We start from the raw sequence: 141,446 nt of genomic DNA, 5'->3' as shown, positions 1-141,446 counted from the left end.
AGTGTCTGTAAAGCAACAGGAACAGATTTACATCTTGGTGTCATATCAAAAGCTATGGCTTTGGGTTAAAAGGTATGAACATTTCCTGGTTTCAGCCCAATGAAACATATCTTTAAATCTACAACCAGAGAAAATTTACTGAATGGAAGTGGTTGAGTGAGTGAAGGAGGAGGGAACCTTCCCTAAACATCATCAGATCTGAGAAGGATATGTAAGTGAACAGAAGTAAGAAGAAGTTTATATCTTCATATAAACAAACCTTAAAGCTATTTCTTTTTATCTAATTCATCAGGGGATACTGAGAACAGTCAACAGTAAAAAGTTACATTGAAATCTGTTCTGTGAGTTTATCTGATCCGGTAACAAGGTAAGTTGTGTCTAGACCTAGTAGTAGCCCTAGGAGAGAGAGACCTGTGAATTTTATATAGAGAATTGAGAAGGCAGCTGAAGCAAAGCCTGGTCCTCAAATTGAATCAGGGATCTGAGAAGGATAAATTATATTTGAGTGCAGGCCAAGCAGCTTTCAAATCTATTAAAGATGACAGGGACCAGTGCATACCCAGTCAGCCATGCCCAGGTCTCCCATCGCTGGAGGCAGAAGTATCAGAACAGCATCAGTCTTTGGCCACCAGGCCCATAAAGTGGGAGTTTTTCCTGTGGAAGAGGGACATGGGGAAGACTGATCTTACTTTGTCTAGGCAAAAGAGGTGCAATCGATTCTCTGACGTCCTAATGTTTGTCCACAGTTGGGGCCCGGTCCTGGTAGCAGGTGTTGCATTGGGGCATTTTGCCCAGAGGTCAACGTTGCCTGCCATAATCCAGGTGGAGATGTCATGGTGCCTCATAATCTTCTTCAGAGACCTTGGGCCACTGCTAGGATCTGGGAGTCTCTGTCTGATATAATAAGTTTTTTGATCATCATTTTAAGTGCCAGAGTCTGCAGATCTCTGAGCATTTGAGCACTGCTTGTCCGTTAGGTAGGAATGGCTGGCCTCAGCTTTTGTTCCCTAACAGTCAATGTGTTAGCAGCTTCCGTAAGGCTAGGACTTGCTCTCGCCTGAGAAGGCAAAGAAGAGTGACGGGGAAAAATCCCCGGCCAAACAGGAACAGGGGAAAGGGGCTTGTGAGTCAGGGTGCAGCCCAACTCTGAGAAGAGGACCCTCTCAGGGGACCGGAAATTCCGTCATAGAATATATATCTTGTTTATTAGATACCCCATTTATTGAATTATGACATCATTTATTTAAATTTTCTAGAAGAAATGGGTGTGTAAATCTCTAAGGTAACTCTTATTAATCTGAGCAGATCTTTATAAATTTAAATTTCTATTATCATATAGAGTGTACTATAAACCAGTGTTGAATCAAATATAGCTTTACATCTCTATTATCTCTATTATCATACAAGAAATCCTGAGGCCAGTCTCACATCCAGGGGGATGGTCGGAGGCAGGTAGCTCCACCAGAGACCCGAGTGGCGGTATTGATGGAAGGCAGACTTGTTACAGGCGGGAGGGAGCAGACGTGCCGCAAGTGGAGGCAAGTTAGTGGGTACCTTCGGCGGGCCCTGCCAAGGCATGCCGCCAAGCAGACAGGCCACACGCAGCAGAGTTAGTGGAAGAGGTTCGGGGGAGAAGCAAAGGACGAGAGTGAAGGACCGCGAGAGTGGGGGCAGGCCCTGATTGCTCACAGAAGTCATACATGTGCCAAAAAATCACAGTTCCCACCGATGAGAGGAGAACAAGGAGTCCCTACAGCCTGTAGCCGTGGGTGTCACCAGGACTAGAGGGAGGACAGAATGAGGACCAAGCCATCAAAGACGACCTTCGCGCACTCAATGGGGGTCGGCTGAGCCTGAGTAAGCAGGAGAAGCCTCAGCACCTAGTACTAGGATTTTTGAGGAGGTGAGAAGGAAAACCGAGCTCTGAGAGGGTTCTCATCCATAGGAAAAGGTCAGGGGTCGTGTTGCAAAAGCCAGAAGGGCCTAAAGGAGCTGTGGGCAGTTCCTGAGGGGGTGTAACAACTCAACTGAAACTTAGGTGATTGCCGCTGGTGGACGAGGAGCGATCGGGTGAGCTGGAGCCTGTGGTGGGCAGACTGGGTCCGGGATCCTGGCATGCGAGCGGCTGCCAGGAGGGCCTGAGTCATGAGCACCAGTTTTAAGGATGTGAAATGGTGCTAAAGGCCTTGGTGGGTTTGGACCAAAGTGCCCCACGGCGGGTGAGGCACGCCACGCAGACACACGCACGGCAGGGTGGCGCCGTGGGAAGCTACTCACAAGGCAGATGTGACATCCACGTGGGAAGTTTTTATTAATAAAGGGAGAGAGAGAGAGAGAGAAGAGAGGGGAGAGAGAGAGAGAGAGAGAGAGAGAGAGAGAAGAGAGGGAGAGAGAGAGAGAGAGAGAGAGAGAGAGAGAGAGAGAGAGAGAGGTGAGAAAGAGAGAGAGGTGTGAGAAAGAGAATGAAAGGGGAGGAGTTTTTTCTGAAAGGAGACTTCACTTAAGATGAGTCAGGATGCTGGGCGGATCCCCAAGGGGTGGGTCAGAATACTGACAGGTTTCTTTATGTAACCTTGGCTGTGGTAGTACTAGCTCTGTGGAACAGGCTGGCACCACCACCACCCAGCTGTTTACCCTCCTTTTATAGAAAAGAAAAATGAGCGGGGTGGTGTCGGCGCACGCCTTTAATCCCAGCACTCAGGAGGCAGAGGCAAGAGGATCTTTGTGAGTTCGAGGCCAGCCTGGTCTACAGAGTGAGATCCAGGACAGGCACCAAAACTACACAGAGAAACCCTGTCTCGAAAAAAAAACAAAAAGAAAAAAAGAAAGAAAAGAAAAATGAGGAACAGAGAGGTCAGTTAATCTGCCTAAAGCCACATAGCTCTAAGCAGAAGAGCTGAGATTTGAACCCCAAACCTCTGCTCTCATGGCTTGGCTGCATTTGCTTTTGCTCTCACTGGGATTGTAGTTACTGCTGCTATAGTGGCTGTTTTAACTTTGCATCCTCCTCCCAGAGTCATGGGGGCTGGGAAAAGAATCTGGAAGGTTTTTGCATCCCAATAAGCCTCTGCTCCAAATCAGACCAAATCAGACCAAATTAGAAAAAGCCCCAGTTTAACGGGTAAAGCATTCCCGGGTGATTCTCCAGCCCTCTAAAGAGGAGATAGGGAAGAGAGACCAAAAAACCACGTGTCTGTTTTCTAGGATACCTTATGGGAGTGGTCTTGAGCCTCTCTGGGGGAGGAGCCATGTTTGGCGGGCTTTGAAGGGATGGGTTTGGGAAAGAGATGGGGGAGGGGAGTTGAGGTGGATCTTCCACCAGAACATTCCAGACTCTTTGGATGTAGGGATGACAGTTCAAGTCTGGCTACTTCCTGTGGGCATGGGGCGACATGGGGAAGGGGGGAGTTAGGAGTTGGTGGGCTTACATTCAGTAGGAGGTGTGAGTGGAGGAGCATCTGGTTAATCATCATCTTAAAGGCCTCAGGCATCTGTTTCTTGAGGAAGAAAAGAAGGCAGGTTTCTAGGAAGGAAATAGATTATTAACACCTGCCCTAGTTGTACTGCAGAGATGAACGCACAGGGCAGAAGAGCAGGTAAGCCCTGCATTGGGACAACCTGGAAAACCGGAGAGTGGAGGGTCCCAGCTGCTGGACAGACCATGTATCCTGAATAGATGCCTGTTTGAGCCTGGAGAGGTGGTGCCAGCATGGATGTCCCAGGAGCTTGGCAGCCGAGAGGGTGGTGAGGATCACAGTATAAGGTCCTGTCCACTGGGGCTCAAGAGACTTAGGAGCTAGCTGTCTGAGGAGTCCTCTGTCCCCTGGGGAGAGTGGAGCAGGCTGGAGCAGGGAGACAGCTGTCCGCATGTGAATGGAGAAGGGACCTCAGAATGGGGGAGATACATGGCCAGTGGGGGAGTGTGGCCTGGGAGGTGGTGACTGAGGAGGAAAGGCCTTCCGTAAAAGGCTCAGGCCTGTAGCAGAGGTGCAGGGCAAGGAGGTATGACCAGAAAAGAGTGGGAGAAGAATCGCCCTGCAAGAACGCAGGGAAGAGTCGGGGTCTTGAGGGGAAGGAAGCCGTTTTCATCAATTCCTGTGGGGGAGTTTGGGGCCTCCTCAGCCTTTTTTAATTTCTTTCTAATATCTAGTGCTGACTGAGAAATGAAATGGGAGGCCAGGACCATGGCTCCTGCTGTGGAGGCTGGGTCAAAGTGACTATATTGAACCCTGGTCTCTTATAGCCAGTTTAGAAAAATGGCCAGGTGTTCATCAGCTAGCTGTGTGAGCTCTGAGTTTATCAAAATTAACAACTTTGTCCGAGACCATTTCCATACCTTAGAGGAGTCAAGGAACCGTGAGGCCTCTTCTCTGGAGACTTGAACAACTCCATCAGCTCCAGCTACCTCTCGGAGAGGGCCGAGGAGGGCAGGAATCAGGCAAGACCGAGTATGAGAAAAAATCGGGGAAAATTCAGAGGAGTTAGGCCAGTGTGTAGAAGGGGACCAGGATGTAGGTTGGGGCGTTGGGGGGTAGGGAAGAGCAGCTGCGGGAAGGGGAGGACAGGAAGGCGGATGAGGAGGAGGAATTTGGTCCTTGGCATTCCAAGGACCAAATTCCTTGTCCTGGAGGGGAAAGAAGTGGGAGGGGTGGATAAAGGGAGAAATGTGAGCAATGTTGGCCACTGAATGGAACATGGCCCATAGGAGGGGGTGGATAAAGAGGGGTGGGGCGGGGCCAGTGTCCCGGTAGCATGGTCAGAGTGGAATTTTCAGGGTCCCAGTTCCCAGACAGATGGGAATCTGGAGATGACATGGCCCTAGCCATGGGAGACATTGGCTGCTGTAGGGAGGGTGGGAATGCAGAACCAAAAAAATGTGGACATGGACAGTTCTGTCCATTTATCTCCATGCAGACAAAAATTTTCAAGATCATGGAGGATGGAAAATTCTAAGGTTTTCTCTGGCCACCTTGACTGGTTATCAAGAGTGTGTTGCAGTCAGGCTTTAGTGCTCAGAGAAATCAAGGTATTAGGAGAGATGGTATCAGATAGCCCAATTTGGATAGGGGATCAGGCTTTGAATAGGAAGTGCCCATTTCACAAGTCTATGCCAGGACCTGAAGCCTAGTGCAATGCATCCACTGTGTTAGGCCTTGGGTCAAAAGCAGGGGTGTGTGGGAAATTCCCTTCAACAGAACGTCTTCTGCAGAAGGGGTCCCATGGAATAAAGGCAGCCCTTTGCTCTGGAATGGGTCAGGGGCCTGGCACAGCCACATCTTTGGCAGGACACCCCAAAAATCAAGAGGCCCTGGGCCTCTTAGGCAATGACTTAGAAAGGACAACTTACCGAGCTGAAAGCCAATCTTAAGTCTGGGGGAGAGGGTTGTTTTCCCATCACGTGGCCCGGGCTGGTGGGGGAAAATCAACCCCCATTGGTGGGACCTCCAGATGAAAGGTTTTTGTACCCCAATAGCCTCTCTGCAGACGCAGCAATCCAAATCAGATCGAATTAGAAAAAGCCCCAGTTTAATAGGTAAAGCATGCCCGGGTGATTCTCCAGCCCCCTGGAAACGGGACAAGAGACCGGAAAACCACTGTCTGTTTTCTGGGATGCAGCTTAAATACCCTGTGGGAGTGGTCTTGAGCATCTCTGGGGGAGGAGCCGTGTTTGGCGGGCTTTGAAGGAGCTGGTTTGGGGAAAGAGATGGGGGAGGGGAGTTGAGGTGGATCTTCCCCCAGAGCATTCCAGACTCTTTGGGTATAGGGCTGCCAGGGTGCCAGGGGCCGAGGTGGAGCTTCCCCCAGAACAGAATCTTCAACAGCATCTTCTGAACCTTCAAGGTTTGCTGGGTTGGCAGGGGCCACGTGGAGTCCTAGGGCTAAACTAGCAGGGTAGGGGGCTGAAGTGAGGGTGTCCAGCCTCCCCATACCCTACATGTCCTGATATCCCTGATCTCATAAACACTTGTGCCTGTTCCGGTCAAACTGAGACAGGGTGGGAGGGAAGTTTCTGAGCAAGGTAACAGGACAGAAGTGTTCATCAGCATTCAAGGTGTGCAGCAGGGACACGGTCAGGAGGATGGGGCCGCCTTCTCTGAGATTGCCAGGCTCAGGGTGGCCGTCTGTGGCAAGCAGGTAAGAGGATGTTATCCACCTGACAGGTGACATCTTGGAGAGGCAGCCATGGGCAGCCTGACATTCAGTGAAGTATGGGACATGCTACAGGTCCCTGCGGCTGCCCAGACAGCAAGCCAACACCTGTGGCTTTCTTTTCTTTCCTTCCTTCTTTTTTTGGGGGAAGGGCAGGTTTCAAGACAGGGTTTCTCTGTGTAGCCCTGGTTGCCCTGGAACTCACTCTGTAGACCAGACTGGCCTCGAACTCACAGAGATCCGCCTGCCTCTGCCTCCTGAGTGCTGGAATTAAAGGCTGGGGAGGACCATTGTCAGTGGTAAGTTGTAAGTCCAGCCCCTGAGGAACATTAACAAGGAAAATGAGACTCTCCAGAAGGCAGCTATGGTACCCCAGTTCCCCAGCAGTCATCCCAAAATACTCTCAGTCTATACCCCTTGCAATCTGACAGGAGATCCTCTGATTTCCCCCAAGCAATGACTCTGCAGGTGAAGATGCAACCAGACATTGTCCACCTTGGGGCCAAGACAAGGCAAAACTGCAAACACAGAGTAACATCGGGAAAGGCATCACAGAACACCTGCACGTTGAAACCTCCTCCAGCTGCCAACCAGAGATGGGCAGCAGAGTCACACCCAGTCACCCGCCATCCAGGTCATCCCCAGATACTGTCACTCCAGTATCACCCAAATACCAAATCTGCAGATAGCTTTAATAATACCCAAACAGCAATAGTCACATTTGGGTGTGATGGCCCACACCTGCTGGATACTAGAGAGGCAGAGAATCAAAAGACCAGCCTAGGCTACACAGCAAGATCCTTTCTCAAAATAAAAGGGAAATGGATAGGGGACATAAATTAGTGGGTCAAGTGTTGCCCCAAGAGCATGAGGATCTGAGTTCGAATTCCCAGTACCCACATTAAAAAGCCACTTACAGTCCATCCCAAAAACCTCAGCATCTGACTCAGGAACTTGGCAGAAATAGGCAGATTCCAGAGAAACCTTGTCTCAAACAATCAAAAAATTAGGAGAAGAGAAGTACAGAACATTCTCTTCAGTCGATCTTTCTGTCCTTAAAACACAAACACACACACACACAGGTGAGTACACATACAGCATACATACACACACACACACACACACATGGGAAAACAGGCAGAGAGGAGGAGAGCTGGAAATATGGCTCAGTGGTAGAGCCCCTGCCTAGAATCCCCCAGTGAGGGGCTGGGGCGGGGCTCAGCTGTGAGGTTCTTACACAGCATTCACAAGGCTCTGAATTTGATTCCCAGCGCTGAAGAAAAAATTAGCAGCATTGAAAACATCAGATCCTGCTGCATCCTGAGGTTACCTTTCTGTTGGCAGAGACACAGTGACAGCCTGAGTTTGCATTCAAGGACAGCTCAAGGACACTCACAGGCTCCATGTCACCCCCACCACAGCTGCACCCGAGCAGACCTGCAGTCTGTCTGAGCAGCACCCTGAAGCACACCTCTCTCCAGCATCCCCAAGGGGACTCCCAGACAATTGCAACTGGGCCCTCGGTCCTTAGCCAGCCCCTCAGCTCTACAGCCCCTCCTTCACGTGCCTGGATGCATCTCCTCCTCCAGGTATCACCCAACTGTGTCATGACGGCAAGAAGGCTCCGTGGGTAAGAGCACTTGTCACCAAGCCTGACCACCCGAGTTCTAGCCCCAGGACCCACATGGTAGAAGATGAAAACCTGAAAGTATCCTCTGACTCCTGCATGTTCAATGTGACATGTATTTGCCACCCCACACGCACATAAGCAAATACATAAATAAATCAAATTTACAAATTAAGCATGGTGTGGACCAAAGTCACACCTACACCCAGTCCTCATGCTCCGGATTCTCCTTGATAACAGAGGCTGGCTTCCTGGTCTCCCCACATACCAACTGCTCTGCAAGGACAACCCCTTCCCTCTTCCTCCAGGCCATGCCCAGATGCTGACCCATCATAGCAAAAATGGAGGCTACCATTTCACCAAGGGAAGCATGTGGTAAGGACAGACCTATCACAGCTGTCTCCGCTGTTTCAGGACAGCCAAGCTTAGGCAGTGAAGGAAACCATGGAAAACAGAAAGCTGGTGAAGATGTAATAGAACAAGGGGGCATGTTCCAGTCCCATCAAGCAGCAGAACTTTGCAGCTTTGGCACGTGGTTCTGACTTTAAGGATAGAAGAAACGGGCTGTGGAATTTGCCTCTGTGTCTAAGGAAAGCCGCTGAAGCTGGGTATGTGTCAGGACTGACCCTGATGGAGACCTAGAGAGACCATTGCATGAAGCTGTGAAGTTGAGGCTTGGATTGCCTTGGAGAACCCAAGATGTTGGAGATACTAGAGCTGTGGGATTCCTGCCAAGCAGAGCTGCTAACAGGAAGTGGAATCAGCCCGAGAAAGAAGTGTGCTGCAGTCAACAAAACTGAAAGGAGTGGGAGATTGAAGAGCACTTTGACATCAGACATGGAGATGCAGAGTTTGGCGTTTGCTCAGCTGGTTTTTGGTCTTGCTTTGGTCCAGTATTTCCTCACTATGCTCCCTTCCTTACATTTTGGAAGGGTAATTTATATCCTGTTTTATTAGATGTTGTAAGTATGTGACCTGTTTTTTTTTTATTTTGATTTTATAGGGGATTATAGTTAAGAGAGTGCATGAAACTCAGAAGGGACTTTGAAGTTCAGACTTTTAAATGCTGTTTAGACTGTTATAGACTGTGGAGACTTTCGAAGCTGGACTGAATGCATTTTTGCATTATGTATGGCTACAAGCCTTTGGGGGTCAGGGAACGGAATGTGGTGGTTTGAAAGAAAATGGACCCCAAAGAGAGTAGCACTATTATGTGTGGCTTTGCTGGAGTAGGTGTGACCTTGTTGGAGGAAGTGTGTCACTGTGGAGGTGGGCTTTGAGGTCTCATATATGCTCAAGTCACGCCCAGTGTCTCAGGTCACTCTTGTTGCCTGCAGGATCAAGATGTAAGAACCCTCAGCTCCTTCTCCAGCACCATGCCTCACTGCATAGCACCATGTCCCACCATGATAATGGACTGAACCTCTGAACTGTAAGGCATCCAGTGAAATGTTTTCCTTTATAGAGTTGCTGTGCGAGGCCAGCCTGGTCTACAGAGTGAGTCCCAGGACAGCCAGGACTGTTTCACAGAGAAACCCTGTCTCAAAAAAAAAAAAAAATGGGTTGGGATTTAGCTCAGTGGTAGAGCACTTGCCTAGCAAGCACAAGGCCCTGGGTTCGATCCTCAGCTCAAAAAAAGAAAAAAGAAAAAAAAAGAGTTGCTGTGGTTATGGTGTCTCTTCACAGCAATAGAAAAAAACCTAAGACACTAGGCAAATGCGCACCATGAGCTACACACACACAGCCAGCCATTAGCACTTTACTTAGAATGACAGACCCCACCCAGGCCCACCCTGAACAGCTCCCCTCCTTCTCTCCCTCCTTCCCTTCCCCTCTCACCATTTTGCCTCCAGCTATAACATCCCGCCACATCTGGGTGCCTGAGAGCACCGAGGTAAGTGTTTTGGAACGCTCCAGGGATCGTGTGTGTGAATCCCCACACACAGGATGCACACCAGGGCTCAGAAGCAGACATGTCCCTTACAACCTTCATTCTGACTGCTCTGGATAAAGGGATCAATTTGTGCAGCCCAAAGATGGCGTAGGTGTAGATACCTATCCTCTGGCCCCTCTGGATCTTTTCCTCTCTAGGGACCTCTTCTAACCTCCCGCCTATGACTCTCTAGAATTTGATTGGCAGCATCCAGAGAGCCAGCGGCTTCCTGGAGTTGCAGGTCCCCACCATTCAAATGACATTTACTGCGACCATAGCCTCATACACACTGGTGCTCATCTCCAGCCCCTGAGCCAACTACCGCTGGGGCAGCTTCACCAGCCATGGTGGGTGACTGACCACACTGAAAGTCACAGGGTGGCACAAACAGGACCTCAAATACAGCCGCATGTGAGTTGTCGGTGCTTACTGAGACGCTGCTACATACCAGCTCTTGAGCTCAGACCCTGAAACAAAGATGGGTAAGATAGACAGGGTACTCGCCCTCCAGGGTCCCGCTGTCTCCAGGGGAAGCCAAGCAGTTGTCAGACACATCAGTGTCTAATTACTAACCAAAGTAAACCCTGGCAAGAGAGTGAGCACGGTGACTGAGAGACGTCAGGGAGCAGGCATAGAGATTGGAGTTAGGTGGTTATTAAATGCACAGATGCAGCCAGGCACAATTGCACGCACCAACCCTCTCAGCACATGGGAGGCTGAGTCAGGAAGAGTGAGAGTTAGAAGCCAGCCTGGGCTATATAGTGATACCCTGTCAAGGGAAGGGAAAGATAAAGGGGGAGAGAGAAGTAGAGGGAGAGAGGGTGAGAGGAAGGAAGGAAAGGGAGATGAAAGAGGGAAGGAGGGAAGAAAAAAGGAAAGAAGAAATGTGGGAGGAAAATAACATGATATGGTCAAGGTGAACTGAAAAGCCATGAAATATGGGCTATTCAGAAGGGACAGTCCCCCATGGCCCTCATATAGCTACTTCCTGTCTTCTCCATCCTCATGTCCAGTGCGAAATTAGGGAAGCATGCTTTCACCGGAATTGAAGGCACTTTGAGGATCTTTGTTGAACCTCAGTTATCCATATCTGAGTAGTTGGAGCTCTACCTCATAGCATGATTGGCATCGTCCACATTTAGCAAAGGGTTTTTTGTAAATAGCAGGTGAGTCAGGCTTGGTGGAGTATGCCTGCCAATCATCCCAGTACTCAAAAAGCTGAGGCAGGAAAGTCACTGTGAATTCAAGGCCAGCCTGAGCTATACATGAGTTCCAGGACAGTGTGTGCTACATGGTGAGACCCTGTCTCACAAACGTTATGAAAACAAATAAACAAAAACCCTTAGCTGGGCAATGGTGACACATACCTTTAATCCTAGCACTCAGGAGGCAGAGGCAGGCAGATCTCTGTGAGTTCCAGAACAGCCAGGGCTACACAGTGAAACACCGTCTCAAAAAGACAAAATTAAATAAATGAATTAATTAAAAAAAAAAAAAGGCCTGGAGATCAGTTGGTAGGGTACATGCATTTTATGCATGAAGTCCTGGGTTCCATTCCCAGAACGTTATAAACCGGGTGTGGTGGCTCACACCTGTAATCTCAGCACTCAGGAGGTGGAGGCAGAAAAGTCAGGAGTTCACAATGTCTACATAGAGAGTTTGGGGCCAGCCTGGGCTACATAAGACCCTTTTCCAAAAAAATTTAAAGTAAGGTAAAAAGAAATGAGGCTAGGTGACTCAAGAGCAGGTCAAGCTGTGTAGCCCAGCTCTGCATACGTAGATGGATGTGCCTCTTGCAGACGAAAGCTGTCGGCCGGTGGACAAGCGGGACCAAAACCGCGTCTCCCTGCACACTGTTGAGGGGACAGCCACACACTAAAGCTGAAGCCTAGTCTGCACAGTGAGACAAATGCCGTTGTAGAGTGGTTGGTTGACCAGCGGGAGCTGAGAGATAGCTTTGACACAGACTGGGGAAGCCAGGGACTGGGAATTAAGCAAGGTGTTGATGCACCCAGACCCGGGGCAAGGCACGGGAGCTGTCCGTGGTCCTGAGCAGAGTCACAGGGCGGGGGTGTTAAGGCAAGCTGCCCTATGGGAGCTGTCCACAGTGCTGACAAGGATATTGGGAGAGGGACTAGCTCAGGTGCTAGCTCACCCCGCCCTATCTGAAAGCAGTGACCCGCAGTTCTGTACAGGGCACTGAGTGGGGGGTCTAGAGGAGCATGGCTGTGGACATCCTGACAACCTGTCGGGGATCCATGGTGCTGAGGAACCTTGGGGAGAGGGGCAGGCTGGGTAACTGAGGTGCTGGTGTGTCTCGAAACCCACACAGCTGTCTGTAGTGCTGAATGGGCCTTTGAGAAGTAGGGTTGGGGTCACCAAACTGCTGAGGTCCCCAGTGCAACGCAAGAGTGTCTCTCCATGGTGCTGAACTGGGAGCGCTAATGTGCACCATGCCCAATCCAGAGGTAGGATGGGTCACTGTGGTACTGAACGCTGCCTGTGTTCTAACGCCCAGACCACCATGGTGGCCCTGGAAGCCTTGATCCCCTTTAGATAAGCCATCCCCTTTGAGGGTGCCAAAATCAATGTCCCCAACAGAACCTTGAATGTTCAGTGGACCACTGATCGCAACAATGTCCACCACAGTGGTTAGCAAAGGCAGTCTTCTGAGGGATGAACAGGTGCTCCACAGAGGTGGTACTGGAGGGTGGGAAGGCCAAGGATCACATCCCTGCCATCCTTCCACCATAAACATAGGCGATTTGGCCATCTGTCAACATGTCACATCATGTACCCTGTTGGTACTTTCTGAGGCTCTGCTAGAACCCTAAATTTTTAAAATTCCCACGGCCCTTGCTGGCACAGAACACACAACCTAGAAAGACACTACAGTCCATGCTTAATAGATTATATCTTAAGCATTCTAAACACAAGAACAGAGGAGTACATGTGGGAAGGAGGAGATCATGTGGGTTTAGGGAGTAAGGACACTTCCATGACTGGATTCCGTGAAGCCTCAGCCATTGCCCAGCCTGGTGACAGGGCTGTCATCCCACCTATTTGGAAGGCTGAGACGAAAGCGTTACAAGTTCCAAGCCAGTCTGGGATTCAGATTGAGTTCAAGGCAACCCTGGGCAACTCAGTAAGACTTTACTTCAAAATAAAAGAAGATGGGGTGTGGCTCAGTGGTAGAGCCCCTGCCTAGAATCCCCCAGTGAGGGGCTGGGAGCCTGGCTTAGCAGTAAAGTGTGTGCCAGTGAGGGGCTGGGGACATGACTCTGAGATCCAGCACTTGACTAGTATGATGGTTCCGGGTCTGATCCTAAGCACCATCAAATAGATAAGACAGAAGATAGAAAAGAAAAATGAAAAGTTTCCATGGGAGAAGGCAGAAATGAACTTTCAGGTTGTGGGAACAGTCCAAGGCCAAGCTCCCAGGAGTCCTTTTCTCCCCCTCTTACCTAGTGGATGGCTGTGCTGCCTCCCCCTCCACCTTCAGTGCTTTTCTACCTTTCCCTCAGTTCTTAGCAGAGGACGAACTACAGATCAAGGCAGTGGTGGGGCAAAGACACCATCACCGTGACATGACACCTCCACCCGAGTGCACTCGCTGCCGCAGAGCGCTCCGTGATCTGAAGGTGGGCTCAGCAGCACACACCTGCTCAGCAGCACACACCTGCTCAGCACACACCTGCTCAGCAGCACACACCTGCTCAGCACACACCTGCTCAGCACACACCCTAGTGAGCCCTGCAGGGCCTGCCCAGCATTCGTGAGCCTGTGTTGCAACAAAGCAAAAACAAAGCAACAAGAAACGGCCACAAACTTAGGACCTGGTCATTAACAGCAGGGACTATTCCTCCCTGTTCTGTAGCAGGAAGTCCAAGCTGCAGGCGCTGGCAGCCAGTGCCTGTAAGGGCTTGTTCCTCAGCCCACAGACGGTGCCTCCTCTTCCTCCTTCATTTTCTTTTCTCTTCTTTTTTTTTCCAGACAGGGTCTCATTATATAGATTTGTCTGTACACCAAGCTAACCTCAAAATCACAGAGATCCACCTGCCTGTGCCTCCTGAGTGCTGGAATTAAAGGAATGCACCACCATGCCTGGCTTCTTTTCTTTTTCTTTTCTTTCTTGTTTTGAGACAGGGTTTCTCTGTGCAACAGCTCAGGCTGTCCTAGAACTTGCTTTGTAGACCAGGCTGGGCTTGAACTCACAGAGATCCTCCTGCCTCTGCCTCCCAAGTGCTGGGATTAAAGGTGTGTGCCACCACACCTGGCCTTACTCTTTTTTTTTTTTTTTTTGACTCATTTTCTTTTACTTTTTAATAGTGTGTGTGTGTGTGTGTGTGTGTGTGTGTGTGTGTGTTTGCACATGTAAAGATCTGAGTACAACATCATGGAGTCGGTTCTCTCCTTCCACCATGTGAATTCCAAAGATCCAACAGGTTTACGGGGCTTGGTGGAAACACCACTATTCACTGAGTCCTCTCACCGGCCCTTTACGGGTCTTCTGGATATTAGAGACTCTTGTAAGCTAAGGCTAGGGCTTGAGAAGAACAGAATTTGAATTCCCACATGGCTACAACCATGGAAAGTCAGGGAGGAAGGACAGTGATGGAGGTAGCTGACACCCCCTTTCTGCCTGGTGGATCCTGACCATGTGCTATGCACCCTCAGAGGCCTGGAAGAAGATCTGCAACCTGTTCTGGCTAAATGTGATTCTGCAACATGAATGACCCTGACAGTGGCTGTGCCCGCCAGCCTCCAGCTGCTGCTTATTGGTGTAGTTTGCTTCCCACGGGGCATAACCACAACTTTGTTCAGTCATTCAGCCCACATTTATGAGCATCAGTTACATGTTGGGCCATTTCTTGGTCATAGGAGCATTTCCATGAGCCATACCTCTCCTCATTGGAGCATGTTGTATGAGAGATTTTTTCCCTGGAGAGACACCACACACACACACACACACACACACACACACACACACACACACGCACGCACGCACGCACACGCACGCACACGCACACGCATGCACACGCACATGCACACACGTAACTCACTCTGGAAAGTAAACCAATGACAGACCAAAGTAAAAATTCACCAGGGTTACTAACAGGAGTTTGGGTGAGAGGTTATTCAGGGAGCAGGGATCACTCAAAGCACGCACTTCACCAAAAAGCCCATCCCAACACAGGGATGACTCACAGACGCTGCACTTGTGGAACTCTGCACAGTGTGCAAGCAGCTGCACAGGCCTGAAAATCTTTCTGCAGCTTTGCTAGTCGGTCTCCTCCACCAGCACGTGTGCACGGCTTCCATGCCTTTGGGAAGGACCCTGGTGAATCCTGTAAGTTTACTTTTTCCTAGATATGTGGTTTGTTTACCCCCTCCCCGCTCCTCTGAAGAGACTACTTCAAGTCAAGGGACACTGCTCTGCCACAGCATACGGCAAATACTGCAGTCCCAGCACTGGGAGGTTGAGGCAGGAGGATCACTGAGAGTTCAGGGCCAGCCTAGGCTGCATAGTGAAAGATCCTCTGAAAGTGGAGTCCAGCCAGCTGCCAGCTCACTCCTTCGCTTTCTCCTCTTGCAGAAAATAAAAGAGGGAGAGGAGACCTTCCACCTTTGGATAAAGACCAGATCGGAGCCTGGATTGGGGCTGGCAAAAGGGTCCCAAGATCTGCTAGCCACCATCCTCCACCTTCACCAGGCACTGAAAGGCAGGTGGAGTCCTGCAAATTTGTCTGTCCCTCACCTGTGTCCTCACCTGCTCACTCCATCAAGGCTGGCATACCCAGAGTCCACACCTGGTCCTCACCCTGCTCACTCCATCACAGCTGGCATACCCAGAGTCCACATCTGCATCCTCACCCTGCTCATTCCATCACAGCTGGCATACCTGAGTCCACACCTGGTCCTCACCCTGCTCACTCAGTCACAGCTGGCATACCCAGAGTCCACACCTGGTCCTCACCCTGCTCACTCATTCACAGCTGGCATACCTGAGTCCCACACCTGCGTCCTCACCTGCTCACTCCATCACAGCTGGCATACCTGAGTCCACACCTGGTCCTCACCCTGCTCACTCCATCACAGCTGGCATACCCAGAGTCCACACCTGCATCCTCACCCTGCTCACTCCATCACAGCTGGCATACCTGAGTCCACACCTGGTCCTCACCCTGCTCACTCCATCACAGCTGGCATACCTGAGTCCACACCTGCATCCTCACCCTGCTCACTCCATCACAGCTGGCATACCTGAGTCCACACCTGGTCCTCACCTGCTCACTCCATCACAGCTGGCATACCTGAGTCCCACACCTGCTCACTCCATCACAGCTGGCATACCCAGAGTCCACACCTGGGTCCTCACCCTGCTCACTCCATCACAGCTGGCATACCTGAGTCCACACCTGGTCCTCACCTGCTCACTCCATCACAGCTGGCCTACCCAGAGTCCACACCTGCGCCCTCACCTGCTCACTCCATCTCAACCAGCATGCCTCAAGGCTCCTGCTCCAACAGCTCTACCTCTTCTGCAGCACAAACCCCTGCCTTAGCACATTTGCTCTTCTGTCCTCCAGGCTTGTTCCCCTCCAGATCCTCACGACTCCCTCTCTTCCTCACTTCTCTCATGAGTACCTCAGAACGACCTCCAGAGCCCACGGCCCTGCCCAGTTCTCTCATCTTCAGCAGTGGTGTCATTCTTGGTGTGTGTGTGTGTGTGTGTGTGTGTGTGTGTGTGTGTGTGTGTGTGTGTGATGAGGGGCACACACACCTGGATGGTGTGTTGTATGTCGGAGGACAACTCTGGAGTCGGGTCTCTTCCTCCACCTTCACTGGGTTCCATCACTCAAAGCCATCTTGCCAACCTTGCTACAAGTGACTTTACCCACTGAAGTGTCTCAATGGCCTCTCTATATTCTTCTTCCTTGCCCAAGTCTAAGCCCAAAACAAGCATGTATTAAGCACCTACTGAACACAAGGCTCTGTCCTGGAAGTGAAGGACACAGTTCTAAGCAAGGCTCGCAGCCCATCAGGAGAGAAAGGGGTGGGGTTGGGGTTGGTAGAGCACTGTCTAGCATGCAGAGAACCCCAGGTTACACCCCAGCACCAAATAAACAGGATGGGATAGGTGGTGCACCCCGTCACCCTAGCGCTCAGAGGTAGAGCAAAAGAGTCAGAAACTCAAGGTCATCCTCAGCTACATAGTGAGTTCAAAGCCAGCCTATGCTACATGAGGTCAAAAAGAAGCCCTGCACAGCAATGGCCAGACCCAAAGATCCGAGAAGCCCAGTGGTTGGAGAGGTGGAGAGCAGACGCAGAGGTGTGGAGAATGACCTCCAGCCACTCCAGCATCAGAGCAGCCTCCACCCGACCTTGCAGGACTGAGTGCCTCCCTGAGGAAGGAGGACAGCAGATGGCAGGAGGAACTCCAGGTGGCTGCGTGTGAGGCAGGAGCTCACTTTGGTGAGTGCGGGTGGGTGGTATGAACAGGGGGCTCCCACCCACTGGCCAGACAGACAGCAATACCATCCGCCACTCTGTGCCTTCCCCTAGAGCACAGGGTCAAGCTGGAGGCTGTGCAGGCCTCCGCCTTGAACCCCTACATCTCTACATGATGCAACTCCAAGCCGTCCTCAAGGTCCCACATGACAAGAAAAGGGGGTGCACCCTACCCTAGGAGTGGAAGTCCCTGTGTGGGGAGGTCCATGGCAGCACTGTGTCCTTTCCAGGAGTAGACCCTGTCACACCACACCACGAGAAGAAATTCGTCACTCATGCCACCTGCCAGGGCTCCCTAGGATTGCAAGAACAGGAATCATACCTCATCATGGGCCAGACATCAATGGGAAATCCAATCCCAGTGTGTAAAGGGCTCTTGGTGAGGACCCTTCCTTTCCCCAGCCCGGCCCTCAGTTCCAGTCTGTACCAGACCTGTCAGCCACTGGCCCGGGTGCCAGTTCTGCCTAGAATGGAGGCACAGGCTGCACACTGGACAACTCCAGGGTCTCTCATGCTTGTGGAGATGGTGTGTATGTGTTAGGACTCAGTTATCCCACAGAGGGCAGTGAACAGGAAAGGGGGCATTTCCCCCAAATCTCTAGCCATAGGGGCCAGTAGCTGGGAGACCAAAGAGACCTTGTAGTGGACACACTCCATGATGAGTTTCTTGTATGCTTGTGTGTTCACATGTGTGTGGATCCATGGAGGGGGGAGTACCTGTGCCTTTGGAGGCCAGAGGTTGATGCCTCTCCACCTGTACTTGGAGGTGGGGCCTTTCACTTAACCCAGAGCTCATTGGTCCTGGCTAGTCCAGCTGGCCAACGTCCCCAGGATCCCACCCCTGCCTCCTGAGTGATGAGATTCAAGGCAGCTGTCGTGCCCACCTGGCTTTCGTGTGGGTTGTGGGGACGGAGCCCTGCAGTCTCCATGCCTGCTTGACAAGCCCTTTACTGAGAGAGTGACCACCCCAGCCCCCAGACTGAGATTCCTACCGTCAGGGGAGCAGGACAGACGGTCGAAGAGGGGAGGGGCAGCAGGCTCTCCTCGCCTGTTCTCCCGTCTCCCTGCCTGCCACCCACAGGTACATTTACTTCTGAGGCAAGGAGATATTCCTCATGCATTGGCCAACAAAGAGGATGCGGGACAGAAGGCACTGTGGACCAGCTCAGACATGTGACCACCATGGCTGCGAAGACAGAAGAAACTGGGTCCCCCTTGGGGGCTGTTAGTCTCTTTAATAAAAGAATTTAAGAGCTGGGCAGTGGTGGTGCACACATTTAATCCTAGCACAAGGGAGGCAGAGGCAGGTGGATCTCAGTGAGTTTGAGGCCAGCCTGGTCTACAGACTGAGTCCAGGACACCCAGGGCTATACATAGAGAAACTCTGTCTTGAAAAAGAAAAAAAAAAAAAAAAAAAAAAGAACACTCAAGTGGAAGCACAGGACAGTTACGGCCCGAGGAGGAGACTGGAGGAGAGAAGGGGAGATGCTGGTGCTGACGGTCAGACACATGGGGGGGCGGGGGGGTGAGGCACTTCAGAGAAAACAAGGAAGCTGAAATGTTGAGGGGAAACCCCAAGGTTCAGGAAAGCATGTTTAGAAAAGACATAGAAGAAAACTTACACTTTGGGGAAGAGTTTAGAAAAATGTGTCTTGATCACTATTCTCTTGCTGTGAGGAGACACCTTGACCACGGCAACTCTTATGAGAGCAATCATTTCATTCGGGCTGCCTTACAGTTTCAGAGACTTAGTCCATTATCATCGTGGTGGCGAGGAAGGCGGTATGCCGGTAAGCATGGTTCTGGAGAAGACAGAGAACAACACTGGGCTTTTGAAAACCTCAAAGCCCACCCCCAGTGACACACCTCCTCCAACAAGGTCACACCCCCTAATCCTTCCCAATAGCCCACTGGGAACCAAACCCGCAAATATGGGCGCCTATGGAGCCAATCTCACCCAAAATGCCACAAGAGGGCAGACTTAGGACCCTACGTGGCTGCTGTCTATAAGCTTCTTTCAGCAGTAGGGGAGGGGCTCCTGGGAAGGAAAAGCACAGCATCTCATCAAAGGACTAATTGTCCCGCCCATCTCTCTAGCATGGCTTAAGGTGAGCCCACCTTCCTAGGCGTGGTCCCTCGGCCAAAGTGACTGAACCAAACCAGCTGAAGTACTAGGTCTCCACCCAGGCCAGACTCTAATACTGTCCTGAGACAGGGAGGGAGGAGGGATCTCCAAGGAGGCCTGGGCAGTTGGCTTGACCTTAAATAAAGAACGCAGCCTGTACCACCCAGTGCAGACATTCCCCTCTGCCCCAGTTTTCAATGGGTGTCATGCATGACACCTGTCACCCACCACTGCCTCACACCATCTGGACTTACCAGGCCTCCTTTGTGTCCTTCCAACACCCATATTGATTTCAACCACAAGACCTTTGCACTCACTGCCTCTCTGCCAGGTACACTCCTCGGCCCATAGCAGAGCTTGAACCATTTCGTCAGTGGGACTCTGAAGATCACCGCTTCAAAGACTTCTCCTTTTAAAATCTAGGGCTGGGGTGTGGCTCAGTGGTAGAGCCCCTGTCTAGAATCCCCAGGGAGGGGCTGGGGTGTGGCTCAGTGGTAGTGTACCTATGTAGCCTGTGTGAGGTCCTGGATTTATACCCAGCCCTTAAAAAAAAAAAAGGGAGGCCACACACACACACACACACACACACACACACACACACACACACACGATTTTCTGACTCTCTGACTGGGTGCCCTGTGTGCTTTGTGCTGATGATAACTCACTGGCAGAGACTGGCTAAGTTCAAAAGACCACAGATTTATTTTGGCATGGGAGTTCTGGTCCAAGGTCAGAGATCAGGTGCCCGTCTGGTGATGGACTCTCTGCTGGCTGGTTCCCCGGCAGCCAGGGCATCACATGGTGAGAGACAAGAACACCTGAGAGGCTGGCAAGACGGCCCAGCCGCTAAGACCTCTGTTGGCAAGCCTGACACCTACAGTCAATCCCTGCACCCCAAGTGTCCCTGACTCCCACACTCCTGCCATGGCACACTCACGACACAGTCATGGCACACTCACAACACCACAGTCAGTCATGTCACACTCACGACACAGTCAATGTCACACTCACAACAACACAGTCATGGCACACTCACAACACAGTCATGGCACACTCACAACACAGTCAGTGTCACACTCACAACACAGTCAATGTCACACTCACAACACCACAGTCATGGCACACTCACGACACAGTCAATGTCACACTCACAACACAGTCATGGCACACTCACAACACAGTCATGGCACACTCACAACACAGTCAATGTCACACTCACAACACAGTCAATGTCACACTCACGACACAGTCATGGCACACTCACAACACAGTCAGTGTCACACTCACGACACAGTCATGGCACACTCACAACACAGTCATGGCACACTCACAACACAGTCAGTGTCACACTCATGACACAGTCAGTCATGGCACACTCACGACACAGTCAATCATGGCACACTTACAACACAGTCAGTCATGGCACACTCACAACACAGTCAATGTCACACTCACGACACAGTCATGGCACACTCACGACACAGTCAATGTCACACTCACGACACAGTCATGGCACACTCACAACACAGTCATGGCACACTCATGACACAGTCATGGCACACTCACGACACAGTCAATCATGGCACACTTACAACACAGTCAGTCATGACAGACTCACAACACCACAGTCATGGCACACTCACAACACAGTCAGTCATGGCACACTCACCACACAGTCAGTCATGGCACACTCACAACACAGTCAGTCATGGCACACTCACAACACAGTCAGTCATGGCACACTCACAGCACAGTCATGGCACACTCACAGCACAGTCATGGCACACTCACCACACAGTCATGGCACACTCACAACACCATTAATCAACCTTAAAAAGAAAAAAGGAGCCAAGCGGGCGGTGGTGGCGGTGGTGGTGCACACCTTTAATTCCAGCACTCAGGAGGCAGAGGCAGGCGGATCTCTGTGAGTTCCAGGCCAGCCTGGTCTACAGAGTGAGATCCAGGACAGCCAGAGCTACATAGAGAAACCCTGTCTCAAAAACAAAACAAAACAAAAGACCACATGTACAAGTCAGAGACCAACTGATTCAAATACCTCACCCGCTATAAAATAACCCATTAATACACACACTAATCCATGAGGAGCTTAAAGGATTGTCCACAGGGTCCTCATCCCTCCACCTTCCTCCTGTCCTCCCTGAGGGTGAAAGATTCTTACTGAGCAGGCCAGTTCAGTGCTGGGGTGGGACCCAGGCTCCATGCTACACACGTTCTTTCCCCACGGAACCCACTGGGTCCCGGCCTGTAGTTTCCATGTTCACCAAGTTCCCCTGAGCACAGCCCTGAACAGGTTCCTCCATCTCTGCCTGGAGATGCATTCTGGGAAAAGTTCGATGGAGCAGAGTTGACCAGTTCCAAAGCACAGATGTGTGTGCTCCTAAGGGCATTTGGCATGTGTCTGGTTCCCAAACCTATTGTGTTCTCTGAGGACACAAATTAGATCCCTCCTCACCTCCTAAGATCAGGGTCATACTTGCTTTTTCTTTCCTTTTTTGTTTTGTTTTGTTTTTTGTTTGTTTCTTTGTTTCTTTGTTTCAAGACAGGGTCTCTCTATGTAGCCCTGGCTGTCCTGGAACTCCCTCTATAGACCAGGCTGGCCTCAAACTCACAGAGATCCGCCTGCCTCTGCCTCCTGAGTGCTGGGATGAAAGGCGTGCGCCACCACTGCCCAACTGATACTTGCAATTTTCAAAAACCATTTGGATTTGTCTCATTGAGTTGTTCTAGTTCCAAACTGATGACGGTTTGCCACACAGAAGTCAGGTGATAGACATGTGCAGTGTGAGACAGGCATGCCTGAGATCCCAGCACTGTGGACCTGGAAGCTGTAGGACCATGAGTTCAAGGTCATCCTCAGCTACATAGGGATTTCAAGGCCATCCTGGGCTACATGACACCCTACATCAAAGAAAATAAATACATAAAAATAAATTTTAAACCTGGGCAGTGGTGGTACACACCTTTAATCCCAGCACTCGGGAGGCAGAGCCAGGCGGATCTCTGTGAGTTCCAGGCCAGCCTGGGCTACAGCGCAAGATCCAGGACAGGCTCCAAAACTACACAGAGAAACTGTGTCTCCAAAAACCAATTAATTAATTAATTAATTTTAAAAGATCATGAACTCAGCCAGGAAGTGGTGGCACAGGACTTTAGTACCAGCACTTGAGAGGCAGAAGCAGGCAGACCTCTGAGTTTGAGGCCAGCCTGGGCTACAGAGTGAGTTCCAGGACAGCCAGGGCTACACAGAGAAACTCTGTCTTGTAAAAAAAAAAAAAAAAAAAAAAAAAAAAAAAAAAAAAAAAAAAAACAATAATAATAAAAATAAAAGATCATGAGAAAAGCAGAAAGAACCACTGTTTGTTTTCAGACAAGGTCTCACTGCAGCCTAGGGATCTCCAGATAAACAACACACATTAGCCAATACTTGGAGCCAGTGAGAGCCACCTTTGAGTCAGTTACACTAATGTGTCGGTAGCTACCTTCCTTACCACTTTTTTTTCTTTTTCTTTTTTTAGTTTTTTGAGACAGAGTTTCTCTGTGAGACAGTCCTGGCTGTCCTGGAACTCACTCTGTAGACCAGGCTGGCCTTGAACTCAGAGATCCGCCTGCCTCTGTCTCCCGAGTGCTGGGATTAAAGGTGCGTGCCACCACCGCCTGGCTCTGATTTTTATTTCTGGTGTGCACATGACTGCACATTTTTGGGGCTACAGTGTAACAATTTACCACCTGAGAACATGGAATAATGATAGAAATGGAGTATTAGCGATGTTTGATGTTTCTTCCCGTGAGTCTGCAGGTCTCTCCTAGCTATTTTGAAACAGTAGTCAGCGCACTGGAATTTACTCTTGCATTCTAACTATAACACTGTAACCCTTGACCAGTGGCTTCTCCCACCTTCCCACCTGCTACTGCTTCTAGGTCAGTTTCTTTAGTCTGTACTGACTGAGGTCCAACGGCTTATGCACCTTGACATAATGTCTGCCAGTCTTGTCCCTATTACAGCAAATAACAAGGCTTCCTCTTTTTTATGGGTAAATAATATTCCATGGTGTGTACAAACTACATTTTCTTTATCCATTCACCTACTAATGGGCATGTAGGTTGACTCCATGTCACGGCTCTTGTGAACAATGCCACAATGCAGACAGGAACAAGCATCAGGCATTTTCACTTTTTCTTTCTTTCTTTCTTTTTCTTTTCTTTCTTTTTTTTTCCCCAAGACCCAACCCCTGTACCAAAAGGGTCAAGAAGAGGGTCGCCAGAAGGAAGGGATTTGAACCCTGGAAAAACCCAGACCTCTTAAATCTGGGGTCCATTCTCTGCTTGAGAAGTCCATAAAATTTGCCCCAAAAGTTCTTTCGTTTTGTCCTGGTATATTTTCCTTTTTTTTTTTTTTTTTTTTTTTTTTTTTTTTTTTTTTTTTTTTTTTTTTTTTTTTTTTTTTTTTTTAAACAGAGTCCTTGTAGGCCAGAACAGACTTGAACTCCTGATCTTCCTGCCCCCACCTTCCAAATGCTGGTGTGACAGGTGTGTATCATCATGCCTGGCTTGCACGCCCATTTTGCAGAGGAGGAAACTGAGGCTGAGGGGAGCTAGTGAGGAGAGATGCTGAAATGGTCGGAGCCTCTGAGCGGAGCAAAAACGCCCCCAGGGTCCTAAAAGGCTTTGGGTTCCGAGTGGGAGGAGCATCGTGGGAGCACCGGGACCCACGTCCGCGCTGTACGGCCCCGCCCCCACGGGGGACGTGAAGACGCGGACCCCGCGCAGCGTGGGGACATGTGACCGACTGCAGAGGCCGCGCGCTGCATCCCCGGCCCGGCCGCGCTGCTGCGCAGGACGCGGGGAGGCGCGCGCCGAGGCCCGGGAGCACCGCCCGGGAGCACCGCGGGGCGCGCGAGCAGACGCGCAGCCGCACGGCCGGGGCGGGGTCCCCGCGGGGTCCCCAGCTTCGCCTAGAAACGAAACCGAAAGAGGGGACCGAGGGAGGCGGAGCCGCGCCGGCGCCACCCAGCCCTGCGGGGCCCGGACCCGGGCGCGGCCAGGTGTGCACCGGCCACCATGGCTCAGGACGGCGTGGAGGTAGGACAGCCGCGCCACCGGCGACAGGCCGCGCGGGGAGGGCTCCGGGGACACCCCGACCCCCCGGGCAGCCTCCCTCCTCCATCCCGGGCACAGAGGGGCTGCAGGGTCAGAGGTCAGAAGGAAAAGGGGTAACCTGGCCTGCATCCCGCCACGTACACGCCGCCAGACCTCAAATTCGCACCCGGGAGGCTGGGACTCACCGCAGTCTCCACCATCCCCCAATGCCTGGAGAACTTTGGATTTTTCCAGGAAATGGCTTAAAGGGAGGGGGGATGGGGATGAGGAGGCCAGAAGCCTGGGTCAAGTTCAGGAGAATGAAGGGGCGGGCGCTGCGCCCCCGTCGCCCCCCAACACCAGAGTCCACCCCCCTCCATCCCAGTTGGAGAAGAGCGTCAGGCGCCTCCGGGAGAAGTTTCATGGAAAAGTGTCCCCCAAGAAGGCAGGGGCTCTTATGAGGAAGTTTGGCAGCGACCACACCGGAGTAGGGCGCTCTATCGTGTATGGTGAGTCAGCCCAGGGGGGAGTACTGAGTGGGTGTGGTTTAAGAAGCCTGTGTCGCTTTAGCGACCCCGGCTCCCCTTGACAGGAGGCTCTCCACCACCTGGAACTCCTACACACGCTCCAAGAGCCCTTCCCCTATCTCCCCACTAGGTGTCAAGCAGAAAGATGGACAGGAGTTGAGCAACGATTTGGACGCTCAGGTAACCTGTCCTCCCTCTCTCCTCAAAGGAAGGGGAGAATCCCTTTTCTCTCCTGCAGAAGGAACAAACCACTGCTGTGAGCGCAGCCTGCAAGCAGTAGGCGCTCATTAAGTGCTGCCTACCTCAAATGGAGGAGACAGGACAGTCGCATGAGGAGGTCCTGGCTGTGGAGGAAGGCTCGAGGGAACTCTGCCTTGCACTAGAAGAAAGGCTGGGCTGGGATGGGGAGGAAAGCGTCCAGGTGGAGGAGACGGGATGAATGGACAACTGAATTCATGCAGTCGCTTCTGTGACTGGTACCCTATGTGTTGAACTTGCTTCAAAAACATACCAGAGTTTTATTTTGTTTGAGACGCAGTCTCACTGTGTAGCCCTGGACTGTCCTGAAACTCACTTTATAGACCACGTTGGCTTTGAACTCACAGAGATCCACCTGCACCTACCTCCCAAGTGCTGGGAATCAAAGGCATGTACCGCCATGCTGGAAACCTACAAAAATCTGACGGATCGTATTCTTCAGGTTTAGGTCTATAAACGATATGACATAATAATAATAATAATAATAATAATAATAATAATAATAGAAGGAAGTCGCCTTCATGGAGAGTGCCTGAGGGGCAGACCTCCAGGCCTTGGTTCGTTTCATACCTTTTTCTCCTGGTCCCAGGAGGTAATCCTATTACACAAGAACAGCTCAGAGCCACGACATTCACCAGGTTCTGGGGACCAGCATTTGGCTTCAGGGATTCAAACTCTAGCCAGTTGTAATGAAGCTGGGCTCGGAGAGGCCCCTCTGTGAGGACCCAGGAAGAGAGAGGGCCGTGCCCACCGCCCCCATCTGGGAGCAATAGAGCAGCCAGCTGACTGCAGCCCCCAAACCCAGAGCCTTTTAAAGCCGTGTGGCCAAGGAGCTAAGAGATGGCCCAGCTGTTAAGAGCACTGGCAGCTCTCCCAGGGGACTCTAGTTCCATCCCCAGCACCCACATGGACAGCTCACAGCCTCTCCAGTTCCAGGGGATCTGACACCATCGTCTGGCTTCCGTGGGCACTGCACTTGTGTGCATGTACACAGGGAGACACGCATCCACATTTAAAAAGTTTTTAATCTTTAAAGCCACCTGGCATCAGAGGCCGGTGTCACATTTGTGGCCTCTGCAGATCGAGAGGTCATACAGGGCTCTGGGTCCCATGGGCCACGATCACTGAATGATTTCAGATTCCGGGCCATCTGGGAAATGAGAATAGCAAAAGTATTCCCTTCTTAAGGATATTTGAGACATTGTTGTGCTTTTGTCTATTTTTACAGTACTAGGGATTGAACTTGGAACTTGGTGCATTGTAGGCAGAGCTCCAATGCTGAGCCAGCCCCCAGCCTTCTATTACTGGTGATCCTCCTGCCTTACCCTCCCAAGTAACTTGAATGGCTGGCGTGAGCCACTCGACCCAGCTCTAGTGGTTAGCTGGAAAGCTCTCGACACAGGCAGTGTTTCGTCTCCGCTGCCCCTGTATAGAGCTGGGGTCCTGTCTCCAGTCCAGGGGCACCACGCAGGGGCCTGGCCCCCGTTAACACGGTATAGCACCCCGAGAGCCTTTCCAGTTTCCGCACCCCCCTTCCATGTCTCCCCTCAGGACCCACCCGAGGACATGAAGCAAGACCAAGATATCCAGGTGCGCTGGTGGCTGGGATGAGGCGGGGTGTGGACAGGGGAGGAGGTGCGGGGTGGGAACCTGTGCCTGGTGCAGCAGTGAGGATGTTCATCGTGCTCCATCTCCATCACCATGCTCCAGGGGCAGAGGTGACCCTGTTTTGTCCCCATTCATCCATGTTGCAGGCAGTGGCCACCTCCCTGTTGCCCCTGACACAAGCCAATCTTCGAATGTTCCAAAGAGCCCAAGACGACCTCATCCCCGCCGTGGACCGACAGTTTGCCTGCTCCTCCTGTGACCACGTGTGGTGGCGCCGTGTGCCCCAGAGGAAGGAGGTGCTACCCGGACTTACCTTGATTCCTTCCTGTACTTCACTCCTGATCTCTGTGTCCAGAAATTATGTTCTGACTGAAGGTCATCAACTGTGTGTGTGTATGTGTGCTGTGTGTGGTGTGGTGCATGTTTGTCTGTGTGTGTGTGTGTGTGTGTGTGTGTGTGCCCACGCACATGTGGAGGCCACAGTTTGGTGATGGTGTCTTTCTCAGTTGTGCTCCATCTTATTTTTTTGCGACAGGGTCTCTCACTGAACCCTGGGGCACCACTTCAGTTAAGGGGTTGACCAGCATGACCCAAGAAGCCTCCTGTCTCAGCCTCCCCAGCACTGGGGTTGGGGTGCATTAGCCATGCCTGGCTCTTACATGGGTGCTATGGATTTGAACTCAGTCCCATGAGCACAGGAGGCACCTTACCTACTGAGCCATCATGCCACCCTTTTGTGTTTAGTTTTTAGTTTTTAGGTTTATTTTATGCATATTAGCATTTTGCTCACATGCATGTCAGTGACACATGCATGTCAGTGACACATGCATGTCAGTGCATCACAGTGCCACGGTGCTGGGAACTGAACCTGGGTCCTCTGCAGGAATAACAGATGCTCTTAACCATTGATCCATCTCCCCAGCCCCTTCTTTTGTTTTTTGAGAGGGTCTCATGTAGCCCAAGCTGGCCTCCGACTCAGTATGTAGCTGAGGATAGCCTTGAACTCCTCATCCTCCTGCCTCCACACCTGGTTCATGTGGGGCTGGGGTCATAACCAGGGGCTTCATACCTGCTAGACAAGCCCAACTTCTGTATCCAGCTGGAGTCATGCATCCTTGAACTTGAGAAGTCAACCCCTTGGCTTCAACCACTGGGGCAGAAACCAAACGGGAAGCTGATTTCCTAAGCTCTTTCTTCTTTTTCTTTAGACAGGGTCTCTCGGTGTAGTCTGGCTGGCCTGGAACTCAATGATCCACCTGCCTCCACCCAAGTGCTAGGATTAAAGGCGTGCGCCACCACGCCCAGCTTGACTGCCTGCTCTGATAATTAGTGTGCTTCTGATAAGAGCTGGGACTGTGGCTTCGTCGGTGCAGCGGTGCAGCTAGCATGGCGTTCACGAAGCCCTGGGTTCCATCGCCAGCACCATACACCAGGCGCAGTGATGCAGGCCTGTCGTCCCAGCACTTGAGGGGTGGAGGCAGGAGGATCAGGAGTTCAAAGCTAGCCCGGGCCACGTGAGACCCTGTCTCAGCCCTGACAGCTCTTGGCCCTTCTCTGCCTTCTCAGGTGTCCAGGTGTCGTAAGTGTCGGAAGCGTTATGAGCCAGTGCCAGGCGACAAGATGTGGGGTCTGGCCGAGTTCCACTGCCCGAAGTGTCGGCACAACTTCCGGTGAGGGCCCCCTGTCCCACCCCAGCCCACCCTCAGCCCAGCCCCAGCCCAGCCCCTCCTCCTGTAACCCTGGGGCCCAGCTGCCCCCTCAGCCCCTCACAGCCCTGCTGGCCCCCAGGGGCTGGGCACAGATGGGGTCCCCATCACCCTGCTATGGGTGCGGCTTCCCTGTGTATCCCACTCGGATCCTGCCCCCACGCTGGGACCGCGACCTGGATCGGCGCAGCACCCACACCCACTCCTGCTCAGCTGCGGATTGCTACAATCGGAGAGGTGAGGCCCTGGTGTACGCCCTCCATTCTGTACCTCCTGACCCCTGCCTGCTCCCTCCTTCCATGAGTCCTCCATGGCTCCCGAGAGCTCCCCCACTCCTCCCACGGGGTTTCCAGCAGCTCCACAGCATCCAGCCTGCTAGTCCCACAGCCCCCATGACCCGGGAGTCTGTTTCTGGGGCCAAGTTCCCACCTCCCTGAAGAGTTTGAACACCTGTAAATGTTATGACCTCGGACCTCTGTGTCATTTGGCTCCAGGGGTCCATGCAGAGCCCCAGACCCCTCTTACCTCCAGAGTCTCACACCTCAGCGATTCTCCTTCCCCTAGAGCCCCATGTGCCTGGGACTTCCTGTGCCCACCCCAAGAGCCGGAAGCAGAACCACCTCCCAGAGTGCTGCACCCCAGTAACCCCCACATCAGCAGTGGCTCCACAGTGGCCACGTGCCTGAGCCAGGGTGGCCTCCTGGATGACCTGGACCATCTCATCCTGGAAGACCTGAAGGAGGAAGAGGAGGAGGAAGAGGAGGAGGAGGATGGTGGGCCCCGAGAGTGACCCTGGCCAGACAGACACAGGAACGACAGACATGGTGTGTGGACGCCTCGTGTTGCTATAAGAAACCAGCTCAAGGAGACAGAGAGGCCCTTGGGGGCACTCATGGGACAGTCACAACCGCACAAGCCGGGTCAGCATAACAGCCTTCTTCAGAGAGTACGCCCCACCGCGGAACTCGGCCCAGTAGACCCCGTCCTGGTAGCGGCTCCGGTAGTGACCTCCATGATACCACACACCATTGAGGTTGGAGTGGGCACAGGCGTGGTACCACCAGCCCCCACGATGGTACAGGGCACAGTTACCTGAGGGCAGAGACAGAGTTTGTGTTCCCACCAAAATAAAAGTCTTTACCAGCACTACTTCGTGCAAAGCTTTTGCAGGCACCCTCAACCTTCCCTGTCTTACTGAATAGAAGCCCTAATCCTCCATCTCCTCACCAAAATAAAAGCTCTGGCTTCTCACTTTTCTTCTTCAGAGTAATGGCCTTAATTCCCTATCTCCTTACCAAAGTAAGAGGCATGACTTTCCCATATTTTCGGCAAAGTAGCAATCTATCATTCATTCCTTTGGGAGGTGGGGGGGGGGCTTCAATTTCCTTTCTAGACGGTTTATTCCAGGTGGACTGGCACACACCTCTAATCTCAGTATGTGGGAGGCTTACAGAAGGAAGAAGGTCTGGAGTTTCAGACCAGCCTGGGCTCCACTGTGAGATCCTATCTCAAAAACAAACAAACGTGGGCGGGGATATAGCTCTGCACTTTAGACTGCGGGGTGCCCAGCTCTGTCCCCCACCAGAAGAAGCTTAGCTTCCGCTCTCAGTCCTCTCACAGTGCAGGGTACTTAGGTCTTAGTCATCAGAGAGAAATCGGGGCTCCCTCCCCCCACCCTAGTTCTCTAACATAGAAGCCTCCTTATGCCAAAATACTTACTTAGGGGATCTCTTTCTGAGACGGTGTCCTGTAGCCAAGGCTGACCTTAAACTTGCTATCCCAAGGATGACCTGGAATTCCTACCCCTCTGGCCTCCATCTCCTAGAGCTGGGATTGCAGGCCTGTGCCCCACACCCAGCTCACCAGAAGGGAAACTTTACATGTTTTAGTGTAGGTGCCCACAGAGGCTAGAACTATCAGATCCCCTGGGGCTAGAGCTACCCAGTGTGGGTGCTGAGAACGGAACCCAAGAGGAATAGTTTGTGCTCTCGACTGCCCAGGACATCTCCTCCTCCCAGAAGGGAAAACTTGACTGCTTTTCACCCTGACCAGATTAGCAGTCCCACCTTCCTGCCCTCCCACCAAAATAAAAGCTCTTACCAGAATAGGAGTCTCGGTCCCTGTCCACAGTGCTGAAAGGTTTGTCGTTGTGCCAGGAGAGAGAATCTCCAGCATCACCATGGTACTGTCCAAGCCGCAGGCGGTAGTGGTCACTCTCGGGTTCCAAGGAGAAGCTGTCATAGTGGGCACGTGCCCCACGGCCCCCCCAGTCCTCCAGGAGGATCAGCAGCTCATGGTCCCCACGGCTGGTCACCTGATGCATGGGTTCCAAGCCCAGCCAGTATTCCCCATCTGGCCGTCCAAAGCCCGCCTGTCAGGGCAAGGAGGAAGAGGCGGTCAGGAGGATGAGAGGCGGTCAGGAGGATGGGAGGCGGTCAGGACGGGTGGCCTCCCTGCCTGGCCGGTCTCCATCACCCTTGCCACCCTGCCACAAGCACCCACCTTGTAGTGCTGCCAGTTGGTGAAGAAATTGACGGAGCCGTCCTGCCGCCGCTGGATGACGGTCCAGCCTCCACCCTCCTGCTGCTGTTCACACCACACGGATACCACCCGCCGGCCCACCGCAGCTCATACACTCCGCTCTGCCTGTGACCTGCCCCGTGAGCCTCTGCACAGTCCCTCCATGGGCCTGCGGCAAGGTACAGCCTAAGCCAGGCAGGCCCTTCCTGGATCAGAGTCCCAGTTCTCAGCAGCCCCCTTACCCAAATAAAAGCCATCTTCTGTCTCCACCTGAGGAGAGCCCCTTCCTTACCAGTCCCTTGAGCCAACTTCTCACCAAAGCAGCAGTCCTGATCTCTCATGCCCTCATCAAAATGAGAGTACCTCATGTCTATTTTCTCTTCTTCCTATTTCACACTATATTAAGAGGGCTGGCCAGGGCTGGAGAGATGGCTCAGTGGTTAAGAGCACTGGCTGCTCTTCCAGAGGACCCAAGTTCAATTCCCAGCACCCACATGGCAGCTAACAACAGTATGTGACTCCAAGATCCGACACCCTCGCACAGACATACATGTAGGCAAAACACCAATGAATATAAAAAAAGAAAATATTTTTTTAAAAAAAGAGGATCGATCTTGTTTTGTTTCTGTACTGTTAGGAGGCAACTGAAGACCTTGGTGCTCTACCAGTGAACCACACCTCCAGGCTGTTCTTTCCACAGACTAATAGTCCTTTCTTGTCCCTCATTAGAATAAGAGCATCATTTCCTCTGGTCCCCACGCCGTGAGCCAAATCCTAACTAGTATTTCCCTCTACCCACATGGCACTGGAACCCCTGGGTGGCCATCCCTCACACACACCCTGACGGGCCTGTCTGGACTTACCCACTGGCCTGGTGGGAACAGCAAGGTGCCCAGTAGGTAGGGGAGGAGACGGGGGCTCCGGCCGCCTCAAGCTCTGGTCTCTCTGGTGCTCTGGAGTTTGGTCCAGGTTCCTGCTGCTGTTCTGGGCACTGCCCACAAGACTCAGAGGAACCAACGGCACCAGAGGCAGTGGCAGGACCTGGGGCCGTACAGTCAGACGGACATACATTAACCCCTCAGCTGGGGCGGCCAGGCGCCCCTGGCACGGGGGGGGGGGTCGCGTGCTTAGGGGACAGTCAGGGTCAGTAGACCAAATCTCCCACCAGATAAACAGAAAATCAGGCAGGGCAACACCTCAGCTTTACCACCCACCCTACCAAAGCCTAACTCGGGGTGGGGGTGGGGGTTGTTGGTGGGGTGCACACGTGAAGCATGGAGGGCAGAGGAGGGTGTTCGGTTCCCTGCGCTATCGCTCTCCCTGTTCCTTTGAGCTGGCCTGGCAGCCAGCAAGCCCAGTAACCCTCGGCCGCCCACAGCACTGGAGCACACGCAGGCTTCGCGTGGTGCTGGAGACTGGAGCTCAGGCGCTCACGTTCGCACAGCAAGCAGCTTCTGAACTGCTCCCCAGCCCTGCCGTGTGTGTGTGCGTGTGCGTGTGCGTGTGCGTGTGTGTGTGTGTGTGTGTGTGTGTGTGTGCGCGCGTGTGTTCCAGAAAGGGTCTCACTCCAACTGCCTGGCCTGGAACTTGCCACGACCCTCCTCCAGCCTCTGCGTCTTGGGGATCACGGGTGTGTGTCCCATGCTTGCCGTACTCTGTGCTTTTGAACTCAGAGAGCCGCGCCCATTCCACTCTGCTGCTGATCGAAGCTTCATTGCACCTATCTGCTGACTGGGGGCACATGGGCCTTGGACGATGTGGGAAAATCTGCAGAACCATCACTAATCCAAAATTCAGGGCCAACACTAGGGGTGTGGCTCAGCTGTACAGCAGTCGCCTCACATGCAGGAGGCCTCAGGGACACCAAAACCAACAGGAATGAAAAAACAGCCCAAGCCAGCCTGCTGTCAAATGTCCGTCATCCCAGCACTTCGGAGGCAAGCATGAGGGTCAAGGTCATCCTCAGCTACACAAGGGGTTAGAACCCATCCTGGGCTACATGAGGCCCTGTCTCAGTTGAAAAAGAAATTAGAGGCTGGTGACAGAAATAGCCCAAAGTTCAGAAGCCTCGTGTAGTTACAAGAATATATTGTCTTAGGGGCTGGAGAGCTGGCTCAGCAGTTAAGGGCACTGGTTGCTCTTCCAGAGGACCCAGGTTCAATTCCCAGCACCCACATGGTGGCTGACAGCCAGTACCAGATCGATTCTGGCCTATCTAGACACTGCACAAACACACGGTGCACAGACATACATGCAGGCAAAATACCCACACACATTAAGATGAAAATCTTTAAAAATAAGATCATAAAACCAAATATATATATAAAGCTGGACGGTGGTGGCGCACACCTTTGGTCCCAGCACTCCAGAGGCAGAGGCAGATGGATCACTGTGAGTTCGAGGCCAGCCTGGTCTACAGAGCGAGTTCCAGAACAGACAGGGAGGGCTGTGCAGAGAAGCCCTGCCGCGGAAAAACAAAAAACAAAAGAAAACAAAAAAAGAATATGCTGTCCTTGTGTATGGCGATGTGAGCGTGAGCCCCGGCGGCGCCTGTGAATGCTCTTCTGTGCAGCGGATGAGGCTCTCCCCAGCCGTTCACCCGGATGAGCAGTGGGTGGCGCCGCAGGCACCGTTTCGGACTGAGGACCTGCGCTCGCCCTGCTGCTGTACCTGCTGCTGGCCCCGGTCCGGGTCCGCGCACGCGCGCTGCAGGCGGCCCAGGAGGCGGCTATGCTGGCTGACGAGCTGCGCATGCTCGCGGAGCTGCGCGTCCAGCTGCTGCAGGCGCGCTGCCATGCGGCGCGCCTCGGCCTCGGCGTGCAGCGCGCGCTCGGCGAGCAGACTGAGCGCCGCAGCAGGCTCCGCCCCCGGGCCGGCTCCGCCCCCGGGCCGGGCTCCGCCCCCGCCTCCGGCTGCAGTTGCGCGCGCAGCTGACCCAGGCGCGCGTCCAGGCTGCGGCTGCGCTCACGCAGCGCGCGCACCTCGCCCGCGAGCCCGCCTCCCTCGGCCGCGCACCTTTGCAGCGCGCGCAGCAGCTCCTCGTGGCGGCCCACGCGCATGCGCAGCGCGTGCAGCTCGCCGTCGTGGGAGGTGTCGGAGCTCCAGCAGCCTGCGCCCGCCGCCTTCTGCGGGGACAGCACCAGCGTGACGCGGCATCGCGCGGCGCCTCCACGTGCCCGCCAAGCGCTCAGCAGGAGCAGCAGCTGCAGCGTGCGCAGCCCAGCATTCGCCATGGTCACCTGCGGCGGAGAGGGAGGAGGCGACTGTTTTAGCCCAGAGCGGTCCCAAAGCTCCCAGGAACCGAGGAGGACCGTGAAGTCTTGACCCCCGAGCCTCACCTCCCACGGTGGTGCTCTGGATCAGCTGGCAGCGCACAGTCTCCTCTTATCACAGCTGATCCAGCAAGCAGCGTCTGTGTACACCCAGAATCCCTCGCCATCCCCGGTTCCGGCCGGGAGAAAACGTGTGTGTGTGTGTGTGTGTGTGTGTGTGTGTGTGTGTGTGTGATGGAACCCTAGGCCTCGCTCATGCTGGGCCGCTCATCTCTAACTTGAGACATGGTATCACTATGTAATCTAGGCCAGTTCCGAATTTGGGATCCTACTGCCCGAGCCTCTCCATCGCCAGGTGGCCGGTGTGTGCCACTATACCACGCTCCACACAGTGTCTTCAGCCAGATTAATATTCATGGCTCCCCATTCCTGCCCTGCAGAGCCCACATCCGGGTCCCATGCCACCACTCCCAACACTCAGTGTCACACACTTGCCCCTGCTCAGAAGGAAGCATGAATGCAAAGGTCGTGGGGTTGGATCTCCTTTCAGATGTACCGAAAAGAACAAATAGCAAGAAGGCCTGTGAGGGTGGCATGGAAGGGAAGATGAGGGAGCGGGAAGACGAGGGAGCCCCGAGCCAGAGGACTCTGCCCTGAAGCAAGGGAAACCATGGAGCTCTCTGCGCTAGACTGGGTGGTCATCTACAGCAACCCCTCATCCTGCAGGAGCTCCCAAGCACTGGGCAGGGCCGTCTCTGGCAAATTGGCTGCCTTCTCGGGCAAGCCGGGGGTTAAGCAAGCCTGGGGGCACACACCCCCATAGCCAGATCAAGACCAGGGGTCTAGACAAACAGCTACCAACGCCTCTTCTACCCCACTCTCACCTCTCACGCCCCAGATGCTGACTCCAGTGAGGTTTGCAGCAAGCCCAGCAAATCTGAGGGAGACCGGAGGCATTGGGAGGGCCTCTGAGCCGTCTGGATAGAGAAGGCTGGAGGGACAGAAGGCTTGGAAATCACCCATCCCCCGAGCCCGGGAGCAAGTGTAAATATTTAGTATTTCTAGTGTGAGAACCCAGGCAGAAAAGCCAGATCCCCTTGCCCAGGCCTCCAGAGTGTGATAACAGAGGCCACTGCCCTCCATCAGTTTCTTCCTTTCTCAGAGGCTCACAGAACATGGGAGGCCCTGCACCCTGGTAGACCTGTGGGATCCAGACTCAGACAACTGACACACTAAAATGAAAATGATGGGTATCAGTGAGCAACCTGCCTGCTGTTGGGGACACCCTTAAGGGGTAAAGCTTGTTCCTCATTTAACCCTAGCAGCCAGGCTAGAGGTGTGCCTCAACTGTAGCGCCCCTGCCTAGAATCCCCCGGTGAGGGGCTGGGGTGTGGCTCAGTGGTGGAGCCCTGCCTAGAATCCCCCAGTGAGGGGCTGGGGTGTGTCTCAGTGGTAGAGCCCCTGCCTAGAATCCCCCAGTGAGGGGCTAGGGTGTGGCTCAGTAGTAGAGCCCCTGCCTAGAATCCCCCAGTGAGGGGCTGGGGTGTGGCTCAGTGATAGAGCACTTGGAAGGTCCTGTGTTGGTACTCCAAGAAGAAAACAAAACCTCAAGATGTGGTGGCGCATGCTTAATCACAGTTCACCTGGGAGGCAGAGGCAGTTAGAGCTCTGTGAGTTCCAGGCCAGCCAGTAAGACCCTATCTAAAGGGGGGGGGGGATTAGATGAGGATTGACATAGGCAATTTCAAATTAAAAGAAAGGAGAGCGAGCTCAACAGAAGCCCACTGCCCTTACTGCAGAAGTACAGACTGCCCAGGCGCAGGGGGCTTGGGGTTTTAGAGGGCAGAGAGAAGATGGAAATTTTTATCTATGTTTGTAGTCCCAGGGCCAAGACATGCCAGCAGATGTTTTTATCATATGCTGACCTGGTCAGGTTTCTCCTGGCTCCTGACCACAGCAGATGTTCTCATTATTATGTAGACTTTCTTGTCAGGCAAGCTGCTCTTATCAGTAAGTGCAGGGAGTTCCCTGTTGGTGTTTCTGATCTTCTGGGAGCCTGACACCCAGCTCCCATTGTGTAGCTGGGTGGCTAGGTAGCTGACCCCTGAAGTCCTCCTTCCTCTCATTCCTTCTACCGCCCAGATTTCTCCTTCTATATATTCTCTGCCTGCCAGCCCCACCTATCCTTTCTCCTGCCTCACCATTGGCCGTTGAGTTCTTTATTAGACCATCAGATGTTTTACACAGGCCCAGTAACACAGCTTCACAGAGCTAAGCAAATTCAACATAAACAAAAGTAACACACGTTAAAATAATATTTTACCACAGTTCCTGGTGCTCCTAGCAGTATACGCAGGGCATTTCTAAGCTGACGGAAGTTCTTTGTTTTAAATCATTGTCTTAGATCTTTAGATCATTGTTCTACTGCTCCGAAGAGACACCATGACCAAGTCAACTTACATAAGAAAGCATTTAACTGGAAGCTCGCTTACAGTTTCAGAGGGTGAGTCCATGACCATCATGGCAGGGAGCAGACAGACATGATCAAATGAAAGCTTACATTTGATCCACAAGCAGGGGGCAGAGAGAGAAACACTAGGCCTAGAGTGGCCTTTGGAGACCTCAAAGCCCAGCTCCAGCGCCGCACCTCCTCCAACAAGGCCACACCTCCTAATCCTTCCCAAATTGTTTCACCAACTGGGTACCACACATTCAAATATTCACACCACCGCAGTCATTAACTATTCACAGGGTGTAGTGGCACAAGCCTTTTATCCCAGCACTCAGGAGGCTGAGTCAGATGGATCTCTGTGTGTTCCAGGCTAGTCTGTCTACATAGTGAGTGAGACCCTGTCTCAAAAAAACGAAAGAAAAAGAGAAGGATGAAACTGCTCACACTCCTGCACACCTTAAAAATAGCTTGGGTCTGTGTAGCCACACCTGCCTTAGCACCATCTAGTCAAGCACACGCTGCACAATACACACACTGCACAGCAATGCTCACATCCTTTTACAGATTCCCTTTCTCTCTCACAGTCACATTTTCATTTCAGGCAAACCATGCAGGGACAGAACAAGAGCAGATGTCCGCGGGGTCACTTCCCAGAGACAGACTCCACAGCCCAGACCCAGAATCTCCCACCAGACCTGCACTGGGCAAAGTGGCCTCTCCTTGCTTAGCAAGATCCTCAACTCCCCTAAACTGAGCACACCCCAGGGCCAGGAGAGGAAAGGACTGCTCCAGACTGGAAAGCACCTGCCAGCCCCGGGCTACAGCAGGGACTGCATGGCCCCTTTGTTTCTCTATTACCAACAGACAGAAGAAGCCTCCGGAGTCACAGAAAAGGGCTAAAGGACCAGAGAGCCGAGGAGGCAGGAACGGGGCTCAGGTGGATGAGACAGGGACGTGAGAAAGGACAGTTTAGAGAATGAGAAGGGACAGTTGGTGACGACGTTGAAGAGGGTGAAGAGGGTAATAACAGGAAGCTGGATGGGGTAGGGAGGCAAAATAGGAGGTAAAGAGGGAGAGCTAGAAAGAGGCCTAACCGATAAAGGCTCCTGGGAGGAGACAAGATGCTAAGCCTTGAGGTGAGTATCCCTCCCTTCACTAAAAGGGTTTTTTTTTTTTAAGGGGGCGGAGAAGCCAGAGTCCTGAGGCCACCATAGTGTGTGTGTGGGGGTACAAATGGGAAGGGGGTGATTCAAGATTCAGAGTGCTTGGCTTCCAGAGAAAGCTTCAATGCTTCCACCCATCTGCAGACAGGGACCCTGGGGAGCAGAGCTGGCCCTCAGGATCTGGGAGACGGTGATCAGGGACCACTCAGGGCTCAATCCATCGGCTCACTGATCCCAAGTGCCAGGGACCAGTGTGCTCAGGATCAGTAAGGCATTTTTCTTTACTGAGGGCAGGGAGACAGGACACTTAGTTAGGGGTCTGTTAGGAGCCTCAGAGTAGAGGAAACAGTTGTTAAAATACAACAGATGGGGAGATGGATGCCAGCAAGATGCCCTCCCCGGCAGGAGGATGCCGAGTCCAAGGCTAGCTGCATGGTGAAAGACTTGGGAGGAGAAAAGAGAGACAGGAAGGAAGTGGGAGGAAGGGAAGAAAGGAAGAGTCGACCTAAGGATGTAAGAAAAACCGTAAGGGGATTTAAGGCGTGCACCACCACCACCCAACACACTTGTTGCTCTTTTAGAGGACCCAGGTTCAATTCCCAGCACCCACGTGGCAGCTCACAACCATCTTTCACTCCAGTTCCCTCTTCAGGGTGTCCTCTTCTGGCCTCCTCAGGCACCAAGCATGGAAATGGCACACAAACATCCGTGCAGACAAAGTACCCATACACATAAAATAGTAAGAAACCGTTTAAAATAATAAAAAATAATTTAAAACATTTTTAGAGATCTGGAGAGATGGCTCAGTGAGTAGAGAGCCACCTGTCACCAAGTTTGAATACCTGAATTCCATCTCCAGGCTTCACATGGTGGACGGAGAGAACCAGCTCTTACTAGTTATCCCCTGGCCTCCCCATGTGTGCTTTGGCATACGTACCGCCACAGATAATTAAGTGCAGCTTATTTGGGAAGGGAGCAGACATGGTGTACGCCATTAATTCCAGTGCTTGGAAGACAAAGGCCAGCGGATCTATGCGAGCTGAGCCAGCCAGGGCTACCCTGTGAGACCCTGTCACTATGTATGTATATATATATATATCCCTGTCCAGCCAGGCATAGTGGCACATGCCTCTAATCCCACAGCTCATCATAAGCAAGCGGATCTGTTAGTTGCAGGCCAGCTTGGAAGGAGGAGGTAAAGGAGAGAGAGGGTCGCACACTTGCAGAAACATTCAGGATGGGGATTCGAACCCCCAAGTGCTGGGCGGCCCACCCCGTTCCCGCAGAAATGGGCGTGGTATCTCTGGCAATCCCCGTAAAGACTTCGGTCCTGCTCCCCCCGGAGCCGCCTAGCGCCCAGGACCGCTGCTTGACGTCACTGGCGGGAGCGCCGGAAATGGGACGCAGACGAGCCACGCGGCGCCGGAAGTGGGCCGCACAGAGCGTGTGCAGTCGGCCTTCCGGCCTCGGAAGTGAGCGGTGTGCGCCGGAAGCAGCTTCCGCGGCCACCTCGTGGGGAAGCCGGCAGCATGGGGCAGTCGGGGCGGGTGAGGCCCCCGGGCCGGGGCGGGCGTCGGGCGCGGGTGGGGTCGCGAGCGAGGCCCGGGCCCTCACCGCCCGCCTGTCGCCCCTGCAGTCCCGGCACCAGAAGCGCGCTCGCGCCCAGGCCCAGCTCCGCAACCTCGAGGCCTACGCCGCGCAGCCGCACTCGTTCGTGTTCACGCGAGGCCGGGCGGGTCGCAGCGTCCAGCAGCTCAGCCTAGATGTGCGGCGGGTCATGGAGCCGCTCACCGCCACCCGCCTGCAGGTCTGCACCCCCCTCCCCGCCCGCCCTCCGAGCTCCGGTCCCGGGGTTCGCGGCTGCAGCGAGGAACCCCGGCGAGGTCTTGGGGCCAGGGGTTCGTGGTTAGATTCAGGGGCAGAGCGCCTGCCTTCCCTTGGCAGGCCTCGGGAAGTAGGCACGACGAGGTCCAGCCGAAATCGCAGCGCTCGGGAAGAGAAGGGAGGCTTACCTTAACCTTGTGTGTAAAAAATAAAGGCCCGGGTCCCGGGGCGGGGTGCAGTCAAGAGCTGACTCCCCGGCAGAGGGGCCTGCAGCTTAGCCCGAGGTCAATCCTCCCGACCCACATAGTGGAGGGTTATCCAGCTCCTGAAGGTTGTCTTCTGACCTCCGCCTGTGCGCCCCTCCGCGACTGCACACAAAGTGGATACTTTTTAAAATTATGTTTGCGTGCTGGAGCCGAGGAATACAGTTAAGTCCCCAGCACCCCCCCCCCCGAAAGTTGGGGGATGGTCAGAAATACCATCTCAGAAGCCTCAGTTTAAGCTGCCTTGCTCAATAAAAAATACCTGCATCCATTTCTTTGTCTAATTATCAGGTGCGAAAGAAGAACTCCCTGAAGGACTGTGTGGCAGTGGCCGGCCCCCTCGGGGTCACGCACTTCCTCATCTTGAGCAAAACAGACAGCAGTGTGTACTTGGTGAGTGGGCGCCATGCCCTTCCCGCCCTCAGCCCCAGCCGCTCCTGCCTCATGATGAACCCACCGCCCTGAGCTCTTGTGATGCTGGCTTCAAAGTAAACGCTCTGAAGCGATGGAGCACAGCTTCCCCCTCGCCCTACCCCCTCGCCGGAACCCTCCTCCCTCACCCGTCCTTTCCCTGGCAGAAGCTGATGCGTCTCCCAGGAGGCCCCACTTTGACCTTCCAGATCAACAAGGTGAGGGGCAGAGGTGATAGGAGAGCCCAGCTTGCCTGGGGAGGGCCCTGGTCACACAGATGGTCCTTAGCCCCTCTCAACCCTCCCCTCAGTACACACTGGTCCGGGATGTTGTCTCTTCCCTGCGCCGACACCGGATGCATGAGCAGCAGTTCAACCACCCGCCTCTCCTGGTGCTCAACAGCTTTGGCCCTCAGGGCATGCACATCAAGCTCATGGCCACCATGTTCCAGAACCTGTTCCCATCCATCAACGTGCACACGGTGGGCCAGCTCTCTTGGCAGCTGCTGGGGGTGGGCAGTTGGGTAGGGAGCAGGTATTGCAGGCCCATGTCATGTCCCCATGGTGTGGAGAGACTCATAGGCGTGAAGTAACTAACATGATCTTAAATTCAAAGGCAGGGCTGGAGTTGGTGTGATTTTGTGAGGATCTCCTGTATCTCAGGCTGGCTTCCAACTTCCTGTGTGGCTGAGGCTGGACTTGAACTTCTGGCACGCCACCTCTTGCATGCTCAGTACACCTGAGTACACCTGGCTTTAGGTGTTGGTGATCAGACTTGGGCCTTGTGAACCGTAGGCAAGCACTCTGCCACCTGAGCCACATCTCTGCCCATTTTTCTTCACACCAGGTCTTGTGTTAGCCCAGGCTGCCCTTAGACTTGTAATCTTTTTGCCTCCTCCACCCAGCCCAGCATGACTTGAGTTTCAGCTGCTAAACTCTGGCCCCGTTGGTCCTCAGATTAGGCTCATTACAAGGTCCCACTTAGAGGAAGTCTGAAGGTTGGCTTTGGTGGCCAGTGCTCCAGTCAGTCTGTGGACACTGGTTGCAGCCCCTGCCGCCTGTGGGCATCCCTAGCACCTGCGCAGATACAGGCTGCTGAAGGGAGGCCCTGGCTTCAGCACTTAGAGCTCAGAGGCCCCCTCTCTGGCCCTCCAGGTGAACCTAAACACCATTAAGCGCTGCCTCCTCATCAACTACAACCCGGACTCCCAAGAGCTGGACTTCCGACACTAGTGAGTGGAGGTGGGAGGGACTCAAGGTGGGATAACCTGTGCACCTGATGAGAGCTCTGCTGCTGAGACCCTGTGATTGCTCAGACTCAAAGTAAACGCCCTGATGCACGCCAGAAGGGAGAGGGCAAGGAGCGGGCCCTGGACCCTGTGACCCTCCCCTCCTCCCTCTCCTCCTCCTGCAGCAGCATCAAAGTGGTGCCTGTGGGCGCAAGCCGCGGCATGAAGAAGCTCCTGCAGGAGAAGTTTCCCAACATGAGCCGACTGCAGGATATCAGTGAGCTGCTGGCCACGTGAGGAAGGCTCGGGGTGGGTGGCAGTGCAGCTCAGGGGTCCCAGAGCTGGCCTGTGGAGCACCCAAGGTAACCTGCTGTGCCACACAGGGGTGCGGGACTGTCAGAGAGTGAGGTGGAGCCAGATGGCGAGCACAATATCACTGAACTGCCCCAGGCTGTGGCCGGCCGCGGCAACATGCAGGCCCAGCAGAGTGCCATCCGACTGACAGAGGTGAGGGGCGGCTCACGGTGGCTCCCACAGCCACAGCCTTCAGTCAGGAGGCCAGCCTGATTGTCCCGTCCATGTATCTACAGATTGGGCCCCGGATGACACTGCAGCTCATTAAGATCCAGGAGGGTGTTGGGACCGGCAACGTCCTCTTCCACAGTTTTGGTAAGGGCACGGGTTGAGGCCGGTCTGAGAGCAGTGCTAGGTCCCGTTGTGGTCTTGACAGGTGTGCCTGGTCTTTGTTCCCAGTGCACAAGACTGAGGAGGAGCTGCAGGCCATCCTGGCAGCAAAGGAGGAGAAGCTGCGACTCAAGGCACAGCGGCAGAACCAGCAGGCTGAGAACCTGGAGCGCAAGCGGGAGCTGCGCGAGGCCCACAAGTAGGCCAGGGCAGTGGGCAGAGGGGTGGGCTCGCCCGTGAAAGCAAGCTCACCCACGACACTCGTCCTCCAGGAAGAAGAGCCTGGCAGGCATGAAGCGAGCCCGTGCAGGGGCCGATGGGGACAGCGATGCTGAGGACCCCGGGCCACCTGCAGAGGCGGTGGGGGCAAGCCAGGTGGAGGAGGAGGAGGAGGATGACGCCGAGTACTTCCGCCAAGCTGTGGGCGAGGAGCCTGACGAGGGTGTGTGGCAGGGGCTGTGCTGGTGACCCCGGGGGCCTTTATTTCTTCTTGAGGATGAGGACCTTGATCATTTCTCTCCCTGCAGACATGTTTCCCAGAGTGGCCAAGCGGAGACGGCAGGGCGTGCCTCCAGGCAAGAGGCGGGGAGGAAAGGTGCAGAGGCCTGGCTCAGGCCGAGGAAAGGGCGGCAACTGGCGGCCGCCAAAGCCGAAGAAGGGTAGACCCCAAGGAGTCAAGACCAAGCCGGGACCCAGAGCCGCACGCCAGGACCCGGGTCGGCCATCAAGGAGAGGAACCTGAGCCTGGTTGGCAGTGGATGGACCACAGATGCCCCAGATTGGGGCCCGGGAGCTGCCCTGGCTTCCAGTGCGGCCCGGTTTCCTTTCATAAAGGAGCTACCCAGTTCTTACCTCCAATAAACCTGAATGGCACTCGAGTCTGCTCTCTGGCTGGGGCGGGGATGGGGCTAACTACTTAGTTGTGACAGGCCAAGAGATAGACAAGCCCAGCCCTGATGGAACAAGAAGGAAGTGGGCTAGGTGGGAGGTGTCACCCTGACTGGCTGTGCAAGTTGAGATGGGCTGGTGGCCACACTGCTGGGAACCCAGGAGGTACTTTGTGTAACCCAGAGCTGCTGTGAGGACCATGGCTGCCCTCTCAGGTAAGCTAGCCCTCAGCCAGTTAAGAGATGGGACATGTGCCTTGTGGGGCTGACTGGTACCTTGCCGGATCCCAGCTCGGAGGGACGTCTCTTAAGGATTGGGAGGGTTCTGCAGACTGCCGAGTTTGGGGTGGCCAGGTCAGAGGCTGTCTGCACTGCATGTGGAACTTCGAAGAGGCCACCTGGTCGGTGAGAATGGCATAGTGTGTGTGGGAACACAGAAGGCTCTGAGATTGGGGGTTGGGTTGTTGGGAAATGGTAAGGTGCCCCCTGGCTGGTATCTGGGCACCCTCTGGTTTAACCTGGTGCTGGCAGGAGGGCAGTGTGGCGGGGAACTACTCTGGATGCTGACTACAGGCTTCTGTGCAGACTCATCACAGGGTCTTGTGCTGCTCCAGCTGGTTTCAAAACCAGACTGACCCTGGCCCGTTCCACCTGAGGATAAGCTGGTCCCCTTCCAGGCAGTGATAAGGCCCTGTTTGGTTGCATTGGCATGCAGGCCTCCACCTGCTCACCACTGGCAGGACCTGGTATGCATGCAAATGCAGGAGGCAGGCTGTGGCTCAGTCGGTTACTCTGCCCACAGGTACCGAGCTCTCCTGCCCAGAAAGTTTTGTGGAAGCTGCTGATCGTGAATACAGGCACTTTCAGGAGGGCTACCTCTGGGCCATCCTGATCGCAGAGTTCCTGGTGTCAGCAGCGGGCAACGGCCTGGCCCTGTACCGCTTTATCGCCCAAGAGCAGAGGCCCTGGCACCCAGCTGTGGTCTTCTCTGCACAGCTGGCAGTCAGCAACCTGTGCTATGCACTCACACTGCCGCCTCTGGCCGCCTACTTCTACCCACCCAAAAACTGGAGCTTTGGGAGGTGGCCTGCCGCCTGGAGCACTTCGTCTCCACCTGCAACCTGCTGGGGGGCATCATCTTCATCTCCTGCATCAGCCTCAGCAGATACATGGCGGTGGTGCACCCTTTCTTCACACGGAAACACCTGCGGCCCAAGCACGCCTGGGCCGTCAGTGGCGCCTGCTGGGCCCTGGCCATTCTGATGGCTGCCCCGACACTCGGCTTCTCCCACCAGAACAAGCCCCAGCAAGGCCCTGGGACATGCAGTACGATGAATCCTAAGGCCTGTGTCCAGTGCCTGGGGATGGAGGACAGCCAGCTAGGAATCTTCAGAACCTACAGCCTGGTGCTGGCATGCCTGGGTGGCATCCTGCCTCTGCTGCTCACACTCATGGCCTACATCTCCCTGGGGTTGGTGGTGCTGCGCAACCAGGGCATGACCACAGCCCAGAAGGTGCATGTGGTAGTGCTGGTGACCAGTGGTGTGGCTCTGTACGCCTGCTCCTATGCGCCCTACCACATCACACAAGCGTTCTATGTGGATGCCATGATGCACTGGACGGCTCGCTGCCCTAGCTTCAACAATGAGAAAGAGGCTGCAAAAGCGGTCCACCCGGGGGCCTTCTTTGGCTACCAGGCCACACGCATCCTCGTGCCCCTGGCCACGTGCATGCACCCCCTGCTCTACATGGCCGTGGCACCCAGCCTGCGCTGCCACCCATGCCGCCGAAACCCTCACCAGGACCTGCCTCTAGCAGGTCCAACCACTCCCCAAAGTCAGCTGGGCCCATGACCTGATCTAGCTGAAGCCGCCTCACCACAGCTGGGCTGTAACAACAGCCCTTTAGTGCCAAGGATCCCCCAGCTAGCCCTCACCAGGGGAGGCTGCCTCCCACCTAGGCAGGTCCCTTACAAGACCTCAGCTTGAGGGAGGGGCCAGCTCCACCCCTTCTTCCTGGTCCCCCCCTTCCCCCAACAAGGGAGACCATGAGAACAAGCAAGACACAAGTGTGTTTGGAGTCTGTTTAATGGAAGCTTTCTGTCCCTGAGGGTCTGGGGGACAGCAGCAGGCAGCAGGTGTCTTTTTAGTTCGTTGATGGCCTGGAAAGAGGGAGGAGGCAGGTGGTAAGAATGCAGGTGGGGACTTGTGACCCTAAAGAGTACCTGAGACTTCACACTCACACACCAGGGAAGCCCAGCCCTCGCCTGCTTAGCAACAGTGGCATCAAGTCTGGCAGTTTTTTCCCAGAGCACAACAAAGGACCTTCCTTAGACAGGCCTGCCTGGCAACCCCCTAACTGGAGCAGGACCACAGCAGGCAGAGGGCGTGGGGCGGGGAGGAGGTCTTACTTGGCCCATTCGACATTGAGGATGAGGTGGTCATAGCCAAAGCCAGACACCCCCGCAATGGCACGCGCGGCATCCTCCCGGCGGTGGAAGCTGATGAAAGCAAAACCCTGGGGGCAGGGGCAGACAGTCAGGGCGGGGATAAGAAGTGGCTCCCAGGACCTCTGTTATCCAGCCACCCACTCCCCAGACCAGCCCACCCACCTTGGACTGGCCAGTGGTCTTGTCCTTGGCCAAATATATGCGAGAGATGGAGCCAAAAGGCCGGAAGAGTTCCTGGAGGTCAGTCTCCCGCGTGTCCTCTGACAGGTTGGTGACGCGGATGGTGGCGTTGTCGTCGGCTTTGTGGGCAAGGCAGGGCGAGGCGGCATGAGGAGCATGCCATGGCTAGACCCCACGCCCACATGCAGGATAACCACAGGGCGTCCCGTCGTCTGCTTGCTACCGAGGCGATCCCTAGCCCCTCACCTCTGCGGTTTGGCTGCATGGACTCCCCACGGCGACTGGCCCCATCCCGGAGACTCGGGGGCACGTACTTCCCCGTCTTGTTCTGGGCAGCCTGCACAGGCTCCAGCTCTGGAAAGCAGCAGCAAAGTCACATTCCGCCCCCGCCCTCCAGCTGCAGGCTTCCGGTCATCCTCTGGCGACCCAAAGGTCACACCCAGGATGCTACCACCCTTCCACGTCTCCACTGACAACACGGGTAAAGCGAACAAGCCACAGGGCAGACGTGGTCCTGACAGCACAGCCCAGCACTGCAGGCCCGCAACTGAGGGCGTCCTGGGCTCTCAGGATGGGCACAGGCAAAGCTCCATGCAAGTCACAGAGGGAGCTACCCACAAGACACATCAGATATCGACCTACACACACACACACACACACACATACACACACACACACACACGTTAGAATACCAGCCACATTTACATCGCGACAACCATGCACCGGCAAATGAGGTGTCTAGGAGGGCGCCCAGATGCAGGCCGCTCAAACCTGGCCACAGACAGAAAACAGCACACTACAAAAGGAGAAGCTGAGGCCCTCCCAGGTGCCCCGGCCCACACCTCCGGGCAGCTTCTCCTTCTCCCCGGTGGACAGGCCCAGCTGCTCAGCCAGCTCCTTCTGCATGGGCCCCAGTGTGTCCTTGTAAGGGCAGCGGGTGGTCCAATGGTCGCCCTTGCAGATGCGGCAGGACACAATTTTCTGGCCCTTGAGCTTGTTCATTGGGTCTTCCTCCTCCTGGCAGTTCAGGTCCTGGTGGGGAACAGGGAGGGTGGCTCAGAGGGGCTGCTGTGCCCACCCCACCACCCACTGCACTTCTGGGTCTCCAGCCTCACCCTGCTCACCTCTTTGCTAGTGATGAATGTCATGGAGACGTCATCACTGACTGTGGTGGTGGCCACATTGGGCCCTGGTGGGTCAAACTCCGAGTTGCCAAACTTCTTCCAGTTCTGGGCTCCCAGAAGGATGGGGACAGTGAGGACAAAGGACCCCACAGTGGGGTACCCCAGACAGACAACCATGTCAGGGCCTTGAATCCTACACCTAGTCTCCCCAGAGGCCTTCCACGTGATAATGGTGACAATTCACATTTCCTAAGCTAGGCATGGTGGTACATAACTATCACCCTAACACTCGGAAGTGGAAACAGGAAGATTTTGAGCTTAAGGTCATCCTGAGATATACAAGTTCAAAACCAGCCGGGGCTATGCTATATGAGGCCCTGTCTCCAGGGGGGAAAAAAGAAAGAAAAAGTAAAAAACAAAAAGTTGCTGGTGAGGTGATTCAGTGTATAAAACTGTTTGTTGTGTACTCAAGAACCTGAGTTTGATCCCAAACTCTCATATAAAAGTTAAGTATGGCTCGGGGCAGGGGACACTATCTAAAGAGAGTAAGTTGGAGAGTGATATGACAGGGCAGGTCACCTGACATCCTCCTCGGGCCTGTGTGTGAATATACAGGCATTCATGACCCCCACACACCGCGCACCACAAATAGAGAAGAAAAACCTCAGGAGGCAGTAGGAAGATCCAGAATGTGCTGGCACACATCTGTGCCGCTGGCAGTTTCTGGGCAGTCCGTGGGCCAGCTCCCACAGGGATGAGGCACATGTCCAGAAGTCACTCAGATCACAGGATGCTTGAGCTAGTTAAACCTGAGACTCACTTCCTTCCTGTACAATGGGACCACAAAGCTCCCTGCCTCCCTAGCCTGGTCTACAGGTCGGAAAGTCATGCCTTGCTAAATGCCTGGAGTGGAGCCTGGCTTTAATTGTGGCTGCCCTTCCTCCAGAGGCCCTTGCCCCTTGGGAAAGAGGCTGCTTGTTCCTGCAGGCAGACAGGACCCAGGAGGCTGAGGCAGAAGCAATGAGAATTTGGAGACTAGACAGCAAGAGCCTCTCAGAAATAACAACAAACAAAACAAAAGTCCAAGAGGGCTGGATGTCTCCGGAGCATATGCCACAAAAGTGCCCATCAGAGTCCAACCCCAAGCACCCACAACGAGAAGCTGGGCGCAGAGGCATGTACTTGTAGCCTCAGTGCTGGCCAGGAAGGAGGTTAGAGACAGCGGGATCCCTGGGGGCAGACGGCCAGCTAGCCTGATCTAGTTCCAGATGGTAAGAGACCATCTCACACCAAGAGGAATGTGCCGGAGGAATGATACCGTGCACGGGAGCACACACACGGGTGGGGGGGGGGGTTCTAACCTCATCTACTCCCGGGCCCTAAGTTTTCAGGACCTGACACTAAACCTTAATTCTACATCAACAAGTGAGGGTGAGGGCTTCCCAAACCCTCTGGGTCAGTCCTGGGGACCCCCCTCCCCCACTCACACCAAAACGAGCCAGGAGGGTCTCACCTTCCTCCTTGCCACGGCCTTTGACGCCTTCCGGGTCTCAATCCTGAAGGTTCTGACAATCTGAAGAGGAAAGCGAGAGGAGCGCTTCCGGAGTCTCGAAACCGTGCTCACCAATCCAAACCACCACTCGCACCCCTCCCCACCCACCGCAGTGGCCCTGCGCACGGAGGCACGCCGACCCTCTGCGGCCGCCTCAGCCCCACCTTGAACTTCTTGCCGTCCTCATCTATCTTGTACTCGGTCACCGTCTTTATGTTCCCGTTGATGACTTCCTTGGGAGGCGGCAGTGGGTCTGCGGGAGGTGACAGCACCTGAGTGTCCTGGGTAACAGGGACCGGCCGGGAAGCAGGCTGGAGGGGAGGGGGAGGAGGGAGAGGGCAGGACGGATGTCACTCACCTCCGGGCAGTAACTCGGGCTCGGGACTGGTGTCGCCGGTGGGCAGAGGGATTCCTTTCAGGAGCTCGCTGGTGACGCACTTGTCTGTCGGGAGGAGGGGAAGTCAGCCACAGGCCCGGAACGCCGGGCGCTTTGGGGACCCTGCCTCCCCGGGACGGCGCGCGGCGCCGCACTCACCGTCCTCGCCCTCCTCTTCCACCTGGTCGGCCCAGCTGGGCTTCGAGCTGCGGGAACAGGGGATCGGTGAGCGGGTCCGGCCCCCGGCCCGCCCCACGCCCACGGCCGCCCCCACCGCCGCTCCGGAGGACCCGCCACCCCCCCAGGCTCACTCAAAGTCGCCGGTCGGCATCGCCAAGTCCAGCTCCACGCAGCTCCCAGCCCGGGTAGAGAGCGGAAGCGCGGGGAGAACGAGGCTTCCGGTGCCGCCGCCGCCGCAGCCCAGAGCGGCCCAGACCGCGGTGGGCACAGCGCCGCCCTGTGGACAAAGGCGGACACGCGCGTCTCGTGCGCCGCAAAGCGCTGGGGCCCAAACTAGCCGAGAGGTCCAGGGGAGAGAACTTGTTAAACTGCACTCCCCCTTGTTTGGGGTGATGGGACTAGAAGCCAGTGTCTCACTCTATAGCTAGAATAGCCAGTAATTGCCGACAATCCTCCTGCCTCAACCTCCGAAGGGCTGAAATTATAGGCATGGGCACCACACCCAGGTTGGTCTTGAACATGAGGCCTGCCTGAAACTCCTGATGCACCAAACGCTGGGCTTAAACTCGCAGCAATCTTTCCACCTCACCCTCGCAAGCGCTGGGAATACAAGCATGAAATTACCACATCCAAGGCTGGTTCGCTCTCTCCCTCCTCGAAAACTAAGGTTTTTAGCCACCAGTAATCCTAATAGTAGGGGAGGTAGAGGCAGAAAGATCATGAGTTCAAGGCCAGGCTCAGCTACGTCTTGGATTCCAGGCTAGCCTGCTCTACATGAGACTCTGTCTCCAAAACTAAAAACTCTGGGGTCTTGCTGTGTTGCCCAGGCTTGCCCCTGAACTACTGAATGCAAGTGATTCACAAATAGATGGGAGCACAGTTGTGTGCCAACAAGCCTGGCTGAAGAGCACTTGCATCAAGAAGACTCTTGCCAGACAGTGGCGGCGCACACCTTTAATCCCAGCACTCAGGAGGCAGAGCCAGGCAGATCTCTGTGAGTTCGAGGCCAGCCTGGTCTACAGAGCGAGATCCAAGAAAGGCTCCAAAGCTACAGAGAAACCCTGTCTCGGAAAAAAAAAAAAAAAAAAAAGAGGGGGGGCTGGAGAGATGGCTCAGAGGTTAAGAGCACTGGTTGCTCTTGCAGAGGTCCTGAGTTCAATTCCCAGCACCACATGGCAGCTCACAGCTGTCTGTAACTCCAAGATCTGACACCCTCTCACAGACATACATGCAGGCAAAACACCAATGTATATAAGAGAATAATAAGTTGAAGAAGAAGAAGAAGAAGAAGAAGAAGAAGAAGAAGAAGAAGAAGAAGAAGAAGAAGAAGAAGAAGAAGAAGACAACTTGCAGGAGATCTTCTTCCATTATGCGGGTCCCGGGTATTGAACCCAGGTCTTCAGGCTTGGCAGCAAGCCCCCGCAGCTGCAAAGACGTCTCGAAAGCCCTGCTAGTGTCACCTTAAAGCGGGGAGAGGAGAAACTAACTGGTCGTGACGTAATGTACAAAGGAAGAATTTTAAACAGAGTCAATGGTTTAACAACAACAACAGAAACTATTTCCCACGCTGTTTCTTGTCCTCCCACAGAGCTACACCCCTAGAACTCTGCCATAATCCCCCTTTACTTGACTCTCTGCCTATAGGAACATGCATTCCAAGAATTTCTTTATTTATTTGGGATGCTAGTGGGAATGGAATACAGGGAGTTGAGCACACTAGTAATGACCTATATTCCCAGCACTTAGAAATGGATCTTGGAGCCGTGTGTGTGTGTGTGTGTGTGTGTGTGTGTGTGTGTGTGTGTGTGTGAGCACTGGCTCACACCTTTATTTCTAGCACTAGGGAGGCAGAGGCAGGCAGATCTCTGAGTTTGAGGCCAGCCTGGTCTACAAAGTGAGTTCAGCACAGCCAGAGCTACAGAGAAACCCTGTCTTGAAAAACAAAAGCAAAATAAAATAAATAAATAAATAAATAAATAAATAAAAACATACTACAGAAATGCAAAATCCAGACAACACAACAAATGGGAATTTTTTTAATTTAAATTTTTTGTTTTTTTTTCGAGACAGGGCTTCTCTGTGTGGCTTTGGAGTCTGTCCTGGAACTCGCTCTGTAGCCCAGGCTGGCCTCAAACTCACAGAGATCCACCTGTCTCTGCCTCCCGAGTGCTGGGATTAAAAGCATAAACCACCATGCTGAGCATTTAAAAAAACAAAATAAAACAGGGTATCACCATGTAGACCAGGCTGGCCTCCAGCTCATAGAGATCCTCTGTCTCCCAAGTGCTGGGGTTAAAGGCATCTTCCACACCCCACCCTTAAAGTTTTGTTGTTGTTGTTGTTGTTGTTTTTTAAAGGTTTATTTATTTATTATATATACCGTGTTCTGTTTGCATATATTCCTGCAAGCCAGAAGAGGGCACCAGATCTCATTACAGATGGTTGTGAGCCACCATGTGGGTGCTGGGAATTGAACTCAGGACCTCAGGAAGAGCAGTCAGTGCTTTTAACCTCTGAGCCATCTCTCCAGCCCTATTGCTGTTCTTTTTGTTTTGTGTTAACATTTTTGTTTTTTATCTAGTGTGTGCTTGTGTGGAGATCAGAGAACAGCTTTCAGGAGTTGGTTCTCACCCTCCATCTTCTGGGTACCAGAGCTCTAACTCAGGCCATTAGGCTTGGCTGCCAGTGTGGTGTGTTTATCCACTAAGCCATCTTCATGGCCCCCATACCATTTCCTGTCACATCGCTGCTGAAAGCCTTTCCCTTGGCTCAAACTCACCTTCATCTTGGCACTGTGCTCTATCTTTGAGGAGGCAGATTTGAGGCTTGAGTTTTTTGCCTCCATGCCCGGCTGCCTTTCAAACCACTCTTTTGGGTGGGGGCAGGGGGAGCACACTTGAATTACTGGCACTCCAGAAGTGAAGGTGGAAGATCAGCCACAGCTACATAACGAGTCCGAGAACAGCCTGGGCCACAGCAGACTGTGTCTCAGACACAGAAAATAATTCTGCAGCCTTCGCAGGGGGTTTGAGGGACCTCTCAGATCCTGTGGCACTCTGTACCCATATTTACCTTTAAGAAGCACCAGCTGGCTGGGCGGTGGTGGCGCACGCCTTTAATCCCAGCACTCGGGAGGCAGAGGCAGGCGGATCTCTGTGAGTTCGAGGCCAGCCTGGGCTACAGAGCGAGATCCAGGAAAGGCGCAAAGCTACACAGAGAAACCCTGTCTCAAAAAACCAAAAAAAAGAAGAAGAAGAAGAAGAAGAAGAAGAAGTACCAGCTGCTGGCAATATTTTGCCTAGCCCTCTCCCGTATACTAGATGAATCATTTGAAACAGACAGAAACACGCAGCTAGGAATGAATGGTGACTCATACCTGCAAACTCAGCACCGGAAGAGAGTCTGAGGCAGGAGGATTACTGCCAGTTGAGATCAGCCTGGGCTACACAAATGAGCTCCAGGCTAGCCTGAGCTACAAAGTGAAACCTGTCTCAAAACAACCACCGTGAACTATCCCAGGCCATCACCCACACCAATAATCCCAGTACTCGGGGTGGGGGTGGGTGGAGGGTGGGGGGGTGGGAGTGGGGTCAAGGGGGCGTGACAACTGCAAGTTCAAGGTCACTTTGAACTTGCTACAAAGTGAGACCCTGGAGAGAGAGAGGCCCGAGAGCCCCTGGCCTGGCCAGTGAAGGGAGGTGGATGCGAACTCAAGGCTTCTCGGGGTCTTAGATCAAGTGACGGTTGAGTACCCAGCCCTAACCAGGCATTGACGCCACTGGAAGGAGGTTGGAAAGAGTGGAGAGAGAGCAGGCTGCATTGCCTTCAGGAGGAGACACGCATTGCAGACATGCTCTCAGCAGCTTCGGCAGCTCAGCTGCACGGGCCTGGCCTGTCAACAGCCATGTGTGGGTGAAGAGGGGCTCGTGAAGCCCGGCCCTTCCCACCGAACTGGCAGATATGGATTCTAGAAAGGGACAGTCATCGATTTGAGTTGTGTGTCCACGGGTGAGCCCACCAGGCTCCAGTGAATAGTTCCTGATCTGGGGCGGCAGAGACCAGAAGGTCACAAAACAAAGGTGGGAAGGAGAGTGGGGGAACGGCAGGGACGGGAGGCAGGTAAGAGGGTGCCGTGAGAGTGACCAGAACACAGTACACATGAGGACAACCTTGAGGACCCGAGTTCAGATCCCTAGCGCCATGTAAACACCTAGTCACAGCCTCCTGCCCCTGCAACCCCACGCTGGGGAGGCAGACATCGGGTCACCAAGGCTTGCTGCTGATGTAGCCCAAAACCAGTGAGCTCTGGGCTCAGCAAAGACCGTTTCAAGAAATAACGTGGAGAATGAGCGAGAACATTTGTCGGCCTCCCCTGGCCTGCACACATGCACTAGCAGGCATGCATACCTGCAGGCACACACATGCACAAACCAAGAAGAAACGGGAACAGCAGACCACCTAAAGCTGCACCGGACTCTCAACAGTGTCCTACTCCTTTACAAGTGACTACCCCCGAAAAGGAAGTGTGGATCAGCAAACCCAGGGCACAGTAGAACATGCTGGTGGTCATGTTAGCACCCAGGAGGTCCAGGCAGGAAGGGTAGAAGTGTAAGGCCAGTCTGGGGCTACATGAGACCCCATCTCAAAGTTTTTTTGTTTTGTTTAGATGTGGATGAGTGTTTTGCCTCAGGATGTATATGCATGAGTGCAGTACTCAGAGAGGCCAGAAGAGGGTCCCAGACCCCAGGGACTAGAGTTACCCATTCTGTGGTGCTGGCAACCAAAGCCAGGTCCTTTGAAAGAGCAGCCAGTACTCTGAGCTGCCCCTGGAGCCTCCACATCTACGTTCAGTCGGTTTGCTTCGTGGAAACAATAAACAAGTTACACTTAGGTACAATTGGTAGGAAGGGGTCAGGGAAGGGCCTGGCATTGTCCTCGTTAATGACTTCAGAGTGACTCGCGCACTTCTCCAACGGTGAAGACAAGAGTTCACTGATTCGACCATTCTCAAACTGTCGAGGTGACTCACCTGCTAAGAGTTTGTGGTAGGAAATTCCAAAGGCTGCCCTCTGAACCCCACATGTGCACCGGGGACACAGGCCCCCCCATTGGCACGGTAAATTGAATGCAGCAGCTGGGCATGGTGGCACACACCTTTAGCTCAGCAGATCTGAGTGTGAGAGCAGTCTGGTCCACATAGTGAGTTTCCAGGCCAGCCAGGGCTACGTAGTGAGACCGTTTCAACTCCTACCCCCCCAAAATGCAACTATCAGGTGTGAGAGCACTTATAATGTGGCACTTGAGATGCAGAGGCAGGCAGATGTTTTGTGGCCATCCTGGCTTATACAGAGTTCCAGGCCAGCTAGCGTGTGGTGATTTGAATGAGAACGGGCTCATATTTGAATGCTTGGTTCCTCGCTGGTGAACTATTTGGAAAGGATTGAAGGTGTGGCCCTTATTGGAGGTATTTCAAAATGTCACTCCAGGCCCAGTGTCTCTGCCTCCTGCTTGTGGAGCAGATGTAAGCTCTTGGCCAGCACTCCAGCACCATGCCTGCCTACTGCCCTGCCGTAATGATCATGGCCTTGCTCTGAAACTAAACAAGCCCCCAATTAAGTGTTCTAAAAGTGTGGGAGCCCATTCTCGGGTTCCTCGTGGCTTTACCCAGCAGGTCCGAATAGAGGATGATCAGGACCACGGGCCTGAGTGCAGGTGTCTGAGATGGTCTGCACTTGGCTGTGCTGGGGGAGGAGGTCTTTTGCTCCACCCCTTGGCGTCTCTATAAAAACCCTGGGCCAGAGACAGTCGGGGCCAGTTGGAATAGGTTCCAGGCCCTCTCGAGGCTATCCTTTATTTTCTGTTTATCTCCGCAACATTCTCTGCAATAAATCATTCTATCTAATATTTCCTGCTGATCAAAACTCTGGGAAACTGTGGGGGTGGTGGGTAAACGCCCCACATATAAGTCGCCTTGGTCATGATGTCTTCACAGTAACATGAAAAAAAAAGACGTGGGGCTACACAGAAAGATTCTGACTCAACAGAAAACCCCTATTCTGGGGCAGCAAGCCTGGCACATCCCCGCATCCCCTAAGTCAGGTGTGTTGATGCAGACAGTAGATAAAAGCCAGCCTGAGCTTTGTGACACTGTCTCAAGCAAACTCCAACCATCCAGCACTGCTCCAATCAGGGCTCCTCACCTTGCGGTTTCTGTCCCCAAAGCCTGCACTTGAGCTCTGAAGGGAAGAATGTGGTGGTTCAGCCGTGCAGCCTCCCCCCCCCCCCCTGGGGGCCGTGTGCCGGAGCCAGGCCAGTGCCTGCGTGTAGGGGTGGCTGTTCTGCACACGTCCATTACGAGAAACCAGCACGGAGGCCACCTGGCAACTTCTCTCAAGACGGTGGCCCACGGCCTGTTGAAAGACGAGGCCAAGAGGCACCGGCTTCCGTTTACACGCTTCTGTCTACACGGCAGTACACCCCAACTGTTCTAGCTGGCGGTGGTGGCACAAACATGGGTCGGGGGAGGGGGAGGCAGGGCGACTGAGTTTCAAGCTAGCCTAGGCCACATAGGCTTGAAGAAAGTCACTGCTAGATTTAGCACAGTGCACCAGCACTTGGAAGGTGGAGGCAGGAGGACTGCCACGATTACTAAGCCAGCCAGAGCTACACAGTGAACAGTGATCAGACATGGTTACAAGATAAAGAAAAAGGCATGTATACATTTGAGCCATGCCCGATGACCCAGGAGTCTCCAGACATTTCTGAGCCAGGCGAGAAGGGCCACAGGAGGCTCTCGGCACAGTTCAGATCACACCTGTTTGCTCCTGAGGGGTTTAACCACTTTGTCCCTTGGTCTCGGCACATTTGTGACTCACGGGGACTGAAGAGTAAATTGATAAAGATGTACATTTGCATTTTATAGTTGACATTTCCTAAGGACAAACTCAAGTTCTATTCATGTAGAATTCAGTAGATCAAGTCAGAAAGAAAGCCTAGGCAGGTCTCTTTTTTTTTTCACTGAATCAAAGTTCAGTTTATTGACAGTTTCAGGGGACAGAGTGAACAAATCTCCCCCAACAGATGTCCATGGTCTGTGTTACCACCTGACCATGGGAATTTCCATGGTCTGGGCTTCCACCTGAATCCAAGGCAATGTCTATGATCCCTGCTGTGTCCGGAAACCATGTCGGTGTCCATGACCCAAGTTATCTCCAAAGGCCTAGGCAAGTCTTAAGCCAACTGGAGTTCTACTTAAGGGCAGCTGAGCCGTGGTTCTTCTCTCCTTGTACCACCCAGGTCTATGTCCTTATGTTCACAGGATGGCTGCTGCATTACCAGACACCAAGTACAGTCAACTCCAGAACAAGGGCAAAGTAGCCATGGAGATAACCAACACCATTTTCTTTTAAGATCTATTTATTGGGGGCTGGAGAGATGGCTCAGAGGTTAAGAGCACTGACTGCTGCTCTTCCAGAGGTCCTGAGTTCAATTCCCAGCACCCACATGGTGGCTCACAACCATCTGAAATGAGATCTGGTGCCCTCTTCTGGCCTGCAGTCATACATGCTGTATACATAATAAATAAATAAATCTTTAAAAAAAAAAGAAAAAAGAAAAACAAAATTCTACTTCTGCTGCGGGCCGCAGGAATATCATAAGAACTCAGCTGGTTATGGCAAAGTCACTACCTGGAGGAATCAGGGAATTCCTCCAGAGGAAGCCAAATCCCAAGGAGTTTTTGGTGTTACTTGGCTTGTTATATATCAGCTGTATTCTGTTATGAAAATCATGTGTGCCTTCATAGTCTTCCCAATTGATTTTTCCCTAAGAAGGGCTAACAATGTGGACTGATCACTCTCTAGACATACACATTCCAGGCATTTGGAGAACAGCCTCAGGAAAGGCTTTCTCTGGAATCAGATATCTCCCCTAGCCACTTTCAAGGACTAAAGGAGACATCACCCAGGTGGTCACCCAATTTCCGAGGATTAACAGTGATAACCACCCACAGGCGATTCTCCTGACTTAAGGTAAATTCCACAAGGGGACACCGCCTAGGTAGACATTAAGTAATAGCTTTACACAATTTAGCTCAGACCCCTCCTTTCTTACAGCCTTACTAACTTTATAGACCTCTAACTACTTACCTAACCACTTCTAGGAATATTTAGATAACCTTCTGTGCTAACAGCTATGCTCAGCCAGAACTCCCAGTTCAAGCCTCCCTGTAATTATCATTATTGGTAGCATCCGGCCAGGTCCATCACCGGATGGAGGAAAGTACCTTATCAGAGATACCGCTGTACTGTCTAAGAACAGACTTAAGCATCCAGGCTACCTGTTTGAGAAGGCCTGGTGGATGTGCTAATTAAGCTTAACTTCCTCCTTTCCCAAATCTTACCTCCAGTTCCAGATCTCCCTTTAACTATCACCAGAGGCATCTAGCTGTACACAGGTTGCCTAGAGACTGAGCACACTTTCCCCCACCCTGCAGAAAAAACGGCAGACAGCTTGGATAGGAGCCACAGGAAAAAAGAGCTTTATTTTCTCCCATTGACCTAGCAACTTATAGATTTTTAACATCTTTTACCAAACACATTTAAGATTATAGTTGTGCATGTAAGATCCCTCTTCTTAGATATTACCCATATTTAGCCTTTAGTTAATTCATTAGTCACTTCCCCTTTGGGTCACAAATGGTAATAAACAACTAGTGCCCCTCTTTGTAATTCTTATCAACCCTCCATTTGATCCTGATAGCAGACTATCACTGCCTGAGGAAGTTCAGGCTGAGTGTCCTAGGTGGAGGGGAGGATTGTGATTTTGGGGAGATATATAACTGTAAAGTAGAGGACAGAGAAAGGAGAAGAGAATGGAAGAACTAGATGGGTAAGAACTTGAGAGGAACAAACTGAGATGGGGAAGAAGTAGATTGAAGGGCTACAGGAGAGTACTAGAGGAACGAGATGGAAGATGAGGAAGAGCCAGATGAAAGAGAAGGAGACGGGAGAGGAGATGATATGGGAAGGAACAAGATGGATGAGAACCTACAAGGGGCAGAACTAGATGAAGGAATTAAGATAGAACCTAGAGGGGACAGTAGACAAATATAGAGAAATCAGGCAAGGAAGGAACTAGGCATGAGAGCAGAATAGAAGCTGTGTAGAGAGAGAACTATCACAGAATAATAAAGTGTATGAACTAAGGAGTTTCGTGTACATATATTCATTTCATTTCATCAAAGATTAATTATCAGCTGGTTGTAGATTCTTCCCGGACCCTGGGAGGGGACTATCGAGGGGCTGGACCCCCATAGTCCCCGATATACTTCCAAGCCAGGCAGTGGTGGTGCATGCCTTTAATCCCAGCACTTGGGAGCAGAGGCAGGTGGATCTCTGTGAGTTCAAGGCCAGCCTGGTCTACAGAGCAAGATCCAGGACAGGCACCAAAACTACACAGAGAAATCCTGTCTCAAAAAGCCAAAAAAAAAAAAAAAAAAAAAAAAAAAAAAAAAAAAATCTATTTATTTATTATGTATTCAGTGTTCTGCCTGCAGGCCAGAAGAGGGCGCTAGATCTCATTACAGATGGTTGTGAGCCACCTTGTGGTTGCTGGGAATTGAATTCAGGACCTCTGGAAGAGCAGTGTTCTTAACCTCTGAGCCATCTCTCCAGCCCCAACACCATTTTCTTAAGAGGATTTCTGGAAAGTTCCACTTGCCTCTCACTTGCCAGAACTGAGCCACAGAAATGTATCCCATGAGGTAGATGCAGGTAGCACCTCTGTGGAGGCCCTGTTCCCCTCTTTTGTTGGTGGGGAAGCAGCCAGAGAAGTCAGTCACTACTTGGGGTGCTTTATAGAAGCGCTTTATTTGAAGAAATATTACAACATATAAAAACTACATCAAATCTTGCTTGCCACCTGCACAGTGGTGGATCTGATAAAATACAGAATTAAAAACAAAAACTTTAAGATTCAGAATGCACAAAGTACTGCAGGGCTCGGTCACGAAGCAAACCTCACACAAACAGCTAGTGCCGGCCGTGGCCACAGACACTGTGCACAACATTTCAAATGACGGGGCTCAACAGGTTAAAACACAACATCAGTGCATGTGCGGCTCTGGGAGAGCAGAGCTAGTCCATCGTCGAAGTCTCCTTTACTTTAACTGCAGCTGAAGAGAGAGCAAAGGAGAAGTCACCCTGAGCATAGCGCCATGCGAGCTCATGGCTGGCCTGGAGACCCTGCCGCAGCTGGAAACATTCAGAACTAAGCCATCTCCCTGGTTTCTGCACCCTGGTGTTTGGGTCAGCACTACTTGAGGCCGGTGCCTGACGACCACGTCCGTCAGCAGGAAGGCTCACACCCCCCCAAAGCCACTGTGCAGTTACCGGCAGGTCACCGGTGGCTTCCACTACTGTCCTCATGTGGAGCTGGTGTGCCCAAGTCCCAGGGCCTAGGGGTTCCCACGAGGAAAGTGGCGCATACCTGAGGCGACCTCCTGAGCTTTGGCCAGCATACAGAGCTTGATCTCCAGGCCAATGGCTTTGGCCAGCGGTGGTGGCACAGCATTACCCACCTGTGGGAAGGAAAGAGGCCACACCAGGTTGATACCCAGGCTCAGCAGGGGCCTGCCTCTACTCTGACCAAGGCAGGACCACGACCTGGGCATCGGGAATTCAGTCTTCTCCAGTGGCACAGGCCTTCATTGCGATGCCCACAGACCCACAGATCACTAATAGGGAGCTCTTTTGGTTTGGTCTTTGTTTCAAAGACAGGGTCTCTCTATGTAGACCAGGCTGGCCTGGAACTCAGATCAACCTGCTTCTGCCTCTCCGGTGTTTGGGATTAAATATGTGAGCCTCCATACATGGCCAACAATGAGCTTTTAAAAGGCTTTAGGAAAATCTGGAAGCAAAATGCAGACCCCCCAGTCCACTTTGATTCCTGCTATGAGCCAAACAAGGGTTTGGGGGAGCATGGGGCCGGTCTGCATGGAGCCCAGGCCAGTGTTTCTGGCCTGGGCCTCTTCCTTTCAACTGTAGTTCCTAACGAGGGACAGCCAGCCTAGCAGAGACGTGTGCTATCATGTTGCTGCTGATGACCCACACTCTCAGTGACAGCCCAACTCCCTACATGAGAGCCGAGGCCACTGGCAACGAGCTCTGGTGCTGGGCTGACCTGCCGGTGTCTGTCCAAGATGTTGCCGAAGAGCCGGTAGGTGTCCGGAAAGCCCTGGGAGCGGGCACACTCCCGCACGCTCACCACCCGGTGCTGCTCTGGGTGGAGCACACGGCCCTGCTTCCCCATGGGCTCAGGGTTGGTGACAGTGGTGCTGAAGAAGCCATCCCACTCCAGGCGCCCGTAGAGGCCGGCCCAGTGGTTGTGCCGGTTCCCAGTGTGCGGCAGGCACCAGGGGATGAGGGTGTTGAACTGCCTGGCTGTGGGGTCACAGGCCTTGCCTGCAACAGAACACTGCGCTATAGCCAGGGCTGCTGCCAGGCTACGGGGAGACTCCCCGGGGCGTCATCTCTGCACAGGGGCTTCCACCAGAGGGGCTCTGACGGCCGCGTGCTCCAAGCGGAGCCGCTGACCCCCGTGCTGCAGGGACAGCCGCTGTGTAACCCACGCCGGCCGCCATTTCATTAGTAGCACCCCGGCATGGCCAGGGCCTCAAGCTTAACAAGCAGATGTGTCAAGTGGGGACGACTCGGGAACCCTAAACAGCCACCCTTGAGTGGCCAGACCACACACGGGGCTGCAGTCATGGGGTTCATGTTTGTGGGGAACACCAAGTGAAGGGGTGACCGAAGCCTGAGGTCCCACCTTCCACACAGGAACAGACCCCACGCATGGCGCCAGTGCTGCTGCAGCCGTTCTTCCTGTCGTGGAAGGTGTAGCGCAGCTTCTTGGTCGTAGTGCCGTCTGTCAGCGGCACTTCTATATTGGGCAGGTCGCGCCAATCCGAGCCTGGGAACAGCGGGATGTTCCGCATGCGGGCAGCCACCAGTGGGCTCATATCCTAGAACACAGGGAGTCCCAGCTGAGACCCGGTCAGGAGCACAAAAGGGAAGCAGAGGCTCAGATCCTATCAGGAGAGACAACTGCCCAACCCTAGCCGCGAGAGCCGGCCACCTAAGAATGGCGCCAAGCACACACCTGGAGGGACAGCTGAGAGGAATGCATAGGACAAGGGGCCAGTGTGAAGTCAGCCAGAGAAGCACACAAGAGGTGAGGTCTAGTGGATCGGAAGCCCACACAGAAAGGCTATTGGGAGAGGGGGGGCACTCGGAGGCTACCCCAGGGCCATCTGAAATGATACTACTGGCCATGGGGGTGGGGACTGGAGATGTTGAGCCTGCAGGCCTGCGGAGGTACAAGTAAGCCAAAGAGAAGCTGGGCCAGGCAAGGACCCAAGGGAGCACCAGACGCAGGCTAGCTACCTTGCAGATATGGTCCCTGAGGATGGGCTGGTAGTGTGAGCCCCGCAGCTGCCTCTGGAACCAGGACTGTGGCTCTCCGTTGTAGGAGATCTCAGGTGCTGAGGCTCCATTCTGGATCTCAGGGAGGTCAGACATGGTATCCCGCACCGTGATGGTTCGGAAGGGGCCTGAGGTCAGCCTGCAGCAGAGGGTGCCCTGTTAGATGTCATGCGGGCAGCCTCGGCTGGATCTTAGGTGTGCAGGCAGCTGCCGAGTGTGCTCTACTGAAGCCAGCTGCCTGCACACTGAGGCGCAGACTTGCAACAGGCTTGAGCTTCCTGACAGCCTGGCACAAACCTCAGCGACCCAGGCATGGTGACCTTCTGTCACTGTCCTGCACATGGGGTGCTGAGATCAGCTCCTACCTGGTAATGTTGCTAACAAACTTCTTGTCATCCACCACAACGCTCAGCTGGCAGGCACGGGGTGCAAACACATGCAGAGGCTCTGGAAACAGAGGCAGCTTCTCTCCTGGGGCTGCAGCCAAAATGATGGCCCGCCTCCGAGTCTGGGCCACACCATACTGTCCAGCCTGCAACAGGGGAATGGAGACAGGTGGCCTCAGGCAGTACGTCTGCCTAGCTGGCCTGCGTGCAGAGAACCAGAACCGGGAAGCAGGTAGCACACACCTGCAACTCACAAGGCTGGCAGTGCAGCTCATCAGTAAGAGCAGCCTGCCCGTTAGCCAGGGCCACGTCACTTGTGAACCTCCCACTGTGGTCAAGTGGCGACAATCCTCAAGACCACAGTAATGTGAACTTCCAGAGCTAGTCACTTGTCCAGCCCAGCCCCCAAGAATACTACCCACCTGTTTCTGCCCTCCCCTCCCCTCCTCACAGACCTCTGGTTGACCAACTGGAAAGCCCTGTTACAGTGTGCTCTGATCAAACCTGCTCCGGGGCGGCCCACTGTCTCTCACTGACCTACCGTCTACAAGGCTGCTGTCAACCCCAGCCCGCAGGGACACTGCAGAAATGACAAGAGCAATGGGGATCCAGGAGCCCCACTGCGACAGTCACAGGGAGAACGTGGCCAGTGACCAGGCCTGGCTACAGGCAGAGGTCACTTGCCCCACGGGGCCTCTCATGTCCTCTAGGTCTCACGTAGCCCAGGCTGGCCACAAACTTGCTATGTGACAAAGATGACGTCTTGAAGAACTGACCCTACCCCCACCCGTTGCCCAGGTGGGGTGATAGGTGTGGGCAGCCATGCTTGGGCTAGTGGGGTGGGATGGAGCCCAGGCTTCCTGCGAGTCAGGCATGTGCTCCAACTGGGCCCCAACCAACCCTGCTTGCTTTTGGCAAATGTGATGCGTTCACCAATGTGCTGCTGGTGAATGCACTACACTGAGCTACAGCCCAGCTCTTAATCCCGAGACACTGGCCTTGAACCCACGATCTTCTACTTCAGCCTTTCAAGACTGGAATGACAGGCATGTGCTACCATGCTTGGTCACCCCATGCTTCTTTCTTTTTCAAGACAGGGTTTCTCTGTGGCTGTGGCTGTGCTAGAACTCACTCTGTAGACCAGGCTGGCCTCAAACTGAGATCTGCCTCCCCGCCTCTAGTGTTGGGATTACAGGCAGGCACCACCACACCGAGCTAACCCTATGCCTTTTCTATCTGAGCTATGAGGCGCCTCTATCCTCACCAACACACTGGTGACCACACAGACCGCCTGCTGCCTAGAGCAGGCCTGACCACCCTCCTGTCAGGGATGGAGGGCAGCAGGCCGGGACCGCACGCTGTGCGGCGCCCACCTGCAGCACGCCGAAGGTGCACTGGTAGCCCATGCGGACCAGGCAGCGCAGGGTGAGCTTCAGCACCATGGAGCGCTTGAAGGACACGAAGTTCCTGACGTTCTCCAGAAGGAAGAAGCGCGGCCGGTAGTAGTCACAGTAGCTGTGGGGGCAGGAGGGACACAGGTCACCACAAACCCACAGGCCCCAGGGAAGCTCACCAGGGCCCAGGCATCTCCCACTAGGGAGGGGCCCCCACAAAGCTGCATTCAGCCTGGAGTTGCCCAAAGACAGCAAGTGACAGGGCTGTCCTGCCTACCTGAGGAAGGAGACCACTAGCGAGTTCTTGAACTTGGAGTAAGTGCGGGAGTTGAAACGGTTCATGCCGCTGAAACCCTGGCAGGGCGGTCCACCACACAGCATCTCCACATCGCCCTTCTGGGGGAGCCTCTGGCCCAGGGAGTTGGTCACCTCGCCAGCCATGACCAGCTTAAGCAGCACATTGCAGTCCTCTGTGAACACCGTGGAGCCAGGGTTGTTGAGCCGAAACGCCTGGGCGGCTGGTTCCCACATCTCAATGGCCCACAGCGTCTCTGAGATGCCTGGTGGACACAGGGCAAAGGTTGGCTTCTGTGGAGCTGCTGTTCTCACGTCACTTGCTCAAACAGGCCACGGTCACCTGGCCCAGCTATGTGCAGACTCCGACTCTTCCCCAGAGCCAGGCCAGACGCGGCACCAACCAGTGCCTACCTGCTTGGTGGAATCCTTCTGATAACCCTCCACAGCCAGAAAACACATCCAGGGTCCGCAGCTTAGGCAATTTGATGGTTGTCTCGGGCTCTCTGGGCTCCGACACCTGACACTTTGCCTTCCCTTTTCCTGAAGGAGGAACAGGCCACAGTTGTGAGAAGGGCCCACCAGACTGCTCTCCTCAGAGGCTCATTCAGGAGACTCTGTCTTGCTGTGTGACCTAGAGCAGCCTCTCGGGAGACCTTCCCAATTCAGCCTTCCAGAATTGGGAGGTGGAGGCAGGAAGCTTCAGGGTTCCAGGCTAGCCTGGACAACATGCAACCTTGTCTCCACACAGGAGTGACGGACAGGGACGCACCTTTTCCCTTCCCTTTCCCTTTGTTCCCAGGGTTGCGGGTGTGGTTTGGAGGGTCTTCAAAAATTTTGCTCTTTGCGTTGTAGGCCTGCAGAGAAAGGAGCCACATTAGTCCAGAAGAAATACAGGGATCCCTCACAGTTTAAGAGCTCTGACAGTCTCTTATCTCCTAGGAGCACAGCCAATCAGCCACCAACAGAATTTGATCTTATTATTGGAAACAGACAAGACTGCAGCCAGCTGGTCAAGGTGCTGAGGCCCAAGTATTAGGAGCTTGAGTCCACACTACAGAGAGGCCGTCTAACAATCACAACTACTCTATTAACCCTCGTACGGTCCGCACCGACATCTGCTGTGGTAAGCACCTAGAGCATACATCCTAAGGAAAGGGCACTATGGGAGCTGCTGTCCAGTGTCACACAAACATGCACATACAGAACCTGGAAAAATGGGCGTTCATCTTAACACAACACTGACGAGCCAGGCCCCAGGTATTCAAAGGGGTCTACTACCTATCCAAGAGGTTCTTGGATCCTTTCTCCAAACCAGGCCACTACCTGCTCACAAGAGATGGAGCCAGAGTGTACTCCTCCCAAGGAGGGGGACCTTCCCAACATACATTAAGACCCAAGGTATGGCTGGTAGAGGCCTTCAAAATAGTCCCTCAGATAAACTTTTAGTGGTGTTAGTAAAATGTGGCATACTCTTATAAATCTGAATGTTAGCCAGGTGATGGTGGCACTTGGGGAACAGAGGCAGGCAGATCTGAGCTCAAGGCCAGCCCAGTCCACAGAGCAAGTTCCAGGACAGCCAGGGCTACACAGAGAAACACTATCTCAAAAAAACAAAACACACACACACACACACACACACACACACACACCAAAACAACACAAAACACACAAAAAGCGAAAACTGAGCACCGAACTCCAGAAGCTAGCTCTTGCTGTCAAAGGCCTGTGCTGTGGGTGACAGCATGGACGTGCAGCTCTGTAGGTTCTGTGCCCTGTCCCCCTGCACACTGAACAATTGCCTGCTAGCCATTACCTATCTCCTTTGAATGCTCAATCCTGCATCCATGGCCTGAGCGCTGGGGACCCAACAAGCCAGAGCTTCATGCATCCGAGGCAAAAGTTCTACCGGATCAAGCCACATCTCCAGCTGCCTTGTTTTCTTTCAAAGCCAAACCCCTACTCCTAAGATTCTACATAGGAGCCAGGCAAGTGGTAGTGGCACATGCCTTTAATCTCAGCACTCAAGAGCTAGAGGCAGGTGGATTTCTGAGTTTGAGGCCAGCCTGGTCTACAGAGCCAGATCAGGGCTACACAGAGAAATCCTGTCTCAAAAAAACAAAAGACTACGTAGGCTGGCATAGGGTGGGGACCACAAGCTTTTAAATCCAGCACTCGGAAGAGGGAGGTGGATTTGTCAGTTCAAGGCTAGCCTAGTCTACACATCAAGTTCCAGGGCTATATAGTAAGACCCTATCTCAAAATAACCCAACCCAAACTCATTCTACACATGCACATTAGCTTCGTGCTTGTCTACCGTGTGTCTCCCATCCTAAGACAATACATCCAGGACCTAGCCTAGCACCTGATGAACACAGGCCCTAGCCTGAGCCACTTTCTTGGGCACCCCGCTCTCAAACATCTGCCCCTGAAGCCTGGCTCCACCTCCAGGAAGTAGAAGCGGTCAGGGCCCCCTTGTGAGTAATCCTGGATGCTCTCAGGCAGGTCCTCCCCATACTCCACGGTGCAGCGGCCTTGCACGTCACTGAAGTCCACCACAGCTTCCTCGTCACTCCAGTACAGCAGGTTGATGTCTGAATGGTAGCTCGCCGGGGTGGATCTGTGGGTGTTCTCAGGCCTGTAAAGAGGACACCAGGTGAGCATTACTTTACCACAAGTTTATAATCACAGGTCAAAGCACCCTCCTCTGAATGTCTGGAACCAGCAATTGGAGTGCCGAGCGTGAGAACGGGATCTTGTTAGTCTCATACACCTCAGACCTCCAGGCCTATATTTTTTTCCTTTGGATTTTCCAGAGACAGGGTTTCTCTGTGTAGTTTAGGTGCCTGTCCTGGATCTTGCTCTGTAGACCAGGCTGGCTTTGAACTCAGAGATCTGCCTGGCTCTGCCTCCTGAGTGCTGGGATTAAAGGTGTGAGCCACCACTGCCCAGCGGCCTTTCTTTTTTAAGACAGTGTCTTGCTCTGATTCCCAGGTTAGTCTCCAACTCAGTGATCCTCCTGCCACAACCCCTCAAGTGCTGGCTACAGGAACTATCAACCTAGTCTACGCAGGACATTTTAGACAGCCTTTTAAAGATTTCTTCGTTTGTATTCAGTGTGTATGGGTGCTTTGCGGGCGTATGTCTATGCAACAGGTGCGTACAGTGCCCGTGGAGGGCCAAGAGGGCATTAAACCCTGCAGAACTGGGATGTTAGATGACTGTGAGATACCATGTGGGTGCTGGGAATTAAACTTCTCAAACCTGAAGCACTGGCTAAGTATACCCAAGGAGGCTGTAAGACGAGGTCAGCTGAACAATGAGTATTTTGGTTTGGGGATGCTCAATCTATAAAGAGCATCATGGGAAGGACCACATGTCCCAGTCCATCAGTGTGGTACCACTACTCTGATTTGGACCTAACAGCACAGCTGGAATGGACTGCTGGGAACCAGATCAGGAATGCTCTGCTTCTCTGCCTTCATCCTGCCTGTCAACGATGGGTGCCCCATTATTTTGTAACCATGCTGATTTTTACAAAGACTCCAGAAAAATCAAGTGTAGTAGCAGGTGCCTGTTATCCTAGTACTTGGGATGCTGAGGCAGGGGGATCTCAAGTTACAGATGTGTGGATGGAACAAGTACACACTGGTCATCCGAGCCAGTTTTCTTCACTGTAGCCCCTTTTCTGCTGCCTGGCTGAAACCCATCCTCAAACAACACACACACTCACTCACACAGACAGCACACACGAATGCACAAGTGTGTGTGTGGGTGTGTGTGTGGGGTGTTTAGTTAAGACAATGGCTGGAAAACAAACCCTAGAACCTGAAAACAAGGTGCAGAGCAGAGGGACTGGGGAGGGAGGTGGAGACGGACAAGGACTGTGGTTTGGGGCAGAGGATCCAGACAAACCAGGACACACCCCCTGCCACTCTACAGCTTTTGGTCCTTGCAGGTTGAGTTAGAGCCCAAAGTAACCCACATGCTAGACCCCGGCTCCTGACACCCCACCCTGAAGGCCACAACTATGCAATACACCCATGCCCTCAGGTGTCTCGGAAGCCATCTCCAGCAGCAGCAGCAGCACCTTGTGAAGGGCCTCTCGGCGGGCAGAACGCACACCAACCTGTAGAACTTGTTGACCCTGATCCTGATGTCCGCCTCATTGACCTTGCCGTTCTTCTTGCCACAGTGAATCGCTTTGATCCGACCAATGCGATAGGGCTCGGGAGCGTCCAGGTTGCTCCCTTTGATGTAGTCAGAGTACTTGCGGTAATGCTCCGGGTACAGGCTCTCATCCACAGGCTCCTTCTTGGAGCGCTTCAAGGGGCTAGCCAGCTTGATGCTGCAGAGAAGAATGGAGAAGGACACAGCGAGCTCAAGGCCTTGAGTCCAGATGACAGCCAAGCACCATCAAAGAAAGGCAACTCAAATGAAATCTCGGTTGAAAACACCACTCAACTCCCAGCTCACAGGCTGCCGCTGCACATGTGTCATCCCAGGATTTGGGAGACAAACTGATTGATGCAGGAGGGTCAGAGTCCCAGGTACGCTTAGGTTACCTAGTGCGTTTTAGGCCAACCCGGACCTGCCTTCCAGCCACGTGGCACTGTGCACTTACTAACTGGTATGTGACAAGGTCCTGTCAGCAAGCGCAAGTTGAAATGTCGTAGGAGGGGGCACTTCACTAGGGGAACCAGCAGCTTCTGAGAGGGCACAGGTACCACCTTTCTAGGAGTCAGCCAGGAAAGGAACCTCTGTGTTCTGAGAAGCCTGTGGCTCAAGGGGTCACTGTGACATGATCTCACTTCCCTGACTATGGAGCACTGATGTAAATGTGACGCTGAAGGACCGGGTCTGAGAAAGCCTGAGATTGGTCCATTCATGGCAAAGCTGGTTGCCCAATCTTGCTGCTCTACCCACAGGCACCCACAAGGACACAGGAGGTGATCTTCCAGTGTGGCCCCCACTCTGGCTAGCGGCTGGCTTGACTCTCAAGTCCCCGAGGGACCTCTGAGTGCCCGTGTGTGGCCCGAATGGTGTGCTTCCACGTGGCAGGTGACACCACGCGAACTTATGGAGGATACCAAAGATGAGCACTTCAGGATAGGGTAATACACCCAACACCATCAATACAGAGGCACCCACTCATTCCTGAGTCACAGGACTAAGCTAAATTTGGGGACTTAAGGTCTCACTAGGAAAATGGATTCTCAAGTCTAGATACTGAGCTGTGTGTGGAAAACACGAGCTGCAATTCCAACTTGCCCCAGTGCTTAGGATGTAAGAGTGAATGGAGGGAGAGGTGATGTCCTCTGACTTCCAACATACAGAGCCTGGGCAGAGCACTGAAGTTCTGGCAGGCAGACCCCATCAGCTTCAAGGAGAAACAGATTCAGGGAGAAGCTCAAGGCCTCACTGCTGTGGGATGGTCTGTATGTCAAATTGCTCTGATTGGTCAATAAATAAAACACTGATTGGCCAGTGGCCAGGCAGGAAGTAGGTGGGACAAGGAGAGAGGAGAATTCTGAGAAGCGGAAGGCTGAGGCAGAGAGACACTGCCAGCCACAGCCATGACCAGCAGCATGTGAAGACGCCGGTAAGCCACCAGCCACGTGGCAAGGTATAGATTTATGGAAATGGATTAATTTAAGCTAAAAGAACAGTTAGCAAGAAGCCTGCCACGGCCATACAGTTTATAAGTAATATAAGTGTCTGAGTGATTATTTTATACGTGGATTGTGGGACTGCGGGGCTTGGTGGAACCTGGAGAGAAGCCCTCCAGCAATACCTCACAGCTGCTCAGGTGCAGAACCAAGGCAGGAAGAGACCGTCCAGCACTGCAGGTCTCAGCCTCACACACAGCTCAGATGCTGAAAGGCCCCAAAGGTAGTATGCGGTGGGCTAGGTCCCCAGCCCAGCAGCATTATCAGCAAGTGGCAGAGTCTTTACAAGGTGAGGCCTAGAGGAAAGTCCCTGGAGGCACACTCTCAAGGGGACAGCGGCAACACAGTCTCATCTCTCCTTTGCTTCCTATATAGGTGAGCTCTGCCACCCTCAAGAGGCTGAGAGTGACAGATCTACCCAACGTTGCACTGAACTTCCAAAATTATGAGCCTGAATCTGGCAACCTTTACAATTCAGAAAGTTATTTTGTTATAGTAACAGAGCTAAGAGCTCTGAAATTGAAGTGCAGTCATTAGGAATCAGCTTCTCATCAGAAACCAATTGGATATGGTCTAAACACTGGCTTCAGGGGAGTAGCTGGAAGTATCAGAGCCAACTGACCAGTATGGACCATGGGATACTCACTTGAAGGTAAAGGCCTCAGGAGGCAGGTACACACTGTCACCGACTCGGTAGACAACACCATTCTTGGTGATAGAACTGCAGTAGATCCGGCCATCCACCTCTTCAAGTTGCTCCAGGACTTTAGGCATTTCTTTATGTCTCAGCTCACCCAGTCGGATACAGGAGAGGCAGAACCTGTAGAAGCCAAGGGAAGAAACTCAAGGCTCTGAGGTGGCAGAATGGTGACCATGGCAGCCACTGAAATCCAAGAGGAGACTATCTGCAGGTCTCTGGAGGAAATGTCCCTTTATGTCCACATTTTGAAGACAAGTTTTTGTTTGTTTGTTTGTTTGCTTTTTTTTTTTTTTTTTTTTTTTTTCTTTTTCGAGACAAGGTTTCTCTGTGAATTTTTGGAGCCTGTCCTGGAACTTGATCTATAGACCAGTCTGGCCTCGAACTCACAGAGATCCGCCTGTCTCTGCCTCACAAGTGCTGGGATTAAAGGCGTGCGCCACCACCATCTGGCTCTGAAGACAATTCCTATGGACCACAACTCAAAGACAAACACTAGCAAACAAGCCGAGGCTGTGTACATCAACAGCAGGGCCTCAGCCAGCATATGCTCAAGGCCCAGGGCTACAACCCAGATCCGCCTGCCTTTGCCTCCCAAGTGCTGGGACTAAAGGCGTGCGTCACCACTGCTGGGCACAAATGAATTTTTTTTTAAAGATTTATTTATTCATTATGTATACAGCATGTGTCCCTGCAGGCCAGAAGAGGGCACCAGATCTCATTACAAGTGGTTGTGAGCCACCATGTGGTTGCTGGAAGCCTCTGGAAGAGCAGTCAGTGCTCTTAACCCCTGAGCCATCTTTCCAGCCCACAAATGAATATTTTTAAACAGATGGCCATGCTTGCTTCGGGTAACCTCCAGCTGGTCCACACATGTTGTGGGGGAGGTGGGTGGGATTCGAGTCGGGGTTTCTCTGTGTAGCCCTGGCTGTCCTGGAACTCACTCTGTAGACCAGGCTGGCCTCGAACTCAAGAGTTCCGCCTGCCTCTGCCTCCCAAGTACTGGGACTAAAGGTGTGCCACCACTGCCCGGCCCGTCCACACATTTTCAACACTGTCACAATGTCAGGCCTCTGGTCAGCAAAGGACACAACTGGGGAAGAAGCAGACCTGTCCCTGGAGCCTGACAGGACAGCGGGACTCGCAAGCAGGACGGCCTGGAGAGGGCCTAGGCTGGCTCTACCACTCACTCACTTGTGCCTGTTTTCCTCGGTCGGCTGGGTCTTGGGAGGGGACTCAAATCTTGCGTACTCTTGGTTGTACCAGAGCTGGTAGAAATAGGTCTTGCCATCATCCTCAGCCCCTGGCAGCATGCTCTCAGGATCCATGCCTCCCTGTGGAAACAAAACACGGTCAGCCTCGGTTCTTAACAGGTAGGTGGAATGGGGAGGAGAGGCGGCACTCACCTCCATGGCCCAGTTTTCCGAGGGCGCTCTGTAGACGACCTTAACCTTGCTGTGGATGTAGGAAAGCTGCATGTTTTCACACTCGCCCACCAGGAACAGCTCCAGGGGGTCGGAGGTGGCTCCAAGGACTGTGTCTGTCCCAGCACAGAACCAGTGTGCATGGAACATCTGCCCATTCTTGTCTTCCCACAGTGCCGTGACCCTGCAGCCGTAAGATGGAACAGGGAATAGATATCTCATGTAACCAGCAGAACTCAACCACACAAAACCTCGAGGAACTTCTGGTTTCATTCTGACACAATGGACTTCAGGTGTTCAAGTGGAAAAGCAGGTGCCCAAATCTGGCAAAAGAAGGACACACCTCGCTAGATACAGTGGCTTGGAGGAATCATCTGGAATGACAGAGACGCAGTCCCCCACCTCCAGGGTCTCTTCATCGATGCACACCTTCTGATAGTAAGTTCTCTTCTCTTCAACCTGAAACCAAATGCTGGAGCTCAGGTGAGGGTCAAGTCCAGTGTTCTCCCTGACTTTCTATGAAATCTACATATGATAAATATAAAAGAATTAATAAAAACAAAAAGTAAGCTCTAACCCAACCTGGGCTAAACAGTGAGAGTGTATCTCTAAAACAAAACAAAAAACAATGCTTCTGAATGAAGCCTTTCTGTGTGTAGCCTTGGCTGTCCTAGAACTTGCTCTGTAGACCAGGCTGGCCTCGAATTCAGATCTGCCTGTTTCTGCCTCCTGAGTGCTGACATTAAAGGAGTGCACCACCAACACCCAGCTTAAATTGTTCTTAATTTTTGTTTGTTTTTCGAGACAGAGTCTCTGTATACCCCTGGATGTCCTAGAAGTCACTTTGTAGACCAGGCTGGCCTCAAACACAGAGATACTCCTGCCTCTGCCTCCTAAGCACTGAGATTAAAGATCTATACCACCACAGTGAGGCAATAAATTATTTCTATTAAGCTGGGTGTGGTGTTGCATGCCTTTAATCCCAGCGCTCTGGAGGCAGAGGCAGGTTGATCTAGCCTGGTCTACATAAGGAGTTCCAGGACAGTGAGAGCCTACAGAGAGCTTATAGAGAAACCCTGTCTCAAAAAACTAAAACAAAACAAAAAATCAAACCTGACATGGTGGCACATGACTGAAATTTTAGCACTTGGGAGGTGGAAATGGAGCAGTGTGAAGTATACAAGTATATGGGCTGCCTGGGCTCCAGGGCAGCTCAGGATTTACCAGTGAGGGCTAAGGTATGGTTCAGTTGTAGAGCTCTAGCCTAGAGTGCCTGAGGACTTGCACTCTACTCCTAAGTATCAGGAAAAGGGGGGAAGGGACGGCAGCTCTCCTCACAGGTGAGCCGGCAGCATGAAGAGGACGGGACTTCACCTTCAGCGGGTGCCCCAGCCAGGAGATACGGTCCTTGTTCTGCTTCTTCTTCTTCCCTTGGTGCATCTTCTTGGGTGACGGCATCTCTGGGATGTAATCGTCACCTTCCTCGTCATCATCTGCCTCCTTCACAGCCAGGTTAGGACATCTGCAGGACACACGCTGCTGTCAACCCCAGGGAAAGCGTCCTGTCAGTTCCACACCATGTCGCCACAGGACACTGCACAGGACACTGCCTCAGCCGCCCTGGCTTGTTCTCAGAACACAACACAGTGTGGCCTACCTCCTCTTGAGGCAAGCCTGTTTGCTCCGTCCAGTGCCACCAAACTTAACCATATCCTTGCAGGCCTTGCACTTCCCACACTCAGGCTGCTGACAGACCTGAAAAATATTAAAAAGGGTCGATCAACCAGCCACTCATAACTAGAAACTTTTTTGTTTGATTTTCTTTTCTGAGACGAGGTCTCTTTAGATAGCCCTGGCTGTCTTAGAATTCACTATGCAGACCAAGCTGGCCTCAAACTCAGATTTACCTGCCTCTGCAGATGAGTGCTGGGAATTAAAGGTGTGTGTCACCACACCCAGCCCAGGAACTTTCAAAAATATGCACACTCAGGGCCAGTGAAGTGTCTCAAGGGGCAAAGGCGCTTGGTGCCAAACCTCCAAAGCTTAGTTCCATGCCCAAGATGCACAGCAAGGTAGAAAACCAGCTCCACAGAGTCACTCTGACCTCCACACGTGCAGCCTGTGCACACACCCTCACCAACAAAGGTTCTTTTGGTGGTTTGTTGTTGATGTTGTTTTTCGAGACAGGGTTTCTCTGTAGCTTTGGCACCTTTCCTGGAACTCACTCTGTAGCCCAGGCTGGCCTCTGCCTCCAAATGCTGGGATTAAAGGCATGCGCCACCACTGCCTGGCTCACTAATAGTTTTTCAAGTGTGAAAACATACTGCATCTGTGCTGAGCACTGAGACTTTTCCCACCCAGACTTAGCCTTTATTAGTCATGTCAAGTCATCCAGCTGACTCGGTCCACAGCAACACTGTGCTCTTAGAAGGGGCCTGAGAAGCTGAGTATTTAGAGGTACACAGAGTGTTGAGTGCACCCTAGAAACTCACAAGCAGCTGTTGAGGTGTCACAGAGTTACCAGTGTCCCCACCTGTCACTGAGGAGTGGGGGGGGGGGATAGCCACTAACAAAACATAACAAGAGCATGAGAACAAGGTAACCAAAAGGGCTACCAAGCGCCCAGATTCCCTGTTCAAAAAAAAAAAAAAAAAACAAAAACCCACAAAACCACTTTAAAGGGAATTAACATTAGATACAAGGACACTGAGAAAAAGTCAAGGATGGCGAGGACAGGGTATCCTGAGGAGGACTGCCATGAGAAAGGGACAGACACTACTGTGGGCATGGGGACCAGCCAGGCTCTGTTGCGCACAGTCAAAACAGTAAACTGCAAAAATACACCTGAGCTGCATCACAGGGTTAGGGTGACTTCCTCTAAAGAAAACCCCAGCTGTCCCTTTGGTGCTAAGAACAGCACATAAGAGTCTCCTGTCAGAGCTCTCAGGATACCAAGTCCCTTTTACAGCCTGAGACAAGGTGCGCCCTGGAAGCTGGTGTCAGGACACACTGACATCACAGGGCTTGGCATGGCACCACACACCTGGACGCCCAGCTCTCGGGAGGCGGAAGGACCACCAGCAGTTTCAGGATAGCCTTGTCTACGTAGCTGCCTCATGTGCACAAACAAGCCATGTTCCGTATATAAATTCATTCTCTAATTTCCCAAACATGGTCTCCTGTGGCCCAGGCTGACCTCAAACTCACTATGTAACTGAGGATGACCTTTGAAATCCTGGTCCTCCTGCCTCCACTTCTCAAGTGCCTGGATCAAAGCTTGTGCCTCCAGCTTAACCACATTGAGGTGTTTTTTTTTTGTTTTTTTTTTTTTGGATGCGACACAGGTTGATTCGAAGGTCATCTATGTAGAAAGTATTCACAAGAGCCAGGCATGGTGGCACAGGTCTGTAACTCCAGCTCTTGAAAGAATGAGGTAGGATTGAGACTTCCAGGCCAGCCTGAGCTAGATAATACTCAAGTCACATCAAAAGGCCTTCTGCAGCCACAAATCTAAGCCAAGAGAAACGTGTACTTCTGCATAATTCCAGAGTGTAATGTGGTCTGGGAGGTGGCTCTGCTCTGAGGTCAGGACATGGAAACAAAGTGAACGTCTCTCAGGAAACCAGGTTATGTAGCCAAGGGCATCACTCACAACAAAGGCCCTGGACACTCTTGTTGACTTCAACCCCATTTGTCCTGCAAGGCAGGCTGCCTCTCGAGAGTACCGGGGCCTCCACATCTAAGGCCAGCCCTCCTCACCTCACAGACGCCACAGCGGCGGCGCTTGAAGGCATTCTCCTTTTCGTCCTTGTCATCCTTCTCAATCTGCTCCGAGAAGAAGGTGTCAAAGATCTGGTAGACCAGCTTGGTGGTGGTGGCTTTTGTGGGCCCTTTGTCCTTCTCCTTTGCAGAGTGTCTGAGGTTGTGGCGTCTCTCCGCTCGCCTGGGAGAGATGGCCCCCAGTTTAGAGATCCAGACACAGAGACTGCCTTCTCTGGGCTCAAGCCACCCATCTGACTCTTGTTCCACCCTTACCTCTGTCCCAGGGTGACCCCGGCCAACTGGATCAGGGCTCTCATGCAGGGAGTCAAGAAGATGGGTGTCTCATCACTGTCCTTGGCATCATCGTAACTCTCTACCTGGTTCACCACAAACTGGGCATGGCGCAGGAGGGAGTCCTCTGTGAACCGGTTCAAGTTAATGGCAGAAGGAGGGACAGTGGTCTTTGGGGGGGGGGGGAGAAAAGAAAAAGGGTCAGACATTTCTAATATTTTGCCTCCTTGTAATGCTGTAGGAGGGGCACCCTAGTATCTCATGTATGCTAGGCAAGCAATGTACCACAAGTCTCACACCCTCAGGCCCTGCTGGGGACTCTAGGCAGGGGCTCTACAACTGAGCCACAGCCCAGGCCTGTTGCATTAATCTTCTGTCAAAACTCTTCTAGTGGTAGCGAAAGGTTCTGATTCTGAATGCAGTTTTCTTCTTCTTCTTCTTTTTGGTTTTTTGAGACAGGGTTTCTCTGTGTAGCCCTGGCTATCCTGGAACCAGCTATGTAGCCCAGGCTGGCCTTGAACTCACAGAGATTCGCCTGGCTCTGCCTCCCGAGTGCTGGGATTAAAGGTGTGCGCCACCACCACCGGCCGCTGAATGCAGTTTTCTATAGCATCACCCATGCTATATGTATGTAGATCCAAACCTTCATAAAGGTAAAGCTCTCACCTCAATCTTATTTATTAGGTCTTCATAGACAGCGTGAGGATTGCCTTGCAGGAACTCAACCACAATCTTGCTGATGTAAATTTTCTCCTGCATCAGACCAAATATTGGAGCATAGTCTGGGCTGGGTTCCATCAGAATGTACTCTGCAAATGCTGGGAAGAACGCATGCGTGGTTTCAGGGATCAGTCCAGTTAGGGTGACTATTAGCCATGCTGTCCTCCTACACACGTGCCCTTTAGGCAGGTGGCCGTTTGGTTTGTTTAGTGGGGTCTTGTCATATTGCTAGCCCCAAACTCCTGAGAAGCTAGGACAGCAGGGATGTGCTATGTCCAGCAGGTAATACATTTAAAGCTGTTTCTGGGCCAGTGAAAAGGCTCAGCAGATAAGGGCACTTTCCTACAAGTTTGACAATCTGAGTTTCATCCCAGGGACTCACATAGTAGAGGGAATCAACTCCTATAAGTTGTCCTGACCCTACAACACACATGCTGTGGTGCAAACACTCACTCAATAAATATAAAGAAAAATTTAAGGCCATCTCAATCTGATGGCCTCCAGGCTGAGCACAGGCAAGTATGTGTCTCCCATGCTTCCAGAACAACCTAAAACTAAAAACTCTACAACCTAACCCACAAGAGTCCAACTTCTCCATTGAGCCTGCTGGAGCCAGACGGAAATGAGTCAGCTGAGATCTGGACCCATCTGAGCTGTAAACACTTGACTGTCATACAACTGCTAACACAGATCACCAGGTCCTCCCCGTGCCTTATGAGACCCCCTCTAAGGCGGACCAAGCCCAGACCGGCAGAGGTTCCAGGACACCTGTGACTGGGCCGATACTCACACGTGCTAAAGCCAATGAGCGCCTTCTCACCACCATCAAAGCCAGTGATCCACCACTCATTGATCGGCCCAAGGTTTTTGCAATTGACACCACCTGTGAAAAAATGTCTCTTGATAACAGACAAAACATAATGACTCATTGGGGGGGGGGGTGGCACACACCTTAAATCCCAGCACTCAGGAGGCAGAAGCAGGAGGATCTGTGAGTTTGAGGCCAGCCTGGGCTACAGAGTGAGTTCCAGGACAGGCTCCAAAGCTACACAGAGAAACCCTGTCTCAACACCCTCCCCCACCCTGCCGCAAAAACAACAACAACAAAAAATCCATGCTGACTCACAACTCTAACCCCAGCTAGAAAACACAGCCAGCATGCTGCCTCTCTTCAGGGTCACTTTGCTCAGTTAATGGCAGAACTTTGAGTTCTCCCCCTCAAGTAGTACTGCCCCCCATGGGATATCTTGCTTCCTAAATTTTGCTTGCTTCTTTAAATAAAGAACCCTTGAACATTGCACATACCTGGACTATTCCACATACCTTCCACAGATGGATTATCATCATAAATTGCTTTGGCACAACCAGAAAAGTAGAGTTCAACGTTCTTCTCAATAAGACCAGTGTCAACAGGACACAGGTGACCTCGACTGCAATACACACTACACGGGCAACAGACATCACTTTTACCACCCAGCCCAGCACAGAGGGCCATAAACCACTGTCCAAGTCCAGCTACCCAGACTAAGTGAGGATTCTGGACTCAGCAATGCCATCCCAACAGTGTCTCACCCTCCCTCTTGTATGACAAGTACACACACTAAGGCCAGAGGATCCCCCTGACACTGAATTACAGCTGGCTGGTTGTGAGCTGCCTACACAGGTATCAGGAACTGGAGTTGACTGCTGAATCATCTCTCTAGACTAAAAAGAAATGGAGTACCTGGCCTGATCCTGCGTAGGGCATGTTTCCACCAGCCATACTCAGCCAAGGGCTGCATGCCCTCAGCCATCTCCACCCCCGCCAGGAAGGAGGCTATGTAATTGAGTGAAGGAGGATACCACAGTGGGATTCACAGCTGACTGCTATCTACAAGCAATCTTCAACTGGCCCCTCAGATCTACTGCCTTAGGGCTGCCCCTGTAGACCCCTGGCAGACAGTATCCTTTACGGGAGCCAATGTTCCAGTAGTAGGGAGAGAGATGGCCACCATCAACTTGCAGGGAATACTGCCACAGCCACACCCAGGGATCTTCACCCAAGAAACTCCAGCCCATGGTGGGTTCAACATCTAGGAGCACCCAGGAAAAATGCCTATTGGGATGCCAATATGTGCTCCTGAGGGAACTCTTCGATCATATACAACCCAGAGGGACTTGTGTGTCCCAGCCCCATCCATTTGGCCCTGGTTCTCCACCAACCACTCTGCCCATGGCCAGTAACCTCTGATTGGTAACCTCTGAGAGCTCTCACTGGTTTTCTGTGACCAGAAAAGCAAGGGTCTGAGGTGCTATGTCTGTGGACTTGGCACTGTGCACAGAACTGGTCACTGTGTGAACATAGGGATAAGTTTCAGAATGGCATGACCTAGAGATGTAACATGTGCAGTTGCACCAACCACAAAGCAGCAAACCAATCTGCGGGCGTGGCTGGATGCAGGAGGCCTTACGTTCTACCCCAGCACTGTGAACAAGTATTAGAACAGCAACAAAGCCAGGCTCAGAGCCAGAGGCAGGTGGATCTGAGTTTGAGTCTAGCCTGATCAATTTAGAAAGTTCTAGCCAGGGATACGTAGTTCTAGTTTTGTTTGTTTGTTTGTGTTAAATCAAGCTTAGTGGTGCACACCTAGAACGACAGGAGGGAGTTCAGAGTCAGTTGGGTGACAATTAAGACCCTGTCTCAAAAACCAAAACCAGGGCTGGAAATGTGGCTCAGCTGTGAAGTGCCTGCCTGATGTCAGTGAAGCTCTAGGTTGAATCCTCAGAGCACTATACAATCTGGGAGTGTTAGCACAAGAAGGCCAGGAGTTCAAGATCATCCTTGACTACCAAGTTGGAGGCGGGCCCAGGCTGCAAAGCAAACCCCAGAAAAGCCAACAAACAGCAATAACAAAATGCATCCTTGTGGCTGAAGTCTACCCAACCTTAATTGGCTTCCTGGTGTTGTTAAAAGGAGAGCAGCTTGAGGGGCCCTGTGGTGAGGACAATCCTTGGATGCCCACCATAGGACGTGACCACAGAACACGGTGGTTACCTGAAGCAGGTCACCCTGTGCTGGGGAGAGGAATCAATGCGTTCTCCAGACGAATTGGAATCATAGATGGACAGTTTCTCACTGACCAACATTTGGAGTTCCTCCACCTGAAGGAAAGGACAGGGGACAGTGAGACATGGTCATACCAGGAGGCAGGGATAAAGGGTGAGGCAGAGCGTGGACTCACAGCATCTGAAGGGTGCTGCTGGTACTTCAGATCAGGGTCATCCAGGTACTGGCCGCACTGGGGGCACCGTGGCATGTCTATCTGTGGGAAGGACAGGTACGGCCTCAGGGCAGCCCTCCAACATCTGGGAACTACTGTCCTGCAGCTGGCCAAGTTCCTGGAGGTGCCCTTACCTTTGGGTTCATGGCTGTTTTGGTTCGAGCCGCCTTTTTCTCCGCTCTGGAAGGAAGCACAAGGCTGTTGGATATTTCATCAAATTAGAAGACACTACCATCGGCCCTACCTCTTCCTAAGCCACACACGCAGGCTGGTGCCAATAACCACAGTGACTGTCAGGGTACTGAGGTTGGCCGGTAGAAGAAGAGTACCTTCGCCTCCACTCCAGTCCCACAGAAAGCTAAGGCCGCTGTGGCAGTCCACTAACGGCCACCTCTCACCACTCTGTCTAGAACTGACACAGCATCACCTGCTCTGTAAGGAAAAAGTGCTTACGGTTCTCTGGGTGCCATTTTTTTTCGTCTCTTCTCCTCCTAAACAAGAGAAAGAGGAACAGAGTCAGGACACCTCAGGCTTGGAAAGCACTAAGAACTTCCTATACTGCTGGGCAGTGGTGGCGCACACCTTTTAATCTCTGCACACAGGAGGCAGAAGCAGGTGGATTGAGATTGAGGCCAGGCCTACACAGAGAAACCCTGTCTCAAATAACAAAACCAAACAACGCTCTGCACCCCCAAACCAAAACCTTCCTATGTGTGACTGTCACAAAACTCAGGGAGAAAGCTGGTTAAGAGTCAGGTAATGAGGCCAAATCACTCCAATGTCCAAATTCCATGAAAAGCCTGCTCTCAACTCAGTGCTCAGAAGCCTAAGGCAGGAGGACCATGAGTTAAGAGTCTCACCAAGTATCCCAGATTGACCTCCATCTAAAAAACAAACAACACACACCCCAGTGTGAATGCATTAGGAAGCAGGGCAACTAGAGAGGTGAGGTTTAACAAGACCCTAACAGTGAGGCCCTGACCTGAAAGATATGACATTTTTATAGGAAAGAGGACACCAGAGCCCAGTCTCTCCTTGTACTGCCCAAAGCCACATGAGGATACAGCAACATCCAAGTGGTCAGGGAACCAGAGCAGCCTCTCCAGTAGCTAACTGTGGGGTCCTCCTAAACATGGACCTCTTCAAGTCATGAGTTTCAGAAAATACAGGTATCACTGGAGATGCCTATCACAGGCAGCCTGAGCAAAGCAACATATAGAATTACTTCAATTTAAAATGACTCAGTGAACTCAAAAAAGTCAAGTTGCCACTTTGTGTTTGAGACAAGGTCCCACTGTGTAGCCCCTAGCTGGCCTGGAAATAAGTCCCTATGTAGACCAGGCTGGCCTGGAAATAAGTCCCTATGTAGACCAGGCTGGCCTGAACTGCAGAGATGTACCTGTCTCTGCCTCTTGAGTGTGGGGTTGTGGCTACTGTGCAGGTCCTAAGAGCCACAGATTTAGAACGGCAGCTGTGAGCAGTAAGGAGCTGGAGGAAACGCTGGTGCCCCACCCCCACCCCGATCAAGTCAAACCTGCTGGATCCAAAGCTTAACCCTTCCCCGAGCCCTAAGCACCCTAGCTCCAGAGACACTGACAATCTGGGTTATGATTTTCACAGAAGCATTTGGAGGCAGCACTATTCAAACGCCTAAATGTGTCCTTTGTTTAGGAAATGTGGTAGGTTAGTTGGTGTGTATGCTTCAAACTCACCTCTCACGAAACTGTCTTCAATTAAATAATTTTTCGCTAAAATTGTCGGGCTACGTAGCCCAGGCTGACATTGAATTCTAGATCCTTCTGTCTTAGCCTCCTGATGCTGGGATTATAGGTACGAGCCACAGTGCCCTGCTTCCTCTGTGCCATCTTTAAGTTCGAATTAGGACCACACAAGACAATGTACTGTGTCAGACGGCACTGGGCGGTCAGCCCAGGAGCTGACGTGTGATCCACTGTTGACCAAGTATTGTTATGCAGCCTGTGGGTTTCAGCTACGTAGTCCTAACTTGTGGAAGGTAGTCTGGTCCCCAGGTTCTGGATCTGGCCAGCCCTGTTTCACGCTGATGCTGGGCTGTTGGCTGTTTTTAGGAATTCGGGAGGTGGCACCATGCTTCTTGTGGCATCATCTGGACAGTGGACCAGGGGTCATGGTATATCCCCCCAGCTGACCTGGAACTCACTATGACCTCAAACTTAAAGTAACCCTGCCTTTGTCCCCCGGTGCTCTGAAGGCAGGCGCCACCACTGCCCAGCTTTTTTTTTTTTTTTTTTTAAACATAGTCTAGATCTTAATGTGGGTCACAGTTTAATGCTGTAAAAAAAAGCAGACAGAAAGCAAATTAACATGACACACACCTGTGTCCAACACTGGGGGTGCCAGGCTATGTTTATAAGAAAATCTTGTTTCAATAAAAATAAACCCCCGGGCCTGTGGTAGCGCACGGCTTTAATCCCAGCACTCAGGAGGCAGAGGCAGGTGGATCTCTGTGAGTTTGAGGATAGCTTGGGCTACAGAATGAGTTCCAGGAAAGGCACCAAAGCTACACAGAGAAACCCTATCTCAAAAAAACCAAAGAAAATAAATAGGCCCTGAAAGACTAGGACTGGAGTAGAATAGATATATGCTGGTGTTTTATTCACTGTGGCACTGTGATTCTATTCAGAGCAAGTTCTTCCCTCTTAGAAATTTTAAAATTACATTTGTCTATCTTGTGTGAGTATGTATACTGTATACGTGTACATGTGCCATGATATGCATGTAACAACCAGAAGATGACTTCTGGAGTTTGAAGTCAGCCTGGGCTACACAGGTAGATCCTGACACACACACACACACACACACACACACACACACACACACACACACACACAAAAAAAAAAAAAAAACACACTAAAAATGAGGCTGAAGAGTTGCCTCCATGGTTAAGAATACTGGCTGTGGGGCTGGAGAGATGGCTCAGTGGTTAAGAGCACTGACTGCTCTTCCAGAGGTCCTGAGTTCAATTCTCAGCAACCACATGGTGGCTCACAACCACCTGTAATGAGATCTGGTGCCCTCTTCTGGCCTGCAGGGGCACATGCAGACAGAATACTGTATACATAATAAACAAATACATCTTAATAAAATAGAATATTACAAAAAAAAAAAAAAAAAAGGGGGGCGGTGGTGACATACACCTTCAATCCCAGCACTCGAGAGGCAGAAGCAGGCGGATCTCTGTGAGTTCCAGGCCAGCCTGGTCTACAAAGCGAGTTCCAGGAAAGGTGCAAAGCTACACAGAGAAACCTTGTCTCCAAAAAACAAAACAAACAAACAAAAAAGAATACTGGCTGTTCCTTCAGAGGACCCAGGTACAGGTCCTAGTACCCAAAGCCAGTTCCAGGTGATCTGATACCCTCTGGTTTCTGTCAGCACTGCATGAACACGGTATACAGACATATACACAAGCAAAACACCCATACACGTACAATAATTGTTTGTTTGGTTTTTCAAGACAGGGTTTCTCTGTGCAACAACAGCTCTGGCTGTCCTAGAACTCACTTTGTAGACCAAGCCAGCCTTGAATTCAGAGATTCTCTTGCTTCTGTGCTGGGATTAAAGGTATGCGCCATCACCAGGGTTTTTTTGTTTTGTTTTTTAAGTTAAGGAACAATGCTCTTCTTACTTACCGGCTCATCTTCATCTCTGTCCTCAGGAGTCTCTGGAGTCAAATCCTCCAATTCTTCCTTGGGTCTCCGTTTGGTGGCCCTGTGAACAAGGAACACGCCAAACATTACCTTTGAAAAACTAGCTCCAGCACACCCATTCTGAAAATGACAGATGAACACCCCCTATCGAAGAGCAAAACACTGGCAGCTGAGACAGCGCAGGACCTAAGGCGCCTTACAAGTCTTCAGGACCCACGTTTGATCCCCAGCATCCATGCAAAGCCGGCACAGCAGGCACAGGCCCGGACTCCTGCTGTGGAGATGTGGAAACCGGAGATCCCTGGAGCTTACAGGCCAGCTAGTACAACCACCATTTGTGAGCTTCAGGGTCGAGGGAGGGTGAGAGGTCCCGGGTGTCAACCTCTTGACTATATACAAACACACAAAGCAAACACTGCCATGCATGGTAACTCACACTTGCAATCCTAATACTTAAAAGGCTATGAAGTTCTAAGATCACGAGTTCTAGGCTGGCTTGAGCAACACAATGAGACCTTGCCTCAAAAAGCCCAGTCAGGGACATAGCTCAGTGGTAAAGCACTTGGTAGTGTTGGACTCTCAGTACTGAAGAAACAAAAAAGCAAGAAGCTGGAGGGATGGCTCAGTACTTGAGTGCTTGCTGCCTTTCCAGAGGACCCAGTTCAGCTCCCAGCACCCACAACAGTTAGCTTACACCAGCCTGTGACTCCAGCTCCAAGAATCTCACAACCTCTTCTGGCCTTTGAGGGCACCTCATGCAAGTAACCAACTCAGACATGTATACATAAATAAATCTTTAAAAAAATCCAGAGGTCTGGAGAGTTGTTAAAATCACTGGCTGCTCTTCCAGAGGACCAAAGTTCTACTCCCAGCACTCACACGGTGTCTCACAGCTGTCCATAACTCCAGTTGCAGAAGCTCTGAGGGCACTATGTACACACACAGTGCACAAACATACAAGCAGGCAGAAAATCCATACACAAATTTTAAGAAGTCTAGGTATGGTGGTCTACACCTGTAATCTCAGCCCAGCAAGGTGGAGGAGGCAGAGGATCAGGAACTCAAAGTCAGCACTGGCTCCATGAGACACAGTTGAACACTCCCAACCCCCAAATCCAACAGCCATGAAGACTCTGAAGGCAGGATTCCTTCTGAAGGAAGGTCTGCAGATGGCCCAGGGGACTCCCATAGTTTCATGAGCTAGGTGATGAGGCGGAGCCACACACAGCTGAGCAGGTATAACGGCCCCCCAGCCTGTCCTATTCTCCGTCGGCTCCATAACTCTCCCTAGCAGAGCCTTTATGAGTTAACAGAACAGCAAGGCACAAGCACTTTTGACACTTACAGGTCTTTGGGTTGACTTCTGGGCCTGAGCCTTCTTTTATCCTGACGGCAGAAATGGAGAGGAGGGAAAACAGCAGCGTTACTTCCGAGGTTAAGCAGGTGACTGCAAGCTCAAGTGTGCAGAGTCAGCACCCTGGTTCTGAACACCAGGAGACATTCTCTCTTAGGACCAGATGCTAAGACTGTACCCCCCATCTCCCCAATTCCACAAATCAGCAGGCACTAAAGAACTTTCTAAACTAAAGAACTTTGTAACCTAACACTTGGAGGAAAAGCAGGAGGCCTCTTTTTTTTTTCTTTTTTTCTTTTTTTTGTCTAAGTCAACAGGGACCTTGCCAAAAACAAAACAAAAAAACCCCCCAAACCACAGCTGATACCGTGGTGATACCCACCTTTAATCCCATCACTTGGGAGGCAGAAGCAGGTCGGTCAGCAGAGTGAGTTCTAGCCAGGACTACATAGTAAGACCCTGTCTCAAAACACTACGATGGGCTGGGACTCAGTGGGTCAAGTGCCTGCCAAGCATGCATATGATGTCCTGGGCTCCACCCTTAGCTTGGTATGGACAAGGAGTGGTGGCCAAGACCTCTGATCCCGGCACTAGGGGCTGGAGTCGGGGGTAGGAGAACTGGGACTTCAAGGTGACCCTTCGCTATATAGTGAGACTGTTTACAATAGAACAGAAAGCAAACCGGAAAGCACACATCTAGCAGTTTCCGAGCTTGTAGAGTGTACCTCACTGAGAAGCCCATCTAGAATGAGTGGGTCTATGCAACTGGTGTGAACCTCAGCCCTCCCTTTCCACAAGGCAGCTGCGAGGCACTCTGGGCTAGGGACACAGGAGCTTAAGGCCATTCTGGTCCCATATCAAAAACCCATCCCAAACTAAGAGCTCAGCCAACAAGATGATGTGGCACTTGCAAACAAGCCTGACAATCTCAGGGCTCCCTGTGGTGGACAAAACCAATTACTACAAGCTGTCCTCTTGATGTCTACATGCACCCACACATATAAAAAAATAAGACGGAACACAAACAAAAGCTCCCTGACTGGAGGCAAGCACTGCTCACGACCCACTGGCATTTGAGCGAAGAAGTGAAAGGCATGGAAACATCACCAGACCCTGGGGTGGTGCCAGAGTGTCACCTGTGGCTTGCTCTCACAGGCCAGCAGGGAGTGAGAATACACACACTGGCTCAGGCGCCACTCCCTAACCAATGGGGGAAACCAAGTGGACATTTCCCAGGCATCTCCTAAGGTGGAGACCTGAGCCTCGAGTGTGTGACCTCACCTACTGCCCTAGAGCTCCATAAAACAGGAATCCAGACTGAGCACTGTACCCTATGAGGCCTCGGCACCCGGGCAATCAGTCTTCCGTGTCCCTGAGATTCAACCAATCACAGGTGCCAGTGGCTCAGAAAACCGTCCTCAGCCCATGCAGACTGTCCTGGTCCCATTCCCTAAATAATACTGTACACTACAATACACAGCATTCACTAGGCAACACATGCACTAGAGGAGATCTACAGACCAGGCAAACACTGGGCTGTTCACACAACCTCATCATATTTTACTGAATGAAGAGAATCCTTGCACCACCCTCCAACTGTATGCTTTGGCTTCACAAGGAAGATTTTTGGTTGTTTTGAGACAGTCTCCAATAGCCTAGGCTGGCCTTGATCCTCATCTTTTTTTTTTTGGAGCTGAGGACCAAACCCAGGGCCTTGCGCTTGCCTAGCAAGCTCTACCACTGAGCTAAATCCCCAACCCCGTTGATCCTCATCTTTAGCTAAGGAGATGAAACTCCTGCCTCTATCCTACTGGTGCTCAAGTTTTGGGGTATACCATTTTGCCAGCCTTGTTTTAGGTTGTGAGGGTGCTTGGTTGAACAAGTAGAGGCGGGAAGAGGGAGAGTCAAGAATTGATGGTAAGACTTAAGGGAGCAGGTGTGGTGAACAAGTCAAGGCTTGAACTCTAGGTGGACCAGGTCTCTAAAGAAGTAGGCTTCACATGCACCTTGGTCCAGGCAAACAGGCTCAGACATGCAGTGACAACCAACATTGGAGGGAAACCCGGCAAATCTGTACAACACGTGAGATGATTTTGCACCCAGAACCCTGCCCAGCACCATCTCTGCCAATCCAGTAGGAGCACACAGACAAGGCCCATTTAAGATAAATAAGGACTCTGCCTTTGCTTCTTCATCAACGTCCATTTCCTTGTGGGTTCCTGGTCTTGCTTCTCTGCCTGGCTCCTCCCTTGATCTCTGCCTCGATGTTCTGCCACATAAACAAAAAAAACAAAAAACTCACACATGAACAGCGGTGGGACCAAGGCTCTGGACACCATCCAATCAGTCAAAAGGAGGGTTTAAGTGACCTCTCCTGCAGAACTCAAGGATGGGACATCTTTGCTATCCTTCACCTGTTGATCCTTTATATTCCATATTTTTGCAGAACTGGGGCTCAAACCTAGCGCGTCATGAACTGATGACAAGGACTCAATGGGGACTCACCAGATGGCTGAACAGATAGAAGGACTTGACACAAAGCCCGCAGATATGAGTTCAATCCCCACAACCCACCATGGAGGTGTGGACTGAATCCCCAGAGCTGTCCTCTTACCTCTGCCAGCAACCTGTAGCAGAACACTTTCAAATATACTTGTGTGCACATTCACAAGCATCCTGGATCTATGAGCCACACCCCTCAGTTCTTCAAATGAATGACAATCAGAAATGCCAGAGATTAAGACAAAATCACCAGCAGGCCTCTACTGGCAACGTGGGGCCTGAAGGACCGTCTGTACCTGCCCTGTGAACACTGTTGTGAGGAACTGAGTGGGGGGTGGCCAGCATCAGCAAGCACAGAGGCTGGCCTCACACAGGGGTCCAACTGTTCCTTACTCTCCAGCAGTCTCACCCATGGGTCAGATACTTGCCTGTCCTCTGGACCTTCAATATTTACATCAGTCAAGTGGGTATTAACAGAAGCTTAAAAAAGAAAAAAAAAAAAAAAAAAACCCACTATCTCCGAGGCTGGGAAAACAGCTCGGATAAGGACAGAAGGTTCGATTGCCCGGCTCACTATGTAAATACTGGCAGTGTAGGCCCAGCATGACAATCCACCTGTGGTTCCAGTCTTTAGAAGACTGTGACAGGGAAGCCCCGGAGCAAGCTGGCTCATTAAGACTGGTCCTACCAGTGACCCCTGGACTCAACTGAGAGCTCCTGCCTGAATGAATAGGTGCAAAAAGGAAGACACTTATGTCAGCCTCTGGCTACCACACCTATCTACACACACATGCCCACACGTAAGACACATGACAAAGGGGAAAAAAAAAAGGTTTATCTCTATTTGGATGTGGTAGGACAGGCCTGCAATCCCTGCATTCTGGATGCTGAGGCAGGAGGATCAAGTCTGGGGCCAGCCTGGGATACATAGGAGCTCCTATCTATTAAAACACCCAAACATTCAGTCCTCAGCTCCGACAAAAAAAAAAAAAAAAAAAAAAAAAAAAAAAAAAAACCACCCAAGCAGGGCTGGAGAGATGGCTCAGAGGTTAAGAGCAGTAGCTGCTCTTCCAGAGGTCATGAGTTCAATTCCCAGCAACCACATGATGGCTCATAGCCATCTGTAATGAAATCTGGTGCCCTCTTCTGGCCTGTAAGCATACATGCAGGCAGAACACTGCATACATAATAAATAAATAAATCTTTTTAAAAAAAAAAAAAACACCCAAGTAGCCTGGCGGTGGTGGTGCACACCTTTAATCCCAGCACTGGAAAGGCAGAGCGAGGCGGATCTCTGAGTTTGAGGCCAGCCTAGTCTACTGAGCGAGATCCAGGACCGGCACCAAAACTACATGGAGAAACCCTATTTAGAAAAACCAAAAATAAAATTAAAATATCCAAACAAACCACAATAAATATCAAAAGACCAGCACTACCCGTCTGTGCCTTTCCACTGCCACGAAAATGTGCTCAGGTGGAGCAAGTCAGGGACAATTAAGTCGGCCCACTGTCCCTGCCAGGATCAGCTGTAGGTTAGCAGGCCTCGGTGAGCTCAATGAATGCCTAGCTTTAAGCTGCTAAACTTTGGGGCAATCAACCAACACTCTGAGTACAAGCTAACTTATATAACCACTCAGCCACATTACGAAGGCAGGGTGACCACTGAGAAGGTCACAGGCCACTATGATGTCAGTCTTCCCTGGAGTAGTCCTGGCTGGCCTGAACTTAGAGACCACCTCGGCATCTCCTGTGTCAGGATGAAAGGTGTGCACCACAATGCTATTTCTTTTTTTTTTTTTAGAGACAGTGTCTCACTCTGTAGCTCAGGCTGGTCTCGCATTCATGGCAACCTTCCTGCCTCAGCCTCTAGCCTCCTAAGACGACATTACAAACGTGTCCCCGGCCCGTGCCCAGCTTTGACTTCAGTCATCTGGACAATGTGAGTGTGCACAGATTTATGGGAGTCAGAAGACAACTTCAGGATGCATCTCTTTCCATCGTGTGGGTGCCAGGGATTGAACTCAAGTTCTCAGACTTGTGCACCAAGCACTTTACCGGGTGAGGCATCTCACTGGGTCTCGGTCTGATTTTAATTATATTAATAATATTTTATGTGGATGGGTGTTATGCCAGCATGTATTAGAGGCCAGAAGAGGCTATCTGATCCCCTGGGATCTGGAGTTAAAGGCAGTTGTTAGCTTCCATGTGGTTATCAGGAAGAGAACCCAGGTGCTCTGGAAGAATAGCTAGTGTTCTTAATAGCTGAGTCATCTCTCCAGCCTACCTTGTTCTGGCTTTTCTCAGAACTTTCTATAGACTACAAAATACAATAGTGCTCAGTATCAGACTCTCATCCACAACTATGATATGACAACTGAGCATCATTACAGGGAATAGAGGCATCCAGCTGTACTTACAGTTCTCTGGTTTGACCACGAAATCTCCTGTCACATTCCTAAAAGAGAATAAAAGAATTAATAAAAAAGCCCGCCTGGTCTACACATTGAGTTCCAGTCAGCCAGATACACATGCGTACATAGTGACACTGGCACCATCCAGAAAAATCCCCAATTGGTCCTGAGTTAACAGATCTGCAATAACCCTACTAGATTCTAGTTAGTGAGGTTGGCAAGGTGGACACTTATCAAGACCACTGTTTTGGGTGGCTCTCCCTGGAGCGAGACCCACACTTGGACTCGTCTTACTCGGAGTAGCCACATCCAGACTCTAGTGCTGTGGGATGTTAATGTATGTCCTGTGGGAGCCCTTCTTGGGTTCCTTGTGGCGTTACCCAGCAGGTTTGCATAGAGGATGATTAGGACCATGGGCCTGAGTGCAGGTGTCTGAGATGGTCTGCACTTGGCTGTGCTGGGGGATGGTCTGTATGTCAAGTTGCTCTGATTGGTCAATAAATAAAACCTGATCGGCTGTGGCTAGGCAGGAAGGATAGGCGGGACTAACAGAGAGGAGAAATAAAAGGACAGGAAGGCAGAAGGAGACACTGCAGCCGCCGCCATGACCAGCAGCATGAGAAGACGCCGATAAGCCACCAGCCACGTGGCGAGGTATAGATTTGTAGAGATGCGTTACTTTAAGATATAAGAACAGTTAACAAGAAGCCTGCCACGGCCATACAGTTTGTAAGCAATATAAGTCTCTGTGTTTACTTGGTTGTGTCTGAGTGGCTGTGGGACTGGCGGGTGACAGAGATTTGTCCTGACTGTGGGCAAGGCAGGAAAACTCTAGCTACACTCTAGTTGTTTTCTCTCAACCCTCACATTAAGCCCACATTAAAGTATCTTTATTAAACCCAATTCTCTTCCTTAAAAAATAAAAGCCAGGGGTTGGGGATTTAGCTCAGTGGTAGAGCGCTTGCCTAGCAAGCGCAAGGCCCTGGGTTCAGTCCTCAGCTCCGAGGGAGGAAGATAGATAGATAGATGATAAATAAATAAATAAATAAATAAATAAATAAATAAATAAATAAATAAATAAATAAAAGCAAGCCAGGCAGTGGTGGCACACGCCTTTAATCCCAGCATTCGGGAGGAAGAGCCAGGTGGATCTCTGTGAGTTCGAGGCCAGCCTGAGCTACCAAGTGAGTTCTAGTATAAGGCGCAAAGCTACACAGAGAAACCCTGTCTCGACAAACCAAAACAAACGAATGAATTAAAAATAAATAAATAAAGGTCCACCTGGGCAGGGGTGGTGCACGCCTTTAATCCCAGTCCTCAGGAGGCAGAGGCAGATGGATCTTTGTGAATTGAAGGCCAGCCTGGTCTACAGAACAAGTTCCAGGACAGCCGAGGCTTCACAGAGAAACCCTGTCTCAGAAAAAAACAAAGTAAAATAAAATAAAAAACAACAACAACTGCCTTTTCTTTTGGTGGAGTCAGCAGACAGCAGAGAAAGAAAAACTAAAGCAATCCTGGGCTGGGGAGCTGCTGCAGCACACACAGGAAGTCAAGGTTTTAAAAGGGTTAAGGAATACTTCAGCAGAAAAAGGCCTGCCACACAAGCCTAACGGCCTGAGTTGCAGGTCCCTGAACACAGGAAAGCCAGCGCCAGAGCCAGTGAGACGGCTCAGGGCTGAAGGTCCTTGCCATCCAGCCTGATGACCTGAGTTTGGTATCTGGGGCCCACGTGATGAAAGAGAACCCCTAAAAGTTGTTTTTTGATATCCACATGTGTGGGCCCTCAGACACAAATAGATGTAAAAACCAATATTTTTGGTTTTGTTTTTTGCTTTTTCAGATAGTCTCATGGAGTCCAGACTGGCCTTGAACTTGCCATGAAGCAAAGGATGACCTCCACTTGCCAAGTACTAGGAGTATAAGTGTGCCTGGAAATGTGTTGTTCCTGGGTATGATGAAACCCAAGGCTGCATGTATGCTAGGCAAGTACTCCAACGAATCTCTATCCCCAGGCCTGTATATAAAAACAAACAAACAAAACTGCCTGTGTCTTACTGCTGAACCAAGTATCTGTGGTCAGAACCTTCCCTGTTCTGCAGGGCTGGCCTGAGGGAATGAGCTGACCTCATCTCAGCCAGGGGCAATGTCAGACAGGTTTGCTTGCTTAGGACACTGCGGATGGACCCACAGCCTCAAGCATGCTACACCAACACTCTGCCCTGAGCTAGGACCCAGGCCGGGACGGCAGCTTTGTATCTGGATGGTGCTATGGAACCTCCAGCACTTCCTATGCTCAAAAAGAAGATCTCCATGAAGACCTAGTCCAGGCTTCCTGCTCAGCTGACACTCACCGCTGTCCTGCTCTCCTCCCCTCCAGCTCACTCTAGGAACCAGAGAGACAGGCTCAAAGAAAGAAGACTGTGAAGGCGCTTTACCTGTTCACCTGGCTCTTCCTGACACAGCTGGGTTCCCGGTGTTTCTGTTTCCGGTTCCCCTTCAGAAACTCCAGCACCACTGTCAGGCAAAGCAGAACATCACAAAGGCAGGCCCGAAGCAGCCTAGTCCTCAGAAGCAGCTTCACGAGCCCAGCTTCCTACACTAAGAGCAACCACCATCCCAGGACCGTGACAGTCAAGTATTCTCACCCCCGAATATTGAGGGAGATCTTTCCACCCAGGCCTTATACCAGGAGACCTCAACTCATTCTGTGACGAGGGAGAATTCTACATGAAGTGAAAGATTAATACTTTGTTCCCAAGTTCATCATCCTCAACAGGTTTATAGTTGCTAAGAAAACTTACCACAGAACTACTTTTAGCTTTCAGAAAGTAATCTCTATAACTGAGACAAACCAAAGGAGATTATAAGAATTCTTACCACACTGTGCCTTTAACTCTGCGTCTCTTATCCTGGGCAAAGGGAGGAATAGAGAACAAGACAATGTTGGTTTGAAAGGCAGATCAGGAGTTGGGGGTTTAGCTCAGTGGTAGAGCGCTTGCCTAGCAAGCACAAGGCCCTGGGTTCGGTCCTGGGAGGCGGATCAGATCAACCCCCCAAACACAAGTTAAACAGGGTGGATAGAGGCAGGTATGCCAGCCCACGCCTGCAACCCAGCACTCAGGCCACTGAGGCTGGCCTCAGTTATGGTTTCAGAACAGCCTGGGTCACACAGTGACATCGTGTCTCAAAAGAGGGGAGTAGGGTGTATGGAGACATGGTTTAGTCACTAAGTGCATTTTTCTCTTCCACAGGACCAGAATTCAGTTCCCAGGACCCATGTCAACTACCCAAGTTACTCCACCCCCAGTAACTAGCTCTAGGGATCTGGTACCTCTGGCTTCCTTGAGCATCTGCATGCACGTGCACATACCCCCACCCCACAAAACCACAAACATACACATAAAAATCCCAACCAGCTGGGATAGTGGTGCAAACTTGTCATTCTAGCACTTGGGAGGTGGAGGCAGGAAGACCAAGAGTTCAAGCCCAGGTTCAAGTACACACAGTTCAAGCCCAGCCTGGGCCACACAATACTGTCTTAATATACAGTTGCATCTATCAAACACAGTGACCCTGTGTGTAGTTCAGTGGAACAGGGCTTACATGGGTGAAGTCCTAAATTTGATCTCAACGTTGAAAAAGTAAATAGAACTCTGCCTCCCGATGCCTTCAGGCAAGAACTACAGCATCAGCTGTTATATAGGACTCCAGCCTGCTGGGCTGCCCTGCCATTTCAAACCCATCAGGCTCTAGCATAAGAGCACGTTCCATCGAGAGCTCTGTCCTCCCTGTAGCCCACACACTCTCAACACCCCACTACTAGGAGTCTGTTTAGACAGACCACCCTTGCCAACACACACAAAGTTAAGTGTCCAGAGTCAACAGGATTGGCCCACCTGGTCCTTCTCTGCCACAGACTCGTCGGAGAGTCTCTCTTCAGATTCTTCCTTGGGTTTCCGTTTAGTGGGGCTGTCACACAGTGAGGAGACTGTTAGTTCTGAGACACACCCCCACATACACACCAGCCATCCAGGGGCTTCAATAACTTCCCTTCTTTCACAAAAGAACCTCTTAAAGGCACAGGTTATCTTCCCTGCCAGGAGGGGCCCATCTTTCCAGGACTGAAAGAAGTTTTTTTTAATTAATAGTTACATGTATTATTTTAAATTATGTATGTCATGTGCTCTTGGAGGACAGAAGAGTATTAGGTCCCCTGGAGCTGGAGTTACTGGCAGCTATGAACACCAGTGCTCACATCCATACACACACACACACACACATTTGGTTTGTTGAGACAGGGTTTCTCTGTGTAGCTTTGGAGTCTATCCTGGAACTTACTCTGTAGCCCAGGCTGGCCTTGAACTCACAGAGATCCGCCTGCCTCTGCCTCCCGAGTGCTGGGATTAAAGATGTGCACCACCACTGCCTGGCTCACATATTTGTTTTTAAAAACAAATTTTTAGACTTAATTTCATGCACACGCGGGCTTTGCCTGCATTTGTGTCTACGCACCACACTGTATGGTGTCTGTAGAAGTCAGGAGGGTGTCGGGTGCTGGGGGATGGTCTGTATGGTTAGTAAATAAAACACTGATTGGCCAGTAGCCAGGCAGGAGGAAGTATAGGCGGGACAAGGAGGAGAAGAATTCTGGGAACAGGAAGGCTGAGTCAGAGTCACTGCCGGCCGCCACCCGGACAAACAGCATGTAAAGATGCCAGTAAGCCACGAGCCACATGGCAAGGTATAGATTTATGGAAATGGATTAATTTAAGATATAAGAACAGCTAGCAAGAAGCCTGCCATGGCCATACAGTTTGTAAGCAATGTAAGTATCTGTGTTTACTTTGGTTGGGTCTGAGCAGCTGTGGGACTGGCGGGTGAGAGAGATTTGTCCTGACTGTGGGCAAGGCAGGAAAACTCCAGCTACAGTTGGGTCCCCTGGAACTGGAGTTACCAATGGTTGTGAGCAGCGGGTACTGGGCCCTGAACCCAGGTCCTCTGCAAGAGGAGCAGGTGCTCTGCAGCACCACAGATGTTCACACACACTCACTGTGTGTGTGTGTGTGTGTGTGTGTGTGTGTGTGTGTGTGTGATGTGTATGCGTTTGCAATGTGGTCACCCATTTGGGATTGGGTGAAGCTGCTCTTGGCTTTATTTGTTGAGACAGTCTCACTGATCATGGAGCTCACCGGCTTACCAGCTTGGCTAGACTATCTGGCCAGCCAGGGCCCCGAATCTGCCCGTCTCTGCCCCCTCTGTGCTAAGATTGCAGACATGCACGGGCATTCTGGCTTTTAACATGGGTGTTAGGGATCTGCTGGAGAAATGGTTCAGTGGTTAAAAGCACCCAGTGCTCTTGAAGACTTGAGTTAAACTCAGGCCCTGGCTGGCTAGTTGGGTGACCACATTGCAAGAAGGCACACACATCACACACTCACACACACACACAGAGTGTGAACATATGTGGTGCTGCAGAGATGGCAGTGCTGATGAGCACCTGCTCCTCTTGCAGAGGACCTGGGTTCAAGGCCCAGTATCCGCTGCTCACAACCACTGGTAACTCCAGTTCCAGGGGACCCAACACCCTCCTGACTTCTACAGGCACTATACAATGTGGTGCATGGATACAAATGCAGGCAAAGCACGCGTGTGCATGAAATTAATCTTAAACAACACATGTTTGTGTCTATATAAACATGTCCATATGAAGTTGGATGGTACCGCTTTGTGAACAAGGTTCCACTACCAGAACTGGAAAAAAAAACCGAGTTCATAAAAAGCATGGAAACAGCGTTATGCTTTATTTTCTATCACTGGGTGGTGAGTGTGAGGGTTCTTTGTTTTGTTCTTTAAGTTTTATGTATATGAATGTTTTGTCTGAATGTATGTCTGTACATCACATGTACACAGTGCCCAAGGAGGCTGGAAGAGGGCCTCGTATCGCCAGGACTGGAGTTACTATAGTCATTAACTACCATGTGGGTGGAGGGAATCAAATCCAGGTCCTCTGAAAGAACACCCAGTGCTCTTATCTGAACCATCTCTCCAGGTTTGAGCATTAACAGCTCTTGTAGTACTTTATGCTGTAGCTTGTGTATGCTTTAAGTCTCCTCAAAAAGTGAGGGAAAAAAAGGTGTTCACAAGTAATGTTTGTCAACATCCAGTGAACAAAACCTGTAAAACAGACATCTGCATAGGGCTGCAGCTCCGTGGGAAATCCTCTGTCTAAAATCCCTAGGAGGAATAGGGGCACAGCTCAGTGGTAGAGTTCCTAACATGAACCAGAACCTGGATTCTATCCTCAGTACTAAAATAAAGGAAAAAAAAAAAAAAAATTAAACTTGGGGCTGGAGAGATGGCTAGAGGTTAAGAGCACTGGCTGCTTTTCCAGAGGTCCTGAGTTCAATTCCCAGCAACCACATGTTAGTTCACAACCATCTATGAGATTTGGTGCCTTCTTCTGGCATATAGGCACACATGCCAGAACATTGTATACATAATAAATAAATATTTAAAAAAATTAAACTTATCAATTATGGAAGCTAGGCAGTTCACTCTGATTCCATTATGTTTTTCCAAAATTACCAGATCCCCAAGAAATGGCCAACAGCCCCCTCATTATATACTGACCCCTTCATGAAGTGAGATGTGATGGTGGTCTGCCTGGTGGTTCTCCTCGTAGCCATGGAGCTAGATGAAGCTTCAGCTGTTTAAAAGCAAGAAAAAAGACATGGCATTCTTCAGTAAGAAAAATGGCTGCAGATGGCCAGGTGCTGCAAGAATATACACTTCTTGACTTTCAATCTAGAGCAAACTGCGTGCCAGCTTGCACATGTCAACAGACAGCCCCTTAGAGTTGCCACTGCTCAATATCGGGCAATGGCATCATACAACCCAGGGAAAGAAAGCCCAGAATCCAAGAATGGTTTATGGTGCCCGTGCACCTGTCAACACCATCATAAACATCAAAAGCCCTATGCGGAAACCTCTGTAGGGACCATTTGGGTGAGTCTAAGCTAGGCAGAAGCGCACAGAAAATAAACTGGAGGTTCTGTCCAGCTCCACCGCAAAGCCCCTGTACAGCATGCACATGGCTCTGGGCTCCATCGCCAACACCACTACTACCACTCCAAAAAAGACAACAGCTGGGGTTTGGCAGATGTGCCCTTCCCTAGCACACCAAAGGTCCTGGGTTCCATCCCTGGCACTGCAAAAGAGGCGGAGACAGACAGACAAGGAAAGGAACATTAAGAAACTAACCAGGGAGTAAGGGTGCAGCTGAATGTCAGCATGTACTTAAGTGTTCACAGGGCTTAGGCTTCCTTCTCAGCAACAGAAATGAACAGAAAGAAACTAGAATACATGTGGTGCACGCTCATTGGTTCAAGATGGACTGTTTCTTCAAATGAACTACAACCTCCAAGACGGAAACAAGTCCAGTGAGATCGGCAAGGCAGCACAGGCCTATCACCCAGCACTCAGAAGGCTGAAGCAGCCTACGCTATCCAGACAGGCACCGTCTCAAAACAGCCAGAAAACCCCAAACAAGCAAACAACTGTGAACCACTGCCATGTGTTCTTACAATTGGTCTCACTGTCCGACTTGCTTCTCCTGGGCCTGAGTTTGGAGGGTTGTGTTGAGTCTGCCATTTCTGCTCTCCGGCTTGGCCGGCTTCCGTTGGCTGGACAATTGTTGGCTTTTCGGGTGAGAGAGTGTGTTCCATTCTCCAAGGACAAATCTTTATTTAAAAGGGATTTCACTTTAGCCAGGTAGCCCTCCTACAACAGCAAAGGATAATTTAGGAGGAAGACGTCACAGTGGGACAAACAGGAGCCTCTGCCGCCCTGGTAACTGGGAAACAGACTTACCTCAGATAATTCCTCTTTATGTAATTTGGTTTCCAAGTCACATAACTGGCTCTTTATTTCTGTTTGCAGGAATTCATGCAACAGGTTCAATTTCTCTTTCACACACTCCTGTGGAAAGACAGAGATGAAGAAGCCCCAGATTCCCAAGCTAGCAATTAAACTAACACAGAAACTAAGCCATCTGGCTGCCCTGGTAGCTGTGTGCTCAGCAGCCCTGGCTCAGCCAAAAACTAAATACAAGCTAGGCGTGGTGTAGGATGCCTGAGATCTCAACACAAAGCGTAGACAAGGAGGGTTGCCAGTTTAAGGCCAGGGTCACTACTAAGTTCAGGGTCAGCCCAAGCTACGGATCAAAACCTTGCCTCAGAAAGGAACTAGAAAGCTGGGGAATATCTTGGTCATTAAAGCACCTGCTACGCAGGCATGAAGACCAGAGTTCAGATCCCCAGACTGGCATAAAGGCTTGGCAGAATCCAGCTCTCAGTGAGCAAAGGGGGTTCCCCACATCAAGCCTGACTACTTAAGACTGGCTGAACCCATGAGTTCCAGATTCAGTGAGTCTCCACCTTAGTAAATAAAGTGGACAGTGATGGACAAAGGTATCTGACATCAACCTCTGACCTCTACATGCACACGCATGCACCTGATTGCACACAGGCACCCATATACATGTGAACACATTCACAGGCACACAGAGTACACATCCAAGTGAATGTGTGAAAGAAGAGCAGTTACCTTTTCTGTTAGGCCATCTCTTTCCAAGTCTTTGAGCCTAGGTAAAGGAAATGATACAAAAATAAAATAAGCAACTTCATTTACCTGAGAATCAATGCCACAATCCAAAACAGAAAGAACAACAACAACAACAACCTGTGGATGCTGGAATTGGGGTAAGTGCCTGGTGGTACTAGCCACTCATAAGGCTAAGGCAGGAGGATAACTCAAGTACATCAATCTGTAGCCAGCTTGGGTAACATAGTGAGAAAAGTGTGTGTGTGTGTGTGTGTGTGTGTGTGTGTGTAAAGCTGGGCACAGTGGTATAGCACACCTTTAATCCCAGCACTTGGGCAGAAGCAGATGGAGGTGGATCTCTGAGTTCCAGGACAGCCAGAGCTGCACAGAGAAACCGTCTCAAAACACAAACAACAAAAAGAAAACAAAACCAAAATCCACCCCCGTCCCCCACCCCAAAAGGAAAAAGAATAGACATCATATTCGACTGTTGGGAAAAACAGTCCCCTTCTGCCCCTGGTCCTGATGTCCCACATCAACTTTTCTTTTTGGTTCTTTTCTAGAGACAGGGTCTCCAACAGCTGGGTGGGTGAGGAAGTTCTTGAACTCTACTCCTGATTCCCTCTACCTTCTGAGTGTGGAGACTACAAGCATGCCCTACCATGCCTGAGTTTCCAGCATGTTCTTCTATGCCTTCCCATGATGTCCTTAGTCGTCTGAACAGCAAGTACCTCAGCCTCCCGGAAGCTCATCTGAGAGCTGCTCACAGTCAGCCCCCACACTCCAGTGGCTGGGACAGGAAAAGTTAAAGCAAGCCTGGGCTACACAGTGAGACCCTACCTCAGATAACAGGGCTGGAGAAGCGCTCAGCCAATCGAGTGTTTGCCTAGAATGCACGAGCCACTGGGTTCCATTCCTAGCTCGTCGTAAACTGGGTATGGTGGTACACACCTATAATTCCAGCACTCAGCACGAAGGGGCAGGAAGATCAAGAATTCAGTCATCCTTGGCTGTACCTTGTGAGTTTGAGGCTAGCTTGGACTACAGGAAACTCTGTCTCAAAGAAGAGGGGTAAAATACAAGAAAGGAAATGGAGAACAGGTCACAATCAGGGTCCCTCTATAACCTGGATGACCTACAACTGTTTTTCTCCCAACTGAGTCCTAAAAGGGATGCCACAGCATGATGTCAGCATGAGTCATGGCTGCACTGTGGGGACCAGCCAGCTGATGGCTCCTAAAGGCCAGGTATGGGGTGGCAGCCTCCATTGTAGAACTAATTGAATGGGGGAAATGAGGTCTCTAGGGCATCAGGCATGCCCACATACACAGATGCTAGAGATGAAATCTGAGAAGCAAGCTGGTGAGCTGCTAAGAACGCAGCTCAGGGGTAGAGTCCTGCCTGGCACATCAAGGCCTTGGATTCCATCCCTAGCTCTACCTGGGAAAAACAAAGCAGGCCAAAATCTCAAAGAGCTCAACCTCCAGAATATGTACCTAAGTTTGGAAGCACAGAATTCTCTTGGATTTGTCTGAAAAAAAAAAAAAAAAAAAAATGTGGGCAGATTACTGATTACCTTACCTCTATGGTCAGGGAAGACTGGGGGGGAAAAAGCCACAGAAGAAATGGTGGAGCGTGAACAGGTCTAACCACCACGGACAGGAGCCAGGCCTGTGCGATCTCTGCCCCATCCCAGCAGCCTTGAAGTCTGGGTGCTCAGTTTTCAGTCCCTAGAGGGCAGATTCAGTCTACCCAGGGGCTGCCAGACCAGGGGCACCGTGGTCACTCCACCTACTGGCCAACCCTCCTCCTGGCACCACTCCCATACACGCCTACCTTGTTCCAGGTCAGAAGCTGGCTCACTGGACTAACGCCAGCAAAGGGGCTTCCCTTGGAAAAGGTGCTCCACACTCTGTAACTGTACTCTCGGTTAACTGAAGTGTAGCAGGGACTCAAGCTCTGGAGAGCTGGGGCCTTGAGAGTGTCTGTCTGGTACGTACATTCTGGGTTCCATCCCAGCACCCAGTAACCCACATGTGTGTGGTGGCACACATCTGTCAGCCCAGTGCTTAGGAGTGGGGGATGAGGTTCAAGGCCAGCCTAGACTACAAAATAAGCTTAAGGCTAGCCTGGGCTCCCTGAGACTAAAAATGAAACAGGCTCTGGAATGGCTGATATTTCAGAAGCTCAGGCTGGAGTGTGGCAGAGTCCTGCCTAATAACACAAAGCCCGGAGTCCTACTCCAACACCCAAAGGCAAAGAAAAACGCCTCCAGGAGCTCAGAGCCCCACACGGGCAAAAGTCATCCCACCCTCCAGTAACTTGGCCAAAGGCAAGACTCGAAGAAAGGCAGCTGCACAGTGGACACTTGTCCCCAGAGGCAAAGCACAGCTGCTACAGCCGTCCACGTGACTGTCCCTTTGTGCTCACCTGATGCTGGGGTGGAGCCAGAGCCTCACTGTGCTGGGCAAGAGGTCTACCACCGAGTCATGCTCCCAAACCCAGTCAGTCTGCCTTAAAATGGCGACAGGACAGCTACTGTGACCAGCTCCACAGTCCCTACATACTGAGATTCAACCGGGTAAGAGTCAATTGAGTTTGGTGGTACAGGCCTGGAATCCTAGCACACAGGATGGAAGAGTTCATAGAATCTCAAGCTCAAGGCTAACCTGTGCTACAAAAAGCAGTATGTCTCAAAAATAGTGAATGAGAGTTCCAAGAGGAGAACTAAGGATGGAGAAACATCCTTAGCCCCATGTTGACCTGACAGGCCATGATTCATTCCTAACTACTTCCAACAGCTTAGCCACCTAGGGAAGATAAAATATATATAAACCTTTGAAAAAGTAGGCAGTCATAGCCAGGTGCAGCAGCACTTAACCGCGACTCCAACCAACACTTAAGAGGTAGAGGCAGGAGGATGGCAAGTTCCATACCAGTCTAAATTTTATGGCTCCATTCTGTCTCAAACATAACGTAGGTCCCAGTGGGATGATTCAGTGGGTAAAGGCACTTCCTACAAGTCTGACCAAAGTTCAACTCCTACAAGTGGAGGGGGAGAACCCAACTCCTGAAGTTGTCCTGACCTCCACAAGCGTGCTACACACACACACACACACACACACACACACACACACACACACACACACACAAAGCCTAATTTCAAAAACTCTAATGTAGCCAGGCAGTGGTGGCACACACCTTTAATCCCAGTACTCGGGAGGCAGAAGCAGGTGGATCTTCTGAGAATTCAAGGCCAGCTTGGTTTACAGAGTGAGTTCCAGGACAGCCAGGGCTACACAGAGAAACCGTGTTTCAAAAAACCGAAAACAAAAAAAAACCCTAGCTCCTCCCTGGTGAGAAGACAAGCCCAACAGCACAGAAGAGGGACCCAGCAGAGTCCCACTGGGAAGCTGTTTCAGGGGACACCCAAGAGCGAGCCATTAACAGTGCCAGACACAAAGAAATCCAGAGAGGGGCCAGCAACAGAAGCTCAGAAGCATTTACCTTGTTCCAAGGTCAGAAGACCAAAGGAACCATGGAGAGGTAGGACCACAATACTGGAACCAGGATTTTAGGAATATTAGTCTGACAGAAACATGAACTAGATAGAAGATTGCAAAGGTTATTTCAACATCCTAAACCAGAAATGCTGGTCTGAGATACAATTTGGCAGCAGAATAAGGCCTGCAAGGGAAGCCCAAGGTTCTAGAGCCCTGCCTTTTCTGTCTACTACTGAAGATGAAAGCCAGGGCCTTGAGATGTGTTGAAGACATACTCTCCCCGAGCTATACCCAGCCCCAGCCTCTGGCTAGACTGATGGCGTGAGCACATCTGATGATAGCATCTTGAGTAGCAAATGATGTCCCTCTCACAAGATGCTGCGGCCCTGACCCCAGGACCTGTGACTTACTTATGGGGCAACAGCGACTCGGCAAATGTGACTAAGATTCTAGCGCTTTCGATGGGAAGATGGGAAGATGGGAAGATTATCAGGGACAATCAGTATGGGCCTAGTCTAATCTAGCTGCATCGCAGAAAGGACTGAAGTACAGAGGAAAGGTCAGAGAGACAAGGACATGGCCCAAGAAGCTGGGGGTGGGGGAGGAGTCAGAGCATTTCAGAAGCTAGAGACAGTCCTTAGTTTAGCACTGATAAAGCAGACCTAGCCAGACACAGTGATGCACACCTGTAATGCGACACTCAAATGCCAAGCAGGAACATCACAGGTTCCAGGGCATCCTAGTTACATAACAAGTCTGGAGAGGACTTAGGGAGGGCCCAAGTTAGGATCCCAGGACCCACGTGAAAAGCAATGTGAGGAGAAAAACGATGCCAGGCTTGTTGGCCACCAAATCTGTCAAAGAAGTGAGCTCTAGATTCAGTGAGAGATCTGTCTCAAAAAATAAGGTGGAGACAATTTTGGAAGACAACCAACATTGCCCTCTGGCCTGCCTAAACACACCCACACACAGATAGGCGTACTAAAAAATATATGGCTAGTGAGGTAGTTAAAGGTAGTAGTTAAAGGGTTAGCCGCACAAGTCTGGAAACCTAAGTCTGACCCCAGAATCCATAAAGGTGGAAAGAGCATCAATGCCAACAATTTGACCTCTGCCTTTCACACACATACAAGGCAGCAGCCACCTAAACTCATTTTTGTAACTTCAATTTTTTTTAAAAATCACATAAATAAAAATTAAGTTTAAATAGCCCTCGGATGTCTATACGCATGCTGAGGAATACAGCTGCATACACACACACACACACACACACACACACACACACACACACACACACTAAAGCGAACTAGCTAGGTGTAACAACACCTGTCACAGTAATCACAAGGTTGGAGTAGGAAAACTAGGTTCAAGATCAGCCTGGGGTATGTAATGAGACCTGTCTTTTACACACACACACACACACACACACACACACACACACACACACACACACTCGCCAGACTTGCAACAGCAATAAACTAAACTGTAGTTCCCCAGAGAGAGGACACATTCCTGCCCAAGTGTTTCCAGAAAAGGGCCACAGTCTAGAAATATCGTGGTTTCTACCCCATACCTCCCTCATTTCTGACCTACAGAACAGCACAAGAAATTTAGTGTTTGGCCCAAGGTATGGTTCAGAAGCACAGCACTTGCCTAGCACAGATCCACAGCCAGCACTAAAAGATACAGAAAGAAAATGAATAGTTGGTTATCTAAACACCAGAGAAAAAGATCTAAAAACTAAACCAGTCTTGGCAGCTCATGCTAGGAATCCCAACAGCACTCAGAAGGCTGAGCAGGACAAAATTCAAAGACAGCCTGGGCTACAAAGACCCAGTTTCAAAACAGAAGGGTGACTGGAGACCTAGCACACAAAAGTCTAGGCCAATCGCAGAACAAGAAGCCTAGATCATTCCACAAGTTTGGAATAAAAAGCCAACACAGCTGGGCGGTGGGGGCGCACGCCTTTAATCCCAGCACTTGGGAGGCAGAGGCAGGCGGATCTCTGTGAGTTCGAGGCCAGCCTGGTCTACAAAGCGAGTTCCAGGAAAGGTGCAAAGCTACACAGAAAAACCCTGTGTGTGTGTGTGGGGGGGGGGGGAGCCAACACAGCTGACTGCAGAGTGCTTGAATAGACTAGCTCCCTGGGCCCAGGGTGAAGGCCTGCAGGCTACTGTTCTAACCCACTCCCACCATGAGCTCAGCTGACCTGTAATACTCCACCGAGGAGCAGTCTGCCCCAGCCCCATCTTTCAGATGCCATGTTGAATGGTAAAATATCTGCCCTGGGTTTTATGCCCAGCGCCCTCCAAAAACAGATGAGGGGCCCCTGGAGAGATGGCTTGGTGGTTAATAGCATGTGCTGCTCTTATAGAGGACGTAAGTTCTCCACCCGGGTCAGGTGGCTTGCAATACCCCCTCCTAACTCAAGTTCCAAGAGATCTGACACCTTGTGATCTCTATGGGCACCTACACGCACATGACACACATACACATAAGTAGAAATACATCTTTTAAAAAGGGACATGGACAGGGCACTGAGATTAAGCAGACAACCACACAGCTGTAAGGGACAGCACCAGGACTTAACAAAACACCTGTCAATCAAGAGACAGTGTTCCACACCTGGGGTGAGATATCCCCTCCAGCATAGAGCAGACAGACATACAGGCCTGGGTTCAACTTCAACACAGCAAAAATAAGTTAAAATCTAAAGTCACAGAACTCGTTTTTCCTACTCGAGTGAAGCCAGGCTGTGTTATCTTACAGAAGGGGCAAAGTCAATGAGTACAACGCTTGCCTGGCACACTTGAGGCCCTCGGGTCCATCCCCAACACCACATAAACCTGCACAAATGGAAGTGGAGGCAGGAGGATCAGGAATCCACGTCATCTTAAGCTACACAGGGCTGCTAGGGCTAGCCTGGGCTACCCAACTGTCTGAGACTGGGGACAGGACTAGTCAAGTGACTGCCAAGCACAAGGACCCGAGTTTGGATCCCAATAGTCACAGAAAGACAAACATGGAGGAAGGAAGGGCTGCTGGGCCTGCCGGCAGCCAGACTAGCTCAGTCAGTGAGTTCCAAGGTTATGAGCGATCGGTCTCAGAGAAAGGTTATTGATCCCTGTACGCAGACACTGGCAGGAGGGTCTGTTGAGTTCCAGGCAGGCCTACTTTACATATCAAGTTCCAGAACAGCCAGGGTTACATAGGGAAACCTTGTCTCAAAATAAGGTTGAAAGCAAAAATCCAGTCCCAGGAATCTACTACTGTCCTTTTCTGGCTTCTTGGATACCAGGCACACATGGTGCAGATAAACTCACAGGTGAAACACCTATACTTACACACACACACACACACACACACACACACACACACACACACACACACCATAAGGTAGAAGGCAAGAAACAACTTCCAATTCCAAGAAGTTCAAATGTAATAAGCTGGGCATGGTGGCACACGCCTTTAATCCCAGTATTTGGGAGGCAAAGGCAAGTGGGTATGAGGGCAGCTTGGTCTACAAAGAGCTCAGGCTAGCCAAGGCTACACAGACCTGTCTCAAAAGAAAACCAAGTTTAGGTCAGATGAGGTGGCTCATGAGTAACAAGCACTCGTTGCCAAGTCTGACTTCTTGAGTTGTTGCCATCCTGACTTCCGACTCCAGGGCCCCCGAGAACTGACCTCCACATGTGCATTGTGGTAAGCGTGTGCACACAGACACAGCAAGTAAGTAATAACTGACGTGGTGAGATGGATCCGTGGGTAGAGGCACTTGTCACACAGGCCTGACAAACTTTGATCCCAGTTCCACACAAAGGCAGGTGACAGTACAAACAAGTCTAACTGCCACACTCTGCACATGAAATTAAAAAGTAAAGTTGTCCTTACACCCACTGTACCTGTGGGACGTACACAAACACACACCGTTCATACACAAGTTAAAAAAAAAAATAAGAGCAAGACAGGCATGTAACACACACCCGTCTATACAGCACTCAGGAGGAACAAGAATTCTAAGTTCAAGGCCAGCTGGAGTACATAGAGACTCTGCCTTGAAAAAATTTAAAAAGCTGAAAGCAATTAGATACCTGAGTCAACAAGGAGGTCTCAGCTATGGAAAAGAGAGAAACACTCCACCCTGAAAGGTATGGATCTTTGAAGCAAGGCTTTGGGTGGGTTCTAGCATGTGGCCCTCCTGCCTCTGCCTTCTAAGGGCTTGGGTTACAGGCCATGTGCCACCACACCTAAAACATGATTTTTCAAAGGCGTGGGGCTTAGTGTATTGCAAAGAAAGTCAGTCTGGGGCTGGCAAGGTAGTTCAGCGGATAGGGTATGCTACCAACCTGATGGCCCACACTCCGTACCCAGACCAGAAGAGCAGCTCCTGCAGGATGCCCTCCGCCCTCCACACAGAAGCTGTAGCATGGACCCACATACACACATACTAAAGAGAAGACTCTATGTCTGGCAGAACTATGCAAACTTAAACTGCCGTTTAGACCAACTGCCATTTAATACAGAATAGCAGCATGGACAGAAGCCGCTGCAAGGCCTAATTCAGCTCCTGACAGCCCACCAGATGCAGGTACCTCTTCATACTGTAGATTATATTTTGCTACTAAGTTTTCCTAAATCAAGAAAAATTAAACCAGATGTGGTGTCACAGACCTGTAATCCCAGCACTTGGAAAGAGGATCAAGGCTAGCCTGAGCTATACAACCAGAGGCTAGCCTACCTGGACTAAAGGAATCCCTTTCTGGAAAACAAAAACAAAAACCACAAGTGGACAGGGAGCAAACAGACAAGAAGAACAGGAGGGAGGTCATCTCACTGTCTAACCTTAAAGAGCCACCAAGTGCTCCAGCTACGTGGTAGGAAGGTTCAATTATAAAAGAAAAATTTGTTGAGGGGTGTCACAAAAGCTGCCAATATTGCCAGGTGGTGGTGTCGCAAGCCTTTAATCCCAGCACTCAGGAGGCAGAGGCAGGTGGATCTGAGTTCGAGACCGGCCTGGTCTACAGAGTGAGATCCAGGACAGCCAGGGCTACACAGAGAAACTGGTCTCAAAAATTTTTTAAAAATCTGCCAATTTTTCTGTCTATACAGTCAAAAACAGGCATTCAAAACCTAAACCATCATGGTGGCACATGCCAGTAATCCCAACACTGAGACAGAGGCAGGAAGATAGAGTTCCTGGCCAACCTGGGAAACTCACCAATAATCCTGTCACCCCCCACCCCCACCCGCGCCCAAAAAGAAAGAGTGCAAAGGGGCTGAGGTGTAGCTCGGTGGTGGAAACTTGCATGCACAAAGCTTCAGAGGGTGGGGTGTCTGACAGGAAGGGGGATTTCAGCCCCACTTCATCCTCCAAAGCTCAAATAGAAATTGCCCTGGCATCACCGCAGTAAACGAACCCCTGGAAACAGACAGCCCAAGTAGATTCATAGATCGGGTTGGAAGACGTCCGGAGCTGGTCAGGGCACCTATGACTAACGCACAACACCACATGGGACAAGTTTTCAAGAATGAACTGCCTGATGATGTCCTTCTGGAACAGGAAGCGGGATCGTGTTCCCGCCAAGCCCCGTGCCCAGGAGGTAGTAGCGCAGGGCCCATTACCCAGAGTCCCTCACTTCCAGTGACACAGTGGACCGTTGAAGAGCTTCCTTGGCGGAGGGCGGGTGGGAGGGGTGGGGGGTATTCGCATGGACTGAAATGGGGGGGGTTACCTGCCATCCCTCACTCCTCGGAACATGCACACTGGACAACGTAAAAAGCTCCCTCAACGGTGCCAGGATCGAAGGAATTGGTTCACAGGGGTTACAATCATGGGGCTGGGGCGAGACAGCTCATTGCCATCCATCTCTCCCTCCCCGTGATACACACTTTGGACGGGGTCAAACGTTTCCTCGACTGCTCTGGGGCCTCAGGGCCTGGTTTATGTCACTGAAAAGGTGGAGGGCGTACTCTGCACCCTCTTTCCCCAGGTAGAGTCCTTTGGACGGCGCCAGGATCGCAGGAGCGCCTTTCCTTTAGGGGAAAAGCAAAACAAAACCCCACGAGGGCTGCAAGCTGCCCAGGCCCGGCGCTGCACCGTGACGCAGAGGAAGCCCCTCCTGCACCCGGGCCTCCGGAGGATCCTGCAGAGCGACCCTGGGCTGGACACGGTGGGACCTCCAGGGCACCGGAAGTGGAGGCCAGAGCTTGGGGGGGGGCTGCGGGGAGACCGCGGGGGAGGGGGCATTTCCTGCATCCCCAGGCGCCTGGCTGACCAAAGAGGAGCAAGCCAGGTGGTGCCCCCGAGCTCGCTCCAGTCCAGGAGGCTAAGGGATACGCTCGCCGCTCCCCCTCCAGCTCCCGGTCAGCGGGCTCGCCAGCACACCGGCCCCCACCCATTTTGGCGCCAACAGCCTTGGGGACGCGCGACCGGAAGCACGGCCCGCGCCAAGCACGGCCCGCGCATGCGCGCCCCGGCTGTCAGCGGCCGCTGGGCCACCCACAGCAGAGATGCCTCCACAAATGCCCGGGCATCGGTCTGGCCCCCCACCCTCACCCCGCGCGGCACCTACCGCCTGCGGACATGATCGGGCAGCGAGCCTGCCGGGGAGGCGAGCGGGAGCACTCGGGCCGGGGCTGTTCGTGCTGGCATCGCGCAGGTTGCAGCCGACAGGACAGCTCGGAACGAGACCCCGGCTTTTTCGCGCGCGCGGAAACCAACTGGGAAGGGGCGGCGCAAGCGGAAGCAGCGTGTACCACCGGGTGAGGGGGTGGGGAGAAGCCGCGCGCCGTGCCGAAGCGGGAGCGCATGCGCACCCAGGCGCCCCGCACACCTCCTGGCTGCAGTGGGCTCGTCCGCGCTGCGGCTGGCGCCACCAACCTCTCCTTCTCCCGGAGAGATGGCTCCGCTCTTGAGAGCCCGTAGAGGACCCCGGGTTGGTTACCAGCACCCACATCCAACCACTCAAAGCCCCTGTAACTCCACTTCCAAGGGATCCTACGCCCTCTTCTGGCTTCTGTGGGCACTGCACTCACATGCGCATACACACACACACACACACACACACACACACACACAATTTTAAAAAACCTTTTAAAAAGAAAAAAACAATCTATGAGCTCTTCAAGGCCTCACATTAATCCAATCTTCACCCTGTGCCCTCTAAAGTGACCTTGAGTACACCATCTGGACTCATCCTGTGTTCTTATCTGCCAGCCAGGGCTGAGAGCACCTCCTTGAAAATGTAGTTCACAAGAGACTTTTAAGCCAATATATCAAGGATGTACCATAGTGGAGAGTCCAGGAACCGCGTCCATAACCTGTGTTGAATAAAATCAGTAACAGAACACAGGGAAATGATGGTCTCTTCTACTGACCTTCCACAGGCTGTGAAAGGATTGGGAATATGTAGCTCAGCAGTAGAATGCTTACCTAGCACACTCCAGAGCCCTGAGATCCATCCCCTGGCACCAGATGAATAAATGAAGAGAATGAATATGAGGAGCAGGAAAATGGCTGAGAGAACTGATTCTTATCAGTGCAATATAGGTGCACTTTGACACACACACCCACACATGTACATAATAAATTTAAAAATTCTTTAAAATTTTTTAACCAAAGTTTTTTGTTTGTTTTTTCTTTTGGTTTTTTATTTTTATTTTTTACTTATTTTATTATTTTTTTTAATTTCCCAGAGCTGAGGACTGAACCCAGGGCCTTGTGCTTGCTAGGCAAGAGCTCTACCACTGAGCTAAATCCCCAGCTCCTTGTTTTGGTTTTTTTGTGTGTGTGTGTTTTTGTGTGTTTTGTTTGGTTTGGTTTTTCTTTTGTTTGTTTTTCTATTATCAGCTTGATACAGTACAAATTCTTATCCTAATAGTGAAATGTTTCACTGAAGCTTGCCCAGTGATTGGGTAAAACCAAAACTTATTCTAAGCCACAGTCATCCTAGGGTCCCCCCTGCTATGTAGCCTCCCTGGTTCTCTGGGTTGCAGTCTGATTGTTCTTTGCTTTATATCTAGTATCCACTTATGAGTGAGTACATACCATGTTTGTCCTTCTGGGTTTGGGTTACCTCACTCAGGATATTTTCTAGTTCCATTCATTTGCCTGCAAATTTCATGCTGTCATTGTTTTTTCTCTGCTGAATAGTACTCCATTGTATATATGTACCACATTTTCTTAATCCATTCTTCAATTGACTGGCATCTAGGCTGTTTCCAGGTTCTGACTATTACGAATACTGCTGCTATGAACATACTTGAGCATGTATCTTTGTGGTATGATTGAGCATTCCTTGGGTATATGTTTTTCAAGACAGGGTTTCTCTCTGTGTAGCAGCCCTGGCTGTCCTGGAACTTGCTTTTTAGACCAGGCTGGACTAGAACTCACTGAGATCCACCTGCCTCTATCTCCTGAGTGCTGGGTTTAAAGGCATGTGCCACCATGACTGGCCAAAGTTAATTTTAAAAGTTCTGAGCAGTGATATATCATGCTCTGTTAAAAGAATTTCAACCTGAAATAAAAAGTTCTTAGGTTAGGCCGGGTGGTGGTGGCAGCGCACGCCTGTAATCCCAGCACTCGGAGGCAGAGGCAGGTGGATCTCTGTGATTTCGAGGCCAGCCTGGTCTACAGAGCTAGTCCAGGACAGGAACCAAAACTACACAGAGAAACCCTCTCTCAAAAAACCAAAAAAAAAAAAAAAAAAGTTCTTAGGTTATTGACAAAATCATAAGTATTGCATATATATACACACACACAACTTTCAGTAACAGAAGCATGTTAAAAAAAACTGTTCTTCTGATGGAAGCAAGATGCAGAGATCCACAGCCAAACACCAGGCTGAGCTCCAGGAATCCAGTTGAAGAGAGAGAAGAGGGATTCTATGAGCAAGGCAGGCATCGAGATCATGATGGGAAACCTACAGAGACAACCAAACCAAACTGATGGGAACTCATGAACCAACAGCTGTGGGCCTCCACAGGACTGGACTCGGCCTCTGCATGATCGAGACAGTTGTGTAGCTTGATCTGCTTAAGGGGCCCCCAGGCAGTAGGATCAGGATTCATGCCTGGTGTATAAGCAGGCTTTTTGGAGCCCACTACCTATGGGCTTGCACAGCCTTGAGGCAGTGTAGCTAGAGTTTTTCTGCCTTGCCCACAGTCAGGACAAATCTTTGTCACCAGCCAGTCCCACAGCCGCTCAGACCCAACCAAGTAAACACAGAGACTTATATTGCTTACAAACTGTATGGCCGTGGCAGGCTTTTTGCTAACTGTTCTTATATCTTAAAGTAACCCATTTCTACAAATCTATACCTTGCCACGTGGCTCATGGCTTACCAGCATCTTCACATGCTGCTTGTCCTGGCAGTGGCTGGCAGTGACTCCTGCCTTCCTGTTCTTTTATTTCTCCACTCTGTTGGTCCCGCCTATACATCCTGCCTAACCACGACCAATCAGATTTTATTTATTGACCAATCAGAGCAACTTGACATACAGACCATCCCCCAGTACAGCCAACTGCAGACCATCTCAGACACCTGCACTCAGGCCCATAGTCCTAATCATCCTCTATGCGGACCTGCTGGGTAAAGCCATGAGGAACCCAAGAAGGGCTCCCACAGGACATACAGAACATCCCACAGCACTTCCCCCCCTTTTTTTTTTCAAAAAGGAAGCTTCTAACCTTAAAGTAAAATTACATATAATTTGGGAATTTAGGCATAGCTTCTCTTACTACTTCCTGCTGGAGGGGGCGCTGTATCTTATGGGGATACAAAGAAAATTTTAGGATTATGGAATAGTCCATGAGGCTGTATTGTCTGAGCCAGTTGCCTTGAATCCAATCTGGATGTTGGATTATCTGGGCCATGGTGTCATCAGAGACCTTCAGGGGGTCTTGGCTGGTCAAACCTGATGTATCTTAATCTGGAACAAATCCATAGCCTCTGGCTTTCTGTGGGAACAAAAGCAGAGTCTCCTTTCCAAAGCAACACATCCTTAGACATAAATTTCAAAATTGAAATACCTTTAAAATATACACATTGATTTAACTGAGCAGTCTTTACAATCAAATGTCTTTCTGCAGTTAAAAATCCCAAAGACAATATAATCCAGACTCTCTGTGTGATATCCATCTTTACATGGCTTATTTTTTATATTACTTTTACTTTCTCTTAAAGACTTTATTTTAAAACTTTCTATTTCTTTATATAACTGTCTATGTTCCTTTTCCTCTCTCTTCCAAGCCTACGTACATTTTTACACACATTGTAAATCATTTAAAGTCTTGTTCCATCTGAATCTGTCTTATTGTGAATCTATTGCTTTAAACTGCAGCATTTGTAAGACTGAAACAGCGCTATGGCTGCTGGCTCCTCCCACCTCAGCTTCCCAACATGGCGGTGGTACATTTACCGCCAGCTCTGGGAGCTATTATGAGTCTATGCTTTTATCCAAGCAGCGTGTAGCCCAGAAACCTTTTTTGTTTTGTACTAGCAAAGGCTAAATCCACCACGCAGCTTAATGTGCCACTTGCAGAGGCCTCATTCCCGCCATACTGCAGATCGAGCACACACACTAGGAACGCACAAGTAGCTCAAACCGGCAGCTGCCGCTCATTTGAGAGAGACAATTAGGAAGCTGTTTTTAGCTCCATTTTAGAATCTTTTCTCAGGTTTTAGGTGGAAACTCTTGCCCTCTCAGTTGGGCGCCATTTGTAGCTAGAGTTTTCCTGCCTTGCCCATAGTCAGGACAAATCTCTGTCACCCGCCAGTCCCACAGCCACTCAGACCCAACCAAGTAAACACAGAGACTTATATTGCTTACAAACTGTATGGCCGTGGCAGGCTTCTTGTTAACTGTTCTTATATCTTAAATTAATCCATTCCCATAAATCTATACCTTGCCATGTGGCTCGTGGCTTACCAGCATCTTCACATGCTGCTTGTCCTGCAGTGGCTGGCAGTGTCTCCTTCTGCCTTCCTGTTCTTTTATTTCTCCTCTCTGTTAGTCCCGCCTATACTTCCTGTCTAGCCACGACCAATCAGGTTTTATTTATTGACCAATCAGAGCAACTTGACATACAGACCATCCCACAGCACAGCCAAGTGCAGACCATCTCAGACACCTGCACTCAGGCCCGTGGTCCTAATCATCCTCTATGCAGACCTGCTGGGTAAACCATGAGGAACCCAAGAACAGGCTCCCACAGGACATACAGAACATCCCACAGCAAGGCAGGGAAAGGGGCTTGGACCTGCCTCTACTAAGTATACCAGACTCTGCTGACTCCTCATGGGAGGCCTTACCTTCTTGTAAGAGGGAATGGGGGGTGGGTTGTTGGGGAGACTGGAGGGGCAGGAGGAGGGAAGAGGGGGATTTCTGATTGGTATGTAAAATGAATAAAAAATTTCTAAATAGAAAAAATTCTGAGGCAGGCATGATGGCAGACATCTATTCTAGCACTCGGAAACTAAGGTAGGAGGGGCCAGCCTTATCACATGGTAAGATTCAGACACTGGATTACTAGACTGTCTGAAGGAGAGAAAAAGAAATCCTGTTAATGCCGGGTGGTGGTGGCGCATGCCTTAATCCAGCACTAGGAGCAGACATGATTCTGTGATTCAGGCCAGCCTGGTCTCAAAGAGAGTTCCAGAAAGCACAAAGCTACACAGAGAACCCTGTCTCGAAAAACCAAAAAAAAAAAAAAAAAAAAAAGAAATCCTGTCTAAGTTTAAACATGATGAACCTTAAGGACACTGAGCAATGGGGCTGAAGAGAAGGCTCCATGGTTAAGAGCCCTGGCTGCTCTTCCAGAGGACCCGGGTTCAATTCCCAGCAACCACATGGCAGCTCACAACTGTCTGTAACTCCAGTTCCAGAGAATCCAACAGCCTCACACAGACATACATGCAGGCAAAACACCAATGCCCATAAAATGTAAAACTTAAAACACTGAGCTAAGCAAAGTAATGAAAGGACAAACACATGATGCTACATCCATGAACTTCCAGAATAGTGAGACTCTGAAGACAAAATGGTGACCAAAGATGAGCAAAGGGAAGGAGAACAGTGCAGTGCCTACAGTTTCTGTCTCCAAAGATGAAAAGTTCCAGAAATCTTTTGTGCAGTTATGTACATGTCAGAACCACACATTTAATCATAACAGTGAAGACGGTGTATACCTCTAAACCCAGCACTCAAGATCAGAGGCAGGAGGATCGGGATCTCAAGGCCAACCATGGCAATATAGTCAGATCAGGGCTATCTTTTTTTTTTTTTAAGTTTTTTTTTTTTTTTTTAGTTTTTCGAGACAGGGTTTCTCTGTGTAGCTTTGTGCCTTTCCTGGATCTCGTACTGTAGCCCAGGCTGGCCTCGAACTCACAGAGATCCGCCTGCCTCTGCCTCCCGAGTGCTGGGATTAAAGGCCTCGCCACCACCACCTGGCTAGATCAGGGCTATCTTGGGCTACATGAGACTGCTGTCAAAAAAAAATCATAGCCAGTATGTGGTGGCATATGCCTGTAGTGGCTAACAAGATATTAGGTCAGGATTTCAAGACCAGAGTTCACAAGATCATCATAGCCCGTCTCAACACGTACTATTAACATTTTTTTTAAACTGGTGAGAGGACTCCATGAAGAAGAACACTTGTGGGACATGCACGAGGTCCATGTTCTAATCCCAGCACCCACATAAAAGTCAAGTCTGGCCAAGCACATGTCTGTAACCCCAATACAGTGGGGACAGAGAGCTCACTGGGGCTAGCTGGCCTCTAGTGTGGATCCAGTTTGAGCAGGAGATTGTGTCTCAGAGAAATAAAGACAGCAGGAGACATGGCATCCCTAATAGAGAAGGACACTCGTCACCTTCCTCCGACCCCCAGCAATATGGGCCCAGCCACGCCCCAATACATTAATGCAGAAGGGCTGGGCTGCAGAGCACTTGCCTAGCGTGTGTGAGGCTCTAGGTTCCACCTCCAGTATTGCAGGCCAGGAGAGACCCAGAGAGAGAGAAGGAAGTGCAAGAACTCCAGAAAAGGAGAGAGAGATGCACACACACACACACACACACACACACACACACACACACACACGAGAGAGTCAGAGTGACCCAAAGAGAGACAGATAGACCCAGAGAGAGACCCAGAGAGAGACTGATATAAACCCAAAGAGAGACAGACAGACCCAGAGAGAGACTGATATAGACCCAGAGAGAGAAGGAAAGTGCAAGAACTCCAGAAAAGGAGAGAGGGATGTATACACACACACACACACACACACACACACACACACACACACACATACACACACGAGAGAGTCAGAGTGACCCAAAGAGAGACAGACAGACCCAGAGAGAGACTGATATAGACCCAAAGAGAGACAGGCAGACAGACGCCAAGAGAGAGACCCAGAGACACAGTAGGCTCCAGGGACCAGGAATGTAGATCTCTACTTCAGTACTTCCAGCACCTCACATGCAGTGGGTGACTTTAGGCTTGACAAGTCGTTCAGCCTATCATAGGCCACAGGGATACCATGGGGGACAGTAGGAAAGACAGGGCAGAAGCAGGGTAACCAATAACCTCAGAGAAAGCTCTAAAGCAGCCAGAACCTAGCCCTGTCACCCCTAAGACACTTCGGAAAGGGAAGGGACACAGACGGGCACATTTCCTGTTGAGTTGCCTCAAGTCAAGGATCAGAGTGTGCTGGGAAGGAACCTAGGGTCTCATGCATGCTAGAGAAAGTGCTCTAACACTGAGCTGGGCCCCAGCTGCTCACCAGCCAGATTCCAAGCCAGCTTCCAGGTACAGCTGCTTTGGTTAACTAGCAACTCCCTCCCAGACAAGAAAGGGAGAAGGGTGAGCAGGCTGACAGGATGGTTCACGGGCAAAGGCACTGGCGGCCAATCCTAACGTCCCAAGTTCCATGGTCGAAGGAGGGGACTGTCTGCAAGGTGTCCCGACCTCCACATGTGCACCACAGCACATATATGACCCCCCGAACACTACAAGACAGAATCAAACAAGCATTTGTCTCATCTCTAGCCTGCTGCCTGGATGTGTGCCATCCTCCACCTCACTATGGGCCCCAGGACTTCTGCCCAGAACCTTCTTTGGGAAGATGTGTACAGCCCCCAAATACTTCCATCAAAATTCTCCCAGACCACATGGAAGCCACCTGTCACCCCCACCACACCATTCTTGGGAGCCATGGCCAGAGATTCTCTTACCATTATCCCACTGAAGTGGGGGTCAGATATTGTGGTTTTGTGAGCCACACAGTCAGAGCTGTACCCACTGAAGTCCGATAATGAAGCACAAGAATGGCTATAGATAGTACTGGACCCAATATGTCCCAATAAAGCTTTTCCTTTTCTTTGCTTCTGGGGTTTTATGAGACATATTCATGGTTTCTCTATGTAGCTCTGACAGTCCTGGAACTCACTCTGTAGACCAGGCTAGCCTTGAACTCAGATCCACATGCATCTGCCTGAGTGCTGGGATTAAAGGAATGTGCCACCACCACTCAGCCCAATAAAACTTCATTAATACAAAAACATGGTGGGCTAGAAGCAGCTACCAGCTGATTTAGCATATAGGCATAGGAGGTGCCTGATACACCAATAAGGCACAACTGTAGTCAGTTGCAAAGTGCTTTTCTCAAATAAATATTTTGTTGTTTTGTTTTGCTTCACAACAGTGTCAGGTTTACAGTCTTGTAGTCCATATTCTTCCTGCTTTGATGTTTGATGTATTAGAAATATCACACAAAGGATTGGATGTGCCTTAGTGATAAGCCTTCACCTATTCTGGATTCTATTGCCAGCACACCAAAGAAAATAGTCCCCTCAGCCGGGTGGTGGCGCATGCCTTTAATCCCAGCACTCGGGAGGCAGAGGCAGGCGGATCTCTGTGAGTTCGAGGCCAGCTCGGGCTACCTAGTGAGTCCCAGGAAAGGCACAAAGCTACACAGAGAAACCCTGTCTCGAAAAACCAAAAAAAAAAAAAAAAAAAAAAAAAAGATATTGGTGAAATTATTATGGCCACTCCACGTAGTTAAAAGGGAGATTTATTTAGTGGGTAACTTACAAAAAAGGGAAAGGTAGGTTGTGGGGTCCGAGGAAGGTGTATCGAAGTCCAGCGGTGTCCTCTGGAGCTCTGCTCGGTCAACCTCCACCATCCAGGGTCCTGGAACAGAGAGAGCACTGGCCCATCCAGATCTCAGGTCTCCAGGAACCTCCCCTGGCCCCGCCTCGTAGGCGTGACAGTTGCCAGAGTCTCAATGGGGGTTGGAACTTCCAGATCCAAGCTGGAATGGCTACCCACTACAAAAAGCAAGTCCCCTCAACACACACACACACACACACACACACACACACACACACACACACACTAGAGGCCAGTGGCATAAGCTCCCAAATAAATGTACTTTTTAAAAAATACTTTTACGCTGGGTGTGGTGGCACACGCTTTTAATCCCAACACTCGGGAGGCAGAGGCAGGAGGATCTCTAAGTTCAAGGCCAGCCTGTACATACAGAGTTCCAGGACAGCCAGGGTTATTAAAAGGAAAATGGTTTAAAACACAGAAAACTAAACACACACACACACACACACACACACACACACACACACACACATACACACACACACACACACACACACACACACACACACACACACACACACACCTTCACCCCATACTTGCCCAAACCAGAAAACTAGAGACAGCCAAGTCCCTTGGAGTATTCTGGGCAGAGCCCCCTCCTCCGGGGAGCCCTTGAGCAAGCCTAGAACTCTATCTGGCATCACAGGTACTGACTCCAGCACCTGCCAGTTTTGTATCAAAGAGCCCTGAGTAAGCTGGCAATCTGCCCTCAGGTGCCCTCCCGTCCCCTAGGCCCCTGGCCTTCCCATTGATGCCAGCCTGGCTCCATCCCCAGGTCTAGGGAGGAAGCTGTGAGAAGTCACGTTCGTCAGAACACCTGGCCCTCTTTACTGCACCTGAATGGCTTCTCAGAGCTCATGGTGACCCCCTCAGCTTCCACGGCAGCCCACAGGCCTGATAGAAAGCTAGCTATAGCCTATAGTCAGAACTCTTACAAATTCAATGATGGGCCTGTGAGGACAGAAAGGGCTAACGACATGCTTCACCCACAATGACGGTAAAAGGAACTCATCTGGTTCGACTGCCCAGGCTCATTAGTCATCACAGAAACATAAAATCTCAATGTCCTCTCTCTCTCTCTCTCTCTCTCTCTCTCTCTCTCTCTCTCTCTCTCTCTCTCTCTCTCTGTCACACACACACACACACACACACACACACACACACACACACACACACCACACACACACACACCCTAGGATGGGTCAAATTTTAAAAAGAAAGAAAAGACATTTTCAACGTTAACATCAGAACACTTCCCTTGCTCTGCCAGAAGTCAAAAACCAGTACAGCGGGGCTAGGGAGCTGCCCGGTGAGTAAGAGCCCTTGCCACAGAAGCCCGACAACGGCATTTGAGCCCTGGAACCCAAGGATAGGTGGAAAGAGAATGGACTCCTGAGATTGTCCTCTGACTTCCACAGGTGTGTGCCACAGCACACACAGCATACACATACAATTAAAAAGTGATGGCCAGCGAGATAGTTCAGCAGGTAAAGGTGCTTGCTGCCAAGTCCAATCCACCCTGGGACCCACGAGGTGGAAGGACAGAATGGATTCCCTTCTGCTAGTATCTTCTGACCGACACACACACCATGACACGTATTCACCTACACACATGCACACTGACAAAAAAAAAGTGTGATCAATTTTTTTTCTTAACTGAAAATTTTAATAAGCCACTTTGGAAGTTGGTTTGGCAACATCTACTAGTGCTCAGTGTTTTCCCACCCTGGGACCTAGCAATTACACACCCTGAGTACCTGCATAGTAACTGGATGATATATGCAAAAATGTTCAAAGCAGTTTCCTTACAACAGCCCCAAACCCAAGCCAATTACTCCATCACACAATGGAATGTGGTATCTCAGGGTGGGGATAGGTTGGTTGTTCCTTCAGCAGTGAAGGGAAACCTGGAACTCACCATTGTAAGATGCTACACAGCCAAGGATGATCTCCAACATCCGATCCTCCTGCCTCCACTTCCCCAGTGCTTCAATGGCAGGTATGCACCACCATGCCCGGTTGATACAGTTCTGGCGAGGGACCCCAGCTTTGCACATGTTGGGCAAGCATCCTACCCACTGAGCTATAGCCCCAGCCTGTAAAGTTTTCACAAAGGGATTAAGCGGCAGGTAATTCACAGTGTATGGGGCCCACAGGTAATGTTACAAATACCAGCTCTGCCTGTGAAGACACCAAAGCCCCAGACAATGAGAGCTGCGGCAAATAAAGCTCTTCCTAAGCACCCAAACCTGCCGTCCGTGCTGTTCCCAGGTGTCATAAGCCATTGTGGGATAGTGGTTGTTTTCCACGACGTAAAAGGGGGACTAATCATAGTTCAGTTTACTGACGCCATGAAAATGAACCGAAAGGGCTAGGGATGTGTCTCAGTGAGCAGAGCACTTGCCTAGCGTGCAGAAAGCACCAGGTTCCATCCCAGCCCCCCACAAACCATGTGTGGTAGCACAAGTGCATGATCTCAGCATTGAAGGGGGTGTGGGGAGACAGGAGAATCAGGAATTGAAAGTTCCTTCAATCCCAGTACTCGGGAGGCAGAGACAGTCGGAGGACAGCCTAGTCTACAAACTGAGTTCCAGGACAGCCAGAACTACACAGAGAAACCCTGTCCTGGGGCTGGGGGAGGCGGGTGGTGGAGAAGGCAGAAGATTATCTTTGACTAAGTTGGGAGTTCTAGGCCAGCCTGGGCTATAAGCTACAGAGTGGATTTGACCCATGGATAGCAGTTTGACAGTCCCCCCGAAGGAGTAGTTTACAGCTTCGATCAGAAACTGGGGATGTAGCTCTGGGACAGAGTGCTTCCAGGAAACCCTGAAAGCAGAAATCAGAGAAAAGATACAGTCACAACTTATGATGCACAGAGGAGAAGCTTGGGCTGAGTGTACACCCTAGAACCGTGTTTCTGTAAGTCTCCAACATTGACTTCCAAGATTTTCTCACCCACTTTAAGCATGAGCCTCCTTCCTACTTACACAGGGCTGTTTTCTCAGCACTTGGACCCGGAGCCACGCCCCTTACCCCCTTATATCCCTAGAGAACGGCAGCCATGAGTGCTCGGAGGACATAAAGCATGCAGCAGTGACTGGCTCTGAGCAGCCAAAAGTAATCTGAGGCTGAGAGCCCCATGTGTAGCTAGAAGGGCCTGCTCTGCCCTGGCCATCAAACTAGAGGGCTTCTACCTGCTGGTTCCTGCCTCAAATGACCCTCAATCAACCCCAGCAGACGCTCCTAAGGCAGTCACCAATCACTGAAAGCATGCCGCCGTGCACTGTCGGGTGGCCTGCCTGAAACCTACTTGGGTTGTGAAGTGCTGTGGGCAATCTTACTCCATAAACGGCTGCTAGGAATGAATCACGTGAGCCCAGCTTCCCGAAGGTCAGTGAACTTCTGAGAACTGTTCTCTCCTTCCATCATGTGGTTCTGGGCATCAAACTTAGGCTGGCTGTCCTCGTGGCTGCTTTACCTGATGAACCACCTCGACTACCCCATGCTAGGTTTATTCTGGGCTGGGGATTGAACCCAGAGCCTTGTACATTCAAGATAAACTCTCTACCAACTAAGCCACTTGATCCTTCTGCCTCTGCCCACCAAGAACTGGGGTTACAGGGGTGTGGCCATCACATCCAGCGCGATTTTCTTTTATCCTGGTTTTCTATTTATTTTTATTTTATGTGTTCCAGTGCTTTGCCTGCACATATGTCTGTGTACCACATTCATGCCTGGTGCCCAATGGGGCCAGAAGAGGGCATCATATCTCCTAGAACTGGAGTTACAGCCATTGTCAGCTGCCATGTGGGTGCTGGGAATTGCACCTCAGACCTCTGGAAGATGTCTTAACCACTGAGCAATCTCTCAAGCTCCTTCCATTTCCTAATTTTGACAGGGGCAACTAGTCCCTAATAAGACTTTAAGGCAAGTAGTCCCTAATAAGACTTTAAGAAAGCTGAGTGGTAGTCCCGCACACCTTTAATCCCAGCACTTGGGAGGCAGAGGTAGGCAGATCTTTGAGTTCAAGACCAGTTTGGTCTACAGAGCAAGTTCTAAAACAGCCAGAGGTACACAGAGAAACCCTGTCTTGAAAAGAAAAAAAAAAAAAAAAAAAAAAAGACTTGGGGGGGTGGGAATGGCAGGTGTTAGTGGCCTAAATTTTGGGAGTTTTAAGCTTTGTGATCAAGTGGGACCTGACCAGAATTCTAATCACATGATGAATCCAGGAAATGCACATTATAGATGATCGATCCAGGGGGAAGATTCAAATTAAAAATTGACAATTTTTAGCTAGCACCATGTCTCAGTGGTAAAGACACTTGCCACCAAGACTGAGGACCTGAGTTCAATTCTTGGAACCCACAGGTGGAGAGAGAAAACTTACTCCCACAAACTGTCTTCTGAACACACATGCATGGAATTTTTTAAAAAATTGACATAGAGAGGCCTTTGAAACTCTTGAGTCAGTCTTAGTTATATTACAAGGGGTAGACAGACAGACATCAACACCTTCTAAAAATGTTTCCAGAACCATCTATGATAAGCTGAAGTCCAAAATAATATAGTTGGTCCTAAACCTTCTTGGAAGGCTGAAGAGTAAGTTAAATAGCATAAGGGGATGCTGCTGGCCAGGATCTAAACCACGGCAAAGTCCACAAATTAACCTAGTCATTCTACAAATTAATTACAAGGCTGGAAAGAATGGTTAGTAGCGTTAACTACTCTTCCAGAGGACCTGGGTTCAACTTCCCGCACCCACACAGCAGCCCACAACCACGTGCAAGTCAAGTGCCTTCTTCTGGCCTCCATGGACACTAGGCACATGGTGCAGCTATTCATGTGTGCAGAACATCCATACACATAAAATTAAACACACACCAATTCCGGGGGAGGGGCTGGGAGGTGCCAGGATCTACAGGCTAAACAGAGAACTTGATTAAATGCCTTGTGAAGACCTTGTTTGGATTCTGATTTTTTTTAAATTCAAATCTAAAGAAGAAAAGTGGAAAACATATGTGGTGGCCCAAGCTATATTCTCAATGGTTGGGAAAATGAAGAGGAGGATCAGGAGTTCAAGGCTAGCCTGGGCTACTTTTGTTTTGTTTCATTTACATATACATTATGTTCCCCCATAATGATAAACATAACAAGCTTTTTTTTTTTTTTTTTATGTTCGAAAGAGGGTTTCTCTGTGCAACCCTGGCACCCTGGCTGTCCTGGAACTTGCTTTGTAGACCAGGCTGGCTTGGAACTCACAGAGATCCACCTGCCTCTGTCTCCCAAGTGCTGAGATTAAAGGCAGGTGCTGCTACGGCCCAGCAAAGCCTGGGCTACTGAATGAGAGACCCTGCATCACAAGAAAGAAAGAGGGGAAAAGTGTGGGAAGGAAGGAAGGAACCCGAGACACACGAGAGCAAATTCAACTTTTTTGGGGTTTTTTTCTTTAATTTATTATTCTTTGGAAATTCCCCACATGCATAAGTGTTATTTGGTCTTTTCCACCATCTGACCTTCTCTCTCCTCCTTCCCACTCCTGCACAGTCTTCTTTTCCAAGAAGTCCAGATGGGGGACTTTTAATTCTGATACTTTTAAAAAAACATTTTAATTAGGATCAAAGTGGTAGCGCATGTTTTTAATCCCAGCACTCAGGAGGCAGGTAGATCTCTTTGAGTTCGAGGCCAGCCTGATCTACACAGTGAACTTTAGGACAGCCAGACCTATACAGAGAAACCCTGTTTCATAGAACAAACAAACAACATTTTAATTAGGTTATTTATTGTGGGGGGCATGGAGATCAGAGGACACCCCGCCAGAGTCAGCTCTCTCCTTCTAGCATGTGGGTTCTGAGGATGGAACTTTGGTCAACAACCTCAGTGGCAAGGGCCCTTACCAGGTGAGTCATCTCAGTTCAGTTCTTACACTCCTCCTCCTCCTGCTTCTTCTTCTTCTTGTTTTTCTTCTTTGTTTTTTTGAGACAGGGTTTCTCCATGTACCCTTGGCTGACCTGAGTACACCTTGAACTCCTCTGTAGACCAGGCTGGCCTCGAACTCAGAGATCCGCCTGCCTCTGACTCCCAAGTACTGGGATTATTGGCGTGCCCCACCACACCTGGCAAATTCTGATACTCTTGATAAGCATGATGCTGGTATTGTGGATAAGCTTTATTTTTTTCTCCCTGTATTGGCTATCTTTTAGAGATATAAAGCAAAGTATTGAAAAATAAATTATTTCCCTTCTCATCTTTGCTTCTAATAATGAGTGAGAATAGGCCTAAGCAAGAGCTGGTGAGAGAGAGTGAGAGTGGGCTGAGTCATACAGGAAGTTGCACCCTGAGTAGATCTCACCGCAGGACCCTTCACAATTATCAACCAGGAAATAGCAGCCCCAAAGGGGAGAAGACAGACAGACAGACCGACAGTCAGTCAGACAGACACTGACTCAGCTGAGTGATCAGAAGAAATCAGTTTTTCTGGTGCTGGGGGCTGCAAAGGATAGCAGTGCATAAGGCCTGCGATGGAGCTGTCGGCGGGTTCCTCCTGAGCAGGGGACCTCCAGGAACTAACAGACCTCTGTTTTCCAGTGTGTCAGGGCTGTGGAAGACAGAGGACAGTGACACTTCCCACTGAAAGAGACACTGGACACGAGGATGACCTGAGCAGTAGAGAGATCATTGGTGAAATCTGCTGCAATCTGCAGGTTGCTGCTTTTTAGAGTTATTGGGGTAGAAGAGTGCCTTGATCTTAGGAAACTCAAGGAAGTGTTTACGCTGACTAGAAAGATGGGTGGGTGGATAAATGGTTGTCTGGCTAGATGAAAGGGTGGGAGAGTGGATGGATGGACAGACGGACGGATGGATGGATGGAAGAATAAGTGGGTAGGTGGATGAGTAGATGGATGCATAGATAGATTAATGAGTAGGAGGATGAATGGATGGATGGATAGGAGAATGGATGAATGGATAGGAGAATGAATGAATGAATGGATAAATGTACAAGTGAAGGATAGTTGAATAGATTGATTGTGCATATATGAATGGATGGAAGGAAGGATGTGTGGGTGGATGAGTAGGTAGATAAGTGAATAGAGAATAAAATTGTTAGTACTTTGAATCTCTTTTAAATGTGAGAAAACTCACTTTTCCTGTCATTTAATTCAGTAGGATTTGTATCAATACTTATCAGTTACAGCTGTGTCTAATTTATATACCACTAAGAAAAAGAACTAACCTCTGCATCATGAAGCAAAATTCAGAAGTTACCATGTCATCATAATCATAGCAATAGGCATGGTAGATTCCTATTTCTCTGATACTACAATGCCAAAAGACACTTGATCCAAGGCAGCCCAAAGCAGAACTATACGTACCAATACATGGGCAAGGGTTATAGGCTCAAGGCCCTGATTTCCATCCTAGAAACCTGATGTTGCTCCAGCCAGATGGATCAATGGGTAAAGTCCCTGGCTTCTGACTCTGACAACCTGATTCTAATGCCCAGGGCGCCCTTGGTGGGAGGAGACAATTGACTACTGTAAGCTCTCCTCTGACCTCCATGCCCGCCACTGCGGCATGCATGTGTACACGTTCACTCATCTAAATAAATAGATAAGCAAAAATTTAAGACAACAAAAAACTTGATACAGTTGCCCACATATCTAATTAAATTAGTTAAAATTAGCAAGAGGCTGGGAGAATAGCTCAGTAGGGCACTTGCCTAGCAAGCCTAGCATGTGTGAGCCCCGAAATACAATTGTTAGCACCACACACACACACACACACACACACCATACACACACACCATACACACACACACACACCATACACACACATACACCATACACACACACACACACACACACACACACACACTGGTTGATGTATCACCTGTAATCTTAGTACTTGGGAGGCTGAGCAGGAGGATTTCTGGGAGTTTGAGACCAGCCTGGGCTATATAATGAGTTCTAGGCGAGCCTTGGCTACAGAATAATAGTCTGCCTCAAAAAAGAAATGTAAAAAGTTAACTACAGAGTGAGATCCAGGACAGGCACCAAAACTACACAGAGAAACCCTGTCTCAAAAAAAAAAGTTAACTAATTACAATTTAAAATCTTTGCTTTGTGCTAACCATACTTTAAGCATCCTTGAACCACACCACTCAGGATTAAAGAATGCTTGTATTTATTATTTTATGTGTATGAGTGCTTTGCCAGCGTATGTATCATGTAGCATGTATCATGTAGCATGCCTGGTGCTTATCAAAGTCAGAAATTGCCAGATTCCCTGGAACTGGAGCTACAAATTGTTGTGAACTATCATGTGGGTGCTAGGAACCAAAATCTGGTCCTCTGAAGTCTCCCTCCCTACCCCCACCATGCTAGTGATGGCCCCTGGGGCCTTGGGTGTGCTCAGTGAGAGCTGTACTATGGAACTGTACCCCAGCCCAAGATCAATTATAGGAGTGGCTATCATGGTAAAGACACCTTTACAGGCTGGGCAGTAGCAGTGGTGCAAGCTTTTAGTCCCAGCACTCAGGAGGCAGAGCCAGGCGGATCTCTGTGAGTTCGAGGCCAGCCTGGGCTACAGAGCGAGATCCAGGAGAAGAAACCCTGTCTCGAGAAAAAAAAAAAAAAAGACACTTTTATAGACCAGGGGCTTTCAATTTTAAAAAGTATGACTTTGCCAGACTTGGTGGCACACGCCTTTAGTCCCAGCACTTGGGAGGCAGAGGCAGGTGGATCTCTTGAGTTCAAGGACAGCCTGGTCTACAGAGTGAGTTCCAGGATAGCCAGGGGGCTACACAGAGAAACTGTCTCAAAAAAAAAAAATATGACTTTTTCTAGTGTATAATATTCCTATTTATTAATTTTGTGTGTGTACATTGAGCATGTATCAAAATACACCCTGAAGTCAGAAGACAGCTTATTGAGTCTGTTCTTTCATTCCATCATGGAAATGATGTCAATTACCTTTACCTACTGAATCATATTTCTGGAACATGTATTTGTTTGTTTGTTTTCCTAGACATGGTTTCTCTGTGTTGTCCTAGAACTAGCTCTGTAGACCAGGCTGGCCTCAAACTCACAGAAATCCACCTACGTCTGTCTCCTGAGGGCTGGGATTGAAGGCATGTGCCACCACAGCCAGATCTATGGATTTGTTTTTATGTGTATGGGTGTTTTGCCTGCCTGCACATCTGTACACCACGTGGGGGACTGGCCAGAAGAGGGTTTCAGATTCCCTGGGACTGGAGTAAGTGACAGTTGTGAGCCATCATGTGGGCGCTGGTCATCAAATCCGGGTCCTCTGGAAGAGCAGCCAGTGTTCTTAACCACTGAGCCAACCCTCCAGCCCTGCTTTTTAAATTATTTGGAATGTTTGGTTGAAAGCATGTTCCTGGGTCAACTCAGACCTTCTTAGTCTGAAATTCTTCCTGCAAGAGTTTAAGAATCTACGTTGGTGAGCTGGGCGTGGTAGTGCGCACACCTTTCATCCCAGCATTCCAGAGGCAGAGGCAGGCAGATCTCTGTGAGTTCGAGGCCAGCCTGGTCTACAGAGTGAGTTCTAGGTAGAGTTATTACACAGAGAGACCCTGTCTCAAACAACAACGACAACAACAAAGTCTTATGTAGGTCAGGGTAGTCTTGAACTCACTAAGTAGCTGAGGCTGACCTTGACCGTCTGATCCTCTTGCTGCCGCTGCCTGAGTTCTGAGACTGGAGTTATGGCCTGTGTATGTAGTGCTGGGCAAAGCCCTGAGCTTAATTCCAAGCACCAGATGAGGCAGAGATGTTTGGTGAGGATTCTAGCTGGAGGCTGGAGGCCCACCCAGCACGCAAAGGCAGCCGGTGGGAAGGACTGACAGGACAGGCGTGTGCGACCTGCAGGCTGCATGCCTCTCAAGAGAGCTACGAATGGGGAACAACACAAAACCAGACAGGCCTGGAGAGATGGCTCAGTGGTTAAGCACTTGTTACTCTTGTGGAGGACATGGGTTCAATTCCCAGCACACACCAAGCAACTCACAACCACTTATAACCCCAGCTCCTAGATGATCTGATGGTTCTGGTCTCCCGGGCACTTGCATTCATATGCTCATTTGAACACACTAGGAAAAAAAAAAAAAAAAGCTTTAAAAAGAAAAACTTTCAAAATCAGAAACTTAAAACATTATTTTTCTTTTTGTTTGTTTTTTTTTTGAGACAGGGTTTCTGTGAATAGCCCTGGCTGTCCTGAAACTCACCTGTCTTTAGAGACCCGCCTGCCTCTGCCTCCCAAATGCTAGGGTTAAAGAATGCGCCACCACTGCCTGGCTTTTTTCATTATTTTTTTAACTTGCTGGCTTGGTTCTAGTGCATGAACTCTGGCAATTGTCTGTTGCAATGTCAGAAGGCTAGAGAAATCTGCAAGAGGACAGAGGCCACAGGCCTGCACCCCACTGGAATTTCCCCTCTCTGGACAGCTCAGAGATGACCACTGTTGGGTAACAAGCCCTGCCTGGGACTGGAGTTGTGTTAAAGGCCAGGCCTCTCTGTGTACGCATGCCCATGCTGCAGTGACATGTACAGGTGAGGACTGTGTTCAGGAGTTGGTTCTCCTCCACAGTGGGCCTCAGGGCGTAAGCTCAGGGAGCCACACTTGGCAGCAAAGGGGGTCTTTACCTACTGAACAACCTCACCAGCCCTCCTTTGCTTTTGCTTCTTCCTTAAACTGTCTTGAAAACACAGAACACCTTATGAATTTTCCTGTCATTCTTGATTGGGAACCATGCTGACCTCCATATTGTTCCGATTTTTGTATATGTGCTGCTTTAGTGGATGCGAGCGCGCGTGCGCGCACACACACACACACACACACACACACACACACACACGCACACACACACACACACGCACAAACACACACAAATGTTTTAAACAGGATCTTGATCTGTGATTCAGGCTAGCCTAGAACTCAGTATGTAGTCTGGGATGGACTCAAAACTCCAAATTCTGCCTTCACCTTCCCAGTGCAGGGATTAGAGGTGTGAAAGACCACATCTAACTCAGACAGGTGCAGAGGTGTGTGTGTGTGTGTGTGTGTGTGTGTGTGTGTGTGTGTAGAGGCCGGTGGTTGACTTCAGGTGTCTTCCTCCATCCCTCTCCTTTTTATTTACTCTCTGTCAGGACCCGGAGCTCACCAGTCGCTGGTCTGTAGTAGCCAGCTTGGTCCTGGATTAGCCAGCTTGGTCCTCCACCCCCACACTGTCTCCCTCTTCTCCCCAGGCGGGGTTCCAGGCAGCTTCTGAGCCACCTGGCTCTTCCTACCACGTGGGTCTGGAGACACATACCCAGGAGTGTCAGCTGCTGATTGTCACCTCAGCCCTAGATCAGGCTCGAGAGACCCTTGCCTCAGGCAGTGGAGGAAAGATCATCCCTTGAGGCCATTTGGGGAAACAAAAGAAAAGCACAAAGAACTAGCCGATTGAGGCTGGGGTGGGGCTCAGCTGACAGAGCAAAGCCTAGCATGCTGGAAGCCCTGGGTTCCATCCTCAGCAGAGCATAAACCCGGTTTGTGGTGTAACTCCAGCTCGGGAGGTGGAGGCAAGAGGATCATAATTTCAAGGTTATCCTCAGCTATTACCTAGTGAATTTGAGGCCAGACTGAGCTACATAAAGACCCTATCTCCAAAAAAAAAAAAAATTATCTATATCTATCATCTATCTACATATCACATGACAGCGGTAGACTGCTTGACCAACAGGCTTGACATCCCCAGTAGCAGGGGAGGAAGGAGGAATGAAAAGGGGATGGAGAGATGCTTCCAAGGTTAAGAGCACTTGCTGCTCTTCTAGAGGACCTGTGTTCTGTTCCCAGCACCCACAACAGGCCGATTACAACCACCTGCAATTCTAGCACCAGAGGATCCAATTTCCCTGGCCTATTCAGGTATTACATGCACATGCTTATTCCCATAATCTTCACACACACACAATTTAAATTATAATAAATCTTATAAAAGAAAGTGTTGAGCCGGGTAATGGTGGCACATACCTTTATCTCAGCACTCGGGGTGCAGAAGCAGGTGGATCTCTGTGAGTTGGAGGCCAGCCTGGTCTGCAAAGCAAGTTCTAGAGGACAGTCAGAGCTGTTACACAAAGAAACTCTGTCTTGAAAAAACCAAAAAATAAATAAATAAATAAATAAATAAATAAATAAATAAATAAATAAATAAGGAAAGTGGTGGCTGCCGGTAAGAACGGCCGGGCTCGTCTGACCTTCTGAAACCGCCTCTCCAACTTCCCAGACTGCAGACTTGGAATAGAGAACAGCCCACCTCACCTGCTAAGGTGAACCTTTGAAGGAAAACATGGAGGCCCTGGGCCTAATGAGTCACTCTGAGGAGCAAATCAACCTCCCAACAGCCCCAGGGAAAAGGCTAAGGTTGGCCCTGTGTCCCCAGAAGCCACTGTGTGCAATACTCAGCAATTCTAGCTCAGGCAGAGCTGAGAGTTGGGGATGGGGCATGAAACAGAGAAATAAAGAAGGCCTTGGCGGGTGATAATCTCCCTTACCCCATCTCCCAGGCCAAGGACACTAATAGGAAGAAATGGCGGCCTATAATCCCAACACACACATACACAAAACCCATGACTGCCAGCAGCAAGAGAAATCGAACTGTTTATTGGCCCAGATCTGGGTCTCCAGCACAAAGGGGATACCTGGGAAGCTATATGAGGGGAGACACACTCCCAACTGGCTCCTTGCATCCCAAATTTCCCCTTCCCCAGCCTTTGCTTTCACAGACTTCTTGGATGCAGAGGTTTCTATGTGTGGAAGAGATGAACCAGCAATTCCCAAGGGGCCTGCACATGGCAGGCGCCACACACACCCTGTCTCTCTCTGGCAGTTTCAACATGGATGTGAACATGAGAGGTCAGATAACGCCCACACACTGGCACACAGACATATATAAATACAGTTTGTACCGCATTGGACTTTCTATTTCTCCACAGGATTTAGCAAAGTCCTTCAAGACTTTGAAGGTTCCCATGAATACCAGGATGTCCTTGTCCACCTCACGTCTTTGTTGACTATGTTACTCATGATAACTCGCAAGACAGCTGTTGGCGGTATACCCCATGATACCAGCACTCGGGAAGTAGAGGCGGGAGGATCAGAAGTCCAAAGCCAGCCTTGGCTACATAGTGAGTTGGAGGCCAGCCTGGGCTACATGAGACCCTGTCACAATTTTTAAAAACAACAAAGACAATTGGCAAGTGGCCACACTGGGTTCAAGGCTGCCCTGCCTTAGGGGACCTGGTACCTGGGGTAGGACGAAGGTGGGGAGGTGGAAACAGTTTGTGGGGAGGGAGGCTGGATTTGGGGGCAGGAGTTCCAGGAATGACCAATGCCTCCCCTAGGGTTTTTCACAAGGAAGAGCAAAGCCTCCTTAGCATCTGTGTCACACTGATTTCCCAGCCCTCAGCTGATTCCTCTGCTCTCTCCAATAGAGCACGTAGCCAATGAGGTCTGAGGATGAAGACCAGGATTTCCAGGCTCCTCCTCCCTGCCCCACAGTGGTTTCCTTTCCCGGAACACGAAAGGAAAAGGAAGAAGTAACTGAGTTAATGAAATTGAGGAAGCTGTGGATTTGGGCCTCAGATGGACAGGGAGGAAGCCTTGGGTCCCCTGGGGACAGTGTCTCCACAAGAAGAGGCCTACGGTTGCCTGTGGAAGGCGGCAGGAGCTAGGTATAGTGGTACATGGCTTTAAAATCCCAGCACTCAGAAGGCAGAGGCAGGTGACCTCTGTGAGTTCCCAGCCAGCCTGGTCTGCACAGCAGTTCTAGGCCAGCCAGAGCAACATAGAGAGGCCCTGTCTTAAAGGAGGAGGCAGGAAGTGGGCCAGGCGGACCAAAGGTAGGACAGGATGCTGATACCCTCTGTACCAAGGGGCAAATGCTCTAACCCTAAGCTCCAGCCTGCTGCCCCCCTTCACCCTTAACGGTCCCCGCAGTCACGGTACTGCAATCTGTTAGGTCAGTGCCTCCGCTGGCCACCTGACCTATGAGCTGTGGTCAGTTCCACTAGGCCTGTGGCGCTGAGGGACACATGAGGTCACCCGGTCTCTCCCCACAGAGCTCTCCGTGGCTTGGTTACCTGTCAGTTCCCCCCTTCCCTTCAGACCACTGTGTTGCCCTCCAGAAAGGTGGGTGATGTAGGCATGTGCAAGCCCCTCTCCAGTGAGCTGGAGCTGCGGAGGGGCAGGAGCCGGTGCCCTGGGGTCCCACCTCTGCGACCCGCCACTCCCTTCCCCCGCCGCCAGCACTGCACGGGCCTCAGCACCTCCCTCCGAAGGTCCCGGCTACACCACGTGTAGATGACAGGGTTGAGCAGCGAGTTGAGGGTGGCAAAGGCGAAGAAATAATGAGCTTTGTAGAGGACAGGACAGGCCCGGACGGGACAGGTCGAGTCTAAGAGAAGGATGCTAAAAGCTGGGAGCCAGCAGATGATGAAAACACCCAGTACGATGGTGACTGTCTTGAGCAGGGCCAGTGTCTGGGAACCGGCGATATCGGCATGGCTGGACCGGACTACAAAGTAGATTCGGACATACAGTGCCACGATAGCCAATAAGATGACGGAAAAGATGGTGACCACGCAGAGCACGTAGTGCTTGGCGTAGAGGGGCAGGACCGTGGAGCAGGCCTCCAGATTGTCCAGACAGTTCCAGCCCAGGATGGGCAAGCCACCCAGGACCAGCGACAGGAGCCAAGAGGCCCCAATGAGCATCAGCATCGGCAGCTCTTGTCGCTGCCGTAAAGCTTGACCTTGGCGATGGCCACGTGTCTCTCGATGGCGATAGCCAGGAGGCTGAAGACCGAGGCAGAGAGAGTGATGAAGGCCGAACCCTCTCGGGCGAACCACTGCAAAGGAGTCAGGGACAGAGTGACGGGCCCCGAGAGCAAGGTGTTGGCCACGAAGGCCACCCCGGCCAGCAGGTCGGAGGCTGCCAGGTTGCCGAGGAACAGGTACATCGCTGAGTGGAACTTGCTGTTCCTTGCTACGGCGATTAGCACCAGAAGGTTCTCCACCACGATGGCACAGCATAGGATGATGATGAAGGCGGAGGCCACCTTGCGGGAGGGTGTCTCCTGCATGTCCAGCGTCTCCTTGGTGTAATTGTAGTGTTCCAGAACCTTCTCAGGATTGAGGTACTCTGAGTATAAGCCACCCATGGTGGGGCTCAGTGGCCTGCTGGGGCCATGGGGATGAGAACTGCACATAAGAGGAACAGAAAAGGGACAGCAGGTCAGAACTGTGGCTTTTGCAAGGACTCTGAGCTTGAACTAAAGAGGTTCAGGGTCTAGCTGAGTCCTCAGAGTGATCTCAGGGAAGCTATATTCATTACTCTCCCCTCCCTCCTGTGACAGACAGGATGCCTAGAGAAGTTCACTCTTTCTTTTCTTTCTTTCTTTCTTTTTTTTTTTTTTTTTTTTTTTTTTTTTTGATTTTTTGAGACAGGGTTTCTCTGTGTAGCTTTGCGCCTTTCCTGGAACTCACTTGGTAGCCCAGGCTGGCCTCGAACTCACAGAGATCCGCCTGGCTCTGCCTCCCGAGTGCTGGGATTAAAGGCGTGCGCCACCACCACCCGGCTTTTTTTTGGTTTTTTGGAGACGATTTCTCTGTGTAGTCCTGGATGGCCTGGAACTCACTATGTAGCCCAGGCTGGCCTGGAGCTCAAGCTCTACCTGCCTCTGTCTCCCGAGTGCTGGGATCAAAGGTGTGTTATACCATGCAAGGTCTACATAGTGAGATTCTGTCTCAGAAACAAAAAACAGAGGGCTAGGTTTGTAGCTCACTTGGTAGAGACTTGCCTAACAGGAATGAAAGCCAGGGTTCCATCCCCAGCAGGGCATAAACAAGACATGGTGGTTCACATCAGTAATTCTATCGCTTAGGAAGGATAGGCAGGAGGACTGAGGTCATGGTCATCTTTGGCTACATAATGAAGCAAGTTGGGGAAGACAGCCTGGGCTACACAAGATCTATCTCAACAACAACCCCCACAAACAAGCAGGGTTGGTGTGGGTATGCACCTTTAAGCTCAGCACTCAGGAGGCAGAGGCAGTTGGATCTCTGTGAGTTTGAGGCCAGCCTGGTCTACATGGTGAGTTCCAGGACAGCCAGCCAGGGATACACAACAAAACCCTACCTAAAAGAAAAAAGACCAATACCAAGTAGTCAGTCCTGAAAGCATATTTATTATTTTCCTTTTTTCTTTTTTTTGAGACAGGGTTTCTCTGTGTAGCCCTGGCTGTCCTGGACCAGGTTGGCCTCGAACTCAGAGATGTGTTTGCCTCTGCCTCCCAAGTGCTGAGATTAAAGGTGTGTGCCAACACCTATGGCCTCAAGACACATTCATACAAGTAACACTATATGGACTGAACAAGTTGTGTTTATATATTTAGGAATGTATAGAGAGAGGCAATTAAAGAAATAGAGGCCATGAATTTGAGAGAGAAGGGGGTGGATGCAAGGGAAGGGTTGGAGGGATGCATAGGAAGGGGGGAAATTATGTATTTTTTTAATTTAAATAATAAAAATTTATTTTAAATTTACCTTTTAAAAACTGTTTAAAAAGTCAGGCATAGTGGTGCGCTCAGGAGGCGGAGGCAGGACTGCTACATGTTCCAGCCAGCCTGGGCTGTATTACAAGACCCTATCTCAAGAAGAAGAAGAAAAAACTTTAATCCCAGCACTTGGGAGGCAGAGGCAGGTGGATCTCTGTGAGTTCGAGGCCAGCCTGGGCTACAGAGTGAGTACCAGGAAAGGTACAAAGCTACACAGAGAAACCCTGTCTCAAAACAAAAAACAAAAAACAAAAAAACAAAAAGGAACAGACAGAAGATTCTCGGGACTTCTAGAAACCTCACCTGCCTTCCATGGAACAAGCCTGAGGAACAGCTTGGACAGCTTGTCGCTTCTGTCCTACACACAGGCCTCAGGCTTCATGCCACCTGCTGACCTGGGTCAGCGAGATTCTTACTGCCAACAGCACCAACCCCTGGTCATTACCACCCACTGCCTGATTCCAGGCTGGGCCTAAGCCTTGAGGCCACGGGCACACCCAAAGATAAGGACTTGGGGAGACATCAGGACGGCCTGAGGTCCAAGCCTCCCAGAGCCGCACTATCTTGAAGGACATAGACCTTGGTGGCAGGACAGAGTTTGTCTGTTCCAGACGACGAACTCTGACACTCAGAGACTGAGCTGCTGAAGGCTCAGCCTCTTGGCCTCCACATATCCATCTTTACGATGGGTACCAAAAAGATCCCTTCATAAGGGATGGGTGGTGACGTGCACCTGTAATCACAGCACCCCACGGGCTGAGGTGGGAGGACAGCTTGAGCCCAAGAGCTTACTGAGCCCAAGACTTCACAAGCCTAAGAGTTCACGACCAGCCTGGCCAAGAGCAAGGATAGACAAAGGACAGTGAGGACACGGGGGAGGGATGAATGGGTAAAAGCAGTGCTGAGCAAGCCTGACACCGTGAGTTGGATTCCACAAAGCCATGGTTGAAGAGAACTGACTCCCAAAAATTACCCTCTGACCCCCTTGGGTGCTTGTGGCATGGTGTGCCCACACTTACTCATGCTCCCCAATAGTAAACATAATAAACTTTTTTTTTTGTTTTTTAAACAGGGTTTTTCTGTGTAACAGTCCTGGCTGTCCTGGGACTCACTTTGTAGACCAGGCTGGCCTTGAACTCACAGAGATCTCCCAAGTGCTGGGATTAAAGGCGTGAGCCACCACTGCCTGGCTAAACATAATAAACTTTACAAAGAAAAGGCAAGAAGGGAGAGGAGAAAGGCGGGAAAAGCTGCCGTGCAGGCGCTGGGGAGACAGTTTGGTGGGTAAAGCGCTTTCCTTCCCCTGCTGAAGACCCGAGCTTGATCGCCACATTAAATAAAGCCAGCAGCATGCGGGATTTGAGACAGGAGGATTCTCCTGGAAGCTCAAAGGCTACCGGATGGCTCAGTAGGCAGAGTGTTTGCCTTGCAAGTATGAGGCTCTGCGTCCAATCCCCTGCATCCACCGTTCCCGAAGAGTGCTGGCTCAGACTTGTAACCCCAGCACTGGACAGGCAGCAGGAGGACCCCGGCCCCTGGTCCTTCAGCCTAATCTGCCCGGAGAGTTCCAGGCCATTGAGAGATCCCGTCTCAAAAACAAAGCAAAACAGGGTAGGATGTAATCTGAGACGCAATAGGTGAACTCATCCTATGCCCCACCTGTGTGCACGCACATGCACACGTACCTACACACACAACACATACAGCGAGCACAGCAAACATCCAACAAGTATTCGCTAACGTCTTCAGTGCCCTCTTTCCCAACACACAAGCTTTGGGGCTGCCTCCATCCGCTCGATAGTCTAGAAAAGGATGCTGACTTAGCCCCAAAAAAAACAAAAAACAAAAAACCACTCCAACAGCCGGTTCCCATCCCCACCATCTCACACTACCCAAGGACACTAGGTCTCAGGGGGGTGGGCAGGGCGCTGGCACCCCCTCCAGCGCCAGGATGCAATCCAGATGTGTCAAGCCCCTGGAAGAAACATGGCAGAGCCCCTGTCACATCCGGTGAGGGCAAGTCTGGGGGTGGGAACGGGGAGAATGAGGAGGGTCGCCAGTGACCCGGTCTTGGACGTCCTGGCTAAGAAGACGAGGCAGCTGTTGAAGTCATGTGAGCTGTGAAGGGGCCCCCCTGGAGCAGCCCGTGCAGAGGGGCCGGGAGGGGGGTTAGAAATTTGTTTCCATGAAAGTCTGAGTCACCCACCCCTCCTTTGCAAGGAAAACTGAGCTGAGCCCGGGAAGGGATAGGGGAGGGACCTGTGTGGGCAGAGAACAGGAGATGCTGAGCACACCATGGCCAGCTAGAGTGGGCCAGGGGAATCGAGGAGGGGCTGGCGCAATGTGCAGAGAATGCTCCCGTCCTTGGTAACAGGGAGGGGCCACATGCTAAGAACTCTTCCAAGCCTGGGCTTGGAAAGAGGCCTGACAAAGGCCACGTGTTTACCAGAAAGAGCACCGCTCCAGAAGGTGGCTGGTAGAGCCGGTTCCTAGTGAGCTCTGAGAATGATGGGGTCTTCCGGGGTCGCCCAGCCATCTCCTTTCCCGGATGCCCCCTCGGTGGGACACCCTGGCCTTTGAGGGGGTTTTACAGACACAGCTGCTCCCCACCCCCTAGGCGAGGGGACATCCGTCCTACTTTGGAAACAGAGAAGAGCTTGTACGTGTCCTGGGGACAGCTGCCCCACCCAGATCCTCACACAGAGGCCCCTTGTTTCCCCTGCCTGGACAGAGCCCGGGGCGCCCCAATGCCCTCAGCTCGACGCAGCCGGTCTCAGGCCAGCTTGGCCCAGGCCACACAGCTTTTTTTTTTTTTTTTTTTTTCCCCAAACCAGGTCTTCAGGCCGAAGCAGCCCGGAGCCTGATTGGCTCGTTTTCAATGCCCCAGGGTGCATCCTCAGCATCCGATTGGTCCAGCTGGGGGGGGACGCTCTGCGAAGAATCTTACAGTGGTTCCCTTTTGAAAGCTGCTGGGACTCTGCTCTTCAGGAGCTGTGTGGTTGTCCCTGTGGGGCTGTTTGAACCACAGCCTGACCGCTGGGTCACTCTCCCTCAGACGCCTACGGACTGGCCTGATCATCTGGGCCTCTCTTGGGGTTCATCACTGAGCATCACCCCCCGCCCCCCCCACACACACTGCAAGCCTAGTAGGCAAGAAGCCCAGGGTGTGTCCCCTAGTCCCCCTCTGAGACTCCCAAGGATGGTCACCACCCCTTCTCCAGTCTGGCGGTGTAGAAGAGAAAGAATTACGGCCGTTTCCTGCAGAAATAAATGTGACCAGCCCCGCCCGAGCACCCCAGGGACTGACCAGAAAGTCTGTCTTCCCGGGGGCGGAAGACAGTGAGCACTATACTCACAGCTGTGGAGAGGCTAAGACTCTGTACACGTGCAGACCCAGACCCACACACTGTCCTAGTGAGGAGGGGAAACTGGGGTCCAGGCTCTCTCCCGGGTCTCATCATCCCTTCTAGAACCTTTCTAACCAAAGAGCTTAAGCCGTTTTAGGACTCCCAGAAAGAGGAAGCTGGGCCCAAGGGCTGGAGCCTTGGAGGAAGAGTCACTCTCCAGGCGGATAGAGGTTGGCCTGGCCTCCTCCCTTTGTCCAGACTCCAAGACTGAGTCTGGTCTCCTGTCCCCCTCCACCATAGCGGTCAGGACTGCTTCTCAGGGACAGGAGAAAGAAATTGCCACTAGACTCTGAACTGAAAAATGAGCCTGACCAGGTGGTTCATGCATATAATCCCAGCTACATAGGAAGCTAAGGAAAGAAGATGGAGGATTTAAGACCAGCCTGGGCTACATGAGCTGAAGGTTAGCTTGGGTGGAATAAGGAGACCCTGACTGAAGCTGGAATTAAAGGGGAGGGCTGGGAGGCGTTGAGATGGCTCATTGGCTAAAGGCACTTGTCACCAAGCTTGAGGACTTGATCCAGCCCCGGGACCCACATAGTGGGAGAGAGGACTGTCTCCCAAAAGTAATCCTCTGGCCTGCACACTCATGCCATGAAGCACACATGCCCATACAGATACACCCACAAAATAAATAAATGTAAACTTTAAAATGTAAATACATTAAAAGGCCTGGTGTGGCAGTGCACACTTTTAATCCCAGGGTTTGGGAAAAAGAGACAAGTGGATCTCCGTGAATTTGAGGGCAGCATGATCTACAGAGTAAGTTTCAGGACAGCCAGGGCTACACAGAGAGACTCTGTTTATAAATAAATAAAATTAAGAAGGTGAGCTCTGTGTAACTCGGGCACAGCATCATTTTGAAGTTCTGGGTTCCCAGGATGCAGAACACACAAGAAGAGGACAAGTGGAAGGCTCTGGAGAGGGAAGACAGATATCCGGACATGACTGCTTGGCTAAAGATTAGGGGAGAGGAAGGCTTGGTGGTTCTGCTCCTCTCTGCCAGTCCCAGCTTACCCGACCCTCCCCAGCAGCTTACCCGACCCTCCCCAGCAGCTGGCCCCGACCCTCCCCAGCAGCTTACCCGACCCTCCCCAGCAGCTGCCCGACCCTCCCAGCAGCTTACCCGACCCTCCCCAGCAGCTGCCCCGACCCTCCCCAGCAGCTTACCCGACCCTCCCCAGCAGCTTACCCGACCCTCCCCAGCAGCTTACCCGACCCTCCCCAGCAGCTGGCCCCGACCCTCCCCAGCAGCTTACCCGACCCTCCCCAGCAGCTTACCCGACCCTCCCCAGCAGTTTACCCGACCCTCCCCAGCAGCTGGCCCCGACCCTCCCCAGCAGCTTACCCGACCCTCCCCAGCAGCTGGCCCGACCCTCCCCAGCAGTTACCCGACCCTCCCCAGCAGCTGGCCCCGACCCTCCCCAGCAGCTGGCCCCGACCCTCCCCAGCAGCTGGCCCGACCCTCCCCAGCAGCTGGCCACGCCGGCACTCACCTTTTCTTGTGGCTGTAGTGTGGCTGTGGCCCCTCCCACACTGCTGCTGCCCACCAAGCCTGGAGGTAGAACTGACTGAACCACTCCCCACTCCCACTTTCTAGGGCTCCCTAGGGCTCCAGGGGCTACCTCCTGCCCCCAGGGATAAGCCTCACTAGCCTCCCAAGGACCATTTAAATCTCCGAAACCTCAGGGCCTTCCCGCAGTTCCTGCGGGTAAATCTTACAGACACCCCCCCCACACACACACACACACACAAACACTTTTTCCGGCAGACTATCTCATCTTTGGATTTCATTTGACTGTCTCTTTCTAGGTCTTCAGGAACTATCTTCTCTTTTTGTTTTTTGAGACAGGGTCTTATGGTGTATCCCAGACTGATCAGGAAGTCACTATGTAGATCAGGCTGGTCTTGAACTCACAAGGATCCTCCTGCCTCCGTCTTCAGAGCGCTGGGATTAAAGGCATGGGGCATCATGCTCAGCCCAACCCACCTCCGGATCCTTTTTTTATCAGAACATCTGGCTTTATCATCAGAAAATGATCTTATTTTCCACAGTACCCCATGAGGCCAGCTATCAAGTTCATGCTCAGCCTCTCGCGCCTGATGTGATGGAGGCAGGCACAAAAATAAATGAGGGCCCGAAGTTAGAGGGCTCCTATGAGGAGCTTGGGGACATCTTAGTCCCCTAGCAGCACCCCAACTCAACCACTAGGTGAAGCCAGGCGCGTCTCCATGGCGACGACGGTAAGACCCGCCCGGCCCAGGCAGCACTCTCCGGCTCCTTATCAGGCCGAGGAATGCGCGGTATCCACACTCTCTCGTGCTGGGGCGGCGCCATCTCTCTCCCAAGACCCTGACACGGCGCAGGATGCCCCCCTCCCCGCCCCAGGCAACAGGGGGGAGGCGACACCTCTGCACCCCATCAGAGGGCCCCCACACCTAGATTCTCTGGGCACTGGGGAGAGGGGAAGACCCAAGCAGCAGCAGCTGCATTCCCCGCCCCCTGCAGTGAAGCTCCCACGTCCCGCCACAGGGGACCATGGGCTCAGAGAGTGTCGCCTTGGGCATCTAACAAGGATAGAGACGGGGGTGGGGAGGGGAGGTGGAAATCCCCGGGTGAGTCAACCAGTGCCAAAGAAGGGGGCGAGGTCCCAACGCTGCGTAGCCCGCAACAATGTGGACTCCACGCCACGCGTGCCTTCCTTCACCCCTACATCCCATCCGCGGGCTAGGATAGGAAGAGAAGCCGCCTGGACTATGCAGTACTGTTCCTCTCGTTCTCAAACAAAACAACTCTCCCGAAATGGAGAGCGGAGGAGAGGAGCAACTCAGGGAAACTGAGTCAAAAAACTAGCCTCACAGGCGGTGGGGTGATGGCCTTCCCTGGGGACCCCGCCCATGAGCTCCGAGCGTCCGCCGCTCGCTCATGTGCAGCACCTTTCGTCCTGGCCCAAGGCGGAGATAGAGAAGAAGGGATGCTGTACCTCTCCCCAACAATCCCACTGCCCCAAACCCTGCTTCCTAAGAACCCCATCCTGTCTTGCAAAGTCGCCAACCCAAAGCAGTCGGATTCCGCCTTTCTCCACAGCACTAACTTCCTGCCCCGAGGAAGGCGGGGAGCTCGGTCTGGGGGTGCGCCACCGAGTAGGTGGGAAGCTGCCTGGAGTGGTGGACACGGGCGCACGGTGGGTGATCGGTCCCCTCGGTGCAGCAGAGCCTGGAGCAGCGCGTGCTACCCCTGTATGAGCGCCTGACCCCGGGCTGGGCCCCCCAGCTCGATCCCCGCGGTCCACCCCGATCGGAACCTCCGCTTTGCCCCGCGCGCTCACCTGGCTAGGCCGGCCGGGGTCCCTGCCCTGGCCTGAGCGGCCTTGGCGTCTGCGCCCCGGGACAGCCAGTGGCTGGGTTTGGAGGCTGCTGGCTGGGCTCGGTCCACGTCCTGGAGTTGGGGACCCAGGACAAGAGGGAGGCGGGCAGAGCCGCCGCCTCCGGCCCCCACTCCCTGCTCGCCCCGCCCTCCTCTCCTCCTCTTTCCGGCGGCGACTTGCAATGAATTCCAGATGTGGCCCGCCAGTCAGCCAGGGCTCGCGCTGGGGAAGCGCAGGGCCCCTTTGTCCGCCCCCCCTCCCGCTCTGCCCCTCCCAGCCCCCACCCGTGAGAACCGCCGTCGCATGACGTCACGGCAGCGTGACGTCACAGCTCTTTTAAGCCAGGTGGCCTAGACCTGAAACAACTGTGTTCCATAAGGAAGACACTCAAGGCTTTGCCCCAGGCTCATGCCTGGGACCTGAAAATGGAGGAAATCGTGTTTACCTACTACGCTACTACAGGGGAGGGGGGGACTTGGCAGTTCAGGATTAAGCACCTACTATGTGTTCCTACAAGAAACGAATTCCTACTTGGTGCTCCACCCAGCCCCCAAAACAGAACTGTTCATTAGCTTGGTAAGAACCCCAAACGCCAATTGGGCATGGCGGCACATAACGCTTGTTATCCCAGCACCTGGGACCTGGGAGGCAGGAGGATCAGGAAGTTCAAGCTGGTCCTAGAAGCCTCAGCCAGCCTGGACAAGTGGGATGTTTCTGGAAAACCACATGCTGGGATGTGGATTCAGGCGGTAGAGTGCTGGCCTAGCATGCACAAAGCCTCGGGTTCCGTCCTCAGCACTGCATACGCAGGGCATGGCGGCTTGGGCCTCTAATCCCAGCACGTGGGAAGTAGAAGCAGGTTTGTTCGGGAGTTCAAGGCCAGCCTTGACTACATGATCCTGTTGTCTCCTTCCCTCCAAACAACTCCCACTGAAAAAATTCCAAAATTAAGAGTAACATCAGATCAGCAATATAGCTCACTAGGCAGGGGAAAGCCTTGCCTGGAAGCCTGGCCTGAGTTCAGTCCCTGGAAGCAGAGCTGGCCTCTGACCTCCACAGGACATCATGGTACAGCTGCACCTGCATTCACGCACCGGTGCATGCACAACAACAATAAATGCAATTTTAAACCAATAACAGGCTGCTGAGCTGTCAGCAGGTAAAAGCTCTTACTTGCCAACAGGCCTGAAAATCTGAGTTGGATGTCTGGGACCCACATAGTGGAAAGTGATAACCAATTCCTGCAAGTTGTCCTCTGACTTCCAAGGCCTGCTGTGGCACCTGCACACCCCCACATGCATACACACACAAATAATAAAATTAAAATTAATAAAATTTTA

At 51.4% G+C, this 141,446-nt stretch overlaps 6 protein-coding genes and 2 non-coding genes across 8 annotated transcripts; 4 read left to right on the top strand and 4 right to left on the bottom strand.

Annotated features, from left to right (window-relative positions):
- Nucleotides 1-24,127: 24,127 nt before the first annotated feature.
- Nucleotides 24,128-29,807, top strand: Shfl (shiftless antiviral inhibitor of ribosomal frameshifting). The gene is given in 9 exon segments (XM_028872424.2): nt 24,128-24,447; nt 24,830-24,953; nt 25,102-25,151; nt 26,781-26,819; nt 26,984-27,133; nt 28,404-28,507; nt 28,626-28,780; nt 29,108-29,167; nt 29,170-29,807. Coding segments are annotated over 9 exon segments (867 nt in total). The 5' UTR covers nt 24,128-24,426; the 3' UTR covers nt 29,334-29,807.
- On the bottom strand, nt 29,359-35,720 carry Angptl6 (angiopoietin like 6). The gene is given in 8 exon segments (XM_028872423.2): nt 29,359-29,635; nt 30,644-30,914; nt 31,046-31,164; nt 31,167-31,232; nt 31,927-32,104; nt 33,734-33,937; nt 33,940-34,302; nt 35,220-35,720. Coding segments are annotated over 7 exon segments (1,386 nt in total). The 5' UTR covers nt 34,297-34,302; nt 35,220-35,720; the 3' UTR covers nt 29,359-29,444.
- A 3,672-nt stretch (nt 35,721-39,392) lies between these two features.
- On the top strand, nt 39,393-45,310 carry LOC114695201 (suppressor of SWI4 1 homolog). The gene is given in 16 exon segments (XM_028872426.2): nt 39,393-39,497; nt 39,587-39,757; nt 40,329-40,430; nt 40,616-40,666; nt 40,759-40,929; nt 41,603-41,679; nt 41,862-41,969; nt 42,060-42,183; nt 42,267-42,345; nt 42,430-42,559; nt 42,633-42,802; nt 42,888-42,955; nt 43,489-43,506; nt 43,782-43,787; nt 44,058-44,325; nt 44,328-45,310. Coding segments are annotated over 16 exon segments (2,334 nt in total). The 5' UTR covers nt 39,393-39,479; the 3' UTR covers nt 45,101-45,310.
- LOC114695309 lies at nt 40,472-40,554 on the top strand. The gene has a single exon (XR_003734828.1). It is a non-coding gene; the product is annotated as a small nucleolar RNA SNORD105 (small nucleolar RNA).
- Nucleotides 41,714-41,793, top strand: LOC114695310. The gene has a single exon (XR_003734829.1). It is a non-coding gene; the product is annotated as a small nucleolar RNA U105B (small nucleolar RNA).
- Nucleotides 45,311-45,316: 6 nt separating the features above from the next.
- Eif3g (eukaryotic translation initiation factor 3 subunit G) lies at nt 45,317-49,347 on the bottom strand. Its single transcript, XM_028872425.2, has 11 exons — nt 49,240-49,347; nt 49,088-49,134; nt 48,911-48,994; nt 48,717-48,805; nt 48,514-48,573; nt 47,001-47,105; nt 46,719-46,908; nt 46,123-46,230; nt 45,859-45,995; nt 45,658-45,764; nt 45,317-45,408 (listed from the first exon to the last, which is right to left on the bottom strand). Exons 1-11 carry the CDS (start codon nt 49,257-49,259, stop codon nt 45,393-45,395), a joined length of 963 nt encoding a protein of 320 aa, XP_028728258.1. The 5' UTR covers nt 49,260-49,347; the 3' UTR covers nt 45,317-45,392.
- Nucleotides 49,348-58,958: 9,611 nt separating this feature from the next.
- Dnmt1 (DNA methyltransferase 1) lies at nt 58,959-108,290 on the bottom strand. Its single transcript, XM_028872427.2, has 39 exons — nt 108,117-108,290; nt 98,045-98,081; nt 97,310-97,417; nt 97,024-97,219; nt 96,071-96,146; nt 93,337-93,409; nt 92,318-92,349; nt 91,876-91,954; nt 89,447-89,484; nt 86,709-86,796; nt 84,519-84,559; nt 83,156-83,234; nt 79,941-79,978; nt 79,622-79,667; nt 79,449-79,529; nt 79,262-79,368; nt 77,551-77,669; nt 77,018-77,110; nt 76,174-76,325; nt 75,490-75,677; nt 75,214-75,397; nt 73,112-73,209; nt 72,829-72,976; nt 71,798-71,913; nt 71,437-71,638; nt 71,225-71,364; nt 69,980-70,153; nt 67,794-68,012; nt 66,110-66,302; nt 64,437-64,521; nt 64,079-64,207; nt 63,648-63,930; nt 63,350-63,491; nt 61,956-62,122; nt 61,552-61,729; nt 60,935-61,130; nt 60,290-60,570; nt 59,597-59,687; nt 58,959-59,282 (listed from the first exon to the last, which is right to left on the bottom strand). Exons 1-39 carry the CDS (start codon nt 108,194-108,196, stop codon nt 59,245-59,247), a joined length of 4,815 nt encoding a protein of 1,604 aa, XP_028728260.1. The 5' UTR covers nt 108,197-108,290; the 3' UTR covers nt 58,959-59,244.
- Nucleotides 108,291-129,350: 21,060 nt separating this feature from the next.
- On the bottom strand, nt 129,351-140,291 carry S1pr2 (sphingosine-1-phosphate receptor 2). Its single transcript, XM_028872428.2, is given in 3 exon segments — nt 129,351-131,498; nt 131,501-131,976; nt 140,068-140,291. Coding segments are annotated over 2 exon segments (1,056 nt in total). The 5' UTR covers nt 131,937-131,976; nt 140,068-140,291; the 3' UTR covers nt 129,351-130,878.
- Between the last annotated feature and the right edge of the window lie 1,155 nt (nt 140,292-141,446).

This window comes from Peromyscus leucopus, chromosome 7, assembly GCF_004664715.2.
Source record: "Peromyscus leucopus breed LL Stock chromosome 7, UCI_PerLeu_2.1, whole genome shotgun sequence".
In the NCBI taxonomy this organism is placed as follows: Eukaryota; Metazoa; Chordata; class Mammalia; order Rodentia; family Cricetidae; genus Peromyscus; species Peromyscus leucopus.
The sequence above is the reverse complement of the archived record's forward strand: the minus strand, read 5'-3'. Positions and strand labels throughout refer to the sequence as shown.

Coding starts and splice junctions, on each gene's coding strand:
- Dnmt1 (XM_028872427.2), bottom strand. CDS start 108,196: ATGCCAGCACGAACAGCCCCGGCCCGAGTGCTCCCGCTCGCCTCCCCG. Junction 71,914..72,828: donor GGCTGGGGCACCCGCTGAAG/GTGAAGTCCCGT, acceptor ATTTGGTTTCAG/GTTGAAGAGAAGAGAACTTA. Junction 64,208..64,436: donor AGGGAAAGGGAAGGGAAAAG/GTGCGTCCCTGT, acceptor TTCCTCCTTCAG/GAAAAGGGAAGGCAAAGTGT.
- Eif3g (XM_028872425.2), bottom strand. CDS start 49,259: ATGCCGACCGGCGACTTTGA. Junction 48,995..49,087: donor GGAAGAGGAGGGCGAGGACG/GTGAGTGCGGCG, acceptor TCCTCCCGACAG/ACAAGTGCGTCACCAGCGAG. Junction 48,574..48,716: donor AGGACGGCAAGAAGTTCAAG/GTGGGGCTGAGG, acceptor TTTCCTCTTCAG/ATTGTCAGAACCTTCAGGAT.